The sequence below is a fragment of the Patiria miniata genome, unplaced genomic scaffold (genome assembly GCF_015706575.1).
Source record: "Patiria miniata isolate m_02_andy unplaced genomic scaffold, ASM1570657v1 HiC_scaffold_3, whole genome shotgun sequence".
Lineage (NCBI taxonomy): Eukaryota > Metazoa > Echinodermata > Asteroidea > Valvatida > Asterinidae > Patiria > Patiria miniata.
Window position 1 is genome coordinate 36710700 of NW_024037069.1, and position 120391 is coordinate 36831090.

At 40.2% G+C, this 120391-nt stretch overlaps 11 protein-coding genes across 17 annotated transcripts in view; 5 read left to right on the forward strand and 6 right to left on the reverse strand.

The window, feature by feature from the left end:
- The window catches only part of LOC119738000 (transmembrane protein 220-like), a 5743-nt gene extending 2535 nt beyond the window's left edge, over positions 1-3208 (forward strand). For both annotated transcript variants that reach the window (XM_038212701.1, XM_038212700.1), the window contains exons 4-7: positions 1-50; positions 500-635; positions 1084-1152; positions 3052-3208. The exon at positions 1-50 is cut by the window's left edge and continues 11 nt beyond it. In XM_038212701.1, coding sequence (XP_038068629.1) covers positions 1-50; positions 500-635; positions 1084-1152; positions 3052-3175 — 379 coding nt within the window. In that variant the 3' untranslated portion in view covers positions 3176-3208. The remainder of the gene's footprint in view (positions 51-499; positions 636-1083; positions 1153-3051) is intronic.
- Positions 3209-6463: 3255 nt separating this feature from the next.
- LOC119737695 (probable E3 ubiquitin-protein ligase MGRN1) lies at positions 6464-20170 on the reverse strand. Its single transcript, XM_038212236.1, has 14 exons — positions 19942-20170; positions 18767-18885; positions 17562-17659; positions 16625-16744; positions 15627-15744; positions 14912-15142; positions 13680-13797; positions 12962-13009; positions 12501-12583; positions 11821-11911; positions 11632-11695; positions 10411-10591; positions 9754-10033; positions 6464-9289 (listed from the first exon to the last, which is right to left on the reverse strand). The coding sequence occupies exons 1-14, from the start codon at positions 20027-20029 to the stop codon at positions 9036-9038; spliced, it is 1893 nt and encodes a 630-aa protein (XP_038068164.1). The 5' UTR covers positions 20030-20170; the 3' UTR covers positions 6464-9035.
- A 3339-nt stretch (positions 20171-23509) lies between these two features.
- On the forward strand, positions 23510-28893 carry LOC119737258 (UBA-like domain-containing protein 1). The gene is made up of 3 exons (XM_038211456.1): positions 23510-23724; positions 23929-24006; positions 24219-28893. Exons 1-3 carry the CDS (start codon positions 23596-23598, stop codon positions 24420-24422), a joined length of 411 nt encoding a protein of 136 aa, XP_038067384.1. The 5' UTR covers positions 23510-23595; the 3' UTR covers positions 24423-28893.
- A 6151-nt stretch (positions 28894-35044) lies between these two features.
- LOC119737516 (polymerase delta-interacting protein 3-like) lies at positions 35045-49192 on the reverse strand. Of its 3 annotated transcripts, none has more exons than XM_038211938.1 (8): positions 49054-49192; positions 44779-45202; positions 43615-43803; positions 42649-42810; positions 40665-40724; positions 40181-40309; positions 39044-39273; positions 35045-38013 (listed from the first exon to the last, which is right to left on the reverse strand). In XM_038211938.1, exons 1-8 carry the CDS (start codon positions 49119-49121, stop codon positions 37827-37829), a joined length of 1449 nt encoding a protein of 482 aa, XP_038067866.1. In that variant the 5' UTR covers positions 49122-49192; the 3' UTR covers positions 35045-37826. The 3 variants fall into 3 exon arrangements, with proteins under 3 accessions (XP_038067866.1, XP_038067864.1, XP_038067867.1); XM_038211936.1 differs by having other exon boundaries at positions 43615-43806; positions 49054-49189; XM_038211939.1 differs by lacking the exon at positions 40665-40724 and having other exon boundaries at positions 43615-43806; positions 49054-49179.
- Positions 49193-50639: 1447 nt separating this feature from the next.
- LOC119738573 (histone H3.3A) lies at positions 50640-52307 on the reverse strand. The gene has a single exon (XM_038213479.1). The coding sequence runs from the start codon at positions 52253-52255 to the stop codon at positions 51845-51847; it is 411 nt and encodes a 136-aa protein (XP_038069407.1). The 5' UTR covers positions 52256-52307; the 3' UTR covers positions 50640-51844.
- Positions 52308-54834: 2527 nt separating this feature from the next.
- Positions 54835-59952, reverse strand: LOC119737101. Its single transcript, XM_038211195.1, has 4 exons — positions 59651-59952; positions 58120-58305; positions 56807-57037; positions 54835-55648 (listed from the first exon to the last, which is right to left on the reverse strand). Exons 1-4 carry the CDS (start codon positions 59763-59765, stop codon positions 55623-55625), a joined length of 558 nt encoding a protein of 185 aa, XP_038067123.1. The 5' UTR covers positions 59766-59952; the 3' UTR covers positions 54835-55622.
- A 7404-nt stretch (positions 59953-67356) lies between these two features.
- On the forward strand, positions 67357-71725 carry LOC119736784 (low affinity immunoglobulin epsilon Fc receptor-like). The gene is made up of 4 exons (XM_038210794.1): positions 67357-67426; positions 69256-69573; positions 69976-70233; positions 71275-71725. The coding sequence occupies exons 1-4, from the start codon at positions 67357-67359 to the stop codon at positions 71574-71576; spliced, it is 948 nt and encodes a 315-aa protein (XP_038066722.1). The 3' UTR covers positions 71577-71725.
- A 5079-nt stretch (positions 71726-76804) lies between these two features.
- Positions 76805-82968, forward strand: LOC119738114. Its single transcript, XM_038212854.1, has 4 exons — positions 76805-76982; positions 78184-78516; positions 79095-79355; positions 80645-82968. Exons 1-4 carry the CDS (start codon positions 76913-76915, stop codon positions 80932-80934), a joined length of 954 nt encoding a protein of 317 aa, XP_038068782.1. The 5' UTR covers positions 76805-76912; the 3' UTR covers positions 80935-82968.
- A 3286-nt stretch (positions 82969-86254) lies between these two features.
- On the reverse strand, positions 86255-91962 carry LOC119738821. Of its 2 annotated transcripts, none has more exons than XM_038213787.1 (4): positions 91855-91962; positions 89386-89460; positions 87800-87866; positions 86255-86617 (listed from the first exon to the last, which is right to left on the reverse strand). In XM_038213787.1, exons 1-4 carry the CDS (start codon positions 91875-91877, stop codon positions 86270-86272), a joined length of 513 nt encoding a protein of 170 aa, XP_038069715.1. In that variant the 5' UTR covers positions 91878-91962; the 3' UTR covers positions 86255-86269. The 2 variants fall into 2 exon arrangements, with proteins under 2 accessions (XP_038069715.1, XP_038069716.1); XM_038213788.1 differs by having other exon boundaries at positions 89386-89457; positions 91855-91948.
- A 1608-nt stretch (positions 91963-93570) lies between these two features.
- On the forward strand, positions 93571-110311 carry LOC119737428 (cyclin-F-like). The gene is made up of 16 exons (XM_038211780.1): positions 93571-93725; positions 94993-95122; positions 96014-96120; positions 96499-96566; positions 97160-97353; positions 98208-98261; positions 98814-98936; positions 100378-100452; positions 101266-101417; positions 101625-101789; positions 103011-103134; positions 103723-103903; positions 105204-105291; positions 105668-105922; positions 106918-107111; positions 107908-110311. Exons 2-16 carry the CDS (start codon positions 95018-95020, stop codon positions 108438-108440), a joined length of 2418 nt encoding a protein of 805 aa, XP_038067708.1. The 5' UTR covers positions 93571-93725; positions 94993-95017; the 3' UTR covers positions 108441-110311.
- Positions 110312-113886: 3575 nt separating this feature from the next.
- On the reverse strand, positions 113887-118927 carry LOC119738238. Of its 3 annotated transcripts, none has more exons than XM_038213029.1 (4): positions 118865-118925; positions 116049-116119; positions 115297-115517; positions 113887-114615 (listed from the first exon to the last, which is right to left on the reverse strand). In XM_038213029.1, exons 2-4 carry the CDS (start codon positions 116066-116068, stop codon positions 114332-114334), a joined length of 525 nt encoding a protein of 174 aa, XP_038068957.1. In that variant the 5' UTR covers positions 116069-116119; positions 118865-118925; the 3' UTR covers positions 113887-114331. The 3 variants fall into 3 exon arrangements, with proteins under 3 accessions (XP_038068957.1, XP_038068958.1, XP_038068959.1); XM_038213030.1 differs by lacking the exon at positions 118865-118925 and adding an exon at positions 117967-118129; XM_038213031.1 differs by lacking the exon at positions 116049-116119 and having other exon boundaries at positions 118865-118927.
- Positions 118928-120391: the final 1464 nt, after the last annotated feature.

Sequence of the window (120391 nt, forward strand, 5' to 3'; positions counted from 1 at the left end):
AATTCCCTGTCTACTTTGCTGTTCCATCGTCTGGTCCCGCGATTCCATAGGTAAGATTTCCCTAACGTCTATATTTTCATCTGATTTGCGTTACTGCATCTTTGCAGCAATTTGAAGGGGTTTACTTCATTGATATCCAAAAGTTATGTTTAGTTTAGATGCTAACTTTGCACATTCATGAATTGTATTCATCAAAAATCTGTTTCCATATTCTTGGATGGATTGTGTGTTTTACTATTTGGAATATACATCAGCTGTCTTTTAGTGTCTGGCAACACCTTGACATAAGCTTTCAGAAAGCAATTTTACTATAAAAAATATTGACTTTTTCCACCTAAGTATATCATAGCATTTCCACCACCGAATATTCCAATCGAAAACTCAATATTTAGAAATTCAATAATCGATTGAATATTTGAGTATTTGAGTATTCGACACAGCCCTAGAAGAAGATCACTTTCATTGATTTAATGGTTATTCGTTTGTGTTCTGAACTCAGACCACAAGTACTGGCGAGTCACTGCGGCCATACACATGTGTTTCGCCGTCTTCGGAATTGTCCTGCTCACGTTCCAGGTGGGGCAAGTGCACAGGAAGGAAGGGCTCTTCAACCCACTCAGTCTGGAGGAAGGAAGGTCAGTTAATTGTGACAAGATTCTAAAACGTGAGACCTCCTGTTAAAATGAGACAGAACTGGGCACGGGCCGTAGTAGAGAAAAATGCAAAAAACTGAATGGGGCGATTTAATGTGTTAACTTCCGGTTCCATTTGTGCTATGCTACACCCGTGTGAAGTACGCATGGTTGAATTGAGGTGACGTCACACTAACGAACCGGATAGGCTTTTTTGTCACTTTTGACACGTCGATAAAAGCAAATTTTAAACAGCCATAACTTGAAGAAATGTCCAATTGAAGTACAACAAACAGTATTGTAAGGAGAATTTTATACTTTTTCCTAAAACCTTCACGCCGACATCTGCCCAGTTCTGTCTCATTTTGCCAGAACGCCTCACAAATACGCAAAACTCTAAATCCCTTGTTTAAATTAATGAATTCATATCAGTGGTCATATTTCATTTCAGAGAGCTGTTTGGTCTTCTCATCGCATTGGGATGGACTCTAATGTGCTGGTTCAGTGGCCACATAATGACGTAAGATTTCACTGTACTTTTTAACCTCCTTGTGTTGACTGGGAAAGAATTTGGCAGGGTTGTTGGCAGGGATGTCGAGTCAATCACAAGTCCCTGCAAGTCTATCACAAGGCCTCCAGTCCCAATAAGCCTCTGTACTAATGACGTCACACTTTGTTTACATGTGCACTTTCCTAGGGAGCCAGTGGGGGCCCACGGTCCACTGAGCACCATAGGAAAGCACACACGTAAACAAAGTGTGGCGTCATTAGTACAGAGGCTTATTCAACTCACAAGCTATTGAAATGAGCTTTGACAATTCCTTTGTTATTGTTCATCTTTTGTTTCTTGTGACTGGACTTGTGATGGACTTGACTACATCGGCACAATTGCAGAATACCCCGCCACTCGATCTATGCACCTCGTAGCCGGCTATGGAGTCACGGTTGATTGCCCTCAATAAACCTTCTCAGTGCAACCTGTACGTACTAGGCCTACACATGTCATGCTCCACTGCACGTCCCACTCCGTATCCGCATAGCCGGCAACAGGGTAGTTGGTTTGGACTTAGAATTTTTTCAGCAACTCCCATTCCTTTTGTGTTGCTTCGTTCTGAAGCATATCAAGGGGACTCTCACTCTGTAGCCACGTAGCCGGCAACAAGATAGTTGGTTTGGACTAAGAATTTTTTCAGCAACCCCCATTTCTTTTGTGTTGCTTCGTTCTCAAATAATGGACCCCCACTCAGTATCCGTGTAGCTGGCAATAGACTTGAATTGTTTCTTTTCCAGTGATTCCAACTGCGTAGCCAGAGATTTTAGGGATGTATTTCCGAGTGGCTGGGTATTCTGCAATTACTCCACCACATCCCTTGTTGTGGATGGAGTGTGATAAGTCTTATGTTTATGTGTCTTTATATCGTCTGCATGAAATCTTTGTGTTTGTTCAGTGTCAGCCTGAAATCTTTTTTACTCTTGAGTTCTAGACCTCAAGACCCCCCCCCCCCCCCCGATTTGTTTTTTTCTTGAAGATTCAAATGTCAATATATTTTATATTGCTGTATTTAGATTTGGTCTCAACATAATTATGGTGATCATGTTGATTCATGTAGATGTGCTTGTCTTATAACCATTCTATTTTGCAGTTTTTATGAAATTCTTTTTTTTTTAAGTTTAATTCCCTCATAAGGCGAAGTAAAAAAAAAACAAGTTTCTCGTCCCCGCCCGCTTCCTTTTTGGAGACCGCCTGGATTTTTTTTATTATTTGTTATTTTTGAAAAATGTAGTAGAAAAACACAGAAAAAGTCTACAAATTCATCGGAAATTAAATACCAATACCAATACAACTCTAAATGACACTGTAAATATGTTCAGTTCTCTTGTCCAACTTGTCTTTCATCTTTAAAAGTGTCTTTGAACAGTGGAACACCAACGGTTGCAGGAAATTTTGAAAAGGCGGTCATCTTGAAAAAAATATAAAATAAAAAATAAAAAGCCCCGCTTCCTCCCTTTTTTCAAAAACCCGGACGAGAAACTATTTATTTTTTTTACTCGGCCTAATAGCTTTTTCATTGATGCGCTGTACATTTGAATGGACCATTTTTTTTGAACACATGTTTACATGAAGAATTTCAGTTTAAAACAATTGTTTTTTTTTTTTGGAAAGCCTGTAATTGATTTAATGCAAATTCAATAATTAATCTTTTCAAGGTGGCCGGGGGAGGGGGGGGGGGACATTTAAAGAACCCATGTGGGTGAAAATCTTGACTGTTTCCATATCCATTGCACAAGATTTGTAAAACTGCTTGTTACTCAAACCCATCTCTGGCAACTTCCAACTAATTTTTCTTGGTTCGGTCAGATGTTAAGTTTAAGTCTCAGTGATGAAACTAATCAAATCCTCCTCTGTTCCTAATCACAGGACTTGTTCGACAGGGAAGCTGACCCTATTGACTGGGATAGTGGTGCTACTAGGAATGATGCCGCTGGCTCTGTGGGGAACGTGTTACCAAGCAGACTTCGAACACTGCAACGATATGCTATGAAAAAATAATATCTAGAGGTTGGATCCGGAGAGTTGAACACAACACATTCCAGACTGGCGTTACAGAGTTATGCCGCACTAGATTTTTTTTCTAGAATGAGTAAAGTTTTCCAAAGATGAGACTTAAGTTTGACTGTGAAAGAATTAGGAGCTTGTGCAAGTGAAAGATTGACTGTAATGAAGGTTCAAAATGATTCGAGAGTTCAGTGAAAAGGAAATTAGATCATAAACTTTTCCTGTTTGAGACCAAAGTTCATATGGGTTAGTAGTGTCGTTTTGCTTCCTCCATGGGTTGAGTTGAGTTCAACATGACTGTGTAATGCCAGTGTAAGAATAAGCCTGTTATTTAAGGGTTAGGCCAAAAAAAAATAATATTCGGTCTCTGGTCAGACCAAAGTTCCGGAATTGATGCAGGGACGCGGGTTTTTTTTTTTTTTTTTTTTTTTTGGCTTTTTGTTTTTTTCTTCAAGCTTGGATTGTACAGACAAGGTGGGGTACTATTGCTATTTGGTGTCCTCATGTACATTGGTGTCCTCCATAATTTGCGTTGGTGCTCTCGATCATTTGCCTTGGGTGTAATTTCCCATTCCTTGGTGCTCTTTGGTAAAAAAAAAAAATTAGGTGGAGGTGCAGCAATAGAGGGCGCTGTTGGAGCTACCGCGGATCATTTTGGGGGAAAAAAAGATTGACGCGCATGATTAAAATCGACGCGCGCGCTGACCAGAGACCGACGTATTATTTTTTTTGGCCTCCGTAGTATCAATGTGAGCAGATGTCAAGTTCAGCATAAGGTTGATTCCGTCCAACAGAATCGGCAAAGTACTTAGAATTGTATTCACACAGAAATGTAAGATCAGAAATTAAATTTTTGGTGTGTAGATTCCATTGAGTATCATTTCTGTATATTTGGCTTAAACAGATTAAATTCTTAAATTGTGAAGTACTTATCCATTGATTTGCGTGTCACCATGTTTAATAGTGATGTCTGCAAATATTATGTAAACTTTAACCACATACGTGTGAATTAATTTTTTTTATATACTTTTTATTTTTTATATTTTTGTGTAACGTGTATATTTAGCAATTTTTTTTTCTCTTGAACCTGTCGACAAAATATTTGCTAAATTGTAAGCTTATTGAAAATGCAATATATAAATCCATAATTTTATTGTGACTTCCACTGAATTGCAAATCATTATTTTGTGGATAATTTACTTAAATTATGATATTGTGGCGTTATTATTATTATTATTAAATTTATATTTTGTGGATTATTTACTTAAAATATATTGTGGCGTTACAGTGACGTGGTGTCAACTAAACTTGGATTAATAAAAATGTTTTGTTGAAAGTATCTTACCATTTGTTTCAAATTGCTGTTGCAAGATGCAAACTTTGAACAGTAAGTTTAATGACAACAATTTACAATTCAACAGAAAATAAAGAAGGTTTTATCAAATGAATCTTCTGCTGATATTCTGCTTGTCAGCTTCATAAAAACAATTTGGAATGTGTTTAAAGAATACAGTGAACTAATATACCTTGCCATTTTAAAAATTGATTTTACGAGGAAATACTAATAAAGAAAAGAGACAAAATGTTGCTGTATGCTTTCAATTTTTCAGCGTTACATGTTTAATAATTTCCTGGATAAATATACAAATCTGTTCTATTTCCATGAAAACTTCTTAAATATTCCGCGTTTCAAATGAGCATTTACTACATGTGGAAGAACACAGTGTAATGAATTAACGCAAAAAACAATTAAGCATTGATTTAGAAAAGCCTCTAATCAGTTGTTCCATGTTGATAAACATAAGCATACTTTTCCGCATGATTAACGTTTTCACAAAATCCAAACAATTTAACTGACAATCAGAAATAGACAAACTAAGATTCTCATTAAAGCCGCTTTTCATCGAGTGCATTTCAGTCCATTTGTGACGTTTGCGTAGCTAGATAACCGACACAATATTTGGAACAGAGCATGTGCTTTTGAAAAGAGCTATTTTTACGTACATATATAATTTATCAGACATATAAATTAACCAATATTTTTTCCATACACTTTGCATGCCTACATCAACATTATTGTACATTGTTTTTAAATTTTTAAATCACATATTTACAAACATCTGTTTCTACAGATCTTAATACACATTACAAATTTGTCCGACTCTGACGTGTACTTGGGGGAATAAAAACAATATTTTTGATGACGGCAATGAAAACTAAGCCTTTAAAAATAAAAACATTCACAGTTACATTTGCAAATAGGTTAGTCTATCATTTATACAAAATTGATACTTCTGAGAAATCAAAATATATGTACAATGAATAACACTCTTCTATTTAGGCCAGTCCTTACTTTCATGCGAGTGCAAATACAAGGCATATTCGATGTCTTGAACCATAACTTTTTGGAGAAACATTTAGCAAGTACCCGCCTATATTGCATTTGCATTCACATCAAGTAAGATCAAGCCTTTTATTCATTTAAAAAAAATGTTCGAATAAAAATCCTTCAAATTTGTTTGAGCTAACAGTTTAAGTGGAAATTCTTAAAGGGGTGTTAACCCATTCCAAATATACGTACTGCTTTACTTAAGTGATATTTACCAGCAATGTAATTAACGCAAGTACACGTACCTTTAAATCTGCAATGTTTTGGTTTTTTTGGACAAAGAAGGAAAACCTTACAAGCAGCCACTTTCATGTTGTAGCATAACAGCAGAGAAGTTGTGATAACTGAGAGCAAAAAATGATGAAAACCTTAACCAAATCCATGGGCGTCACGAGGGGGGGGGGGGGGCAAGGGGGGGGCACTCCCCCCCCCCCCCCCCCCCCCCCCCCCCCCCCCCCCCCCCCCCCCCCCCGCCCTGGAAAAGCAAAACAAAAAACCAAAAAAAAGGAAGAAAAAGAACAAAGAAAAAAAAGAGGCGCGAAGACAAAGTGGTGTAAGTTTAATGAGTTGGGGGGGGGGGCAAAATGTCCCTGCCCCCCTCTAAAACTGATAAATCGAGAATGTGTTGAGAAATACAAGCATTTTTTGCCAAAAAAAAATTTTTCCCCCCTCTGGAAAAAATCCTGGCGACGCCCATGACCAAATCCATCAAAATCTTTTCCCCCATTTTAGGGATTTTGGTAGGCAAGCCGTGAGTACCAAGTCCATCCAAATCCACCTATAGTAGTGGTGGTCTTGTGGTGGGTTTCAGCAGGTGTGGTCCTGAAGCATTATGTGAAGCAGGGCCAGTGATGGATTTTGGCGGACTTGGTCCAGTACTTAGTAAAAGACACTAGGGAGTTTAGAAGAAATTCAGAAATGTAGGTGATTTCCATCAATCAGTCAACTGACAGATTTTTGGAATAAAGAGTTACAATGACAAAATTGTGTTTTGTGATCACAAAGTTGTGCATGGTTTTGCACAGTTTTCTCAAAAGGGTAGCATCCATTTAGCTGAAACTTTAAGGCTTTGAACATTCTTCTTTGGATTTTGAGTAGTGGTGTTATTGGAAATAAACAATATTCGCAAACGGCAAAAGATCCGTAATTCCTTGTAAGTCGTAAACATGGAAATACTTGCATGCACATGGACATTTGTATTGTTGCTTTCTTTTTAAAAACAAATTCTGCCTACAAAGTGAACGTGCTCTGAGAGTGCTTATGAAAGAAATAGAAAATTGTGTGCATAATAGCAACAAGATGAATTTGGACACAAACCTGTATCTCCGTGTATTGCCGATTTGTTGGATATTTCGTCGTTTTATCCCCATTTTATCCACTTTTTAAGTGACCAAAACACGGCATGCAATGTGAGTAATGTCTTATACACATTTAACATGAGATTAATATCAATTTGTAAGCAAAATAATATATTATTTAGCTTCAAAACAGCAATATAGTTTATAGCTTCTAGCAAGCCAAGAAAAGCCATGTCCATGTGTTGCTGAGTTAATTGTCCATGCGTGAAGAACATTAATGTTAATATTAAATCTAAACTTACAGGGAGTTGCACATGCTAAACGCAAACACTAAAGAACATAAAACTCATTTTCCTACCAAAAGATTTGTTGTGACGTTTCATGAGGTTCGGCTTATTTTTTAAAATTTGCTTCCAATATAAGGTCTGCGCTGAGCCAGGATATGCATTTACTTGAATTATGAATTTGAAACTCTTTTTTTAGAAGATTAAATAATTTGGATAACGTTAGGCTGAAAATCCCTGAGTCCTTCATTCGTTAAGTATAGTGCACACTGCGTGATGTGTAAAAATCAGTTGTTTGCCATCAAGTATTCAAAGATATACAGTCGAGTCTCGTTATAACAAACTCGTTCGGACCTAGCCAAATTGTTTGTTATATCAGACAGTTGTATTAAGAGGAACATCAGTCCCATTCATTGTGCACATAAATGCACAGTCGGGACCAAGGCTTTATGTTTGTTATAACCAGAATTTTGTACTACCGAGAGTCGACTGTACATACACATGGATTTTCAGAGTACGCATCATGGTAAACAACTAATTCACAACTGGTAAACACACAATGCAATATGCACATCGAAAATGGACAAATACATTTTCGGCCCACATTTAAATACTTTAAAGTCTTCAATAACAGTTTCCACTCTATATTATGGCTGTTCCATAGAAACATATTTGTATATTTCAAATTCTACCACACTCTATGAGATATCATGCAATAAAAAAAAAACAGGAATGTTTGATCGTCCGCAATAATGTTCAGCAATTTAAGACCATCCTTTAGAACCAAAAGACGATATTTTTCAAATTAGGTGGTTCCCCATAATAATTGAAAAATTGAGCCTACTGATCGCTATATACTGACTGGACAGCGTGCAGAGAACCACAGAACGAAGTCATTTGAAGCAGTATTGGGGAGACGCGTCGGTGTTCTATAAAGGACAACTTGCCATCTTAGATCTGTTCTCAACTTGTCCTTTTTAGAACATCATAATGTGCGTACGCGAGCAAAATGCATGTCAACTCTTGATTCAGCGCGCGCTGGAGAAGGGGAACCCAGAGAAAAACCCTCATGGCACAAGAGAGAATCCACTAACAACTCTACTCACATATGACCCAAGCCGGGAATCGAACCCAAGCCACAGCTGTAGCTCTCCTTGCAACGCCGGTACCTCTTCTTGTTTGTGCTAACCAAAACCTTAGTGTTTCCGGCCACCTTCTGACCTTTTCCGGAAACTTTCGGAGCCATCTTGGAGAATTTGGAACGTATGGGATCGTGCAATCGAATACTCAGTAAGACATGTTCTGATCTTAGTAAATTTCTGTGCTACGCAGCTCTGTAGCCTTAAACCAGATTACAGTATGCTGATTTTGGGATAATATCACTTTGTAGTGCAAGCCCATGGTAATTCATCCACAAGTCAAATCACAAGTCAAACAAGAATACATTTGCCACTGTTCTTTGAACAGCTCGTGACTTGACTTGAGACCAGGATGAACTTGACTTTAACTATTGTTCTATTTTTGCTGTGTTCTAATAATAGCATGGTAGTCTTCGTCCAGGACTGGACTTGTTCCTCTAAATGCGGCAGGCACCTGAAAAGTGTAGTTAAGCTGCTGCGGCGGTACAGGGGCACTATCAACATGATGAATCAAGGCTAGTCTTGGGAACTTTGGCACTGTGACCCACGATATTCTGAGCATACCTCAACAACATTTCTTGGGTCAGGGTGCCTACGTTCCCAAGGCTGCATTCAATTCATGTTGTTGATAGCCCCCTCTGCCAGCACTACAGCTTGACCTTGCTTGGAAGATCGGGGCCGGTTGCATTTAGTGGAACAAAACCAGTCCTGGAGCAAGATTGATGAGTCGGGCGCCTTAAACCATCTGCTCATGTGTCTCTTCGAGCTGTATGTTGCTGGGCGTCGACAGCAGCTGGCGCGTGCTCCCCGTGCTGCTGTAACTGGCCTGGCTGTCCCGGTTCCCCAACTCGTTGGGGTTGCTCTGCGGAGTACCGGGCAACTCCAGATCCATGGTGTAGCTGAGGGACGCACTGTTGTGCGACAGCTCGGCCATTTGGGGCTCTTCGGTTTCGTCGTACATGACGCCCATGGCTGGATTGCTCTCTGGATCTGAGGGTGCAACAATATGCAAATCCAGTTTTGTCATGAAGTCATGTAATCGTTTAAAGCAAAAATATCAACTGACTTATTTTAACGGAATGAAATATGTACTTTATTTGCACTAATCTCTGTGGAATGGACAAGTGTTCAGTAGGCAGCATTATTTGGTATTTTCGTTGAACTGTGTCTGAAAAATCTCCCATTTAAACTTCTCAGTGTTTTTAGTACCTTCTCATAACCGAGGGGAGGGGGCAGCATTATTTGGTATTTTCGTTGAACTGTGTCTTAAAAATCTCCCATTTAAACTGCTCAGTGTTTTAGTACCTTCTCATAACCGAGGGCGGGGGGCAAATGCCTCAGTAAGTGTTCATCTGAATAGCTTGTAAGTTGACTAAGGAACATCAAACTTGCGAGGGACTTGTGAGGACACTGGTTGGAAACAGCAAAACAGACTCAAAATGAGAAGTACTCACCGTCAATGGCCGTCTCCTGCAAACCATGAACCACCAGCCTGTCCACAGTCTTCGTATCCACAGACTTCTGACTTCCTTCCCTGGACCGGTTGGACTTGAGGGAGCCCTTACCGGCCGACTGTGGCCGCGAGTCAGCGCTCATCAGGGACCCTTCCAGGGCAACGCTCTGCGGGGAGGCCGTGCTGCGGCCAGACTTGCTGTCTGCCGAAGCTGAGCTGGGTGGAGTCTCTCTGAGGGCTAGGGGTGGCATAGCTGGCTTATTGTCATCTTGGAACAGCTCCTGCCAATCGAAGATGAACGTCGTTAAAGATCCTGCTCGGACTGTTTGTCAGGCTCTCATGCAAATGCGTTTGTGTACTTTTACTTTTCCGGTTTCCCTACCTACCCTATTCTGACAGCCCCTACCCTAATCTTTTTATGGCAAAAATGAGTAAAAAAAACACCCAAAACCATCAATTTGTACCTTTTACCCTTGATTACACGCCGATGCCTCCAAAACAATCGTACACAAAAAAATTTTGGCCTAGGAACAAAATTTCCTACCTACCTACCTGTAATCGGAAGCAGAACTATTTTTTTTTTGCCTTACTACTCGCTGACTATCTAGGATTAAAGGACTATCACATATTCAAACTCTTGATTCATAAAATTCCTCACCACCACATCGCCCGATGTTACCACGGCCTGCGCCTTAGCTGCCTTCTTGGATTCCGGCAGGGAACGGACGCTGCCGTTGGCCATGGCGCTTTTCTTAGTCTCATTCTCCTCGCGGAAGCCAGTGGTCTGCTCCTCGCTGGTGCGGCTACGCAGAGAAGCAGCAGAACTAGATCTTGCCTTCCTGTAAAAGGACGAGGAACAAATGCCAAGTCATCTCCTCTGCAGAGTTTTCACACCTGTAGGTTTTTGTATTACTTACGTGAGCCCAGCGGATGGGACACACTGTGCGTACTGGTTGGCACATGTTGAGTATGACTAACCCACGACTCATTTTATTTCTGAATGTGCAAACAGCAATAGCGTCTTCGCGTGAGATGTCATGGGCCGTTGGCGATGGGTTGGAATGTCTCTCCCAGTGGTCTCCTCCAACTCTCCCTTTCTTACCATTGAGGGGGTACTTGTGCACAGAGCCCATTTGGGAGGCTCAGGCATCTTCTATGAGGGCTGGCTTCAACTCAGACTGTCCGCAGAATCTGCTGAATCTACTGATGCAATATGTTTCCTTAGTTAACTAACACTGAGCCTGTGAGCTTGTCAAGGCAATTTGTATTCTTGGTTCTTGGTTGGTTCTTCTCCTAAATACTCCGCGTGGGAGTTTATACAAACCCCTTCTCTAGCGATAAGTGTTTACTGGGTTCTTTTACATGCATTTATGCAACACACGGGACCTACGGCTTAACGTCCCATCCGAAGGACGAAGCAATAATGGTTAAGTGCCTTGCTTAAGAGCACAAGTGTCCGCCGGCGGGTTCAAACCCACGTCACTGTTGCCTCTGAAACACCAGAACATGAGTCCGGTGCTCTTAACCGCTAGGTATTGACAAGAGGACTTTAAGCTTACATCACCGCATCTGCTGGGTCAGCCAAGTCAACAGATCGAATAGACCTACTCAAGCGGACAGTGTGTTGATCTTGAATTGGCTGTTGTGCACGGCCTATTGTTTTACAAATTACGCGCCAGTGCACACCCCGAATTATTGAAACATATGAAGTTTCGGCAAGAAATATCATACAAATACTGTTGAAATGACTCTTGTGAATCAGTATTTGTGGCGTTTGGCTGTATATCAGAAATTGGCTGAAAAATGTTGCCTTTTGCGAAAATCGAAATTTTCAGCAAGAACAATCCCGGCGCAAAGTGGTTAATAAAGGTAAACTGACCTTCGACCTCTCCTGCTTCTGCCTTCACTGGAAGCAGAGCCAAGCAGCCTCTCTCCTGCACCACCTGAACAAAATGAACACAGAATAAACTTCATATTTCTGCAATGAACTGGACCAAATGGTTTTTACTGCATTGACTATACTGCGAGTTTAAATTACTTTAATGAAAAAATTGACAAAACCGCTTACCATCTGCACTAGCTCTGGTTGGACTTGGACCATTGAGGGCCTCACCTAGTGGAACAGCTTCATAGCCACTAGGAACATTCTCTTGGTTTGCCTACAAATAGAACAAAATAATCATCATAATATTATTGTTTATTTAAAATAAAAATAAAAACAAATAAACAGAGCACAAGAAAAGATTGCATAAGTTGCTTGCAGGAAACATCTCACAATTTACTATTTCTAGACAACATGTCAGTTTTTGTCTGTTTTCTGCAGCAAAATAAAAATAAGATGAAAATATTTGTATTCTCCCAGGATGGGATGCCAGTCCATTGCAGGTTGCTCCCCAACTAACAGACCTTTATCATGCTGCCACCATTTCAGTCATGTTCCCTGTATTCAATAACAGTACTGAACGATAATGTTTTTTGTGTAAAAAGGAACCAGACTATTTTTCCTTTCAGTCTCGCTTTGGTTGCATAGATTTGAATGGGAAAAATCTCTATTAAGAGGCAAGTGAAGGTGAAGTGGCTTGCCCAAGGACACAACATGTGGCCAGCAGCAGGATTCGAACCCCTGACCCTCTGATCAGGAGTCAGAAACCATAACTGGTGGACCATACACCCAAAGCTGGAAGATTAACAATTTGGAAAACCACATTAAATTTGTTGGAGACAACAGATAGCATATGTGTTACTCACTTGATGTTCTTCGTCGTCGTTTGGCGTTGGCACTGTGGTTCCAATCTTCCTCAGGGCTCTTATCTGAAGAAGAGCTCGGAACGCTGGAAAAGAGGGGGGGGGGGGGAAATCCATTTAAATAATTAACATATGCTATTTCAAACCACCTAATAGCAACAAATGATTGATTATCTTTGCCTGGCAGAAATGTTAAGTTTTATAACACCTCATCCACAGATTCTGTGTCTTAATTGGCCGAGAGCGAGTCACATGGTACTTTCCATTTTTGCTATCTTTCAGTACACGGCCAAAAGTACTCTACCCATAGCAACCGTAGTACTATACCCTTAGCAACCAACGTACTATACGCACTGTGTGCAAAATGCATAGCTGTCAGGCAGCACCTAATATACAGAACTGTTCAAACATTAAGAGGATTCTGTGGCCGCCATACTTGTTAATAAACTTTCTTATTGACTTACGTGCACGGCAAATGGGACAGCAACTTGCTTGGTACCGCAGGGAGTCAGCTACAATAAAAAGACAAACAGCGTTGAAGTTATGCAAACTTTCCAACTTTGAAACCAAGAAACATGATGTCGAAGGTTTATTAAATTGCCCAACTCTCCCTTTGCCACCATTGAGGGGGTACATTTGCACGGAGTCTATACCCCTCACAGTAATGAGTATTCATATATTCTACACGTATCAAAGGTCTTGGCTGACAAAGTGTGGAATATTAAGTTGTGATGGGGCAGTTCTACGGCATGGTATCGGACGTGTATATGTACGTTTTGGACAATTCAACAGTATGCATAATACAGGTATAATCATAAAGTGGATTTCAATTCTGGAAAAACATACCAGTTTAAGTCACTACAATGATTTAAACAAGAAATTCATCCAACTTTCTTGCTGTAGTAGATATCGGCTCAAAACAACATTGCGTCATACGTACTGAGACAAATAGATTTTTTTGTGCACTCATTTTTTTTCAGTTAAAAGTATTATCTGAACTGTTGAAATAAACTACATTGTATATATCAATAAAATACAGATAATAAGCTTCAATAGGATATTCATGTGTCATTTGTGGCATTTGGATTTTTGGAAGTTTTAACACTCAGGTGTATAAATCCATGGAATTGCCCAAAGATAATGCAATAAATTAAATAATTTTGCTGGGTTTTGCGGACTCACCACACGTGCTACAGAGGCAGAGATGTCTGCAGGGCAGAATGAGCGTGTCTCTAGCATCAGACATACAGATGACGCAATCAGATCCGATATCATCCGCAAACTCATCCTCTTCAACCGTCTGAAAAGATCAAGACAAATTCAATCTCACAATTACCCCTCAGTGCTAGCAGACTTTCCTAGCCTTCCACCACCGTGACCCAGATGGAATTTCCAGTCCCCACCTGACTGCGTCTGTTTCCCTGAAATGTCATGCACTTCAGGGTTTTCCATCCACTTCTAAATCTAAAACTGCTCACAACTGACGTGAACTTCTACACATTTGACAGCACTGCTAAGCACACAATTTTCTGCTAACAGATCCTCCGTCTATTTCATGGAGACCATAAGCAGTAAGCACACAAAAGGCACGCTTACCTCACAGGAAGTAGTTGCTTAAATAAGTGATGTAACAATAGAAATCTCCATGCGCGCGGAACTGTTAGCACAATCCATGCCATGAAATAGTGCTTAAGGTTAGCACAAATTTCTGCTACAGATAGCACAACTTTTCTGCTTACCGTTAAGCAGCACTTCGAAATTGGGTCCCGCTGCAAAGCCAATAACGGTGATGTGGCCCAACCATTGATCTTTATTAAATTACTAGTGATGCCTGCTGGGCACATCCATGTTTGTACACAAATCTATGGGAAAACTCGACATTCTGTGGCTTTTGTACAGCTGTTTGCATCTGCGTTTGTATTCTACACAGGTGCGTTATCAAGGCGGATACACCCAAAAACGAAACACACACTCAGTAAATGAGTGTTTCATTTTGCTCTGAGCAAACAACACAAACGCGTGCGCGTATCTGCTGCAGATGATTTTTGCCATGATGTTTTTAACCGTCATGACAGGCTTAAGTTGTTTGTGTATGTTGTACTTGCGCATTGCATTTAGAGTACACTTTCCAAATTCACTCCACCTAATTTCATTATTTTCTACAAACACACACGTGAATTCAAAATGTCTGTGCGAAGGACAGCTTCAAAGTATCTCTGCGCGTAGGAATGAGGAGCTAGTGCTATAGTAATTAAATATAGCTACATGGCCTGTCCCACATTGCACATTTTGAGTTCTATTCTCTAGTGCCTTGTCTGAGAAAAATTTACCCCAAATTCCACAGTGAGTGGAATTCTGGCAAGTTCTTTGCATCCCTGGTCATGAAAAGATGTCACTTTAATAGATCAACTCACCTTGCCCGACTCGCCCGAGTTCTTGTTCTCAATGCCAAAGATCTCCTGCAGCATGTAATAGACCCCGTCCACCATCTGCTTCTGCTTGAGTGTTTTGATCACGTACGTGGATTCCATGGTCTGTTCTAGGGTCGCAAAGAGGGCGTGGCTGTGTCCCGCATGCTCCTCCCCTTCCTCGACTATGCCCTGGATCACGATGGGGATGACGTCCTTGCCTGGAATGTAAGTGAACTGGGGGGGGGGGGGGGGCAGGGGAGAGGGGAAGCATTGTTACAAAAACAGTTTAATTTCACTTACGTTGTCCCTGACCAACCTTCTGGTTAGTCTTCGTTCAAGACTTGATTTGGATTTTATGCCCTCAATGCAGTTGGACCCTGACTAGCGTAGTAAAGCCACTGCTGTAGTAGAGGTAGCTATCAACAAAATGAATCTAAACCAGTTTGGGAACTTTGGCAGTGCTACCCATGAAATTACAGGTGAAGAACTACGTATCAAAAAACCATGTCCTAGTTTTGATCCTAAATAACTCTGTTGTTTACAAATGGAATTTAACCAAATTTCAGAGGTGCAATTATGACATGCTGAACGGGAACAGGTTTGATGAAAATACAAAAAAGGCCTGTTTTTACATTCAAATTAAATGTTCCATACATTTACATACAGGGGTGTTTAGGAAAAGTAAGCACTACTGTTGCTACCAGTTTTTTTTAGTTACCTCATCTTCTTCAAATATGGAGGGGTCAAAGGTGAAGGCCGGCTGATAGAAGGTCTGGCTGGAGCCGCGTTCATAGTGAAAGGTTTCTGATCTCAGAGTTGGATCTCTGGCTGTGTATCTGAAAATTCGAGATAGAAAAAATTGGAACTTAACTTTATGAATTTTCTTAAGAACACATTTTGTGCAACTTTCTACCACTCCTCTTAAATGTATGAAAACTATTTGACATCCCTTTTTGGTTAATTTAAATGAAAAGTGCACTTCTTCAATCTAATGAAATTTTCAATGCTTTTCCGCTTTTCCGGACAACTGAGGGCACTGTTGCTGTGATGTCATTCCAGGAACCCAAAATTTGATCATTGAAAATGTTTGTGAGAAAGGGTCGCTCATTGGCTTACTGCCATGTACTGGCACAACAACAAAACACTAAACAAAGACAATTAATGGCAGCAAAATCTCAAAAATTCGATCAACTTTTTGTGCTGAAATAGCTGTAATAATATGGCTTCTGCTCGGAATGACATCACAATTTTTCTCATGAATATGGAAATTTGCCTTAGCATAAAATCTTAAAGGAACCAAAACGCCCTTTAAAATGGCACAACAATTGAAAATAGCTGTGGGCTCTGATAATCCGGCTTATAGATGTTGGTATTTTGCAGTCTCAAATATTGTCCATATTTGTATGATTGAATATTTTTTGTTCTACTTGGAAAATGTAGTTTTATTAATGAATCCTGAAAAAAATTCTCAAAATAAATTTAAGTTTCATCAACTTCTTGTGTTTTTGGTCACTAAATTCTGTACAAAATGCAAGCTTGCTTGGGTTGGACTTGAACCCACAACCTCCTGGTTACCAGTGCAGATTCCTTACCAAATTGACCAGCTTACCACGGTGGGCTAGCTGGTTTGAAACTGATATGGCTCCGAGTACCGAAATCCACACATTTATATGAGGCAAAACCAGTGCATTGAAGTTATTTGTTGTTGCTACTTACATGGCATGGCCTGTTTGTATCTCTTCACGGGCAAAGAAGTGAATCGTAAAGGCAGTGCGTGCCTCGGTATCAAAGGTGAACTCGATGGAATAATGACCATCTTCAGTCTCCTCTCCTTCCCTGTTGGAAAACACAAGACTGACTTAAAGGGGCTGCCAACTGTCTTTAAATCGGCAGACTTTAAAGTTTACACAGAAATACAGACATCAATACAACGATTTTTGTACATGGACTAGTACACGCAGTCCTGTTTTACTATACTCCCGAGGACAATGCTTTGTGTTTCCCTTTGTCCCTGTAATATAACACTCTCCCATAAGCAAATAACCGTACAATAGAGGATCGTTTCAAACAAAAGACTCAACTCCTGAGGACTGAAAGGATCTGTTGTTCTCCCTTTGTGTCAGTCCTCGGGGGTTACATCAGAGTTACATCAAAGTATTTTTAAGTCTCGAGACTCAATTATTTATTACGGCTGTCCACTTTTGAATAATTTAGTATTTCATTACTCAAAACTGTGTTTGACCGAATTTGGAAATTCGAAATTGCTAGCTGCAACTGCGTGCTGGGCCAGTCAAAAGTTGCAAGCAGAGCGCGCCAGAGCGGCAATCGATATGGAGTGTTTTGCAGCATTTTATTTCTGTCAAGGGCTTTAACCTGCTAAAAGGATCAAAAGAATGAACCGCTGTCGACAAAAAAAGTTACTGTCGAGTGTCGACAACAAAAAGTGGCACCTGACAATAAAATGTCGCAACTTTATGAAAAAGTCACATCAAAATCATGTGTGCATGTGCGTTATTGTTTTGTTTCGAATATTCAAGCACAAAAAGCTATTGGAATATTTGGCTGAATATTTGAATATTTTGTATAGTCGGGACAGCCCTATTTTTCAATTTAAATGCACGATATTCCAAGATTTGTATTCAACTGGTCTCACCTGACAGCTTTGATCAGCTTGAGGGAATCCTTCCTGATGTTGACTAGACTCTTCAGGGTTTTGGTCGGCTCGCTGGGCTGAAGGTGTGGGTACGGGAACTGGTAAAGAATTTTAAAGAAAATTAAAGTAGATTAATGGTGATAAAAATGTTAAGGGGTTCTGTAGGGCCTTAAAATCAAAAATATACAGAATCCATTTTGTAGATTTTGCTATCTCAAGTCAAACAAAGGTCTCTAAAAACAAACGGACAATTGCCACCAACTGGGACAGGAAACAGTCAAACAGTTTTAATACATGTCTCTACATGTAACGTGATCAAGTTGTTTTTTGTTTGTTCTAGAGGTCACGTGATGGCCACCTGTGTTTGTGAATGGTCGCGTCTGAATCACCTAACTACAGCTAGAAATAACACACAGGTCTATGGGAAGTGGCTGCGGCTGCTTCCAATTAATTCGGAAGCAACCCTTTCGTTCCAACATGGCGGCAGACAAGTAGCCGCCTTATAAAGTAATTTTGTTACGTTTTTGCTGTGATTTTGGCAATTTATGTGAGCTGGGTGTATGTGAAACATCGGTGAACATGTTATTTTGATTTATTGTCGTTTGGGTGCTAGTACGACCAGCCAAAGACAAAATTCGAAAAATGGAGTTCTTGCGTCCCAGTGGTTAGACCTAGTGATTTCAAGCAAATTTCATGCAAGCTGAAACTTCAAAGTACTGGTTGAAAATGACATATTAAGGTTGACATAAATCAGATAAAACATCTTCAAGGAAGGTCAAAATCTAGATTGATGCCATGTCTGTCATCTCGTGTTTGGTTTAACTTATGTTTAACCTTGACTCCTTAGGTATTTTTGCTAGGATTCAGCCTCAATCCTGCGAAATCCTCCATTATTTCTTGAATGTGGTTCTTGGAGGGGTGACTACTGCCTCAATTCTGCAAAATCCTCCGGCAATCACTGTCAAGTTGAGGCAGAGTCAGTGACATCCTGGAGCAGTGCGCAGGATTTCAAGTATAATCTAAGCCCAAATGTATGCACGGCTAAGCATAAACACCACCAGATCTGGCCCAAGACCTTGACAGTGCCACAGTGCATAATCAACCACACATTTTTTGCCATATGGCCCCAAATCCTGCAAAATCCTGCATTTTGCAAAGAGGATTTTGGAGGATTTGGGAAGGTTAGGGTTAATGATAATATTTACCGGGGCAGGTCTTGAACTGAGGTAATTCAGATCAGAGTTTTCCCCAAACAGATACGCCTCAGGTTGTGGGGTGTCAAACCGCTGTCCGCCCATACTGAAGTAACTGCCAAAGTAGCAGCCTGGCAAAAGAAAATAGTAAAGTGTATTTTGAAACATCTCAAATATAACCATGAAAATCAAGGTTAAAGAAGAAACAGAATTCAGAACTCCATTTCCTACTTCATCATGTTCATAAGATATATAATTAGCCCAAATGTCCTCTAACATGTCTAAGTGTCCCCAAATCAACTAGGCCTATGCAACAGTCAAGTCAAAATATTTAAAATAAAGTGATTTTTTTTAATGTTAATAAGTGCTTATCACAGTATCAACAACTTAAAATAAGAAAAAATGAGGCGCATATTGTTACCAAGGCCAGGGAAATAAAAACAAGTAATGCATCAAAGGCCAAAAAAAAAATAGTTCTGCTTCCGGTTTCCCTACCTACCCTATTCTGACAGCCCCTACCCTAATTGTTTTATTGGAGAAATGAGAAAATAACACCCAAAACCATCAATTTTTACCTTTTACCCTTGACTACACGTAGAAGCCTCCATATGATCGTACACAAAAAAATATTTGCAAAAAAAAAATTCCCTACCTACCTAGGGCCTACCCTATTTTCAAATGCCCATGTAATCGGAAGCAGAACTTCTTCTTTTTTGGCCCTAAACAAAATGAAATACTAACTGGAAATTAGTTAAGATGGCACTTTTTTTGGCCAAATTTATGTTGAAAAACATCAACCATGACATGTCATTGACATTGTTAATATGTTATGCCATTGACTATTGTCAACAAACCGAAAACAAACCACCAAATCATTATCAAGCCATGTTCACAACAAAGTACAATACAAACACGACAAAAAAATGTAGGGCCTATTCCCTTACCCTGACCAAGGAATTAATAAATACAATACATTATCATTATCATAGTTTCATTTAATGTTAAGTGAGTTGTTTTGGAAAAACTTAGTAACTCGCATTCGCAACAAATTTCTAAAGCCAGGGGCAGGACACTGACTGGTCATGCTGGTCCCCGCGGTTTCCGCGTTCTGGCCCGTACCACCCCGTACCAATCCCATGTCATCTTCAATCTTGTGAAGGCAGAAAATGTTCGGACTTCGATCGTACCTGTTTTGGGCGGATATCTGTACGCGGCAGATGCACTAATGTCGAGTTCCTGGACATTAGATCGCTGCATACTCGTCAGCCCTCCCATTTTCACGTTATTGGGTCGTCACTTATTGCTTAAAGAAGAAGAAATCGTCGTTTACTTTAAGTCCGCAGTCCAGTTTCCGTGATTCACGGCATCTGACGACAGAATAACAAAATGGCGTTTCCCATAATCCTCGCTATAACTAGCTTTCATGAAACAGTCGTCGCGCATATGCATCGTCATCGAAATGGCAAAAAGTGACATCATCATTCTTTTCTGGCGAGAGGGCGCAATTTAGGTCCACCATAACCGAACTTTTTCTTGCGGACACCATTAAACAAACTACCATAGACCTCAGTGATCATAACGCCCACTTCCAAACATTATGAAAAATACTCAAAACTCGCGATCGCCAAGGTGTTTGAGACACAATCATATTAAAGCTTATTTCATCAATTTTCCATTTGTTTTCATTTTTTGGGAGAGTTTGCCGATGACTTTTGGGAGAAATGTCATCCAAAGATATTCACCAATGAAGCTTGAAGCCCATTGCAATTTTGAAAAAGGACGTCTACGTTCCATTGGAAAACTAGAGCAATTTTGGGAGCTCATTTCATCAAAATTTCAAGAAATACGAGCAGTCCTCTTCAAAGCTTCACTTTTTTTTTTTACAAACTTTACAAAATGCTCCAATACCGGAGATTTGAGGGCATGCAAATCACCCTTATAATATTGGGTGTTTGTTTTGTCATGGGTTATTATTCACGTTCATTCTAAAGTTCAATTGGAAGTATCCCCGCCGTACCAAAAAAAAGGACAAAGTTTCAGGACAGCAAGCAAATAATTATTCAATGTTACTTTGCTTGAAATTAGTTCAATCCTCTTCCGGTCAAGTGTCCATCATTAATTCATCGCTCCAGAACTTGATATGACGTGAATATAAAAGGAAACTGTGTCAGAGATTAACAAATAAAACTACTAAAATGGTGAAATTAATTGTATTCCTAATATAAAACCTCAAAAGCCAGAGAGAAATAAAAGAATGGATAATAATATTGCTTCATAAAAAAAATGTGATAACAGTTTAAGAAGCAGTTTTTCTAGTTTTTCCTATTGATTTAAATAGCATGAACACTGAACAAATATTTTATCTAGTCTTTGTGAGTCTGGTTCCCGGACAAAATGATTCTGACTATTTCTGACGAATCTTATGTCAAGTAGCCGCCACGGCTAAACAAATATTTTTTTTTAATTTTTTTTTATGATGTCCGGCCTATCCGGTTTGGTTTAATCATTAAGAGCCTATAATGTTCCGATCACATTTTTTTTAAATGCTTCATTATCTTACAGTTTGATATTTATGTCAAAAAACATTGACTGACATTTAGCTGGAATCTCCAAAGTTAGGGACCCAAATCAGGCAATGCCGAACTTGGGACGAATTGAGTTTTGGGAAAACAGGTTAGTCTGAGTATCACGGAGCCAAGTTCGCCAGGGCCAGGGTCTATTACATAGACTAGGTATAAACCATCGTTAGATTCAAAATAGTACCATAATATGACGCAGCAAAGCTCGCCCCTCATACGATCCGAGTGCATACTTGATGAGGCACAATTATTAAGTCGTCCTTGAATATCAAATATATATATATATATATATATATATATGCAATAAATTCAGAATATTCTCTTTCTGAACAGACTGTTTCGTACCATAAGGCACTCATCAGCAGAATGACGAAAAATAGAATACAAGTAGCATCTTACCTTATTTCGAATCAAGCGCGCGCACGCGTTACGCGCGTTACGTCATTGAAGTTAGTACGCGTTTACGTCACTGAAGTAAGAACACATCTGTCTCGATGCCTGCACTTGGAGACGATTTCGCTTCTCTTATTCAGTGTACCTAGATCTGGCCTACATATGATTATGTACTTCTCTGCTATACATAAATTGCATCTCTTGTTTACGTTAGAGTATGAAATCAAATGGGACATAGTTCTGAAAGCACTGCCATACTCTAACGTAAACAAGAGATGCAATTTATGTATAGCAGAGAAGTACATAATCATATGTAGGCCAGATCTAGGTACACTGAATAAGAGAAGCGAAATCGTCTCCAAGTGCAGGCATCGAGACAGATGTGTTCTTACTTCAGTGACGTAAACGCGTACTAACTTCAATGACGTAACGCGCGTAACGCGTGCGCGCGCTTGATTCGAAATAAGGTAAGATGCTACTTGTATTCTATTTTTCGTCATTCTGCTGATGAGTGCCTTATGGTACGAAACAGTCTGTTCAGAAAGAGAATATTCTGAATTTATTGCATGTTTATAGCTCTACAGAGATGTATCGAGCACTGTGAATTGTGATAGAAGACGATTTCATTGGATATATATATATATATATATATATGAACTCATTTTTGTTTTAATATACTAATTTTTATATTAATATACAAAAATTATGCCCAGAAATACCCGGGGCGCTTTCCGAGAGTGTCGACGCAATGCATTCGGTAAATTTCGGATATTCTCTGAAACGGGCAGGATCCTGCCCGGTTTTTTTTTTTTTTTTTTTGGCCACTTCTATTACCGCTGCGGCTACCTGACGTAAGATTCGTCAGAAATAGTCAAAATCTTTTAATCTGGGAACCTTTGTCTGCCGGGTGTGCTAGCTAAAGTCTCAATTTGTGAATTTAGCACCACAAGTATTTAAGTCCTACAGCACCAAAAACTCAGAGCCAAATTGAAGTCTGACCAAATATTCAAACGACATATGCAGGTAAAGGAAACATAATGGGAAAAGATATATAGCTGATGGTCATTAACAGGAAAACAATAAAACCTGTAAATAAATTGCTGATACATTTATTATGGAAATAATTTATGAATTTGTATTTATTTATTTGTAATGTATCGCAAAATTAATAAGAATTATGAAACCAGTGCCAATTTTGATGCGTTTCAACTATTGTTTTGTTTTAAGAAATTAAAAACTCCCAAACCCTTCCCCCGAACTTTGGCCTAAATACTTACATACACAACAATGCACCATCAAAATGCATCTTGTTTACACTTTTTGAGGAATGCCCGATCTATGTTTTGGCAACATGCCCATTTTTTATGCAAAACAGCGCCTGGCGACCTTGCCAAAGATCTTGTTTACAAACGCCAGCCTGACTGCTTTATCTAAAAGTTATGTTACTGTTACTTGTACAAATTATTTTTTATTTCATGATTTCTGAAAGTTGTGTACAGCTTTGACACCATAAATGGACCTGGTACAACTATTTCAGTATAAATTTATTCAAATCAGATACATTTCAATTCAGATGCTATTTTTAGAAATACAAATGCAATTAAATAACCGAATTGGAAGTGTAACATTACTTTATTAGTGGTGGCCCTTTCCCAAACAAAAACCATAACAAAACAGGATCCAATCAATAAACAGGACCTCCCCTCAAAAACATGGGGCGATCCACGTCATCCTGATTGACTGACCAATCAGCGATCGGTATTCCACTCCCGGCTCTCTGACGTCATGTGTCAATAAACCGCGCAGTCGTCGTTGGCCTGGTTGGCGAGTGTTTCGGGCTTGTTGTCGTTCCTCTAGTCGACCGAATAAATGCTCGAAAATCTCTCCAAAATGGACGCTCTGAAGGAACAAGTGATGATAAACCAGTTCGTACTGGCGGCCGGGTGTGCAGCGGACACTGCCAAGCACTTACTTCAAACGGCACACTGGCAATTCGAGGTACAATTACCGTCTCCATAATGGCGACGGAAATTTTCTTTTTCGCAATACCTGTGTTTATGTTGTGTCTTGCATCGTGCATGCGTGCAGTGCGCGGGGTCATGTTGTGTACATTGGGTGTTGTGTTATCAACCATTTAAATCTCTTAACCATGTTAACACGGCCATTCATTGAGTTTTCTTTTCCCGTTCTTTTCCCCCTCAGACGGCATTAAGTATTTTCTTCCAAGAAGCACCGATACCAAACGGCCATCCACACTGCTACAGACAAGGTGGACATTCGGTAAGAGAAATCTATCGCAATTTTTTTCCTCTATTTTCCATTCACGTTCCGCCTGTTTACCGGTGCGTGGATTTACAATAAAATGACTCATGTATATGCATGAAGTTATCAAAGGCATCAGACTGTGCTGTGGAAACCGCTCGGAGGATTTCTAAGAAGTCGTCGAGTTGCATTATTATGCTAATGATTGTTTTTAATTCTCTCCTTTAAAGGTGCACGCACCGGCCAACACGCCAGCAACTCCTCCCAATTTCCCGGATTTAATGATGGACCTTTCGAAATTGGGCACAACGGACAAATATCACGCCGGTTCCCCAACATGTATGACGTCTGCGCCGGCCCCCATGCAGCCAATAACACAGTACGGACACGGTAACAACAACCAGAAACAAATGGAGGTGGAACCGCAGAGGTGAGACTGGCCCAAAACCGGACGGATTTGGGGGGTTGGGGAAATCTGGCAGTGGAAACAACACGGATCATCACTTGTGGATGGAATGTTATCACCGGACAAAGATGATCGTGGAAGACAAGGAAAAGATATCTTTCAAATGGAACTTGAATATTTGGAAACGTGCAGCTGCAGTTGTGTGCGGGTGGAGTAGGCCTAGTACCATCGGATTATGAACTTGGAAAAATAAAGCGTTGACAGACAGCAACACTTTAGAGCAGAGGGGTGCCTAATGGATCTGCGATGTGGAAATGATTTTCTCTATTTTTTTTGTTTTTTCCCCTTTTTTTTAATGTTCAGTTCTTGTAAACACCCTGAAAGTTTTATAATTGTTCTGACGACTTTTGGGGGGAAGAATGTAGTACTTCAATGTCACTTGGATGTTGCGTGTTTACAAAGTATGTTTTGAGCAATGACAACTTTTAAAGCGTTTTCAACCAAAATGTAATAACATTTGGTCTATCCCAATTTTTAGGGTGTCGCACGACATCAACTGAATGTTACAAAGGTATTTTATTGGTACAAAAGTGGCATCTGGATACTTCATTCTCTCCTTTTTCCTCTTGTGTTAGAACATGTGTTTAATAGCTCCATGGTAGGAATCACCTGGACACGTTATTTATACAGTTGTAACACTAACCATGTCTTGCAGTCAGTGCAGCGCTGCCATTTTTTTTGGAGAAAATATTTGGTAGTTTTTTTGGTCTAACTTATTGCACAAAATGTACATGTAAGATTGAAAGTTTGAAACCAGTGAGAAATGGTCAAATTTGTATAATCGTTCCTTATTAAGCTTAATTATGTTGAACAATTTTTGTATCAATTTTTGTTAACATTTTGTATGTGTACAATTTTGTGTGTTTTAATGGTATAAATATACTAAAAAGCAGAAACAACAAAAATGTTATTTTCCCAGCAAAATTAGTGGAGTGCTAAAATTTTGATCCGGACTGGTTAAAAAGTTTGCCGCATTTAAATGCGGAATGTTTGTTCATTACTTACAAAGACTTTAGAAAGCTACCAAAATATGCAAACATAAATTTACCCAAAAATCATTTTATAAAGTCCCAGCATTTCAAATATTAGTACAGTACTCATGTGAAAGTGGACAATGCTGTCCCTTGAAACTTGTATTGAATTGGAAAAAAAAACAGGAGCGCCAGGTTGTTTTTGATGGAGCCGACTGCCGATTCACTTAAGATGCACAGAAGTAATTGAATGGTTCATGGCTATGTGACTCGCGATACAATATTTTAGGAAGAGTCACAAGACCCTAATGTACAGTACACAGTTTCAAATGGATTCTTACAACATCAACTGAATGTGCAAGGCTATGGGGTACTGCAAACGCACTTTCACACCCATGAATTTCACTGGCATTTGTACTGAAACACTTCTTATCAACTTCTGAAACCTCAAAAAATCTACTTCTTATTGTGCATTCAGTTTATGTAAATGGCACCCGCTTTCTTGGAGTGATACATACTTGATTCTCAGGGTTGTACATGTATTTTTGTGCACCAAGAAAACCTCGCTCAAACTGAATGCCCCTTTAACTGGAGGAGTGACCTTTAATCATCACCGCATGTTGTTCATGACTAATTCTCATGGTTTTTAAATGTGGCACTGAGCAATACCACAAGAACGGACATTTAATTTCCAGTGTACATGTATGTGTAGGCAAACTGTATTGAAACCTTTGTTATAACATGACATGAAGATACATTTAAAGCCTGAGATGACATTAAGTTTGTGCAGTGCATGCAGTTGAAGTAGAATGATTTTCTTTTCATTCAGACCACTGGCATTTATTCCCCTTTATTCTATACAAATTTGTGGCTAGCAGTACAGCTGCGCAGGCTTATACAAGGTACAAGTGCACTACCTTTTCAGGTCAGGCACGGAGTACAGCACATGACCTTTAGCATGTTATTGTAAGCTTAATACTTGTCCCATTGTGAAGCAAGCATACGATTGACAACTGTCTGGTTCTCGGCTTAACCATAGAGGAAAAATAATTTTCTTTGAATGCTTGAATTCTTAACGAAATGATGTGCTCACATAACTCAATGCACATTAGTCTAATATTAGACACTTCAGTTTTCTTTTTCTTACAAAATCTTGCAATCACTGTTTGTTTGTAACGAAAAACGGTCCACTTTCCTGAGTTCATATTGTCAGTTTAATCTGGTACATGCGTTTGATAGTGTTGCCTGAATGAAGAGACAGTAACATCAACTAACCTTAATCGAATGATCAAGTGGTAATTGTGTTTAGTCTACAGACTGGGCAAAATTAAGTTAGAAAAAAAATTGCTAGCATTATGCCTAAAAATAATTTCTTAATGTGGAGGAATAAACTTGTATTTTTTACCAAAACATATAAAGGGTGATATTAAAGGGACACATTTGTTTACATTTTTTCCTTTAAAAAGTACAGTTGTACGAGTAAAACGATGAGTAATATTAACATGTTTTGTATGATTTTGTAATAAATGTGACGGCCCTTTTGTTCCATGTATACACTAGTGTAAGGTCCCCCCAAATTAATTAAATGCCTTTGAACAAATCTAAAACTGTATTTTGTAAATGTGATGTTATTTTGTATAGGTTTTGTTTTACCATAATTTTTTTTTGTACGAAATTTAATTGCTGCAAGATGCTGCAACTCTACGCACATTCTGGATATTATTTTCTTTTTCCCCCAAAACTAATATTTCTCCAGACATTGGATTTAGGAAAATTAATAAGAACCAGTGGAACTAGGAATCACGTAGTTGTATAGCAGTAGTATTACTTTGTGCAATTTAGCAAGTGTGTGTGTATTTTCCTTTGATCGTTTTTGAGGTTGGTTCACCACTCCTTTCTTCGGAGAAAAAAAAGTTAAGCTTATTGACTTTAATTCTTTCTTTAAATCTGCAGGCAAATTTAGATTTAATATTCCATGAGTCTTATGGGTTATCCTAGAATACTCTATCTTGTGGCTAAATCATCTTTTAACATGAATATGTTTGTGTGGGAGTTTTATTATGTTTTGTACTCGGCAACTTTGATTAATTTGCAGGAATGATGCTGAAGTACGACTGTGCTTTGTTCTAGTTCAGTGTTACCTGAACAATATTAACAGTAGCGTGGATAAATAAATGAAGAACGCGTAAATGGTACTTTTTGGAATTGAGAATTTGTCCCAAAAAAATGTGTTGCATGTGATAATAAACACTAAAATGTCTATTTTCCCCTTACCCTGAGGTAGCTAAATTGAAGTTTGAAATTCAGTGCCTACTCAAATACTATTGTATTTAACTCACGGTATCTCTCACTCAAATTGAATACAGTGGATGTACAATACATGATCGTTCATTATAGCATGGAGTGCCCCTATCTTGGTCGTAATATTTTGTTAGTTTGACCTTGGTAGTATTTTACTGCTATCAGGTTTGTTACATAACAAGCAGTTACGCAAACTGGCCCATGATAGCGAAGCATAAGGATTAACAACTCTCCTACTGGAGGTGGAAAATGTAATTTCATGAAAAATATGTCAGTAGTAATATTGTTTGTATAATATTACAAGATTAATTTTAGTCTAACACGAGCTACCTCCGCTGCCGCATATAATCATTGGTTATTTTAATTGTTGATCAATTGTGTAAATACAAAGGGCTCAATAATTATTGTAATACATGTAAAAAAAAAAACACATTCATAAATAATGTCAAGGTATAGGTGGATTTTCCATATTTGTTATGAAGGGAATTCACTTGTCATATTTGAGATCGGTGACAGTTTTGTTAAATATTGTGGTTATTTTCGTTCAACTGTTATGAAATGCTAAACGGGCAGTACACGTGACTATGCACACCTTTGCTTGTGAATGTGTTGCCCTGCACCCGTACGACTCGTGCTTTGTGTCTTAAAAGTTACGTTTGCGCGTTGGTTGGAGATGAAATTGAGATTATGCTCGTATAGGCTTGCTCTATAGGTAGCTACTTTGGAGACGAGCTTCACTAATGTGTTTTCCATAAATGGATCTTTGCTTGTTTTGAAAATTCTTTAAAGGTTCATTCAAAATCCATTTACTTTAGAGAGTACCAAAATAATATCTGCATATTGACCTACGTTTGAGTGAGGAAAATGATTTTGTTTTCTGCGAAATGTTTTCACTGTAAAACAGCACACAATCAAGCAATGTGCTGCGAACCTACGTGGGTAAATAAACATAGCACGTCACTGGCATGCATAGTTGTGCGACGTCGCTAAGTTAATGCTCTTTAATAATTTTAGAATTATGAACTTCCATTATATTAAAGCCGTGTAAATGTTTCAAGCTTTAAATGTATACTATACTGTGACTTTTCTCTTGTGTAAAGGTACAGTAGGTTTATATATTAGTTGTATATGTACATATAATAATAAAACTGAGGATTAAATAACAAACTTTTGTGAACAGTTGGGTTATCAGTTTTTCTGTTGTGTGCCAAAGTTCAAATGATTAGCTTATTTCAACTGCGGATAGAACAATGGTTCATTATGCGAACTCGGCAGGCATTGAACTCGAAGTTGCATTTTCAAAATATAGTTCACCTCGGTGGAATTTGCGAAGCGATGTCTAAAATATCAAAGTTGACAATGCGTGCAGAACGAAGTGTGCAGACCCATTGAGAGCAGTATTGTAGTCGAGTACACATTTTCATGAGTACGGGTACATGTACTTTGTTATGAGTACGAGTATGAGTACGACTACATGGCATTTTTCCCCATGAGTACGAGTACCAAAATGTACGCGAGTACAACTTTTTACAAGTAGGAGCAAATTTCAATGTGTTAAATGTTTTGTGCTAAAATGCAGAAGCCTCCCGGACAGTACAAAACTGGTTCTTTTCCTGCAAGTAGCTATAAAAGAAAATTGTAATTCTTGCGGGAGAACAGAAGAGTACGAGTACGACTTAGTATAGGATATTTTTTTACGAGTACGATCGAGTACGAGAGTACGAGTACTTCGTACAACTCTGAATTGGGGACAGAGAAGTTCGGCAAATCACTTCTTCACTGCACTTTTATGCGCTATCAGACCGTCTACATGATATAGATTTTTCTCGTCCGTGGAATTTTTTTTGCAACTTCCTTCTTGACCAGGAAATCGTGTAAAGTGCAGACTATTTGTTTTCATACGTCAATATACATGTACATGTACCCAGGGAATTACGCGCAAAATAGATTTATGGTGTGAGAATATACATGTACATGTATTATTTTTGGCACCGGTGTCATTCAAAATTATGTCCGGAATCCGGAAAGGGCAATGCCGTTTGGTGCAGTCGTTTACAAAAATGAACCATTCTATTCCTTCCTACATGCTCTTACTAGCAGATATCCGGTAATACCGGTTTTGTAAACTTTGCCCCCATTCACGTTTAGTGTTCAACGGGAAGTGGAAAAACCTTGAGCACAGGCCAGTATCAAGTGTCGAATTCCTTACAATTCTTTTTGTCAGTCAGTACTAGAGATTTTTTTTATCTACTGACAAAAAGATCAAATCTTTGAATTCTAAAAATATCTAAGTTCAATCCGAGGCAAAGCCGGAAGTCAGAAGATCTGTAAATGGAACCATATACCGAAAATGTTTAAATACCTCTAAAGATTGTTTGGGATCGGACCCTATACTACTAACTTTTGTATGTACTCAGTTTTTGACATTTTGTGCAACCATTGAAAGGTAAATGAATATTTTTTGTAATCTATTCATAGTTTACTATCATAGCCAGATTAAATGATTGGTCGACTGGGGAAATATTCTAAGTTTCGACGACCTCAACTTGAAAACAATGAAATTACTCATATCATTGCGCAATCCCCTACAGTGTAACCGCAAGGAATTTCCAGGAAATGATTGCTCGCGTTCGCGTGTTAGTTTGGTATGACCCGTCTGCTCCATAACCCTGTGTGCGCGACGCATAAACACGTACACATGCAGTTAACATCAGATGACTATTGCACTCCGGGGGAATTTCACGTTAAAGGGGCTATGCTACAAAACAAAACAAAAATAGCATCCGACTAAAACAAAAAAAGGAAGGCTAAGCTGTTTCCTAATTAATATGTAAAATCCATCATTCTGTTTACTTTGATAAAATTTGGCTTATTCCCCCAATCAAAATAAAAATAGAGTGAAGAACATAAGTAAAGAGCATAAACATATAATTTCTAAAGCTCTTTTTTCTTTCTTATATCAAAAATCAGTAATTTCTGTTGAAAATAAATGAGTAGTTTTCATGATTATTGCTGGAGAGACGACACTGTTATTATGGTTTTGACTTTTGAATAGATTGTTGCACGCTATGGAAGCAATGATCAGAACATCCCTTTAACAAAAATTACCATTTTGTGGACCTAGGGGAACCCACCGTGCGGTAGCGTGATAGAGAGTCATCGCTACTCCCGGTTTAAGTTTAGGTAGTTTTGAGGAAATTACTTAATGCAAATCGGCGTCGGAGGTGATCCATAGATGAGGTGTTATTCCTCACTGCCTTGCAATACGGACAACGCATTAATTTGTCTGTGTAACCACAAAACCACCCAGTACCTAACCCCAAAATGGAATGTCCCAGACGATGTACACAAACACGCACGCACCATGACTGTTTACCCCCGGCCGCGCGCTGTCGAGCTAACTTCGTGTACTAAATGTTTTGCGGTGACCATGGCTCGACAACCACCTTTAAAGGTGATATACATGTACAACTTTTGCAAACGTAAGAAATATCTAAATACTTATTATGTAATACCTTACTAAGTGAATAACAGTCTCAAGCATCCTGTGAAATAATAGCACCTGCTGTGCTGTCATTTTCAAGAATAGTGAAGTTGTCGTATCAATTTATTTCCAATGATGGTCGGCCGACCATCGTTGGAAAGACTGTCTTTTTCAAATACTGCCCCGAATTTACCAAATTTAGTTAATCCACCTTTTGTTTGCAAATCGGTTACACATTCGTGAACGGGTGCTAGTCTGGTTCCCTGACCTGACATTTTCCTGAAGACTATAGATTGCTCCGTTTCGTCTGAGATAGGGTCAGGGAACCAGACTACAAGAATATATCTTTTCTTGGTTTTTCCAGCATGTATGAACACAAAACTTTAAACAGGTCAGTGTTACAATATTTGCTATAAAATACTAACCCCCAAATCCATCCATTTCTGAAAATTATAGCCAAAAAAAATGTTGTAAATGCCTTTAAAGGGAATATACAACATTTGCAAACATCGAAAAATAAAACTACCAAGTTTTTACGAAATACCTTACTAGGATGTTGGTAAATGACAGTCTCAAGCATCTTGTAAAATTATGGCACCTGGTGTGAAGTCATTTTCAAGAAAATGGTATTTTTGTATACATTTCCAACGGTGGTCGGCCGACCAGCGTTGGAGAAACCTAACTATTTTTCAACTACTGCTCCAAATTAACCATTTTTTCAGTCCAAATTTTGTTTGCTATTGGTTACATGTTTCATGAACGGGTGCAGGCCAGCTAGACTGTTTCTCGTGCCTTACAATTTTCCATCATCTATAAATTGATCCATTTTATCTTTTGTGGAGTCAGGGAACCAGACCACTTAAACATTTTTGTTTTTCTTGGTTTTTCCAACCCTTTCGAACACAAAACTTCAAAAATGTCAGTGTAACAATATTTGATCTATATCTACTAACCCCTCAAATAGTTCATTTCTGAAAATTACATCAAAAACCAATGATGTACATTCCCTTTAACCTAGGTTTGGATGCTGAATTTGCTGTGTAGTCACGCGATGCCGATGAATGTTCAGCAAACCGTTCTATCTCTTGAAACATGGTCGGTTATTAAATTTACTGGCATTTATTGTAGAATATAGGAAATAAATGAGCTAGGAAGGGTGACTGCCCTAGCTGTGCGACAATCGGCATGTGTATGACGTCACATGTGACATGGTACCAGCACTTCCTCCATGGTACCATGGAGCTGTGTTCCTAGCTCCATGATGGTACCGAGCATAGAACCAGGAAACCGTTACATGTACAATGTACATGTAAATACATATGTTCCCAGCTGCAGCAAACCTGCGAGACGCTTAAAGAAATTGCATGGAAGTAATTATACACACACAAAATATATTGTGATTTGGTTACCCAACGACAAACTATATAATGCATATTTTCAAAACAAGAACGACGAGTATTCTTGAAGCAAATTTCGACCCTACTTCATGACAGAATGGATATTTTCAGTATTTTTTTTTATGATGAAAACGATTTCTAATTCTATCATATTTTTTAATGAAGTTATCAGCAAGTTTGTAAGGTGAATCGTTTATTCCAAACCACCCTGGCTTAATAAACAGTACATGTACTGTGGTACATCCATATAGGCGAATTGACTACAATGTTATAACTTAAAAGCAGTTCCGTGTCATGCTCGATGCTCTTTAAAAAGAGTTATAAATAAACATTGGCGCAAAGCCAGACTGGCCTGTACCATTTTGACCGCAGGTGAGTTAAACACCAAAAGAGGTGTGGCTTCATCAGTAAATATGCCTTATTATTTCAAATTCAAGAGATGGTGCTGCTACTGGTATAAAAACAACAGTTCCCGGTGATCGTAAAATCTTTTAAGTTTATGAGGCGGATGAAATGGCGGGATTTTATGGAAATCGTTCGTCCTTGAGTTCTCCGGAAACCTTTTGATAGGATAATGTTAAGTTCACGATTGTATAAACACCGCCATGCGTATACACAACCACACGGGGCCAAAGGAGGAAATGCTCATTTGCACACAATGCATTCAACTCTGGCGAACCGGACACGATACGCAGACCTTGTCAAACAAAACCATGTCAAATAATGACGGCAAAACGGATGTGGTATGATAATAATTGTAAAAAAATTGTAAATGCAGGAATGAAAAGACATATTTCCTCATCTGCTCTGTAAACGTTCCACACGAACTCACACAATAATGGGATCCAGCGAATTCCGTTTCAACAAAAGGAAGAAAATTCGAGGGATTTTCCTTCTTTGAATTGAAGTTAATTCTTTCTTTTACTGCGTGCGTGCCAAAACGACCAGTTGGCAACATTCCAAGTGAACGCAACTTCAACTCTCGCAGTTGGCGAACCTCCAAATTCTATTTTGGCAGGCCTGCAGACATTTAGGATTACTGGGGGAAAAATCATAAAAATAATGTGGCGCTCAGACGGTTCTATGCACAGTTTGAACGGGGATGCAGGCCTGTCTAAAAGGGACTCATAGAGGAATAAGAACGTTCTTATTGCTCCATGAGAAAACACAGCTCACAGAATCTGACGAAATAAAAAAAATCGAGTTCTTAGGCCAAAAAAAAAAAAGTCTCCGGTTTCTGGTATGCGCGCGTCGCCGTAGCCATGCGCATCGGCAACATGAAAAAGGTTTTTTTTTCAATAAAAGATGATGTCTAAAAACCGCCAAACTCACTGGTTTGACTGGAATCCTGCTGCTGCACAATTTTAACGTGTTTTTAGATGGGGTTATGATCGAGAATAAGCTTTATGTGGCCTCTCTGGACTCCCATATATTTGCACTAAGTTTAGTCGGGCACCATTTGCAGTCATCAGCCGACATTTGAAGCCAAAAAAAAGGTAAAAAAAAAAAAGCCGCGTCGCCGCACCACTTTTTGGGCAAGCTCCATACCAGAAACCGGAGACTTTTTTTTTTGGCCTTATCGCCAAGCGAAAATATTCTACGGTTTTTCGTTAAAGGGAATGTACATCATTGGCTTTTGCTGTAATATTCAGAAATGAACTATTTGAGGGGTTAGTATAATAGATCAAATATTGTTACACTGACATTTTTGAAGTTTTGTGTTCGAAAAGGTTGGAAAAACCAAGAAAAACAAAAATGTTCAGGTAGTCTGGTTCCCTGACTCCACAAAAGGTAAAATGGATCAATTTATAGATGATGGAATATTGTAAGGCAAGGGAACCAGTCTAGCTGGCCTGCACCCGTTCATGAACATGTAACTAATAGCAAACAAAATTTGGACTGAAAAAATGGTAAATTTGGAGCAGTAGTTGAAAAATAGTTAGGTTTTTCCAACGCTGGTCGGCCGACCATGCATCGTTGGAAATGCATACAAAAATACCATTTTCTTGAAAATGACTTCACACCAGGTGCCATAATTTTACAAGATGCTTGAGACTGTCATTTACCAACATCCTAGTAAGGTATTTCGTAAAAACTTGGTAGTTTTATTTTTCGATGTTTGCAAATGTTGTATATTCCCTTTAAACCTTATTTGGATGTTTACGGCCATTTACTGAATTTGAAAAAGACGCAATTAATTGAGTAGACATGAACGGGAAATTAAATATCTCAAAGAACAACAAACGGAAATAGTTTCGTACATTAGGCCTTTTAGGGGCTTACGACAGACCCCAGCACACCTATTAAAACAAAAATGTACATATCGCTTCTCTAGTTTGTTCTGTTTTAGCCTTTCTGTCTCTTTTTGACCCAAAACATCTGAAAACCTTTATCGACAAAGTGAGAAACAGTTCTACAAAAAATCAATGACCTCAACTAAAATTAAAATTCACATTTTTTTAATGGGGATTTGGACTTATTTGTTGAGTTATTGTAAATGAGTAAATTTATTAAGGTGTAATTTTACAACATAGTTAGAATAGCGGTAACAAGAACAATATTACATGTATGTCTAAAATGTCATACCCACGAACCATCCTACATGCAGAAAGTTTTATGCTAAAAAGAGCAAATTAAAATATAGTGGGTTTGAAATTCTATTAGGAAATCACTCTAATTGTGAGTTTACATGTGACGACATATCTCTTCCAAGACATTTTCATTATTTGGCCAAGTAAAATAATAAAATAGTTCCTCGTCCAGGCTCTTTGAAAAAAGTGAAGGAGGCGGGGACTTTTTTTTAATTTTTCCCAAGATGACGGATATTTCCAAGATTTTCTCGACTCTTTTTGCGATACAAAATTGTGTCCAAAGAAGCAGCAACCCTTCCTATATAGCTACAATTTTTTTGGAAACAAATAAAAAAAGACAATATCTTATTGACAATATTTTTGCAAAATGTATTGCAAATGTACGAAGTCAATTTTAAAATGAGGTGGGCAGGAAATAGGAAGCGGACAGGAACGAGAAACCAGTTTATTTTTTTTACTAGGCCATATTATTATTGGCTCTTGAAGGAGTATTTCCCAGATTGTTTAGCAGCATATGTATAGCAAACGCTTGAAAGAACTTAGCTTTCCATTTTAGGTAATTATCACTAAAGAGACTGAGTGATGTTTTCGTTTTCATCAGAAATAAATGGCCAAAGTTTGTTGTAAAACTAGATTGCAACACTTTAAAACCACCCAGTACTGCACGTTCTGCTTGGAACTGACACATTTTGTGAATGAATATTACTATTTTTTATTTCTAATGCTTTGTATTTCTTTTGTACAAAAGGGGGGGGGGTTGAACCTGGACACCATCTGATGTTTGAGGGCGCTTTCAAAGTGGACGTTTTGGACACTATTTAACAATAGGTGGCACTATTTGTTGCTTCATATTTGTTGACGGACACACCATTTTGCCAACAAAAAGGAATAACGGGCGTGTCACACCCCATCCCCACCCCCACACACACACCCATGCATGAGAAGGGTAGTCTGAAGGACATGATAATAGATGGTTCAGAGTAAGCAACAATCTTCATTTAAATGTGCACAAACCTATACCATCTTCACAGTGGATTGCACCAACGTGTGGGTCATGGCTGCACATGTGTCCTTCAATCTCCCACACTATTTCACCATTGAGGGGGTACTTCCCCACAACATCCATACTTCCCTCAGGAATTCATCTAAAATCTAAAACTATACTACAAGTTCAAGTTGAACAATCAGTTACTACAACATCTACGTGTGTGCTTAGGGAATTGATATCTATACATGTACATCCAGTATGCCTCTTACTGTTTTCTAAAGTACGTGAAACACTACCAAAAGATGTCAGCAAAGTATTAACATTGATACAGAGAGAGAAAAAATTCAAGATAATGATACAAAAATATTTACATATGTACACACACAATATTAGTGTGCTCTGTTCCCCACAAGTACATGTACTTAACACTAACTTCCTAGGAAGGGAAACATATGACACATTCATTTTTTTAGAGGGTTTTGTTGGATTGAGGATGGAACAGTGAGTCACAAACTATTTCACAAGCTTGTATATTTGATGCCCTTGGAAAATTAAAAATGCAAAGAATGTTCCAATGGTTTCCTACAATTTGGTGGATATTGTAGGATTCAGGACGGTTCTGGGCATAAGATATGGGTTCTGAAGATATGTAGGACCAATTGATGTTTGTGATTTTTTTTGGTTTTGTTTTTTAAAGCAACACAATTGCTCAAAATGTTAAGTAAGGTGGGAAAACAACTAACCTGGCTAACTCAGATGATACTGTACATTTTGATAAACTGTATGCACAATTTTTTGGGTCTCGTAAAGTTCTCTTGCTAAAAAAAAACACATCGGGAAGGCCTGACTGAAGAGAGCACCCTATTTTGAAACCAACTGTGACGTTCGTTTTCTTCCAAGTGATTCCAATTCAGGTGGAATAATTTCACAGGGTATTTGATACCAGTCCTATCTTCACTTAAGCAAGGTTTCTCTCATAAATTGATCGATAAAATCGGTAGTTTCCTTGGTAATGGCTTTGATAAAAAATATGGCTAGTTGTCAGAGTACATTATGCAGCATTGATATATTATTAACTCAACAAGAAAAATTACGTGACACACGAACAGAAATTCAAGCAATGATTTTTTGGGACGTCATTCAACATTTTTAGCATTTGAATGCACTGCTCATTGTAGAAATTATGAACATACACCTGTTTACATGCCTACAATCTAACGATTCATTAAGCCCCGCCCACAACACACGTGCCTCTCCAATGCCACACTGCATATTCCAGCTGGCACATCACATGCACCAATCCATTAAGCCCCGCCCACAACACACATGCCTCTCCAATGCCACACTGCATATTCCAGCTGGCACATCACACGCACCAATCCATTAAGCCCCGCCCACAACACACATGCCTCTCCAATGCCACACTGCATATTCCAGCTGGCACATCACACGCACCAATCCATTAAGCCCCGCCCACAACACACATGCCTCTCTAAGGCCACACTGCATATTCCAGCTGGCACATCACACGCACATCGGATGTTTGTGAATGCATGTCGGACACAAATCACAGCTTTGATTGATAAAAATACCATGGGTTAGGGCTTAATGAATCGGTCTTCTGTCCTCAGGCTTCTCCTCTAGATCTTAACAGTAAACACCACCGGCCTAGATGATGCTGTCGTCGAAGCTCCGGTCTTGAACAGAGCTTTGTGGACGGTTGCAGCTTCGACGGAATCGTTGCTACTTGGTGCCATCGCATCTGATCGCATGCCAACGGTTGAGAGAGAGAAATCGGTCATCCCTGAGGCACCTGCGCCTATCAATCTGTGGAAGGTAAAAAGTAGTTGATACTTTAAAGTACACGGGAACATTGTTTTAAAAAGTTATCCAAAAACAGACCTACGAATGTCACAAGAAAAACTTTCTACCAGACTAAGACACCATGTAAAGAAATTCCACCTGATATAGTGGAATTACTTGTGAAAAACGTGTGTGTTGGTAAGGAATTCCAGTTACGAGACCCCCAAAAATGTGAGGATGTTTCCTCTGTTTTCTAAAAAGTGGGATTTGAACCTGCGACCTTCAGATAGCTGTACAGGCGTTCTGTCAAACTCAGCTATCCAGCCCTGTGTTGGCAGTTTTCCCAATCTATGTTCAAGGATGCTTGTCAGAAGATGATATACCTTTATATGCCATGAAGCCAGGGATCAGGAAAAGCACGAAGCTAGAAACATTAACTTGCTAATGTAATCAGAGGTCACAAGTTCAAACTCCGCTCCAGTCAATTTCTTTGTTCAACTCTGAAGATAAATATTTGGTGAAGTCTTAACATTTTGTAGTATGTGCACAAAGTACCCCCTCAACGGCAAGACAGGGAGAGTTGGGGGAGACCACTGGGGGATACATTCGAATGCATTACTGACATCTGACGCTCACACGAAGGCGCTATCCGCTCCGTTCACAAGTACCCCCTCACCGACAAAGGGAGCACAGTTGGGGGTGACCGACCAACGCCATCTTGCCTGACTGCAATTTTGCTGCGCCGCGCGGCCGTACCACTGCGTCTACATAGTACAAATCCCCTGGTGTACGTGCGTCACACACAAGGAACGGTGCGTGTCAACCAGCTAAATGTCCCGCCCATGGGACGTCGTTGTTAGGTAAAAGGGCGCCTTCTTTCGTTAGCGCACGGAGCTCATATATGGTTTTAGTTTATGCCCACTCAGAAAAAAATTAGTTGTGCATACTTCCCGCTATATGCATCCGAACCAATACGCGCACGCAGTACTATCAAAAGTGCTAAAAAAGCACCCCCTCTGTTTGCGGACGGAGCCCATTGAGTCTCAGTACTCACTTGAATCTCTCATTCATGGACATCTTTCCCGACGCGGGGACGTGAATACCGGTAGCCTCTGGCACGGTGCTGGTGTCCAGCTTGCACTGCATCGGGAGTCCGTCCAACTCCCGGTTGTGGTATCTGGCTATTGCCTCCAAGGCATGCTCCCGTTTGATGTACACCACCTCCGCCAGGCCGGAGCGTACCAAGCGCGCCTTCTTCAATGCTCCCACGTCGCCATACAACTCCTAAAACAGACATTTCATACACAGAATAAGAGCATGAAAATTAAGGAAAGGACTTATGTCAGCAGTTGAAAATTTGGTATCCAAATCTGCCTTGAAGTAAAAAATGGACTCTGTGTACAAGTACCCCCTCAATGGTTGAAAGGGGAGAGTTGGGGAGGCCACTGCGAGGGACATTCGAACGCATTGCTGGCAACACCTGACACTCACATGAAGACGCCATGTGCACATTCAGAATATAATCAGTGGAGCGTACTTCGCGCCACGCATGCGCGAACCAATACGCGCACCCGGTGTGTCCCTTGCACTGTGGCTCCCTAAAGAGGACACATAGCGCCCTCTTGAGTTTATGCATGGCATCCTTAGGGAGTCCAAGTTTCTGAAATATTCTGTGTTTACTTTCAGTTGACTAACGATATATGGTGTCTGAAACAGCTCACGGGGTGTTGAACATCAACAGATGCTCGGACAGCTCTCCCACTTTTATAAAGTGAGGACAAATTAACAGATTAAAAAGCCGTAGAAACTTGTGACTGCAGAGCAAACTGTTTCTCTCGCTGAAAAAAAGTTTGCATTTTATAAATGTTCATTCCTGATTTGAACCCTTCAACTTTGCACTAATTGTGACAATTCATTAGAGGTGTAGTCAAGTTGACCACAAGTCTGAGACAATCAGAAAGTCAATTCCCAAGTCAGGTCCCAAGTGACAGAAGATGAACAATTACAAAGCACTACCTTTGTTACAGTCATTTGAATAGATTCTTAAGACTTGTAATTATCTTGTGATTGACTAGTGAATTCACCACATCCATGTTACCGAGACACACAACTGTAAATGGACTGTAATTTCAGTCAACGTAATGAAATTTAATCTAACTTTTGGTGAGAATGAACCCATTACAACACTCACCTTAATATCTGCCTCGGAGACGCTTGAATGGAGGTTACTGACGATGAGTCTGGTACCCTGTGTCGAGGCAGCAACTGACAATGGCGGCTGAGCGGCTACCCGCTGTAATGCACTTTTCTGCTGTGCGTTCTGTAAAAAAAAAATCCCAAATCAGTCAAACAATGGAAGAAAAACAATGTATAGATGCAAATTTAAGGTTAATTACAAGATGCAATTCAAGGAAAGCAATGTGTGTTTTTCAACCTCTGATAACACACATACAACATGAACAAACAGCAAAACAAGATAATCTAATTCTGCACAGGTTGATGCAGTTGGTGTTCCACTTTTCAACAACACTTTATAAATAAAGTATACTGGACATTGTTCAAATTTTAGTAAAACATGTCTTATTCTAAGAAGTCATTTAAAAACAGACCAACAGACAAATTACACAAGGTCTTACATAAGACTAATGTTAAATGGAACAAACAGAAACATTTACCCCTAGTTGGAAGGGGCTGCCCAGATCTCGAGCAGAGAACCCAACGGCATGCATACCATCCTTTAAGGAATGGAAACAAATTGAAGGAAACTCAGGAAAACATAAAAACTGAGGAATTGACAAACATAAATCATCCACACACAAGCAACTATGAAATCGGCCACAAATGATAACACGGAACATTTAAGCCCGGCGCACACCTTTTTCGACTTTATCGGTTCACCGGATCACCTCATCTCTGCTACGGTTATTTCACCATTGCAGTTGGACACATCAGTCACATGATGACCAGTCACATGATCACAATCATGTGACTTCCTTTGTGAATCTGATTGGTTGACATAAATATTGCGTCCGGTGAAATCGGATCAGGTGAAATTGGATGCAAAAAATCCAACATGTTTGATTTCAACCGGTTGCCTGGTATACCGTCAGATCGGTTGGAATTTTCAGAGCACACCTCTATAGTCTGCACGATGGCCCGATGATACGGTGAACAGGTACAATCGGAAAGGTGTGCCCTAAGCTTTATTTGGCACTGAGAGCCTGAAACCAAACATTCATGAATTAAAGCTGTAGTCTATCATTTGCAGCCATCCGAAAAGTAACTGGCGTAATTATTGTTGAAAAACAAACTTGGTTGATAGTAACGGAACTAAACTCCCTGTGAAATTATTCTTTCTGGGAAGCTGTCACTTTGAAGTAATCAACGAAAGAAGGCATTTCCAACGGTGTGTCTTAAGACGCACCGTAGGAACATTTAAATTAGTAGTTCGTTTTGTTATTCGGCAAAGCGCGCGCAAACATTGGCACGACGCACACGCAGGCGCGGTTGCTATGATTCGTCGGAACAGTGCGCGACGTCGCGTATAGCTGCAATTCAAAACAACTCAAAACATGATTCCAGTAACTTTTGATTTGAAATTGAGATCCTAGAATGCTGTTTTTCTCGGAATATACAGCTGAAGCTTAGCTGAAACTTCATCAGGTTAGTTGCTCAGTATCCTTCATTAGATTTTGAACACTATTGTTGCTTCAAACGAACAAAATGCACAAATTACAAATGATGGACTGTAGCTTTAATCCAAACATAACCTGTCTGCTACCAGAATTTGAGTCAATGTTAGATACAGAATTTCTAATCTTCATTGCGTCTCCAATGACATGTAATGAACTGATCCACTAAATTCCAGCCCAAGATGTTTCGACCAATCACAGCTGTGATTAATGTCCGACAGGTGCGCACAACAGCCAACCATTCTTGCACGTGCGTATGATATGTGTGTCACTGTTGTTGCCCATAGGCGAGCGCAGTTGGCGGGAATTAATGACCGACCCATTTCCTACACATTTTTAAACATGTAGACATTTTCCCGATTCTCACACAAATCCCTGACAGCACAGGAAACAATGTCATGTTGTACTTGCATAATCCAAGAATATCAAACCCATGTAAAGTAATAGTAAAAATCCTCCTGATCTTATAGACCACTCCGGGCACGCTATCACTTCAATGGCGAAAGCATTGTGCTAGCTATTGTTCAGATAATCTGTCAAGGGGCAGTTGCTTTGTACAATAGCACTCACAATGGTTTCTCTCCATTGGAGGCCTCATGAGTGTACAGTGATCACAGGTTAGGGTTAAAACACATCAAATTTAACAGGAAAAGGAATCAGCGTTTCAGTAAAATAAATATAGAAAAAAACACTACTACTTTGCCTGCAGTTGGTATGACCATTTGTGACTCCATGGTCTCAATATTTTTGGATTCAGTTTGACACAGTGGTTATATTCTTGCCTTCCACCTCTGTGAGCAAGGTTCGAATCCCACCCAAGCCGACATGTGGATTGAGTTTTGAGTCGCTACCTGATTCCCTAGATATTTCAACTAACAATTTCTTCATCACCACAGCTTTATATTCAGGCTTGTAGGCTTACAATAACCTACGGCATGATTATGAATCACAACAACATGAATATTACCTGGATGGTCGTTTTAATGTTAGTCTGTGGCGGTGGCGGTGCCTGCGCTGCGATCTTCTTGAATTTGGCCGAGACAGGCTGAAAGATGAGATCCTCCTCTAGGCTGTTGTCAACCACCGGCACGGAACGTTGAAGCTGTAATGTCTCTTGTCGGGCCTGTCTCTACGGCAATACAAAATTGAATACATCCGACATACTGAATGAAGGAATTTGATTATGATAGATTATTTTGTGAGCGTATTTTTTTTTTCAAATTAAATCCTCTGAAATTTACAGACAGCTTATAGAGCATGTAAGTCTCACCAGTCAATGTTTTATGAAAACGTATTGGTAGCAAACACCGACTGGTCTAGTCACAGATCCTGTTATCTAATTTACCCAATTATTATCTACATGACTGGTTGAACGGCAGTTGAAGTCAACATTTTCTCATAATTGTCATCAATTTGTAAAATGTTCAATATGTTGTAAACTGAATGCTTTCTTTTCTTTCAAAGTACCCATTTATTGCCCTTGATTGGATGGGCCCAGTCAGGACACAAACTAAATGCAAACAATAGGATGTTTAATACACACGTTGTAGATCCTAAACAGTGAAACATCAGCTATACCAAACATCATCTGTTCAAAGTCATCTTTCAGTAACTACCAGGGCGTGCAGGGTGAAGTTCTGAAGGGCGCTATTTATTGAAAAGTGAGTACCGGAGCATTGGCAGCTTAAAATCGCTATACTGAACAAACGCTATTACGTACAATTTCTGTGGATACCGCCATGTTTGTTATAGTGGCGTTCCACTGTACATGGCGCCTGGATATGCTGTACACTTATAAAATCTTGCAGGGGTTTTCTTAGGTCAACTTGCATGCTTTATTTCTTTGTTCAACACGTTAAGCTTTTTCTTAAACTTTGAACTCTGGAATAGCTTGAGGTCAGGTCACAGGTCAGGTCGGAGGTCAGAGCATTACCTTTTGTGCAGACTTGTTTACAGTTGTGACCTGCAATCCCTCCGCCCCCACCGACACCCTGACGTTATTAGCTCCGCCCTTCCCCTTTGGGGTCCTGGTCGGTGTGTTACTGATTGTGAACTGCGTCGGCCCCGTCATCTGGCGTTGCTTTGTTGCTGATGGGTTGTTGATTGTTATTTCATTCAGTTTCTTCTGGGGAATAAAAGAAAAAGATTTGGCAGTTGGAAAAAGGAGGTTTGAGGTTTCTCTATAATTCCCTCACCATTTTGCCATGAGACCTACACACCTCTTGCGCCTGAGTGGTGATGTCCCAAAGGTACACGCTTGACGCTATTTAGCAACAGTTTTGACCCACATTTTACAGACCGTAATGCACCTACTGAAACAACATATAAACAGTTTGACACACCCAATAAACTGTTTGACACACCAAATCGTGTGTTGATGCTCCCCCTGTGCCATAGCCATAAAGGACATGACGCACCCTTGACGCACCATTCTTCACAATTGACAGGAGCATTAACCCTAACCCTGCCAGACACAACACAGTGCATCAGGTGTACAAGTCTGTGGGATCTTGCTGCACTGAGCCATCAACACCGGTGCTTGAACAGCCAATTCTGAAATAATGAGAGCTAGTCCCATTGAACGATGCCACAGTTGTATCCTGCTGCAGTTGGTGACCGCAGACTCTGAGGGCAGATTGGCATTGAGATGTTTGACCTGATGGATCTTGCTCCACTGAGCAGGCTTGTCATTTTGACAAGTGTTGCACGCTGCTGTATTTAGCAGGGTTTCGAACCAACATACCTTAGTGGGTTAGGCTAAAGTTGCGTTCCCCGCCCGTGCTACTTTCGAGTGTCATTCCAATAAATGGATTGCTTTTCTAATTCCCGCCAACAATCAGTATCGATAATGTACAGACTGGGAGCCAGTCTGTTTGCAAAGCGGATCTCTTTGTGCCCCAAACAAAAACCTTCTTTTTTTCAAAGGGTTACAAAAGTCCAAATACGGAAAGGTAGTTTTTTGGTTGGAATAAGCATACCAGTTTCAAATTCATTGATTGAATTTGCCTGAAGAGTATGGGGAATTCACGCAATTTTAAGACAAGATTGTAATCAATGGCTTAATGTTCATACAGAGAAGAACATGCAATTGCCATACCTTCCCAAGATTCCGTAATTGTGATCCAGGCACTACACCCTGCATCATGGGTCCATCACCCCCTGATAACTGCTGCTGTTGCTGCTGCTGCTGCTGCTGCTGCTGCTGCTGCTGGCCTTTTTGCCGTCTGGCGTTTAGTTTCACCCGGACATCCACAAGCTTCGCCTTCTTGTTCAGTTTCTCCCGGGCGTCGGTCTGTCGCGCCTTGAAGATCAGTTTTTCGCGGGCGTCGGGGACCGTCACGGCGATGGCCTGATTGGGCCGGAATGCATTCTGTCTCATCAGTGATTGGATGACCTGTGACCTGTTGGGCATGGCTACTTGGAAGTTCCCGCCCCCGGTCTTTTGGACGCGACCGCCGCCTCTCCCCCTCCCAGACTGAACGACATTGCCACCTCTGCCTCCACGAAATGCTCCTCGACCACTGAACATAAGCAAAGAAAGCAAATGGTAATTTACGTCACAATATGGTTTTAGACAACAATTGGATTTATTTGCAGTGATTCTTGATGGAGAATTTAAATCCTTTCTGCACGCATATATATCCTTTCTGCACACATATCCTTTCTGCACACATATCCTTTCTGCACACTTTTCCTTTTTTCTGCATGCATACAAAATAAGGCTGTCCATTTGCCTACACAAGTGACACAATAACGCACTCATAAGCGGGCAGCTGATATACGACAAAGATTTATATGGATATATAGTTTAGACTGCGTTTACAGTATGGGGGGGGGAGGTATAAAAAAACTGGAGCCCCTATCCACATTGACAGTACAATGCAACCAAACACCTCAATGACTTCACCCCTTACCAACGTTCAATCCCAATCAATTACATCACACCAAAATTGCCGGCGATGTTGAAAGACAGCCGGAATGTTATGGAAATAGGGCAGGGTTATGAATTAAGGGGGAAATTACAAGGTAAAATGATGAACAGAATGAAATTGGTGACAAAACACAACGCAAAAATGAAGTTCCCATATTTTAAAGAGATATGGATCAGCAAAGGCTGCTTTTTGAGAGATTGTTGTGTTTGAGAGATTGTTGTGTGAGAAAGTGGAATTCTAAATGTAATTTGTCTTTCAACACAGGAATTAAGAATCCCATAGCATATATAGGAAACCCAAAAAGTTCTAGCACTAGTGCCAGAACTATTGAGTAGAAAGGACACGGGTGCCTTTTAAGTTCTAGTTCTAGTAAAAGTAACCATCACAGACCTTCGACTTTGTATTTAATCGACCATGCATGGACACGGACTCAGAATTTTTTTGGTGCAGTTGTTGATTTTGTTAATCAGTCTTTTAAGTCTCAAGTTTAGAATTTGAAAAGACACGAAAGAGGCAGTAGGTCTATAAGCACTTTTACATAAAGAAGGGGAAAATTACAGGTATTGCCGTCATGGCATAAGACTGAAAAAGACGGGGCATACTATGATAACTGCAGAATAACCCGCAACTCCACTTTCCATGCATAGCAGGCTACGCAGTCACGGTTGAATGCTCTCAGTCAAACATCTTCTTTGCAGGCTCCCACTTCGGGGCATTTCTTCGGGGCATTTCTTCGACATCTCTCGTTCACTTTACACAAGGACCACGATTTCCACTTTCACAAGGATACTTTTTTAGAAGGGAAAATGAGAAGCAGCCTCCCCCCCCCCCTCCCTCCACACACACCAAAAATACCGCCCTGTACATGTATGCCCCAGCCACATCCAACCTCCCAATCCATAGCACCTAGTAGGGAAAAAATGATGCAACCTGATGCCACTTCATATATCATCTCAATGAAGGTCAGTCACTGCAAAACTGATGATAAGACATGAATCTGGTACTGAGAAACATTTCCAATATTGTCAGGAAATAATTTTCTTGACTCTCCAAAGACTTTGCACACAACCGCTGAAGTGGCATCAGGTTGCAACATTTTTCCCCTCGTAGCACCAACAGGAAACTGGATTTGGACTTGAATTTTTTCGACTTTCCCCATTCACTTTACACGGTCACGGATAAAGACGGACATGACAGAGACCACCATTTGCACCTTCACGAGCATATTTTTTAGAAGTGAAGGGACGATAAATTTCTTACAAATTCCCAACCCCATAAAAAATAGTGCCCTCTAACTTTCTTCATCTCACGATCACTTACATTGCCTGGTAAGTATGTCCGGCCCACGGCACAGGCACTGCCAAAATAATCGACAGCGCCTAACGTATTTTAAACAATGTTAAAGGTCGTTTTCGACTGCATAGCCGTTGCGTAAAGAACGTTGCAACATGATGCCACTTTTTTCTTCATATGGGCTCCGTGCACACTGCACAAGTCGGTCCTGCTAAAATGCATCAACAAGCGTCAACAAACGTCAACAAACGTCAACGGTCGTCAACAAGCATCAACAAATTTTGTATAAGTTTTGGAACATCAAAAGAGGTTTTTTATGGTAGAAATAGTGACAAAGGACACATTCAGCATATAAAATAAAGTTAAAATTATTTAAACACTTTTTTTTACGCGAAATGTACGAGTTTGTCGAGTTTGGGGTGGCTGCCATTTTATTTACGTGAAGCTAGCCGTACTACGCATGCGTGAAGTGTACAGAGCCATACTATGCATGCGCAACGTGCACAGCGCCATCCAAACAAGATGGCGGCCAACACTAATCGACAAGCTCGTACATTTCGCGTTCAAAAAAACAAGTCTTTAAATAATTTTAACTTTATTTTATATGCTGAATGTGTCCTTTGTCACTATTTCTACCATAGAAACGTCTTTTGACGTTCCAAAACTTATACAAAATTTGTTGATGCTTGTTGACGACCGCTGACGCTTGTTGACGCTTGTTGACGCATTTTAATAGGACCCGCACAAGTACCCTTCAATGGGGGTCAGACAAGTCGACCGTTGAGACAACTCGACTCGGGACAAGTCGACCGTTGAAACAACTCGACCGTATGTGCGATAAATGGAAAGACAAGTCGACCGTTGAGACAAGTCGACTCGCATGTTTGTGAGCCTAGTTTGGGGATAGGGATTTTGACGGCGGCTGATCGCCGTTTGGTTGCATATAACAGAGCCGATATAGTGCAGTTTTTGCCGGGCCTGTGCGCGCATCCCGGTCAACCGGCCGTACCGTGCACGGTGGCATCGTTTTTGCCGGGCATGTGCGCCCACTTATCCCATCCCCGGTCGGTCAACGTGGCCGTAACGTGCACGGTGACATCGTTTGTGCCGGGCCTGTGCTGTGCGCCCACTTGCCGCGCCGGTCGACGTGCCCGCGTGCCGGGCCGGGCCCGATCCTCGCGGGCGGGGCGCGCTGGCCCGACGCGACGGCCACCGGATCTGTGAATCGAGTGTGCCTGCGCCGCGCCCGGTCCTGCCACAGATTTATGCAACTTTTTCTGCTACACGTGTATACATTTCCATTAAGTCGAGCTGTCTCAACGGTCGAGTTGTCCAGAGCCGAGGTGTCTCAACGGTCGACTTGTCTCAACAGTCGAGTTGTCTCAACGGTCGACTTGTCTGACATTCCCTTCAATGACAATGGCCGGAAAAGGAGAGTTTGGGGAGACCTTGACTGGTTCCCGATCAATCCACTGCGTATTATGTATGATCAAAAGTTACTGGGAGCGAGGATTAGTCTGTGAGACCTTCGCAAGTTAAATTTGAACATATTAGCGCACTGACGACGTCTGACGCTCACGCGCGAAGATGCAACGGCTTAGCTTTGTGCACATTCAGGATAAATAAGTCGTGCGTACTTCGTGCGCGAACCAGTCCAGAACGCACATGCGGTGTCCTGTCCAAGGGGCTCTCAAAAAGGAAAAAACACGCCTTCTTTTGTTGGCACTCAGAGCCCATATCATCTCAGTAAAGGTCAGTCATTGCAAAAGTGTTGAAAAGAAATTAGGCCTATAACTTTCTTTTGGCAATTTGGACTGCGGCTGAGAAACATTTCCAATTTTGTTAGGAAATACTTGGCGTCTGGATACTTCATTCTTTCCGCAGTTGCCTCCAACTACCAAGAGGGTAACTTTCGAGTTGAGGCGTATTCTGCAATTACGCCTACTCCATAATCAAAATCACCAACTTTTTCGAAAAAACAAAATCTGGCATGGCCGGCCGGGCATAGCGCAACTGGTAAAGGGCCTATCACTTGGCCTACCTCATCTGTGCATATTTTTCACACTTAACTATCACAAGAATCGAGGGCACATTTAATGAACACATAGAATGACAGTGTATTATTCTAGTATTAGGCAAATTTTTACCGTCCACGGCCTCTTGAGCCACCTATCTTTCGCTCTTGAATAATTTCATCCAGCGACTTGTCCGCCATGTTACTGTAGTGTTAGGTTTTATTGCACACGTACACACACATCGAACGAGTAGTTCGTGTACGAGCGCGTGGGTACGGTATAGTACGGGCAGGCGCCCCCATGTGGTTCGATTAGTGTGTAGTCGTTGTGCAGTCGTACCGTTGGTTGTTCTGCACAGCAGTAAGATTTTAATAAATTTAATAGATTTTTAATAAATTTTAATTCATTCTGCTCTTTATTTCTACAAAATTGAAAGAAACCAAAAAAAAAACATAAAAAAGTAATGCCTAGAAATAAAGCACACATCATTATCCCCTGCCTTTTCGTTAAAATATTCCATCGACCATCTCAACTTCCCGAGGATTGAGAACATGTTACAAAGTTCCAAAACGCGATAAATCCATTTGAAAAGTGAAGAAATTTGCACGGTTAACTTTAAAGAATACAAATATTATAAGACAGAACTGTTTCTTAACTTCATTTTCGCTTTATTATATCCTCGATCCGACTAACTCTGCGTAGATAATTAGGCTTTGCAACGCGCGCGCGTTGTGAGTGCCTTACTAGAAATAGGATCGCGTACCTTTAATGATAAAACAGCTGTCGAATTTAACTTTGGGAAACTATAGGAGAGAGCTGGATTCTAAAAGTTAACAAAATGGCGTTTAAAAAATGGCGTTTATTGCGTTTTAGGTATAAACTATGATATTTTTTTCAACTTTATATCTGTGACATAACCTTTTATGGTTGCGTTTATATTGTGGCATGCATATCAATTTTTTGCACTCAAATCGACTGCCCGTACACTGAGGAGGGGGGGGGGTTCGAATGACTGCCCTAATCTCGCCCCCTCCCCCTTTTCGTCAACGATGAACTCAACTTTTTAACTTGTTTGGTTCAAGCCATGATGATGTTCACAACCGAGTCTCGCATAAGAACGATACATTACATGTTGTAATTGTAAACGTAGGGGTGAAATCATGACAGTTCATTTTGAGGGTTCTCACCCCCCCCCCCCCCCCCCCCACCTCATAGCTCAATTTAGGGATATTATAAATAGAGGCCGCTTCATTTCCCCAAATCTCCGGGGGAAACGGACACGAAGGCGTGACCGCATGCAGCCTACTCGCGGGGCACGCACACGTGCGTGATAGGTTCTTTATGTCTATGGTGATAGCGGGCGACTTCGATAGCGCCCTCTTGCGACATCGATGGTGCATCGGTGCGCTTACAAAAAAAAAGAAATACAGCACAAAATGTCTCGAATCAAGACTATCATGATACGATATACAGTATTAATGAATTGAATGGAAAAAAAATAATAATTTTTTCAAGGTTCAAGGTTCAAGGTTCATTTATTTTCCACAGTATCAAATCAATAAATAAATGAAATATAAAATGAAATAATTACATAACAGAAAAGAATTACAAATAATACAACAATAGTGATATTTTAGGGACACTGCAGAGGGACCCATTGAGAAGCAGAGCTTTTAAGCATGGGCCCCAGACAGGCATGTTCATTGAGCTGAGCCCAATCCAAGAGAAGGGAATTAACTTACAATGAACACTTTTGAATGGTCAGTCACACGAGGCTCAATGAGCATGCTGTATTTAAAGTAATTACATGTACGTAGAAAAGCAACATACCTAAACACAATACACATTGAGACGTAAACATCGGACAAACAAACAATACAGATCATTTAAACTAGTCAGGTCAGCAAAGAGCAATACAATCATGGATATTCTACAATCTACATGTAACTACATTTACATATTATATCTACTGGCATGAATTAATGATAAGTTTGAATTAAGTTTGATTTAAATAGTCGTTTAAAAGTGGAGAGATTGGTAGAAGCTTGTAGTTGTTTAGAGAACGAATGTTCTTGTCTCTCCAACCAAATTCGTAATGTTGATATTCATGCAGTTGAAGGATTGTACAAATAAAGACTCCAAGAATGGAGTCATTAACAGCACTGTGAATCCTATCAATGTATTTGTTTAGCACTGCAGAAAATTCAGTATAACCATGGAGGAATTCCATGGTATAACTGGTGATTGGCAGTGGTCATTCTACAAAAATGGAAAAGCCTTGGAGCCATGCATGCCCCAATATAGCACAGGTCAGCTTTTGGATGAGAATGTCACCCAAAAGTTACTGGCATGCCATTCATCTAAATTCATGCCATTCATCCAAAATAGCGTCTTCTGGAATTCAGATAAGAAACGCTTTATGAAAGGGCAACCGGCTGTAACAAAGACTACGAATACCATTGAGGTCATTTTATTGATTGAAGGTCAATTTATGCAGTGCATGCATTGAATGCCTGCCTGCGTATAATGCAACGCGGGAACGCAACCTGCAGTTAATTGCGCTTGCATGCATAACCCACGATAGCTCTATGGCATGGCACAATAATGGCTGCCGCTATGCACTGTCACACTGTGTACCACACTGTCACCATAGCGTTTGTTAGACGCAAGTGCCTCATGTATTTTCCCATTGCTAGTATTAAAAAAACCCATCGATTTCATCATTGAAAGTGTACCTATATTTATATCAAATACACAAGGGAAACCTGTAATGTATAGGGCTAAGTGCAAGTGTAAAAAGACCTTTTCAAGAAAATTTGGTCGCCTTTATTGTGAAAAATCAGACACGAATTCCAATCTCTTTTTTGAAAATGTGGTGGCTCTGAAAAGAGCCGGGTTGTTTTTTGAAGGTTGTTAAAGACTTCTAAGCTCTCTCGCCACGGATGCGACGGGCTAGCTGGATGTCCTTGGGCATGATGGTGACCCTCTTGGCGTGGATGGCGCACAAGTTGGTGTCCTCGAAGAGGCCGACGAGGTAGGCTTCGCTCGCCTCCTGCAAGGCGCCGATTGCCGCGCTCTGGAAGCGCAGCTCGGTCTTGAAGTCCTGGGCGATCTCACGGACCAGACGCTGGAAGGGCAGCTTGCGGATCAGCAGCTCGGTGCTCTTCTGGTAGCGACGGATCTCACGAAGAGCCACGGTACCGGGCCTGTAACGATGAGGCTTCTTGACTCCGCCGGTGGATGGGGCGCTCTTGCGGGCAGCCTTGGTGGCCAGCTGCTTACGGGGAGCCTTTCCTCCGGTAGATTTGCGGGCAGTTTGCTTGGTACGAGCCATATTTTCTGTCAGTACTTCTCAAATGAAATAACGATGGCGAATGAAATCGATGACGAAATGTGCATGCAATTAACGACGGCGTCGCTTAGTAGAGTTGTCGGTTACCCGCTGTATGCACAATACTTTCACATGGAAAAGCCGCTTGCAAGGGTACCAGTGATTCATTATGCCCTGCGCGTCATCTCTTTGTCTGATTGCTGGACGCTGATTCGCTGGCAGGTCTGAAGCGCACGCTGCTATTGGTCAGCCTCGTAATAGCCAACCGTTGCTGATTGGTTAAATAAATAATTGCCAGGTGGCGCGTAATGAAGGACGATTAAAGATGCGTGAACGGTTTGAATACATTCTGGCGCTGAGTTCTGAAAAAAATAGTTTTATTTTGCTACGGTTACTTCTCGGATTCTATTGATTTTGGATTCCTAAATTTGATCTGGAAACGGTCAACACGGGGGGGGGGGGGAGAAAAAGAGGCGCGAAGTGATATTGCTGTTAATTTAATGGGTTGGGGCGGGGGGGGGGGGGCAAATGTCCCTGCCCACCCTCGAAAAATGATAAATCGAGAATATGCTGGAACAGTACAGGGATTTCGGGGGGATGTGCTTTGCCCCCCTCTAAAAACAAGTCCTGGCGACGCCCATGATTATAGATGCTTTATTGTAAAATAAACAACGCGTGCAAACAAGACTATTTATCGGCAAACAAGACTATTTATCAATCTGTGTTGATATTTTCATCAAGCTCCATTCCTTGTCAAGTTTAAAAATCCCAGTGGCGACCGCCGCTGGTACGGTTCTCTTAAAGCCAAGTACATGTAAAAGAAAATAGTTTCTCTACCCCGCCGGCTTCCTTTTTCCCCGCCCTAATCTGTTTTGTTTTTTTAAATCATACATTTGCAATATATTTTGTGGTTTTATTTGTTTCCAGTAAAAAAAATAGCCATGCATTCGAGTTAAAAATCTGGTGGAAAGGGTGACGCTCCTTTGGACACAAAAGTATCAGCAAAAGAGTTGAGAAAATGGAAGATTTATCCGCCACTGGGAAAAAAGTCGACCATCTTGGAAAAAAAGCCGCTTTCCTTTTTTTCAAAAGCCCTGACGAGAAAATATTTTATTTTACTCGGCTTAAACTATCGTTTTTAAATGAAAAGAAAAATTACACTCTGACAGCGCTATTCGACAAATTCGATATTGACCTATGAAATTAAAAAAAATGTTTTTCCGTACAGGAAAAGTAAAAAAAGAAAGTCCCCGGATTCGAAAAAAAATATGTTTAAAAATATGTGGCTCATTCTATTTCATAAAAATAACATAGGGATAAAGTATATATTATTGACTATAGTAACTGTGAACATTTCACGTAATTTGCATACTCTAATCCCAAGTTACGTCTGTTTTAATACAAATTTAAGATCACAAAATCGAGCTATCCACCACTGATCATTTAACGTCCTACGAATTGATGACTACATGTATATATCCACGTTTTCCCACCTCCATGAATGAACAAAAATCTTGCAAAGGAAAACAGACAAAAATCGCCATCAATAGTTCGTGGAAAAAAGTTGACTTGATCCTCATATTCAAAACGCTATTTACAAAAAAAAATTGTAAACATATTTTTGTCAGTAAGATTTGAGGCTTTGCATGGTGGACACACTAAATAATGTTTGCGGAAACACCATGTGTGAATAATTTCTCATCTAAGAGAATGGTTCTGAAAAGAACCAGAGGTATAAACTCGACGTTCCGGTCAGTATGCTCTGACCGTCTTCAGGAGAGTGCCTAAACTCTAAGAAAGTAAACAGCAAAAGCGAAATTGGTGAAGTGTGAAGTTGCATCCTGTGTGGATGCCAAGTAGGAACCCAGAGCAGGCTTGGTGAACCCAATGAAGTGGAACAGTAGGGTTGCAGTCTCAGTAAAAAGGAAGGACCTATAGGCCTAGGGTACAGGAGACCCATCAGTCTAAGGTATAGCTGAGGACCTAGGGTATAGGAGACCCATCAGTACAGTCTGGAGTAGTGGGGGCCAGATGTCGTTGAGGTGAAACCCGATTATTTATATATTTTTGTCAGTCTTGACTCAACCGATTAAAATCTCTTTTTTTAATTGTATGCTGTGTAATCTGTTTTTCTCACTGAAATCAGTAGCCTCCAATGACATTTCATGAACAGCTATAGGTTATTTTAGTAAAACATGCATAACCTCTGATAGATCGATTTCAATAATTCTTATTTTTCAGATGAGTTGAATAACATGCTCTTATAAGACAACTATAATTGCTTTCAAGGGCGGATCCGGGGGGCCAAAGGGGGCCATACCCGCCCCCCCCCCTTTTTTTTTTTTGTTAATTGCGTCGCAAAAAAGGCAGGCAATGAGTACACCACCATCTTTTCCTCAAAAAATATTGGTTAAAGTGGTCAGAAATTTCCTCAGATCGCACCACAGAGCATCTATCTAGAATCCAAAAATTTTCGGGGCCCTTAAGCTGGCCACGAACCCCATGCCGTAATTTGTTTTGACCCACTTTTTGGGGCCAGAATTTGTTTCCCCCCCCCCTAAAATTTTGTTCTGGATCCGCCCTTGATTGTTTTCTAAGACCAAAACCATTAAATCCGGGTCGCTTTCTTTTTGACACACCCTGTACTGCATATTCGAAATTAGTAAATAAATTATTCCATAACTAAACGTTTGGCCGATATGAGTTGATTTCTCATTGTAAAGTTGATAAGTTTTGTGTTGCTAGTGTTGCGGAGTGAAACTCGAAACAGCACGGGCATCTCAAAACTCGACAATAGCAAACTGTTCATTAGAAATGTTAAAATTATGAAATTATCTCCATGTTACAGAAGTGAATAGTCTCATGTCTTTTTTTTAGACTTACATCGAAATTGTCTATTGAATTAAGTAGTCAAGTTATTGAAAAGAAAATGACTATATTAATTACCGGTATAATAGGTGCAATTAAGATTACATTTATCCCAAGAACACGACTTGGACTCATTTTTTTTTAATTATAGGAGAAAAGCTTTTCTTTGCAATTCTCGAAATGACTTAATAAGAATACACATCCTCGCTAGCCACGGTATATTCCTACTCTTTTACGTCGTGATAACCAGTAAATAATTATGTGGACTCTGTTTGCCAGGGTAACATCTTGCGACGCACGAAAGTAAGATTACTGTGGCCGGCAAGGATGATGAATACAATTCTCATTATGATTGTTTCAACATCACTTCGCTATAGAATTTAACCATGATTTACACTGGGAGAATTTCCCACAGTTTTGAATGGTGATCCCAACCAGTTGTCGACAATATCTTACACTCAGATCTCTTCTTGATCTGGCTGATCGGAGCTTGGAAAAGATGTTAGATTGGCTCTTGAGTGACATCATCTACAAACAAAGCAATCATTAAAACAACTGTTTCAATTTCATTTAATTATTTTTCTTCCGAGATAATTTTCTACAATGGCAAGTTTTTCGCTTTAGAGAGTTTGTCGCTTTAATTATTTTTCTTCCGAGATAATTTTCTACAATGGCAAGTTTTTCGCTAAATAGAGACCACAGTGTAGTGCTAAGCCAAAACTATGTAAAGTACTATAACATGTACATTTACATAATGAGTTATATCACGTTTTGTATGGTGGGCTATCGGTAACTTGATGGTGTAGTAAATTTTAAAAAGTCTGCAGACGAGATACACGGGCTATATTGTCCCCATATAGGCCTATGGCACCAAAAGTCTTCTCAACTTAATTTTCCAGTATTGCTCTGTGGTTGAGAACGATACCCGCGGATAAAAATTCCAAACAATGGCCTTGATGCATCCAATTATTGTCTTCGAAAAGCAGTTCTGCAGGACTTTACAAAATTGGTCGTCAGATTTAGATCCAGAAAAGGATATTTAATGAATGTAAATAAATAATACCACGATCAGTGTGTGACCCATGACCCTTGTCCTCATGGATATAAGCCAATTGGCATGTTGTAAGGGAGAGAGGGCGCTGTAGCAATACCGCCGATCCCTGGAGTAATATTATATACATGTTGCTCTAAATGCAAACAGTTTTTTATATAAAAAAAAAAATTGTTTTTTTTCCACTTCTTTAGTTTTTAAAGTGAAATAAAAGTGACAAAGTGTTTCAATAAACGCAATATCTTTTCCGTTTCAGAGTGCCGCAAAGCAGCGCCCTCGTTTGTTACGAGGAGGTTATGGGTTCATGTTGTTTGCTTTTGTGAACAGGATAACTCAAAAAGTTGTGGGCAGATTTTCATGAAATTTTGTCTAGTGGTGGTAGTTGGTACAAGTACGATGGCTCTTACTTCCAAAGACTGAGAGTTCATTCTATCCGAGCATCCGAGTGACAAGTCATTTACACTGACTGAAACTAAAGGAACCAGTCGTTTTAGAGTGATATTCACTCAATAAAAAAAGAATGTTTACTCGAGTTTCCAATTCTTTTTCAGAGTATTTTAATCTAAAATTAGAGTGGTTTTAACTCTTAATCGTCCCGCCTATAGTTCCACTCTTTGGGATTTAGAGAGATATACCTGCAGTCATCCCGCCACATCCCAGCCAGCTGCTAATCTCCTCCTGATCCTCGCTCACCAGGACAGAATCCATGAACTGCACCGCGAAGGGTTTGGCCACCGGCCGGGCGTTCAGGCCTCCCATCCGCACCTCGGTGCAGGCACACGGGTCCGGCTGGGGCACGAACCAGCGGTGACGCGGCTGGTCGTCGGAGTCGGGGTCTGGCTCTCCCAGAACATAACACACCTTGGCTATGTTGGATATTAAAAACAAGCAAAAAAAGAAGAAGAAAAGTTATATTTTGCTTTCAGGGTTTAAAGTTGTCATCCAAGAGTGGTTCGAAGGGGGTTGGTTGGGGTGGCTAACCACGCCCCCCCCCCTTCCGGCAGATCAATCAGGGATATAGTCGAGTCCATCACAAGTCCCTGCAAGTCCATCACAAGTCCTCCAGTCCCAATTCAACTCACAAGCTATTCAAATGAGCTTTGACAAAGGCATTCCTTTGTTATTTTTCATGCACTGTTACGAAAGTAACCTAGAGGGCGTTCTTTGTTATTTTAATTCAGTAACAATGAATTCACAAAATGATTACTCACGCCTATCCACGCAATACAAAACCATTGCCCTCTAAACCCCGCCTTAAAACGCAAAATATAATACTGATATTCAAACCCACACTATAAAGCTCTATGGCTAGACCCGACTCGGGCTTAGTCTTAATTCAGCTCCAGCGTGAAACAAGCGCAACATACAAAGTATTTTCACGAATAGTGGCCTCTGTTTATGCTTAAAAACTTCTCTCTTTTTTCAAGGACATCATATCTTTGAAATCTCGTTGGGAAAAAAAATCTTAAATAAAAAAAACTAACGGGGAAATAAGAAGTAATTTTCCAATTCGAGATCAAATTATTATTTTTTTTATGAGGGGGGAGGGTGCCACACACACACACACACACCGACTTGTTTCACATACCTAGTGTGGACTTTCCTTTCTTTTCGTGTAGTTAAGGAACACCAGTGGAAAAACTCATTTTTCTCAAACTGTGAAAACTCTTACAAACCAATTTTTTTTCAATGATTCCCTTTAGTGTTTCTCTTCATTCTGCTACAGATAAACCTAACCCAAAAATGCCTCTAAACCTGTTTTCCAGAAATGGGGAAACACTGTGTGGACGTGGGCAAGTCCACACTTCGTCGCTGCTACCTACATTATGTGGACGTCTTTTGTTCGGAAGTCCACACTGCGTATGTAAGACAAGTTCACAAAAGCACAAGCATACTTTTATCGGCTACCGTTTGTCCGTTTACCTTTTAATTGAGGATTTGGACTCACCAGAGTTTTCAACAGGCGCCGGGGTCGCTGTTGTGGCCTGAAGGGCTCGTTCGCACATCACCTGCCCATCGCGAGTGCTCTTGCACAGTGCCTTGGTGACGGTATATTGGTCTGTTGGACCTTCCATAAACAGGCAATAACTGACTTGTAGAGAATTGGAGTCATCGAACACAGCCTGAGGCCAATCTGATTGTTCGAAACGAAAGGAAAAAAGGAGGAAAGACCGAATTATGATATTGCAGCGACGAAGCTGTTGGGGAGGGGAGGGGGTTGTTTCACCTCAAAAATGAAACAAAGTAAAGACAAAGATATGAAAGGAAACCGTCCATAGAAGCTTTAGTCAATTACATTGTGTGTTTATATAAGTAAATTTAATTAACAGTAGCATTGTTGTGGCCAGAAAACATTGACCCTTTTTTTTAATTCATAGTTCAGTTACTCCGAACAGGGATTAATTTCCGTAGAAAAAAAAATTGGTACACGGCATTGTTGAACTTGAACTAAGTTGCTCTTCCCTTGCTGTTGTCGATGTTCATCCCGACTTTTTTAAGCAATACGAAAGTCAAATCGAACGTCGCCATCCACCCGTGTTTCTGTTATGGAATAAATATTTTTCCAAAATTTGCTCTAGAGGCGCTAAAGCAGCCCACTTTTTTCTGAGAGTGCACATGCTCGATATAAAGAATAAAAGAATTTTTATTTCGTTTGACTAAGACACAAACAGTGGAAAGCCTTCAGGACAAAAATGACATTATTTTGTTGAAGAGCAAAAGTATAAATGTGTATGTTTTATATTATCGAAAAACACAACTGTTTTGCAATTTGGGGCTTCTGCAATCCTCTGGGGAAAAAAGGTTTTCATTTTGCATTTTGCGCCTGCAATACACAAATGAACAAGCCTTGCGAGTGAGGCCGCAAATAATTCTTTTTTTTTCTTAAAGTAATCGTTTAAAACTAAACGTGTGTATAGGAGCGCTAAAAGTGGACATCCGCATTTTCCCATTTCTGCTTTTGGAATTTTAGGTTTATAGAAATAGCAACCCTCAATTGGAATATAGAAATAGCAACCCTTAAAAAAACCTAAATTTTCTGCTAGCAGAAATTTGGATTTTACTTTGACGAATAGGCCTATCTCGGCACCTCAAAAGTGGACAACTAAAAATCTCAAATTCTTCTCCCTATTTCTGCTTGCAGAGATTTACATTTTAGAAGTCACAACACCCATTTCTCAAAATGTCAATTTTCTGATGGCGGAAATTTGGATTTTACTTTGACGACTTTTCTTGACGCCCCAATTACAGTGCATGGACAACTAAAAATCCGTAAATTCTGTTACTAAATATTCGGGTTGAACATTGTAGAAACCAAAATCACTTTTTTTTATGATGTCTCATTTTCAAACGGTGAACAATATATATATTGCTATATGAGAAATAGCATAAAGAGAGCAAATCTTTTTTTAAGGGAGAACTCGAAAATAGTGCAGTGAGTACATCTTTAAACAAAGGGGTAGAAGAATGAATGTACTTACCCCAGAACCCGGAGAAATTACCGGGCCTATTGTAGAAAACACTGTCGTCTGCGGGGCACTGGTAGCGTGTCTCGGCGCCAAGCAGCGACGCACAGCCGAGCCAGGTACCGGCCATCAGCCCGACCGACTGGGCCAGGGCGACCAGATTGTTGTACTCTTCCCCGGTGTTCACAACCACAAGGTCCCCGCCGAACGCCAGGCACTTTTGTCTCGCCGCCTGCCAAGACAGCTCCGTACCATTGGCCGAATTTACGTTGTAACAGCGTTCCTTGAGCAGAGCCCAGTTGTCTGGGCATTCCTCTGTGGGTGGGTTGTATACACAAAGTGGCGTAATATGGGGAGGGGGTGCATTGGGGGGATCAGATTAGGTACCCCTCTCCCCGGGTCCAGAAAATGAGGCCCTTACAACCACACCTATAAAGGGACAGATCCCATGGTGGAGGCTGAGATGCCTACCTAGCCCCCCCCCCCCCCCGGTCAAGGTGAATAATTTCATTAATTGAAAATCCAAAAGTTCCCTGAATAACACCATCCCTCAGGATTGCAAATGTTTGGCTCATTTCCTCAGGCCTTTCATCTTGTTATGTGTTGACTGCAACACGTACCTCACACCGCCTCCCCCCTCCCTCCCCTCCCCACCTTGTGAATTGGTTGTGGTTTTTTTTTTTTTTTATTATTTCTTCATCCCAGCCATCGTTTGGGAAATCCTGCAACGTTTTGAGGAGAAACATTGGGCGACTAGTGCTCCATTGGCTCGATTTTTGAGAACCAAAATATCATACCCAGACATTTATTCCCGCGATAATTACATGAAAAACGCATTTTTTGCAAAGTGTACTTGTGTGAACGTTTACATTATACTTGTGAAAGACCTTTTCTAACTGTAATCATTTCGTTACAACCGCATGTTTTCAGAGGCAATTTGGTGCATTCCTGACGAAAGTGTCCCGTTAAAGCGCACTACCGTTATTTCGTTTTACCGTTTTGCATTTCCTCAAAATAAAAACAGTAAACAAACCATTGACCGTTTTGTCGTTTTACAGTTTTGTAAAACGGTCAAACGGTATTAAGATAAATACGGTTTCTCTGTTTTATAAGTTTGATAAAATTCATTACAGCATAACGATCAATGATTTTTGTTTTACAGTTTTACACAAATAACTTTGAAAAACAGCAAAACAGTCAGTATTGAATACAGACTGTTTTTTTTATTTCAGTGTCACGGTGAGTAGTCCGTGGTGCATTTTGTGGTGCTGGGCAAGGGGGATGGAGGGGGACCATGCTTTACATGAAAAAGTGTTACCTCGGCATAATGCGTGATGTGATTCCTGGCGTGACCCTGACCCCCTTCTCACGCGATTCAGTTGGTGGGGCTTAAGAGTTGCAAGAAAAAATGGCGCTGGAAAACTTCAAGGGAGGACATTACTTTTTACAATGGATACAGGATGGTAATACGTTTGAAGAAGTTGCAGATATTTGAAGGAAATTGGGGTTCGGCGCGGCTCTCCAATAGCCACATCGAAAACTATGTCGTGAGAGGGTAATTTGGGTCCCAGGCAATGACTCGATCCCATGAGGACACATTAACATTCCTAGGTGCATTGCTTAATTGCCGAACCTAAATAAAAAAATGGTCGACAGGACTATTGACCGTTTTTCATTGTCATGTTCTTGTAAAACAACACTCTGAAATGAAGCAACTAACCGTTTATCGCTTTCAACAATCAAGAAAAACAACAAAAAGGTCATTGTTTTTGTGACCTAATACCGTTTGACCGTTTTACAAAACTGTAAAACGAAAAAACGGTCAACGGTGCGTTTACTGTTTTTGTTTTTGAGGAAATCCAAAACGGTAAAACGAAATAACGGTATGTCCCGGGATTCAATCCCTTGGAGCGCTTAGTAATTTGAAAATGGCGCGTTAATTCGTTCATTGCAAAATATTGGAAAATAGTCTTTTACGCGTTACAACACAGATAAAATAAGGTTTTAATATAACGAAGAACAATTATATCTTTTCCACATTCTAAATAATGTACAGAAAATTGGGTGCTGAGAGTAGTTTTCAAAGTAATAATTTTCAAGAAACCGTTTTGGGGATTAATATTTTTCAAGAGAATATTTGTTTTTCCATTGTCTGAAAAATGTATTTAACTTTTTTTTTGGGGGGGGGAATCAAATTATGTTGAAGAGAAGCACTTTTACAAATTTATGAAGGTTGTGTTTTCGAAAATGATGAAGACCTTCGCACTAAACTTCTTTAACTCAAGGTCACATTATTTCTTTAAATAAAACGATAAAAAATTTATTAAATGAAAAAAAAGTTGATAGAAACAATTATTTTTGTTTATTATGTAGGCCTACTTTTTCGAAAATCTTCGGGAAAACTGTAAACATTCTCTTTTTTTTTTTTATTGTGGTCGCGAATTATTTTATTTTGTTAGGAACTAGCGTTAATTGAACTTACCCCCTGTGGGCGTGGCCTGTCCCTGCCCCTTTACGATGTGAGCACACAAGAGCCACGATAAAACGCAAGCACACTTCCACATGACTGCGAACTCCTGATAAAAAAAATACCTTTATGTTAACATTGTTAAAGTCTTGACAATGAGAGTAATCACAATGCCACGAGTCCAAGTCACCGATTTGTAGGGTTTTACGGGATAATAAAGATAATGCAAAAACTGCAGTGTTAAATTTACACCATTGGTATCTATATAGGACCAATTGGTGTTAAATTTTACTGATGTTGTCCTATATAGATACCGAATGGTGTTAAATTAACACCACAGTTTTTGCAGTTATGGGGCTGTCCCAAATATACCGAATATGCGATCATCAACCGAATAATTCGAATAGCTTTTGGCTGGTTTGAATAGGCCCTACACGCACGACTGTCATGTTATTTTTAATCGTAAAGATGCTGCGTTTTCTTGTCAGATGCCACTGTTTTTTGTCGTTGGTGGTTCGTTGTTCCCATCCTTTTAGCAGGTTAAAGCTCGGACTCCGTGTAAAATACTTAGTGAAAAGCACTCCGGCCGCACTCAAATTTTTTAACCGGTGCGATTTGCGCGCAACTTTTTTACCGGCACGGCACGCAGTTGCAGTTGCCGTGTGTAAAACTTGATCAGAGAGTTTCGAATAATCAACTATTCGGTGAAACCCAGTTCCGAATAATCGAATACTAAATTTTTCGAAAATGGACAGCCCTGGTTTGGTGTATCGATCGGCACTTCCCGAGATACCCGATAACGTATATTTTATATCCAAAGTGTGGACCAAAGAAATCGATTATCAGTCTAGTTGGTTTTTCCGACGCTCCACTTCCTCGTCGATCAACACTGAAATACCCAATAATTATATGCACAGGTTTAGCGAGTAATAAACGAGAAGGGAGTTTAGATAGTTTGTCAAAAGTTTGTTTTATTTTAAAGGAAAAAAGTACTTTATTCCGATTTATGACGTCCGATCTGCATCCCTCCAAAAAAAAAAAGAATTTCATTTTGCGCACAAAAAAAATGAACCCGCGCGCCCTGCGAGAGCTAGATTATTGTCTGGCAGCCACTAACTCGATTTTTGTGAAGAAATGTTAACATTCAGTGAATTTTTTCCTTGGATGTCACAAGTCTCATTCAAAAGTGAATAACTTGAATACTTCTATAGGAAAATAGAAATTGAGAAAAAAAAACATACATTGTATATTTTCGAGGTAAAAATCGCAAGTAACACGGGGAACGCATCTTTAAACTTAATTGTGCAGGTGCATATAACAGAATTTAACTGGTTTTCATTGGATTAACAAGGAAGCTTTTTTTTTTCATTTCAATGAGAAATCCTAAAGAAAATAATCATTTTGTGAAAAACTTACAACTTACCAATTTGCAGCGGGATTTAGCGGGATGAATTGTGTTGAGTCTGGTCAAAATGTCAGTAGAGTATCAATTGATCGGCACCTTACACACGCCGTTTGGAGCGCCTGTAAGTATGGACCATCTGCGGCCTCGCTCGGCTGGAACTGGGGTCTTTTTCTGTGTGTTGTCAATTTCAAGAAGCTTGAGTACAACAAAAACATCATTATGGTTTTAAGTAGCCCTTGATGTCGATAATAGTCTTGAGTACTTGCAGCTCCGACTCGTTATTTACGTTGAATTGCAGACAACATTATACCAACGACGTATGTAACGACCCTCACAAAGGCCATGTAGACTCAAAAGGGAAAAGAAGTTGAGAAATAATTCATGAACAAATTTGTATTTTTGTGGACTTTTAAAAAACCCAAAGTAACCCAAGTATTGTGGTAAATAACAGGCGACACGCGCCCCATTCATGGGCGGATGTAGCTTTCAGGAAACGGGGAGGGGGTTATGAAGGGGTGAGTGAAGGTATGCCCCCTTTCCCCCCCCCCCCCCCCCATGGGCGTCACGAGGGGGGCAAGCCCCCCCCCCCCCCCCCCCCCCGGAAAGGCAAAAAAGTATAGGAAAAGGAAAAAGAGGTGTGAAGTCATATTTCCTATTAATTTAATACACATTTGGGCATCTGCATGGGTGTCAATGGGGGTGGGGTGGGAAAATGTCCCCCACCCACCCTCGAAAAAATGATAAATTGAGAATATGCTAGAGAAGCAAAAAGATGTTTTGGAAAAAAATGTGCTCCCCCCCCCCACAAACAAATCCTAGCGACGCCCATGCCCCCCCCCCCCGCAAACATTTTGGAATACGATGTTTTCTCCTGCATTCTTAGGCAATTTGAGAATAAATTAGGATCTTTTAGTATTCAATTTATTATTTTGGCCAGATCTGCCATATCTGTTATTCCTTTGAATGCAAAATGTGTACTTGATCGAGGCGTCATTTTCAAGAAGTGTTTTATTGGGATAACATGTAGTTCTAATTTTTAAAAAAAATGCTGTGTTTGAGTCTCTAGTGGGGGGGGCGTTCCCAGCGTCACCTCCCCTCGTTATGCTAATAGTTAATATATTGTACATTGTTAAGTCACTCTTTTGCTTTCTTGTGGTGATGAAAGTCATTGTCACGTGACACGCAATTGTAAGTGTCACGTGGTTTTGTATGCATGCTGCATGAATTTCGCCGACCTCGCGAGATCTTGTAGTCATGTTTTTCTAAACTTTTCCCGAAAAAATAAATGTATAAGGCAATTCAGAAATAAATTAAAATATTTGTCTTTTTTGCTTAATATCCTCCCTTAAAATTCCGCTATTTTGGGGGAAAGGCTTAAAAGTTGACGGGATCCATTATCGATTATTTAAGAGACAAAATGGCTTCTGGAAATGACTTTTTTTTGTCATGAATATTTCATAAATCGAATTAAGGTAAGATTCTGTTGGCGTGCTTCTTGGCGCCAACCTCAATTTGACAGACATGAATGCATGAACCATTAGGTAAAGTGCACTGCACAGGAAATCAGCAAGTGGTATTGGCCTCTTCTATAGCAGTATGCGTATTTTACGATATGAATTATTCATATTACGTCATATGGAGTTTAAGCGTTTAGACTTCATACAAGGCTGACTTTGTCACGGTTCATTACGTTTGAAATGGAAGCTATATCGGAGGGGATGGATGAATACATTTGTAGCATAGACTAAAGAATTTTCCCAGGGGGAGGTTGAATTACAAGAATGTTTGCAAGGACATGTGATGATGAATTTTGGAAAACAGCAAGACTAGAATTAAAGAAGTTTTAATTTTAAAATTTCAGACTCAGAAAAGTCCAAGATCCTTACCTTTTTGTTCATTGTTTCCTTAGCTTTCTTTTTGTTTTAATTGGATGTACACGATACTGCATCTACATGCCATTCACTAAGGCCAAAAAAAAAGGCTCCGGTTTCTGGTATGCGCGCGCGTCGCCGTAGCCATGCGCGTCGGCAAAATGAAAAAGGTTTTTTTTCAATGAAAGATGACGTCTCAAAACCGCCAAACTCACTGGTTTGACTGGAATCCTGCTGCTGCGCAATTTTAACGTGTTTTTAGATTGGGTTATGGTCGAGAATAAGCTTTATGTGGCCTCTCTGGACTCCCATATATTTGCACTAAGTTTAGTCAGGCACCATTTGCAGTCATCAGCCGACATTTGAAGCAAAAAAATCAGGTAAAAAAAAAAAAAAGCCGCGTCGCCGCACCACTTTTTGACAAGCTCCATACCAGAAACCGGAGACTTTTTTGGGGGGCCTAAAAAGAGCATGGCTGAATTCTTGTTGGTTTTCTTTCTTTCCTTCTTTCTTTCTTTCTTTTTCCATGCATGGGAAAATTCATAGAATATAATTTTAGTATTCTAGTTCATTCAATGACGAAAAAAAAGATATTAGTTGAAATTAAAGGGAATATACAACATTTGCAAACATCGAAAAATATAACTACCCAGTTTTTACGAAATACCTTACTAGGATGTTAGTAAATGACAGTGTAAAGCATCCTGTAAAATTATGGCACCTGGTGTGAAGTCATTTTCAAGAAAAGTGGTATTTTTGTATACATTTCCAACGGTGGTCGGCCGACCACTGTTGGAAAAACCTAACTATTTTTTAACTACTGCGCCAAATTTACCATTTTTTCAGACAAAATTTTGTTTGCTATTGGTTACATGTTCATGAACGGGTGCAGGCCAACTAGATTGGTTCCCTCACCTTACAATTTTCCGGCATCTATAAATTGATACATTTCATCTTTAGTGGAGTCAGGGAACCAGACTACTTGAACATTTTTGTTTTTCTTGATTTTTCCAGCACTTTCGAACACAAAACTACAAACATGTCAGTGTAACAATATTTGATCTATTATACTAACCCCTCAAATAATTCATTTCTGAAAATTACAGCAAAACCCAATGATGTACATTCCCTTTAACAAATAACGGTTAAAAAGAAAATTGTAAATCACAAAAAAGACTTAATTTTGATGCCTTTCTTTATATTTTGAAAACATAAATCCCACAAAATGCTCACAATGAAAGACAAATTTGTGCATGTGATAAAGCATAAATGTCTGGGAGAAAACAAGACGATACACATGAATATGTTTGAATGCGATTTTCTTTTATACACATTTGAGAATTTAAATTTGCATGGAATCGAAACCCCATATTATTAAGGACATATTTTTCTTTTTTTAAATTCCTCTACACAAGATAGCGCTTGGACCCCTGGTTTTGATGGTATTTTGCAATTCCTGAAGACAGACTTCTGTGAATCGGAAGTAATAGGAAAGACTGTTTGTTTGTTCCCTGGTTGCCGTGGTGATACTTTGTCTTGTATGACAAGTCCTTGGCACCGTATTGTGTCAAATTGGGAGTTAATTCAAACTGCGACAAATGGACTAATTGCCTGCTCAAGACAGCAACACAAACGTGTGCCTTCAATATAGGTTGTTTCATCGAGGTCACTTTGATTTTCGTTGTACCAAACAACACCGTGATACGTTTTCAAACCAGCGCGTACCAGAGTGGAGTTTTTGTAGGGGGAGGGTGGCTCGAAATCGATCGTTTTTGTCCCTTATTGCTTTGTAGCCACGTCTCCATGACAATTCTATTGTTTTAAATGTGGCAGTGTTTTGGGCGTGTAACTGCAGTGATTGCATCTGGTTGTCAACCGAGCGCAATACATGGGCCTATTTTCGTGCTTATTTCTGCTTGCATAACGCCTCTTGCTCCCGTCGTTGCAAGGTGTGCAGTTTTGAACTCTCCCGTCAGTCATGGTAATCCTGGGGTTGTGCGGATTTCTTGTGGCTGTCAAGCTCATTGCAACTTTGGTATCTGCAGCTAGTAAGTTTATAACAGTTTTTCTTTTCTGTATTTCCTGTAAACCGTTTGTGATTTAAAAAGTCAAATATCGAACACAGAAACATTGCTTGGAGATCACCTTTTGATTTCGTCTTGTTCCATCGTTATTTTGGTCGACTCAGAGTATGAAATCTGAATACATGAAGTTGGATATTAGAATTTAAAGGCATATAAATCATGATCATTTGTATTTATCCGAAAACTAACCTACCAAATTATTATCAAAAAGCTTACATGGAATAAAGATCGCCCTGATACTAAACACTCCGTGAAATCAGGGGCGGATCTAGCTTTCAGGAACGCATGGAGTGAAGGCGAGCTCCTGCTTAGGGGGTCCGGGGGCATGCTGCCTCCTCCTTTCTATTTGAAAATAAATTTAGGAACTTTGAGTCAAATGTTTTTAGCCACATTTTAATAATATCATAACAACATTTCAGCGGCTAAGGCCAAAAAAAAAAAGTCTCCGGTTTCTGGTATGGAGCTTGTCCAAAAAGTGGTGCGGCGACGCGGTTTTTTTTTTTTTTACCTGACTTTTTTGCTTCAAATGTCGGCTGATGACTGCAAATGGTGCCCGACTAAACTTAGTGAAAATATATGGGAGTCCAGAGAGGCCAAATAAAGCTTATTCTCGATCATAACCCCATCTAAAAACACGTTAAAATTGTGCAGCAGCAGGATTCCAGTCAAACCAGTGAGTTTGGCGGTTTTGAGACATCATCTTTCATTGAAAAAAAAACTTTTTCATTTTGCCGACGCGCATGGCTACGGCGACGCGCGCGCATACCAGAAACCGGAGACTTTTGTTTTGGCCTAAACGGGGGATTGCACAGCCCCTAAAGATTCGCTGTCCGGCTTTCTGTCATTTAAGACTGAAATTTTAAAAAAATGTAGATGTGATTTCCAACGATCAGCCAAGTCACTGATTTTTGGAATAAAGTGTCATATTGAAGAATGACGAAATTGTTTTTTTTTATCAAAAACATTGGTTTGTTTTCTCGGAACGTATATAACATCCACTGAGCTGAAACTTCAACAGTTGAGGTTTTTGAACATTCTTCTTTTGATTTTCAGTGGTGTAAATATTGGAAACGAACAAAATACATGGAAAGCAAATGATTCTATATACCTTTTTTGCATGGGCGTCGCGGGGGGGGGGGCAAGGGACCCCCCGGAAAAGCCATCAAAAAAAGAGAGAAAAAAAGAAAAACGAAAAGAAAAATAGGCGCGAAGTCATAGTGGTGTAAATTTAATGGGTGGGGGGCAAAATGTCCCTGTCCCCCTCTAAAACTGATAAATCGAGAATATGTTGAGATATACAGGAATTTTTGGGGAAAAATAATATGTTTGCCCCCCTCTAGGAAAAATCCTGGCGACGCCCGTGCTTTCAAGGTTAGTATACAACGGCATTCGTACGTATTCATTTCTGAGTCAATATTGGTGGGTTTTACCTGTAAAATAAGTTACATCCCCGATGCGCATACGCCTGCACTTCCGTGCTGCTAGGTGTGTTGGGCGTCGCAGTTCCGTTTCAATCGAAACACTCGATTCTTTTCCTAAGTGCTTGTTGCGTTCAAGTACTTCAGTAGTCGAATATGGCTTGGTAATTTCGAGTCCGTAAAAAAATGGATAGTCCGATTCAAGAATAATAACCCTGTTTTTAAGACAGAGTTGGCCTAATTTGAATTTGGCGAATAAAAGCAGTGCGAGTACTGAAAAAAATGATTTCCGGTCTGAGTATCAAATACAAGTAAACGAACTATAAAATAAATCGAATATTGCCTAATGATGGCGTTTCCCCTACTTTGCCTTAGATGACGAGTGCCCAGAGAATTGGAAAAACTATGGTGATCGTTGCTACGTATCCAGCGTGAATATTATGCAAGCTGGCCATGGCACGAACCAGGGCGTGGTCGGCTTGACCTGGGAAAAAGCGGGTCAAGCTTGTCAGGGAGTCCAAGCTAGTCTCCTGATTCTGAACAGCCGTGAGGAGTGGCAAAGCATCAGCGATTACATGGGGGAATACTCGTATTCCTGGCTGGGTTGTCAATCGACGGCTGGAGAGGAGTTTGCTTGCGGCAACGAGGCGTTTTACTCCCTCAAAATTATAGGGCACTACACCGGTTTTTGGTGTAAGTAGCACATCTGTTTAAACTGCACATATTACTTTCACTTCTTATGGATATTTGTTTTAATTATCTATGACAGCTTATCAGATTATATAGTTTACCCATTGCTTTTGGTCGAGAGCCATTATTGGCGGCCAGCGCCTATCACACTACATGTATTATCCCTTATTCATAGTCTAAGCTCAATAAGTCAAACCACGGAGCTATCCTTTTTATAGCTCCATGCTCAAACCAATCAAACCAAGCCACTGCCTTCAGCAGTATAACAATGATATACAACCCTGCTTAACTCAAAACTCTGCTTAAGTTAAATGTTGAACATGTTTGACTCATCAAGAGTTCACTGTAAAATCAATAACAATACGCATATCTTTTGTTTCCTTCGTTCATTCCCGCATTATTTAGTGTGGGAAGTTGCACCAGGACCACGCACATCCACTCAGACCGAGACATGCGTGCGTTTGGACAAGTTGAAATCTGGCACCGAGGCATGGATGGTCGAAAGTGACTGCACAACGGTCAGCGCTTACATATGCGAGCGCCCTCTTGAGGCGATTGAGGTGCAGCCGGGAGCTCAGACTCCTCCTGTGCCGGGTCGGCCTACCGCAGGACCTGCTGCTTCTCTCACGGAATCTGGGCAAGAAATACCGACGCCACAGCAGGGTAAGTGATGATGCGTGATGAGTGATGGCTGTGGTAATGGACTTCGTACGTGCGTAACTACGCCCTCCGCGGTGAAATAGAAACTAATCGCTGTTATTGGGTGCGGGTGCGTTCGTTTAGCTCACCCGGGTCGACACGGGTAAAGGCAGACGGGTCAGCCGGGCTAATCGAACGCTCAACCGCGGGCCATCATGATCCTCACGTGACGCCCTTAGCCGAGGCCGTAGCCACTGACAAAACGCCCGTTTTTCGGATTGGGGCTTAGTTTGAGAGTTACTGCTTTTTAGTCAATTGCAAAAGTCAAAAAATTTGGGCTGAAATTATAGCCTCAAAAGTCGCAATGAACTCAATAAAGTCAACTTTTAAGTCCACTTGATATTTCCGCTGTCCGGCCGCCATATTGTGCGTTTCTGGGGATGAACAACGCATGCGTGACGTATTTCCATCAGTGTCTCTGCTCCACGAGCAGGGTCTATGGTGGCTGACTCGGGTGAGCCCCGCGAATGACGTCAGAGCTAATCGAACGGCACGGGGCTGACCCGTGTCAACCCGGGTGAGCTAAACGAACGCACCCACCGCCCAACCTCGTCTCCAGGGTGTCGAGCAGTACGCGCCCACCACTACCTGTTCTCTCACCCTGGTATTGGATCATTTGCATGTGCAAGATTTTTGAACACGTTTGCAAATGAGGAATAGTCTGGTGCCTGCGAGCTGCATGTGCGTTACATTCGCGTTTGTTTTTGTATGCAGTGTCTGGGGTAAAAACAGAGTCAATTCGTCGCTTCGCGAGCATGGCGTGAGTTACGAACAATGACAAACTGACGGTGACGATGGCAATAAATATGACAATGACAAGGATAATCTGGTTGACGCTTACGATGACGATCATGACATCATCTGAATGGACATAAACAATTTCTTATCCACAATTAATGACGATCACAACCTAAAAGACACAAATTTCGGGTCGTGGTTTAAACTATATTAAATCCACCATTCTCTCTCTTTTCCCCCTCCCATTTCCCCTCTTTCTTTCCGAAGATGTCGTGGTCTGTCCCATTATACAAGAGCCGATCAATGGATTCGCCCGTCCGTTCGAGTACGAGTGGTTGATACCAAGGCGATACCCGTGCGCGTGCACCAAACTACGCATCGGTGGAGTCAACGTTCACCGCGCAGCCAGACCGTACCGCGCCGCGCGCGTACCGACGCTCGTTCAAGGTGAAAACGCCGAAGAGATTCGTGATGCATTGGGGTGTGTCGATGTCGTCAAGCCAGTAAAGGTTTCCGACATCTCCACTGAAAATCCTGGAAATTTTCAGATGCCTCCTGGTGGCAAGTAAAACGTCACAAGCTAGCGCACCTACGGAGTACTGGAGGTGCCATCCAAGATCCTGAGAAAATTTATCACAGTCAACATCCTGAGTTATCTCGTCAACATCCTAAGTTATCTCGTCATCTCGTGATATTTTTGTCAGGATCTCAACATGTTGGATGGTACGGAAGACGGATAGTGCCGGATAGAATATATTTTTTGGTGCGTGTGAAAATATTTTTTTTGTACAGCGGCCGCCACTTATTATGTGGCGGCCGCCAGATAATAAGTGGCGGCCGCCACATAAAAAGTGTGAAAATATTTTTTTGCACAGCGGCCGCCACTTATTATGACGACTTATGTGGCGGCCGCCACTTATTATCTGGCGGCCGCCACATAAAAAAAGTGTGAATATATATATATTTTTGTACAGCGGCCGCCACTTATTATGACGACTTATGTGGCGGCGGCCACTTATTATCTGGCGGCCGTCACATAATAAGTGGCGGCCGCTGTACAAAAAAATATTTTCACACGCACCAAAAAAATATATTCACACTCATTGAGTGGCACTATCCGTCTTCCGTAGGATGGCACCTCCAGAGCTCCGTAAGCGTGCAGAAAGAAAGAAAAAATCGTAGAGCTGCTGGATCAACGCAGATGGTGCTGGGAATGATAATATTAAGCAGCGGGCTATCTGTGTGACACTGACGACGTCAATTTCACACCATATCAGCATGATGACGGTTGCGAAGGCTTTGCATCGTGGGTTGCTATGATAAGTAAAGTTATTCCAATTTAGTGTACGTACATGGACGTACATTGGAAAAAAACATCGCGGACGGGTCGAGGACGGGGCACACACGGATAATGGTCTGGGATCCAAGGCTGGAGCCATATTTTTTTTATTTCCCGCGTCCTTTTAGCCACGTTTCAATAAAACATTTTGGTCGTGACAATCATATCACGTTACGAACACATTCTCGTAAAAGTGGGTCCGATACTTCTGTCTTAACTTATTCTTTATGATGAGGCTTGCGGTTTTTGCCGAAGTCAATTGAGCAAGATATCCTGTCTTATACGGTTTGTGCACAAACCCCCGGCGCTATAGGTACGGCGATGTGCCAATAATGGCATAGAGCAAGAGTAATGGCCAAGCCTGCGTGCAGCCAAATTTACTAATAGCATCCCTACATTTTCTCGGGCAAATAGGACCCATTTTTCAACCTTAATTTTATCAAGTCTGCCCCCAGATGGAAGCCCAAAACTAGGGAGTTGATCCTCGGCAATATTTTGCACAATTCCACCGTTTCAAAAACCAGACGGTCTTTTTTTCCCAAAAAAATTCATTGCGCCCGCTGTTGGTCTAATTGCGCCATTCGGATATATCGTCTATCTAGCCCCGCCCCTTCCCCCACCACACCGACAATATTGTTTAAAAAAAGTGCTCGTTTATTAAGAAACTCATGAAGTGTAACATCCAAACTGATTGGATATTTCCAAAGTGTCTTTCCCATTTGGAAAAGTTATTTTTGAAAGCCCACGCAAGCGAGATGACCACCGTCAGCACTGTGAGACAGGCCGGAGGCTTTAGGGAGAGTGACATAAATGGGATGGGAACGAGGGAACTACCTCCCCCTCCCAAGCCTGTGTTTCCGTGTCCCCCCCCCCCTCCCCCACCCAACACCCCACCCCAACCTTTTTTTTTAAACTATGGCCGACTAACGCAGTCTCCGAGTACACCCCCCCCCCCCCCCTCAAAATTGGTCCTTGACGAAGTGACACATATTATAATAATGCAACATTATTCATGTTCATTTAATTATAAGTGTTATACCCAATTTTTCTACGATATCTGCGTTTCCGATTAGTCTGGTTAACCGTTGCACTTGTGCACATTAAAACGGCTATAGCTCCCTTCACTAAATAAAATCGGTACAATATTATTTCTCAACATTTAATCTTACGAGTGTTATTTGCGAAATCGCTAAAGAACTCAAAACTTGAGAGTCTAGTTCCGCAAACAAGGTCAACATCTAGCTACAATCTGAGGAACTCAACAAAATTAACTGAACTCAAGTGTAATACCTCCAGATTTAAAAAACTCCTGTGCCACATCTGATCAATCTTTTGAACACAACTCAATAGATATCTACTTATTTTGACTATGAAAGTTTTGCGGCACTGCAAAGCAATGAAATTCATTGTACTAAATTGTTTAGTCCTACTCTTTCAGAATTTTAAGATTTTTGTGTAATCTTTTGATATCTCTTTTTACAAACACCCCTTTTTTAATTGAACGTATAACTACATATTTTCACAATTGTATTGTTGGCTCGCTCTTCTTATTTTTTTGTGTCTAACGCTGTGTGTTAATTTTTGGTCGTTTTATATTAAGTCTTAATTTCTACTTTTTATGTAAATTGAACAAATGTATTGTTTTCCCTAATAAAGCCTTTGCCTGCGATGGAAAATGTTTTTAATAAACCATGAATAATAATAATACTAATAATAACTTCACGTGAACATTAGCTGTAGGCCTGTGTATAATGTTATGTGATTCCATTGGCCTACAATTTTCAGGAAGTTGAAAATTAACATAGACAGACCGCAAAGGTCAAGCACTTAATGTACATCAAGAGGAATTTGGGATCTGAAGAAGGGTCCGTAAATGAAGAAAAAATTAGGAACAATGGCAAGGGGAGAGAAAGAATAAGCCTTTTCGGAGTTCCAACTGCGCGCATTCGTAACCTGTGAAAACGCACATTATTTGTCTCAAATGCCCTTTGACAGTACCCACAATGCACAAACAGCCTTTTTGTAAAGTCAGTGGCGCGATGTTGTCAAAGGCCATTTGAGACAACAATGCGCGTTGTCACAGGTTATGAATGCGCAGTTGGAACTCCGAAAAGGCTTATTCTGGACATTTTCTCATTGTCATTTTTTTTTCTTGAACAAAGAAATTGACTGGAGCAGGATTTGAACCCACGACCTCCGGATTGCCGTCCTGGTGCTTTACCAACTGAGCTATCCAGCCATGTCTTTGTTCAAGACATTGACAGAAAAATGTTTCGTGGGAATAATATGTACCCATGGGAAGTACTTCTAGCATAATGTACAGAGTATCTTTTGCTTTCAACTTCTTAGACGTTAATGGTTACTAAAATGTATGTTTGGTTTAAACAATGCATGCCCAACCCAATTTATTGATTATAAAGTAAATATTTCATAGAATATCAATATAGAATAGTAAAATTTTCAAATTGTGCAGTTGCTTGACAATTTTCTGAACAGTTTCGGTAACAAGAGAGAGTTTGCACACGAGTAAATCAAACATTTTGTGAAAGAAGAAATTAGCACGATAATTACGTAACCATGTTATACTGAATATGAATTATTGATGAATAAATGTTTGTTTTTGCTTAAGATGTAACCAAACAATCTGTGTCTGTATCATAATCTTGGCTGATTTTCATATTGCGGCTAGGCCAAGCGGAAAAATATCTCATGATTAAAAAGACCGAAAGCCAGTTATGAATCCTGAGGGCGACATGGTAGTAAATCAGTGGTGCATCCAGTGGAGGCGGGGGAGGGGGGGGGGGGCAACTTGCTCCCCCAGCGACATTTTGTTTCTTAAGACAGCTTTAAGATCTCTTTAATATAGATGGTTTCATCCAAGGCCCTAACTCTCCCTTTCACGACATTGAGGAGGCCCTTGTGCACGGAGCCAATATCACCTTCTATACTATAAGCAAAATCTCTGAAAAGATTCTGCAATATTTAGACTGGGAAAGTCTTGCAGGAATACCTTTGAAGAGGTATTGAAGTTTTGAAGAGCGCCCCCTTCCGAATGGGGGCGCTCTCCAATACTGACTATTATTATGCATACTGCATGTTAGGCCAAAAAAAAAAAAAGTCGGTCTCTGGTCAGACCGAAGTTCCGGAATTGATGCGGCGACGCGGTTTTTTTGGGGGGGGGGGTTGGCTTTTTTTTCAAGCTTGTATTGTACAGACAAGGTGGGTACTATTTTGTTTTTTGTGTCCTCATTATACATTGGTGTCCTCCATAATTTGCCTTGGTGCCCTTTATCATTTGCCTTGGTGCAATTTCCCCTTTCCTTGGTGCTCCTTGGTACAAAAATTTGAGGAGGCGCGGCAATAGAGGGCGCTGTTGTAGCTTCCGTGTTAATTTGGAGGAAAAAAAAGGTTGACGCGCATGATTAAAATCGACGCGCGCGCTGACCAGAGACCGAGTATTTTTTTCTTTTTTGGCCTTATACACCCATTTTCACGGCGCATTGTAATGGGTTATTTACACTGGGGTTTTGTTTGGGGGGGGGACCGCTGTCGGAACTCTGTAACCACTTATTACAATAATGTCTGAACAAACGAAAATGGAAAAAAAACAGCAGGAGGGGCAGAGTGCCCCCCCCCCCCCCCCCCCCCTGGATACGCCACTGGTGTTAGGTAATGCTGGTGATGGATCATGATAATAAATTGTTCCAAAAGATATTTTTTATCATAAAAAGATGTAACTTTGTAGTGTTTTCACAGACTTATGACACCATAAAATAAAAACCCACAAAGTGTTTACAATGAAAGAAAATGTATGCATGCGATGAAGCATGAATGGTTTGGAGAAAGCAATACGACGCAGATGAATATGTTTAAATGATATAGATTGCAAAATCTTTTATACAAATCTTACAATTTAAACTGGTATCGTCTCCGAATTCCCAATGTCATATGACAGATTGTTCTCTTTTTCGGTATATACCTCTACACAAGATAACACTTGGATCCCCGGTTTTGATGCTAATAACTTGCAATCGTGAAGAGAGACCTAGATACTTCCGTAAATCGGAAGTGATGGGGGAGACTGTTTGTTTGTACCTGGTTGCCACGGCAATACTCTGTCTTGTTTGGCAAGTCCTTGGCACTATAGCGTGCCCAAATTTGGAGTTAATTCAAACTGCAATAAATTGACTGATTGCCTGCTAAAGACAGCACTGAAAATGCGTGCCTTCAATACAGTAGGCTGTGTCATCGAGGCCACTTTGATTTTCGTTGTACAAAACAACACCGTGATACGTTTTCAAACCAGCGCGTGCCAGAGTGGAGTTTTTGTAGGGGGAGGGTGGCTCGAAATCGATCGTTTTTGTCCCTTATTGCTTTGTAGCCACGTCTCCATGACAATTCGATTGTTTTTAATGTGGCAGTGTTTTGGGCGTGTAACTGCAGTGATTGCATCTGGTTATCAACCGAGCGCAATACATGGGCCTATTTTCGTGCTTATTTCTTCTTGCATAACGCCTCTTGCTCCCGTCGTTGCAAGGTGTGCAGTTTTTAACTCTCCCGTCAGTCATGGGAATCCTGGGGTTGTGCGGATTTCTTGTGGCTGTCAAGCTCATTGCAACTTTGGTATCTGCAGCTAGTAAGTTAATAACAGTTTTTCTTTTCTGTATTTCCTGTAAACCGTTTCTGATTTAAAAAGTCAAATATCGAACACAGAAACATTGCTTGGAGATCACCTTTTGATTTCGTCTTGTCCCATCGTTATTTTTGTCGACTCAGAGTATGAAATCTGAATACATGAAGTTGGATTTTAGAATGTAATGACATATATAAAAATTTGCATTTATCCCAATAGTAACCTATCGAATTATTATCAAAAAGATTAATATGAAGATCGTACTAATACTAAACACTCTGGGCGAATCTAGCTTTCAGGAAACGCATGGAGACTAGGGGGTTGATATTTCAGTGAAGGTGTGCCCCTGTTATATTAGGGGGTCCGGGCACATACCCCTGCACATTTCTAAGGCAATTTGAAAATAAATTTAGGAACTTTGAGTCAAATTGTATTAATTTTGGTCCCATTTTACTAGTATCATAACAAAGCTTCAGCGGCTAATAAACGGGCGATTGCACACCCCTATCCGCTGTCCGGCTTTCTGTCATTAAGAAGACATTTTTAAAAATGTAGGTGAATGATTTCCAACGATCAGTCGATTAACTGACTTTTGGAATAAAAAGTTCTTTTGGTGAAATTGTGTTTCTTGATCAAAAAAGTTGGTCATTGTTTTCTCCAAAAGTATAATATCCACTGAGCTGAAACTTCAACCGGTTAGGTTTTGAACATTCTTCTTTGAAATTTCAGTGGTGTTATTGGAAACAACAAAAAGCAAATGATCTTATGTGTGCCTTTTAGATTACTTATAACTGCATTCATACAGTTGTATTCATTTCTGAGTCAAGATCGGTGGGTGTCACCTGTAAAATAAGCTACATCATCGACACGCGTACACTCGGTCACGCTAAGTGTGGTCCGTCGCAATTCTATTTCAATCGAAACACTCGATTCTTTTCCTGAGTGCTAGTCGAGTTCGAGTACTTCGGTACTCGAATAATGGCACGGTAATTTCGAGTCCGTATATAAAAAAAAAATTGAAAGTCCGATTCAAGTTAAGAATCATAACTGTGTTTTTAAGACCGAGACGGTATAACTTGAATTTCGAATAAAGTGCGAGTACCGACAGTAGTCTGGGTATCGCATACAAGTAATCGAACATTAAGTAACCGAGTATTGCCGAAATGATTATTTTTCCCACTCTGTCTTCTTGGCCTTTCCTCAGATGATGCGTGCCCAGAGAATTGGCAAAAGTTTGCTGATCGTTGCTATATATCCAACGAGATTATGTATGACTATGATTATCTGCATATGATCTATCCCCCTGGCACGAACCATGTCGGCTTGGCCTGGGAAGAAGCGAGCCAAGCTTGTCAGGGAGCCCAAGCTAGTCTCCTGATTCTGAACAGCCGTGAGGAGTGGCTGAACATCAGCGATTACATGGGGGAATACTCGTATTCCTGGCTGGGTTGTCAATCGACGGCTGGAGAGGAGTTTGTTTGCGGCAACGAGACGTTTTACTCCCTCAAAATTAGAGGGCACTACACCGGCTTTTGGTGTAAGTAGTACATCTGTTCAAAAATGAGCATACTTTTATTTTCACGTTTCATAGATATTTGTTTTAATTATCTATGACATCGATTATCTATTCGATTATCTATAACCAAGCTTATATAACAGTACAGTTTACCCATTCCTGATGGTCGAAAACCATTACAGCGCCTATTAAAGGTTTTGAACCACACATGATATAACTTACTGCTATATCACACTAGGCCTACATGTACATGTATTATCCCTTATTCAAAGTCTGCTTTTTACAGTAAAATCTCGATAAGTCAAACTCTGATGACTCAAACCAATCAAAGCCATTGCCTTCAGCAGTGTAATAATGATAAACAACCCTGCTTAACTCAAAACTTTGCTTAAGTCAAATGTTGAACCTGTTCCCTTGAGGTTTGACGTAATAATAATCATAATAATAGTATTCATAAAGCGCAAATTTTATGTAACATAATTATATTCAAATGCGCTGTACAACAATTAAACAATAAACTGACTTATCAAGATTTCACTGCAAAAGCAATAACTATACGCATGTATTTTGTTTCCTTCGTTCATTTCCACAATATTCAGCGTGGGAAGTTGAACCAGGACCACCCACATCTACTCAGACCGAGACATGCGTGCGCTTGGCCACGTCGAAATATGGCAGCGAGGCACAGATGGTCGAAAGTGACTGCACAACGGTCAGCGCTTACATATGCGAGCGCCCTCTTGAGGCGATTGATGTGCAGCCGGGAGCAGCACATACTTCACCACTGCTGGGTCGGCTTACCACAGAACCTGCTGCTTCTCTCACTGAATCCGGGCAAGAAATACCGACGCCCGAGCAGGGTAAGTGATAATGGACCCTGTATGCGTAACTACGCCCTTAGCGGTGGAAATTGACTGTTATCATACCGATCATCCTTAAAGGGAATGTACATCATTGGGTTTTGCTGTAATTTTCAGAAATGAATTATTTGAGGGGTTAGTATAATAGATCAAATATTGTTACACTGACATGTTTGTAGTTTTGTGTTCGAAAATGCTGGAAAAATCAAGAAAAACAAAAATGTTCAAGTAGTCTGGTTCCCTGACTCCACTAAAGATGAAATGTATCAATTTATAGATGCCGGAAAATTGTAAGGTGAGGGAACCAGTCTAGTTGGCCTGCACCCGTTCATGAACATGTAACCAATAGCAAACAAAATTTTGTCTGAAAAAATGGTAAATTTGGCGCAGTAGTTAAAAAATAGTTAGGTTTTTCCAACAGTGGTCGGCCGACCACCGTTGGAAATGTATACAAAAATACCACTTTTCTTGAAAATGACTTCACACCAGGTGCCATAATTTTACAGGATGCTTTACACTGTCATTTACTAACATCCTAGTAAGGTATTTCGTAAAAACTGGGTAGTTATATTTTTCGATGTTTGCAAATGTTGTATATTCCCTTCAAACAAGGCGCTGGAAGGGTTCATTTCTTCTGGATGCATGACGTAATTTCTTTGAGCCCTCCTAGATCCTAATTGGATAGAAGTTCTTTGAACGATAACACGGGTCAACCCTTCCGCCCGGCCTGTGCATGACATGTGCACAAAGAATTTACGTGTTTTGGTTGAGGCAGTAAGTTATCCACAATGTTTGCGTGCATGTGCTTCCTTGAGATTAGCCCTTCCCAGCGCCCTGTTTAGGGACTTTGGCGTAATTCCGGTCAAGGCCGTGACAATGACATCACTAATTAAGATGTCAATGACATCAACATTATGATGATGACAATGACATCTAAGATGACGATTCCGAAACCATCATCGTGTGGGGTTGGTGGACGATAACGGGGACGATATGACGGCGACGATATGATGGCGACCGCGGCGACAATTTGACGATGACAGTGAAAAACTGACGGTGACAATGGCAATAAATTATGACAATGACGGGGATAATCTGGTTGACACTTACGATGACGATAATGAAATCATGTGGATAGACAATAAGCGTGGAATTCTTGTCCATCACATCGACGATCACAAGCTAAAAGACACACAATTTTAGGGTCGTGGTGTATTTTATTTTTGTTTACTAATTGACCAATCTCTCTCTCTTTTCCTACCATTAATTCCCCCTTTTTCATTCTGAAGATGTCGTGGTCTGTCCTATTATACAAGAGCCGATCAATGGATTCGCCCGTCCGTACGAGTACGAGTGGTTGATACCAAGGCGAGACCCGTGCACGTGCACGAAACTACGCATCGGTGGAGTCAACGTTCACCGCGCAGCCAGACCGTACCGCGCCGCACGCGTACCGACGCTCGTTCAAGGTGAAAACGCCGAAGAGATTCGTGATGCATTGGGGTGTGTCGATGTCGTCGTCAAGCCCGAGCTAGTAATTGATCCATTGTACGACATATCTCCTGGCTCTGACAAGTAAATCGTGATCTCACAAGCTAGCGCACCTACGGAGCTCTGGGGTGCCATCCAAGATCCTAAGATAATTTATCACAGGATGACGACATCGTGAGTTATCTCGCCTCCCCGTGATTTTTTGTTATCAGGATCTCGGCATGTTGGACGGCACCTCCACAGCTCTGTGCTACGCAGATAATGGGAATGATAATACACGTATATTATTAAGCAGCGGGGCTATGTGTGTCACACTGATGACGTCAATAATTTCACACCCATGTGGACGAAATTTACCGAGACAAAATTTGTGATTTTTTTTTAAATAAATGAATGTTTTAATAACAAATACCAGTAATAGTCGGGGCAGTTATGTATATGTATGCAGGTTGATAGAAATGAACTTTTATTAAAGAAATGAATGGGGTATGACAAAACAAAGACGGGAAAAGATATTCACTTATCGGACCCCCCCAAAAAAATCATACAATAAAAGGCTATAAATTGGGGTATAAACTCCCTTTTGATGCTTTTGGGATATACCCCGTGCTATTTTGAGTTTCACCCCAAAATAGATTATTTTTTCATAAAATTACTATTCAGTTTCTAGTAATGATGTTATTCACTTTCGAATGAGACATCGACTGAAAAACAATCGGCACACGTTTAGTTCTTGAATTATTATTTTACAAATTCCGAAGTGCTTGCGTCCTCACAATAATTCCGCTCGCTCGATAAATATGCTGGTTCCCGCCCTACAATCAGTTTCAATAATGTACGTACGGGAACCAGTTCGTTAGTAAGGTGAATCAGAGGGTTGCAGACGCCCCGGCTCCCCCAAAAAGGGAGGCGAGTGTGGGTTGGAAGATATCACACAAATTGGCAATTTGCCAAGAGACAAGAAGCGAACGTGTTGTAGAGCACTGATTATGCAACTTTACGTAAGACACAAAAAACACACTTGCTATACACGCGTATCTTACCCCACCCAAGCCTCCCCCCCCCCCACCACCCTTCGGAAATATGGAGGACAGCAAGAGCATTGAACTATGGCCAACTAATGCAGTCTCCAAGAACACCCCCCCCCCTCAAAATTGGTCCCTAACGAAGTGGCACTCAAATTATATTTGTTGTAAATATTTATTATTCATCTTCATTTCATTATAAGTGTTTTACCTTTTTTCTTCTTCTACGGTATCTGCGTTTCCTTTTAGTTTGGTTGAACTTGTGCACACTCAAACGGCTTAATAGCTAGCACCCTTCACTAAATAAATTCGTTACAATTACTCAACCTTAGAAACTATGAGTGTTATTAAATAACTGAACATGAACATTTACTGTACAGTAGGCCTGTATTTTATAGTGTTTCCCATGGTTAACATTTTCAGGAAGTTGAAAATTAACATAGACAGACCGCAAGGGTCAAGTACATATAATAACACCAAGATGAACTTGGGATCTGAAGAAGGTCCGTAATAATGAAGACAAAGTGAGGAACAATGGAAAGGTGAGAGAAAGATTTCTGGCTAGTTTCTCATTGTCATCTCTTTTTTTTAAAAATTGAACACAGATATTGACCCGATCGGGTTTTGAACTGCGACCTGCAGATTGCTGTTCCCGTGCTCATACCAACTGAGCAATCCAGCTCCCCGATTTGCCAATGTCTTTGTTCAAAACGTTGACAAATAAAACAGTTTTGGGGGAAAAGTACCACGGAAAACACTTCTAGCAAATAAATATGTGTAATGGTTGCAAAATATATTCTTTTTAGTTAGTGGATAATACAAAACACAACTTTGTAATACAAAACACTTTCAAGAAAAAGTTGGTGATAACTTAGTATTTTTAGCTTTCAACTACTTATGATTATCTTAATAAATATTCAGGGAATAAATATGTGCTTGGGGAGTTTTAAACAAGTACGTTTGAAACCAGCTAGGGGCCTGGAGGCTGATAATGGCCGAAGCCGAACTTAAAGGTGGGGGCCGTTATCGGCAACCAGGCTCAAAGCCGCTTTCAAACGTACTTGTTTAAACCTCTCCAAGTACATATTTATTCCCATTCATAAATACCTTTCAGTCAAAAAGTCAAAACAAGTGAAACATTATAAAACTCCACAATTTTGTTCAACAATTTTACTTCATGTTTTGTGCAACACCCCTCTGGCTATGTGTGCCTCGCGCGAATAGTACACAAATCTCTTTATAATTATATGGATTGGCATGGGCGCTGCGAGTACTGCGCGATGTGGCGCAGAATGCAGCGGTGCCAGAAAAATGTGTTTCAAACCAGTCAGTGTTTTATCAACCGTTTAAAACCACCCACATGACGGGCTCTCCACCAATAGGAACGGTTAAACTGTCTTAGGTATTTATGAATAATAGGTAATAAATGGCTGTTAGTTTAAACAATGCATGCCTAACCTAATATATGGATTATAAAGTATATGTTTCATAGAATATCAATATAGAATAATACATTTCTCAAACTATAAAATAGAAGTATCAATAACCAATCAGCACAGTTACTGTAACAAGGAAGAGTTTACACCAAAAAAACTGACTGAAAAATAGTATTTTGTTAAGGAAGAAACTAATACTACAATTACCATGTTATTTTACGGAATATAAATTCTTGCTGAAAAAAAAAGGTTTGCTTTTGCTTAATATAACCAAATAATCTGTGTGTTGGCTGATTTTCATGTCGTTGCTAGGCACAGCAGACAACATACTAAACATATCATAGTTAAGAACAGAAAAGACAGAGAACCTGTTTTTAACCAAATTTTACTAAACGTAATGTTTTGGATTGTCCTTTTTCCTGGCAGTGCAACACAACATGTATCATTTTATTCTGCTCATATTCCATCCTCAACTTAGTAACTCTCTGAATAGATTACTGAATGTTTGGAGTCGGAAAGTCTGGCAGGAATACCTAATCAGCCTTTGAACCTTGACCTTTTACCTTTCGTTTGCCCAATCTGAACCAACCAGGGAAAATGTTGGTATGATACAAATATACATGTAGTTTGTACAGTTTAAAGTCAATAGTATTTTGAAGGAACATATACATGTACATGTTGGATCATTTGTATTTATCCTAAAAGTAACCTAAATGATTTTTTTATCCAGATTATTACTTGGATTAAAGAAATTATTCTGTCTGACTTGCTCTCACTTAGAAAATAGAAAATAAAAGTAGGTGATTTCCAATGATCAGCCATTGACTGATCCCTGAAAATAAAGAGTAATATTTTTTTTAATTGTTTCGTGATCAAAAGGTTGTGCAATGTTTTTCACTTTTTTCTCAAAAGTGTAATATCCACTGAGCTGAAACTTCAACAGGTTAGGTTAAGTATTAATGTATTACTGACTTACTATCCAGCACAGAAAATCTCTGGATCGGCAAGAACAGGCGCGGGCTAACACATTATCATCAGGTCTGAACTTTGTTATGGACATTGACACAGTTAATAACTTGTCCCTGCAAACCATTTTCCCCCCTCCCAAATGCCCAACAAATTCTTTGTATTAAATAGTTGCTTTGAATTTGCATGTGACTTACGTTCCGGATATTTAGTTGAGTCCTTTTCCGAGTCTGCCAAGTATACGGAAATATAAAATTGTAAAATCTACAAAAAGAGATATAATTGCCAAGTTTTTGGGGCTTTCGATTGTGGGAAGAAATTTGAGTTTTTGGACAAAGAGGCCTGCTGAAATTGTCTAAAATGTGCAAAAAGGACGCAGACTTTGACTAGGGTCTGACTGGCTAATGTTCGTTCTTTTTTTTTTTCATGCCCGTGTGAGCTTGGCTTTTAATTACTCGTATATCTACTCATATGAAGTACACAATGGACTCGGTTAAATGAGTCCTCCCTCAACGGTTACAACAGGAGAGTTGCGGGAGACCGCTGGGGGACAACGGTGGGGGAGACCTGCTTACAACCCTTGACGCTCAGGCAAAGATACTACTGATTTTTGCACATTTGAGCCGTGCGAAACTGAGCACAAAACACCCATGCACCAATACGCCCATGAACCAGTGCGCACAAATGGTGTTCGTTTCCCCTACTGGAGCTCTCAAAAATGGTCACCTACTGTTTGTTCACCTAGTCCATACAGCCTTGGTGCTAAGGCTTGATTTATGCGCCTATCAATTGTTCCCCCCCCCCCCCCCCGGCTCCCCCACCAAAGACGTGGGGATTGTCACTTTTGAAGCGAAAAAAATCCCCACCCCTCGGGCAAAATTTAAGTGACAATCCCCGACCATGCCCCGACATACTTACGTGGGGCGCACTAGTAAATGCATTTCCACGTAGTACGCCAATGGTAACAATATAATTTGAGTGAGCAAAATCCCCACCCTGGGGCATGAAAAACGTGACCAAATCCCGACATCGGACCTGGGGCTGCGCGGAGGGGGAGGGGTGGGGGAAACATTTCATAGGCGCATTAGGGCCGTCCTTTTTCAAATAATTTAGTATTCAATTATTTGAAACTGCGATGGACCAAAAACTCAAATACCCGAGACTCTCTGATCAAGGTTGACACGCACCGGCCGCATCTGCGTGGTGTGCTGGTCAAAGGTTGCAGGCAAAGCACGCCGGTTAAAATGTGTGTGAGGAGAGCGATATTATGGGCTGCTGGATTGTTTGGCAGCATTTAACAACTGTCAAGGGTTTGAACATGCTAAAAGGATAGGAACAATGAACTGCTGTCGACCAAAAAAGTTACTGCATCTAACAATAAAGCAACTGAAAAAAAGTGCCAAAACAGTACGGTTAACATAACCTAAGGCCAAAAAAAAAAAATTCGGTCTCTGGTCAGACCAAAGTTCCGGAATTGATGCGGCCAAGCTTGGATTGTACAGACAAGGTAGGTACTATTTTGCTTTTTTGGTGTCCTCATGTACATTGGTGTCCTCCATAATTTGCCTTGGTGCTTTCGATCATTTGCCTTGGTGCAATTTCCCATTCCTTGGTGCTCTTTGGTAAAAAAAATTGAGGAGGTGCGGAAATAGAGGGCGCTGTTGGAGCTACCGTGGAACATTTTGGGGGGAAAAAAGATTGACGCGCATGATTAAAATCGACGCGCGCGCTGACCAGAGACCGACTTATTTTTTTTTTGGCATAACAGTCATGTGTCGTACATTTTTTTTTCCGTTCGAAATATTTAAATCGACAAAAAGCTATTTGAATATTCGGTCGATGATGGAATATTCAAATAATAGGTGACTGATTCCTTCTGCACAACCTCATATTTTAGTATCTTTGGGAACCCGGGAAAGGGCTCAAGCACAGCATTGTTTATTTTACTTTAAAAATAACTATTGCATCTGGAAGTCTGACGTGTGGTTAGTCCAATTTATTCTCCGAACGTACCATTGAGCCTTGATAATCTTGAAAAATGAGCCTCTCGTAAAACCCTGTTAATGTCTCTGTAGACGGAATCGTCGCTTGCCGGCATTTGATTGCTACATGACGGTGCCTCGGTACGGTCCCCGGACATCAGGTGGAGATTACTGAGCGCCGCACATGTGGAGGAGTCTAGGTACGTGACGTCCTTGCCGCTGTTGGGATTGTTTGGTGGCACTTGGCTATGGCTGTTCATGTGTTGGTGTAAGATGGAGGGGGCTGGCTGCTGTGAGGTAAGATGGTGTGGCTGTGGATGTGGCTGTGCTGGGGCTGGCTGGCCATTGTAACAAGCACCATTCTATTAAAATCAAGCAATTACAAACAGTAATGAAATTTACCGATCAAAATAGGCATTAACTACAAATGCACATTTTGGCTAATTTGGGGGTTTTAAAGCTACAGTCCATCATTTGCAACTATCCAAAAAGTAACTGATGAAATTATTGTTGAAAAGCATACTCTGTTTAAAGATAGTAATGGGACTATACTCCCTGTAAAATTATTCGTTCTGGCAAGCTGTCATTTTGAAGAAAGCAATGAAAGAAGGCCATTTCCAACAATGCGTCTAAAGATGCATCGTTGGAAATTTCCATTAGTAGTTTGTTTTTAATTCGGTGAAGCGCGCGCAAGCGTTGACACGACGCACACGTGCGCACGCGGTTGCTATAATTTCGTCGGTTCAGTGCGTGACATCACAATCGGCTGAATGAGAACGCTGAATTCGGGTGCAATTCAAAACATGATTCGGCAACTTTTGATTTGAAATCGAGATCCTAGCATATTGTGTTTCTCGGAATATACAGCATTCACTGAGCTAAGGATTCGTCAGGTTAGTTTTTAAGCACCCTTCTTAAGATTATGAGCACTTTTGTTGCTTCAAACGAACATAACGCACAAATTACAAATGATGGACTGTACCTTTAAGAAAGAACGATTTGAGAGGAGTTTAGTTTTACAAATAAGACTGTAGAATATATGCTGGATGCGGCTGCTTTAGTTGCTGGTCCCAGAGAGCTAGCTTTATGTCCTCTTTTCCCATATCTCAACGACCGACTGACTCAAAGACTCACCCATGGACAGTGAAGTTGGCATGAGCAAAGTAAAAGATAAACGATTATCAAATGTGGAAAAAGAAATCTGAAATGCAGTCACTGTTTCCACTAGCCTGTGGGCGATGGGGGAGCATGGCCAAGTAATTAGGGTTCCTGACTCATGATTAGAGGGTCTGGGGTTCGAGTTCAGCTGCTGGCCACATGTCGTGTCCTTGGGCAAGCCACTTCACCCCCATTTGCCTCTTTCCACCCAGGAGTATTTTCATTTATAAGTACCAGCATTAGCTTGGGAATAACCTGCGATAGACTAGTATCCCATCCAGGATAAATATAGTCGCAGTTATTTCGTACCAAGAAAAACAGAGATAAACGCCGGCCTGATGGGCCATATTATTGGCTTGTGACAGACTTCACTACTTTTTACTAACCTGTAGGAATCCACTGGAGCCATCAGCCTCCTCTATACCATTTAAATGACCATTCACCTGGAGGGAACTGTCCGAACCAACACATAAAAAGGACACCATTATTTGTAACATTTGCTTCAGGTGAAACAAGGATAATTCATGTGTAGATGGCAAGCGGCCATCTTAAATGTGCAATTTTCAATGGCCTATATCTAAATAACTACAGGGCTGATTTGGTTCAAATTTTGTGTGTACACATTGTCACAAGTCAGACTGATATTTTACGCCAAGTGCGTGTTCATTTAGTATTTCCAACTGCATGTTGATGACTTTGCCCCAATTACCTTTGCCCCAAGTTCATTTTATGCAAATCGAGGTGTGGTCTTCTTTTGTTATGCCTGTGTGTAGTATGGGCAAGGGAATTTCTAAGGTGGTAATCTGCTTTTCAATACTGGTTCACTGGAGTATTCACATACTTTGATGCTGTGGATTTTTTAGGGGCAGTGTTTTAGGGAGAAGCGTTTAGGCTGGAGGTGTGGTAGCATGTACAGAGCGATAGCTCCATAGATATAGCCACATAGTGCTAAATCTTATTTTGGATTTCGAGAATCTTGTTTCTGGCGATAGTTGCTATCGGGATGTAATATAGATGAAAATTGAGGTAGAGTCATGATGACATCATCATATGATTTTATATGGATTTTTGACATTTTTAAGCTTATTACTTCCATCAAGGAGGTTATGTTTTTCATCGGATTTTGTTGGTTGGTTGGTTGGTTGGCTTTTAGGGGTGGTCCTTGGTACAAGGACAAATTGATTAGATTTTGGAAGTGATCCGGTGCAGCATGAATTTAGGTTTTATGAAATACGGACTCATTGGTGGTATTGCTCATGCTCATGTATAGATAATTAGGAGAGGGACCGGTCACGTGCGAGGGTTTAACCAATAAAAGGGTAAAAGAGTCCAATGTTTTTACGAGTCCGATTTTCATATGACAGCGGATCTGGGTCAGGATCCAGGATTTTTTTAAAGGATCTTCACCATTAATGCGATTATTTGAAACTGCGATTATTTGAAACTTCGTTTGGACGTACTGACAATATGGCGGGGAATTGTTAAGCCTTGGCGGAGGTGCAAACTCCGGCGAGCGCGAAGCGCGAAGCCATTACGGCGTGGGGTGTTGTGGGGCCCGCTTAAGGGCCCCGAAACATTTTGGATTCTAGATGCTCTGTGGTGCAATCTGAGGCGATTACTGGGCACTTTCCTCTGAAATTTTTGAGCAGAATATGTTTTAATTTTAAGAAGAATTTTCCTTCATTTGTTAAAATGTACTCTTGTTCTTATAAAGTTTCTGCTGTACTCAAACCATGCATTTTCATTAAACAAGAATAATACATAAGCAATTTTTGAAACAACTGTTGTTTCAAAAATTGTACAGTCATGTATAGACCAATCTGGGCTGGCCCTGACTTCTATCACAAAGGCCCCCTTCAATGGCGAAAGCATTGTGCTAGCTATTGTCCAGATAATCCGTCATGGGGCAGTTGCTTTGCACAATAGCATGCACAATGGTTTCTCCATTGATGGGGGCCTCATAAATACAAACCTGTTGAGGTTGAAATCAGTTCTCTTCGGTGACGGCAAGAGATCGGAATCCTCCAGCTCCCGATTTCTCTTCCTGCTAGATATAAATAAATTTCCAGAATTACAAATATCGCTAACATGGCCATATTGGTTGTGACCCCTGGCACGTACTATATAGGCCATCAGGTTTTACTTCAAGAATGGTTTCGGTCTAAAAAATATAAGACTCTCTATACTTTGTATCTAAAGTCCATCCACAACGTACAGGTTTTAAGCACACTGGGACCTTGAGTGCAGAAAACATGCAAAATAACATCAGGCCAGCTTTACTCGCTCTCTAGCCGACAAAATGTTCATGAGGCAAAGACAAGGTCTTCAGTATTTCGAAAGCCAAGTTTGAGGTGTCAATTTTTATACCTTTCTTCAACATTTTGCACCTGAGAGTGAAGCCAAGTTTTTTTCTCTTGCCACAGAGATTTTTTTTTAAATTTAGAATGTGTTGTGTGAAAACTTACGCACGCGCATGCAAGCTCCGGCCCCCATAGCAACTGCATTGCATATGCGCGTAAGTACAACTACAACAAGTCTTCACACGAGAAGTTCATACTGAGGATGTTTACGATGAAAGCATGGATCTGCGATTTATTTTCGGTAAACACGTCACCCACGGACGTATTTACTTTTTCTAAACCAAGCATCTTTGTAATTCTGGACGCAAGGAATATGTAAACGAAATTCCAGCTTCCTCCGTCAGGTACAAATATGAACATTTTAAATTTTTTTTAGCTATGGCAGCAGAAGTTCATACCCTGGACGTCAGTCGTATAATGCAATGCAATGGGGACGTCGTCCAACCTAGGATAGCATGGCTAGTGCCAGACTGGGACCGTGAGTGCATAAAAACGTGCAAAATTACTACTGACGTTTTTTTACTCACCATTCAGCTAATTAATGCCCACACAACACATACATCAAAATGCTTAAGTTGCAAGCATGTCACCTGCAAAATTTGAGACCTTAAATCCAATTTTAAGGCAAGTTTTTGACAGTTCAAAAACCATCCACGTCATTCTCCATGCTTTAGAAATGGTGGTGTGATTCCCAAGGTATTCTGGGTAGGTGCAGGAAGAGCCTTGCAGCTTACTTGTTTTTTAATCGATGGCCAAATGAACATAGCGCCCTCTGTTAAAAAATGAAACATTCTGCATTCACTCAGATCAACAAGAGGGCGCTGTTTATCTACACGATGAAAATGTTTTAGCTGAGGAGTCTTTTGCACAATGCATTGCAGTACACATCAACGTGATGTTTCGCATTTGGATTTCGATAACTCCCTGCAAAATTAGAATTAAACGCTGAATTTTTGGTGATGCAATGCTCACAACAGCAACTTTGCAGGGCAGAAGTTTCGGGGATTATTGAAGAAACTGTAGTGAGTAAGAAGCTTGCACATTTGATTCACACTGGTTTTATTATGCAGCACAAACTTTTGCACGATATGGATACCTTAAGTTTTGGGACTCTCATACACAGTGTTGAGAGTCCCAAATTTTCGGACTAGGCTAGTGCCTAGTGCCAGTCTATTTTCTTGTCTTGCATGTTTTCACTTAAGTTTTGAGACTCTCAATCTCGTTTTCGGATTAGAGTTTGAATCCCGCTCCAGACAAGTTATCATCATGATCATTGCTCAGTACAGATTTCATGCATTTCAAAATTCGAATTCATAAGCAAATATAGGCACAATTGCAGAATACCCCGCCACTCGATCTATCTACCTCGTAGCTGGCTACAAGGTCACGGTTGGTTGACCTCAATAAACATTCTCAGCGCTACTTGTATGTACTATGCGTCATGCTCCATTGCACTCCCACTTCGTAACCGCGTAGCCGCCAACAGGGTAGTTGGTTTGGACTTAGAATTTTTTCAGCAACTCCCATTCCTTTTGTGTTGCTTCGTTCTCAAGCATATTCAAGGGGACTCCCACTCCGTATCCCCGTAGCCGCCAACAGGGTGGTTGGTTTGGACTTTTCCAAAAATTTCAGCAACTCTCATTCCTTTTGTGTTGCTTCGTTCTCAAATAATGGACCCCCACTCAGTATCCGCGTAGCTGGCATGGTCATGGACTTGAATTGTTTCTTTTCCAGTGATTCCAACCTCGTAGCCAGAGAATTTAGGGGTGTATTTCCGAGTGGCGGGGTATTCTGCAATTACTCCAAAATATATTGTAGGAAACTATACCTACAAAATCTCAACTTCATAAGTTACCCATTCCACCCCCCCCCCCAACTTTCCCTGCCCCTCCCCTTCCGCACCACTCGATTGTGTTATTTAATTAAGCCAGCCCGACCGTCTATTCACCATGTTCACCAGTTCATGAGGAATACCTGGTGCAAATGCAATAATACTTGACTGAAGGTTACTTCACAACTTAAATTAACTCTTATGTGTACCAATTCCGAAAAATATGGAGAAATCCTTGAGAAATTATTACCTTGATGATACTGTTTGTGTCATTTTTGCTCGCTCATCAGCTGCTGGTCATCGGCTTTAGCGCCCTCATCGGCACCACGAAGTGAAGTTTGTTTTGCAGACCATTTTTGAAAGATCGGCTTTTATCCAGCTATGGCGTCTACTTAATCGTCATAAACTTTTCATTAATTTTCAAGTCATATCAAACGACTACAAATGTTAATATTTAGCAGTGAAGGAATCCACATTGATCTAGAAGCCGCTGAAACAGGTATCCTATCGGTAAACTGCAGTCTCAAGTCCAAGCTGAAACGAAGCCGACGTTTAAAAATGTAAAAAAAATCAGTATAATCAACAGAGGGCGCAAATTTCTGCAGGGTGCATACATTCACATACTGAAAGTTCTGCACTCCAGTGTATGAAAATTCCCATAATCCCCATTCTTCAAAATTCTTTTTAAAATACTCAAAACTCTCGCAGGTGTTCAGGCTGCACAGAAAAATGATGATCAACATGTCATCTTCCATTTTCTTTTCAAGTTTTGGTGGTTTGACAATTGACTTTTCGAGAAATTCTCACCCAAAGAAGACCACCCCCAGGTAGCTAAAACGATTGATGTTTCCCAAATTAGAAATAGTCATTTTGAAAAAGGATGATCAACATGTCATCTTTCATTTTCTTTTCAATTTCTGGTGATTTGACCATTGACTTTTCGAGAAATTTCCACAACATGGCTATTGCCATGTTGTGGCGGGATCGGTTTTTTTTTTCAAGATGGCTATACTTTTTCCGCTTTGGAAATTGAAAAATAGGGGTCGTCTTAATTTCTTGAAAAGTCAATGTTCAACCCAGCTGCAGCTGCGAGAGTTCTGAGTATTTTTAAAGAATTTTGAAGTGTAGGCGTTTAGCACTGGTATCTATTGGAATTTTAATAAAGGGGTGCACTGTCCCCGCAAGGTCCTATTCAACTGATTCGAAATGGCTATTTAATAGCTGGAAGAATTTTAATTAATGCATCTGGTAAAGAAAATGAGCCATATTTAAGTCATTCATTGGTGTTTTTATTAATACGGGGTCGATCATACCGGCTTACAAGTCAATAAGCGAGGTATAGGCGCACTACCTTGCTTTCTATGACCAGCAGGCTGTTCCAAGCCGTGAATATTATTCAAAAAGCATTAGTAAGATGATATACGGACCATGTTGGTCTTCGTCTGCCGCCCAAAATAAAATCAAAGTTCAAAGTAAAATTGAACAATGTGATCGGTGGTACTTTACACAATGCGTGTAGGCAGGAAGAAAAGGGTATGGCACATATTCATGTGGCGATTTTTCCAAGAAAACTTTAAAGTACCAGTAAACAAATGATATATGCTTCAGGTGCCGAAAGATAAATGCTTAATTCTGATGAATACTTTCTAAAGTCAATTATTTACCGAGATGAGGAAAATGCCGGCCGAAAAAAGCCAGACAGTTTGAAAAACAGTGGATGATGATCTGCTGACAACGACTTAATTAATTCCGTAAACTGAACATTACATAGATAATATGGGTAGGGATATGGGGACGCATGTCCTGATTTCAAAAGATATTTCTATTCCGCGTGCATGCTTATTACGCTTTGTGCAACTTCGCAAAAGATGCTAGTTTTGCCACAATGGACCAATCAGCGCCCGAATCGAGAAACGGAAATGCACGCTGCCACACTATAGAGGGCGCTTCAACGGTCACTCAAAAATCAGCTGGCGTGCATGCGAACGCGAACACCAAAGAGGGGGACTCGAGGGGGGTAGGCCTAGTCAGAGTTTTCATCATTTTTTCAACATTTGTAGATTAAGTATTTAGTTTGTTTTCACTGTGTATATGTTGTTAGAGTTCTACATGTTATAAAAGGTGAGTAGAAGTTATGTCTTTCCTGAAAACTGTTAGTTTTGGGTGTTTGAAATCGGACGCTGCTGCAACGGTCATCGACCGCGTTTCTCAACGGTCAGTCTGCGGTCACGACCACCCAACATGCCCAATGCGTTTACACGCACGGCACACTGCTGCCATCTTTTTATTGCATAACAATACATACAGATATTGCACAAAATTCCTCCTTAACTTTGGCCCCAAAACGACGAGTTTTTTTTATTTATCATCTCCTTTGCCTTCACGCTGTACAGTCATGATAGTTTTGTTAAGTTATGTTTTTTAAAGTTAACTTTGAGGGGGGGGGGGTGTTGCGGGGGCTAGGGGGGGGGGGGGGGCAGGGGGGGATGGCAGAGATCCATTGACAATTTTTATAAATGAAATTTGGAATGCTACTTAGGCTTACACTTATGAATTTGTGAAATTCTGTTAAATGCTATATTTTTAACATGAATAATATTTTGCAATATAGGCCTAGTCTTAAATCATGTAAATAGACGTAAGTACTCTTAATTTATATTTTATGTATTTTATATTTCTGTGGGGAGTCAGGTCTCTAGACTAGTGTTATGTTACTTTTGACTCCCCTATACCCAGTTGGGCAGTGTGACTTTTTTATGGCATGAATAATATAATAATAATATTGGCAGTGACTATTGTTACGGCAGCCGTAATGCAATTTTCAGCTGCTATCATAACAGTATTGCAAAAGAAACGTTGCGAATAGTATATCAACCTTCTGGTTCCCTGACCTAAATACATTGCATTACGGCTGCTGTAACGATAGCCACTACGATTCATATTACACGCTTCCTTCTCCATCAGTGATTGAACTATTTCCTTTTACAGGGTCAATGGAAAACAAAAAATTTCCCAACCGTGAACAAAACTTACGAAGGGCTCATGAAACAAAAAGATGAGCCGATTTCACAATGAATTACCGGCCCTACAAACTACGGTGGTCCTCAGAAGACCCCCAGGGGTAACAAAGGAGCATCTCCTGTTCATGCAAAAAGTCCATGCAATACAAGTTACATTTCCTTTGCTCCAAATTGATGTATTTTTTGAGACATGTCAGAATGTAATGGCTGTTTCCAGGATGGCAAAGTTCAAGCAAGTATCACACACACCAAAAAAAAAATTTCCTGATGAAAAACCCACCTTGTGAGTTGTCACATCACATTTTTCATTCGTAGGTCTGCTATAGAAAACAAAGGTGGATTCTAGCCTGATTTGTTTTTCTCAACAGAAAATTCAAAGCTGCCAAGACCAAGATGTATAGATTGAGATCCCACTACAATCTCTGTTGCCTGCCCCATGAGGTCCTGGTCCAACTCTTCAAATTTCTGCCTCTCAGAGACTTAATCAAGACCAGACAGGTATGCAAATTTGTTGTGGTATGTTTGCAGAGATTTTTAACTTCGACTCATGTTTGTAAACAGAGGACAATTTGATCGCAATGTGCATTCTTGCATTACAACAAAATGCATCTTGCGAATTCAGGGATTGAAGCAAACTTAAGATGTTCAAAAGTTGACGAGTCCCTTCAGAATATTAGGGCCCGTCGTAATTCATATCCGGACAAATTGCAAGTAGAATCATCCACTTTGTCCGGAAGAAGCTCTGCATTTGTCCCGGACGTGGTCCGAAAAAAATTTCATTAGCAAGTGCTTGACTCATCAATACTGATAACTTCATTGCGGAAAGATTGCGGGGAAGTTGTTCTGAATCCTGCAAATTTTTACCTGATACAGTGTCAGGAACATGTCCGGAACTCGTTCCATATGAATTGCGACGGGCCCTAAGTGCATGTTCAAACATGATGCAATGAACAACAACAAAATGTTGTGTTATTATTGCACAGTTGCTACTTAGCAACTTTTGCTTACAGACTGAGCATTTCTGAGGGTCTCCCATGCATGTTGGTTATGAGGTTGTAACTGTCTTTCTTTTTGTTCCTATTAATTATGTGATTGATATATATTTTTTCTGGAAAAAATGTTGCAACCTGACGCTACTTTTTTTTCTTCATGTATCATCTCAATGAACGTCAGTCATTGCAAAAATGCTGATAAGACATGAACCTGGGACTGAGGAGTATTTCCAATTTTGTGAGGAAATACTTGGAAACTTTTCTTGACTCTCCACAGACTTTGTACACAACCGCTGAAGTGGCGTCAGGTTGCAACAATTTTTTTCTATTTTGCGTGCGGCCTTGAACTACCTTCCAGCATTGTACTCACTTTTCATGCTTGCATGTTTCTTTGCAGGTTTGCTCCAAGTTTAAATGGCTAATCGACAGCACACCCCACTTGTGGACGACAGCAACTCTCGTTGATGAGTGGCCTAATAATGTCAATTTCAAACACTTTGAAAGGTAACAATTCTTCCTCTAGTTGAAATCGTTTCCAAAGCCATCGTGACTTTAGGTTTATTTCACCAAATAAACACACTACACTCTTGTTACGCACATTTGGTAATTCTGATTGAACAACATTTAAGCGTTTGTACAAATCCGCTACAAGCCGGCTCTGTATTTTCCAGTTCAATGTGTGTAGATGGGCCATTCTTTGGTCACTGTGTGACAAACAATTGGGCTCGTCTGATTTTTGAAGCTTTACACTTGTTAACTACATCTGACACTACTTTCACTGATTCATTACATATGTAGCACTGAGGGTTTCATTTTTTATGTTTTTATAAAACATTGATTTTTTTTCAAAGATTCAAGTTTGATTATGCTTGTACTCTGCAGGGCAGCTGAGCTGAACAATGTGGAGGCGTTGATCAAGTTAGGCATAGCTTGCCTCTACAATGAAGGATGTAAGTTTTTATTAAATTATTTCAACAAAACACATTGTAATTTTTTCTTGCATGCTGTAAAAGTATGCCACCCAGGGGTGTAAAATCCGAGGTTGCTCAAAAAAGAACACGGATTCAGTAATGCAGGCCATTTAGAAAAATCAGTGGTATTTATTTAGTCTGTGCTACTGGCCAAAGTGAAACAAAGCTTAAAGCAATATGGCCATGAAGTTTAATTTTAGTGTGGGATTTGATAAAAAAAAAAATTACAAAGTAACAGCCTACCCAATGCATTTGTCCAAGCCAGTTGTTTGGATTCAGAGTTATTACTGATGCCGTGTAAGCAAGAGATAAATGACCAAATCCGTAAAAAATCTAGAAATATGAAAATGAATAAGACTGCTGCAAACTGCTTTCTGACTGGATCGACCGGAAATAGACAAATCTACAAAATTAAGGCGGTCTGACGTTCCAATCTTAAGATCTTCTTCCAAGGCAACATGATAGAGGTACAAAAAAAAAACATGTAGGGGACGCGTAACTCCTTGGAACTCAGTTGGCTTCTTAATCAGTCCAATATTAAAGGTTTTTCTTTTCTTTTCTTTTTTCTCCAGATCCGGGATCGTTTGATAACGACACCAATGCCAAAGGTCAACACGCTGCTGAGTTTCTCTGCCGAGCAGAGAGGCTGCTCAAAGGCAGGGATCTGTTCCTATGGGCTCTCATACGACCCCCCTGGAGCAAGAACGGCGCCTGCTGCAAGGCTTCTGTCTTCACACTGTTAAAGGAAATGGCAATCAACTCTCAGGTACCTAAGCACCGTCGATATATAGATATTACTTGATTATTTAATATTATTTTGATATCGATATCGCCGATAGCAATTTTCAATATTGAGGAATGATATTGAAAACATCGAAAATGCTTCAGATTATTGTCAAAATAAATCTCCCTTTGTGCTTTCAATTTATGTTTAACATTTGCTGTATAATGAAATGAAATTCAGCAGCAACTTGTGTTTGTGACTCAAAATAAAAATATCACAACATACCAAGCGGCGTCGCTTTGTGCTCTGCGTTTGCTAGAAGTCATGGTCTTCCCCAGTGTAAAACCTCAAAAGCAACCACCCGTTCTGGATAAACTCTCGGTGCTGAGGTTTGTTTTAAAAAGTTTGAGCAATATGCTCTAGAGAAACTGTGGATGGCTCAGCACAGCTTTCTCATCAGAGAATTTGGAAACTTCTTAAAATAACGCTTGTTTCAGACCGGCGTCCAGACTCCAGAGTCATTACAATTCAAACTAATTTGAAAATTTAAGTTGAGTGCATGACAAAGTTCGGCTTCTGAAAGAGCAGCAACTACATTGATGACTGTTGCTTTATTCAAAACGACTCCAGAGTCAAATCAACGGAAAAAGTAATACAGAAAGTTTGCCTGTCTGAAACCAAATGTGTTCTTACAGTCGGCGTGACTCAAAAACGCCAATCTGAAACGGATTCTAGAAGCAGAAGACAGTGTTTACCGGCTGAAGGCAGATTTTTCAGTTTCAAGATCTCCATTCCGATGTTCAAAGAGTGCACTGGAATAATGAAAATCTTTGAGAAAAACTTTTATTTATGACAAGGGAAAAAACTGATTTACTCTTTTCCTGTTTCCGTTGTAGGAATGTGACAAAACAGTTCTATACTGCATCGCAAGAATCAACATTATACTGCAGGTAAGAATTGTAATTAACTTCTTTATCAAAAGTTTAGCCCCTTTTAATTAAGATTTTAGCAGTTTGACACATATCCCTTGTTTAAGGTATGTAAAGGGGGGGGGAATCTGTTTTTTCTTTGGAAATCACCTACATTTCTCGATTTCTTCTAAAATTATGAAAATGACATCAAGCCAGACAGAATAATTTAGTACCAGTACGGTCTTTAACCCTAACTCCCTACTGTCTTTTACTAAGTACTCGGCCAAATCCTCCAAAATCCATCAATCACACTGCTTCCAATGCATGCTTTGCTTTAGGCCTCCAGGCCCAAGTCCATCATACTCCATCAATATTTAGTCAAACCAGGCCTACAGGACCAAGTCCCCCAAAATCCACCAAAATTGGGGGATGGATTTTGATGGAGCTGGGAGGTTAGGGTTACTTCAAGTAAGCTTTATGATAATGATTCGCTAGGTCACCCCTGGGATAAATGCAAATGATCCTATATGCCTTTATTTTGGCATAGTTTTTTTACCAACCTGAATTTTAATATCCTCATCTTTTCCTCAGGAGGAAGATCCTGATGATAATGGGATGGCAAGGGACACACACATGTGGCTGTCCAGAGCTGCGGCTGCCGGCTCACACAAAGCCACGCTACAACTCTGGCAATTCAACGAGAAAGACTGTCTGGTAAGGTTTTCACAAGTTAAAGGCAAAGTTTTTCTTTCGCCGAACAAATTTTGAATTTTTCCATGTTTGGTTTTAGCAAAAGAAAGTACTTCATTCCAATTTTGGGCGTCTGCAATTCTCCAAGCTTTCATTTTGTGCACAAATAAACTGCCATGCAAGAGCCGAATTATTGTTTGGCAGCCAATAATTTGAATTTTGTGACGGAAATAATTCAATCACTAAATGTCCGTTGATTTTTTGCTTGTTTTCTCATTGAAAATAAAAAGGAGTAAGTTGTAAATTATTTTTTAAAAAAATAGCAATTGTAAAAAAAAGAAGAATATTTTTCAGGGTGACAGTCGACAAAGCACAGGGAGTGCAACTTTAAGAAGCCAAGGCAAGGGGTTTGAATATTAAGAACAAACATAACATATTTGGAGACTGATTGAACCAAAGTCGACGCAGAAGACAAAAGAAGAGAAAGAAGAAACTAAGAGTAGAGTAGAAACATTTATTTCAATGTTGCCATTTCTACACAATAAAATGTTACAATGCCGTGTAAACATATTATGCAGAGCAAAATGCAATTAATATGTAATTGTGTATAATAATGTACATGGATCAATACTAAAAGAAATTTATGACAACATTTAGGTATAAGGTGAAGCGTCACGCTTTTGTACCCTAACCTATCGACAGACGAGTGGACATGACCAAGAAAAACAGAGACAGTGAGAAAGGACAAAATGGACAACAGTGAGACACACAAAGACACAATCTAGAAAAACACAAACTGGTATGAGTCTACAAAGCACAGGGAGTGCAACTTTAAGAAGCCAAGGCAAAACAGCAGGCCTCTTAACTTTTACAAACCATTGAATCAAATGTGCATGCACACTGCTGGATGGACCTGAAAATAAAGCAATCATATAAGTTAATCCTAACCCTGCCAGACGCAACACAGTGCATCAGGTGGAAAAGTCTGGTGCACTCTGATGCATTCAGCTATCAACACCAGTGCATAAATAGGCCAGTTCTGAAACAATGAGAGTTAATTCCCATTGCACAATGCCCCAGTTGTATCCTGCTGCATTCAGTGACCACAGACTCTGAGGCAGTTTGGCCTTGAGACTTCTTGCCTGATGGATCTTGCTAAGTGTTAGGTGTTGCTGGTTTGGAAGGGTTTCTAGCCAAAATACCCTGGGCGGGTTAGGCTTAAAGGGCCTGATGGTTCAATTCTGGAAGGACCTTGCTGAAAAGCAAAAGTAATGCCTATGAGAAAGATCCTGCTGGGATCAAAACAACAGGCTGTCTTAACTTTTACAAACCATTGAATAAAAAAAAATCCACAAAAGCAAAAGAAAATTATGATCTTCTCTTGTTAAAAGACGAGGTTAAAATTGATAAGGTGTTGTCACTTGTCAGTGTCAATAAAAGTTTTCTTTCTTTTCAACATCGACAGGATGCTGCCTCCAAACTGGACAGAATAAGACAACTCAGGGAAATTGTAGCGTCGCAACCATCCAAAGTGGCTAAGGTAACCAAACCTTGATTTCCCCACCTTCAGAATTGAAAACACAAGATTGCCGTAAAATTAATTGTTATTTCACATCTCTTATTACACCCATGCTAGACTCAAACTGTCCAAAATAGTGCAGTGTGGGTCTTTGTCTTCTCATCTATGGCTTTATTTGAGAAAATGTTTGCTTGTTTTCCTCTATCTTAATTGATCGTCCATCTTAATTAGTCTTCAGACTGGTGCTTCAAAGTCACGCCGAAGCTAAGATTTGAATTTAGCATATGAAAAGTTTGACGTTGGAAACAATTACATGAGCAACTTTTTTAAACTAACAGGAGCGACTATGTTGCAAGATAACATTTTGCAGTTAACTCCCTCTCTGGCTGGCAAATTCAACAAAGCTGACACAGCAGTCAAAATCAATCAAGTGACTGTTGTGTGCTCCCTGCTTACATTAAGCAGGATTGACTGGCTGTGATTGTTTAATAAAGAAACTTGATACAGCTATACTTTGGCTCTAGAAGATTGATAAGCCAGCCGTGCCTACCAGTTATCTACTTTTGTCTGTTGATGGAATTTGACTAGTCGCAGTGCCTGTAGAAATTTGATCTGACTGATGGTGACTAGTTTGTGGATAAAGGCATGGCACGGGAAATGGAATGAATTTCTGACTGTCTGTGACTGATCAAACAAAAGGAATGTTAATTATTGGAAAATTTACTTGGCCCGTTTGAAACCAAATTCAATTTGGGTTGACTAGAGTTCCTTCTACTTTTTTATTTGGCACGACTCTGGAAACTAGTTTGAATTTGGTGTGATCTCTTCCCTCAGATGGAACTATTCAACGCTTACGCCAAGGGTCATTTTGGCGGTCTACCTGAGTCCCAAGCAGCTGAAGCCACCCGCCAATACATCCAGGAATCAGGCCCAGGAAACTCAGAGAATCTCTTCAATGTGCAGTCAACGCTCAACAATGCAATGAGGTCGGTATCACTTCTTAAAGGATGGTTGCGTGAACGTTTATATCCTACTTCTAAATGCTCTTTCTAATTAACATTGTTTTGTTTAAAATGCATTTTGTAGCACAATTGGGCGCATTCCAGGATGCAGTGTCCCTTTAAGGAGTCAGGAGACTTAATCTCCCTCTGTGTAATCTCAAGTTTGTAATCCGATAATCTTGTCCTCTGCAGATATATCTTAGTGGATTGGTTGGTGGAGGTAGCTGGCATGAAGGGCTACTCATCTCACACTCTGCACATGGTCGTGAGTTGCATTGATCGATACCTCATGCATCAACCAGTCACTAGGGGGAATCTACAACTGGTGGGCATCACAGCGATGGTCATCTGCTCAAGGTACGTAGAGACTAAGTACTCCTGCTTGGTGAGGCCAAAAGAAATTGTGCTTTTATGGTATTAAACCCAACCTACCTGGATTTTATGAGGCCCAGTTTTTAACCTCGAACTTTCTATTGCCATATTTTTGGTATTTAATTCATTAAAAAAATTAAAATAAAGTATGTTTTCAAAATTAAAAAAAATCTTCCCTGAGAGTTTTTTGTGTGCTTTTTCGTTAATTAAGCAATTAACAGGTTAATTAAACAGAATACATGTAATGTTAAGATACCTAAAATAAACACAGGAAGGATAAAAGACTGTCAAAAATATAAAAGTTACAAAAAAACTGTGAACACACACACACAGTTTATTGGTTTGACAGAGAGAAAGGGCAAAACAGACTCTTGTTTCCCTGAGAAGTACGGCCTTGTAATGCTGGGCATTTCCGAATAATTCAATATTCGATTATTGGAACTTGGATCTGATAGAATGTTCGTATATTCAAACATTGCCATTGAGGGAAAAGAATTATGAATATCATGTATGTATCTTTACATATTCAAGGTGGCTGACTGGCTAATATTTAACAAATTTTTAAGATGCAAATTATTGGTAATATTCCTCGCTGAAGCTCTCAAACTCATATCTGGTAATGTGGCTGTCCACAAAAATGTGACATTTGACAAAAATACGTATATGAATAAAATTACATCACGGACATTTTCATCATCTTGGAAAACAGCTTACATTATCTGAAAAATGTTCTATATGGTAAAATTTTGACATCCGGTGGTTGATCGAATATTTAGATACTTGGTATGTTCGGCACAGCATTATGGTATTCTTTACGTAAAATTGGTTTCCTAATAATATCATCTTTGGGGACAAAGCGCACAAGCTGTAATTCTGCTGGCCCATGAAATATACGAAACTGCAAGCACAATCCATGGAAGTATTGGAAAGAAATATGAAAATATTCCATGGAAGGTTAGTGCAGGCAATGCCAGGCATGCAGCTTTTCCTCGGATCAGCTGATTTCCTCTTTTTCGACCTCCCATGTGTGTCATTGAAAATAGAAAACCACTGTACAAAAAGATTTGAATTTCCTCTCTTTTTTGGGGTGACTTTTCAGTTGCATGCCTGTTAGTGAGGATTCCTAGCTAACAGTAAGTAGAGACACGAAGTCAGACCAAGCTTTCCACTAAAATCAAGTTGATCACACCATTTTGTTTTGCTTAGGCTACTGGAGCCAGACATCATCACCATCCGGGAGGCTGCGTGGCTTACAGACGGCACCTACAGATATGAGAAGGTGGTCCGAATGATGGGAGATATCCTAGGTACCCTGCGTGGAAAGATAGACGTGAGTGAAATTCATTCCCTTCTAGGCTTGTGCAGTATTGGATATTGAGAATTCAGGATTACCACCGCAAAAAATATCACGGCAATCGGTATTCTACGGTACTTCTCTGGGTAGACTATTGTAATAAAAACATTGTGTTAGAGAAACTGCTTGTAAGCACAGTTTTCATCATATCAAAATACCGTGACCACATATTTAAACAATTGGCCATATACATTGCACATAGCGGTGTAGATCTTGCCAAGTTGCTTTGTTGCCAGTTTTTGAAAGGGTGTTGCCCACATCATGCCACATTTAAGAGGAAAAATTGCGGTATTGAAATTCCACACCAAGGTCATCATTATTTTGGTATTCTGACGGCATCATTCAGTATTGTACAGTATAAACAATTTGTTACTAAACGGCATATTTGAAATAATTATAGTCCTAGCCTATTCCCCTCATCCCAGGGCTAGAAATGTTTAATAGGCTGCTGGAGCGAGCCAGTGACTTCAGTGCTGGTCCGGCCATTTCCTTTGAGAAATGGCAATCCCATAAAATTCTTACCTCATTCATTGATTGACGATTGATTTATTTGTCGACAAAAAGGTTTCATCAGTGTGGGAGTACCTAATCCTGTACTGTCAGCTAGCCGGCGCTGACCGTCGCTTGAAGTATCTTGCCCTGTACATCAGTGAGCTGACGCTACTCCATATTGAGTTTGGTCGTTACTCATTGGCCCTCCTAGCAGCTTCGGTCTTCTACCTAGCCAGAATCATCGATGTGTGTGGTAAGTTGTTTGTGCAAAAGCGATCGCACCTCTGCACCCAAAATACCATCGCACTGTCATCTAACTTGACTGAGTCACTGAGTATCCCTTAACTCTTTTGCTATGGAATTTAATTTACCTTTTTTGTCCCAACTGGACGTAATTAATCGCTAGAATTCCGCCGAGCGTCGATGTGGGCGCCGCCCTCTTTAAATGTATCTCCGTAAACAAACTGCCCACAATAACGTGCAGCGCACCCCGGCCAGACGGAGAGCCGCTTGCAGCGGCTCAAACTAGGGTCAGAGGTTACACGATATAAATTATGTAGATAAGGCCCACGTCATGGGGATACCCTGTTTATTCACAGCGACGTCACCGAGCCGCTGCCTGCAGCTTGCCGTACGACATGTACAATTTTTGTGTGCCGCTGTCAGCGGCTCGCCGTAGCGAAAGAGTTAAACTACCTTTAGCTAAATACAGGGTGTCTTAAAAAAAAAACGAACCCTCAAAGTGCCTCTATTTCACAGCTTTTAAAAAAATACATCGCAAAATATCTATACGATCTTAAAGATATAGTCCATCATTTGTAATTTGTGCATTTTGTTCGTTTGAAGCAACAAAAGTGTTCAAAATCTAATGAAGGATACTGAACAACTAACCTGATGAAGTTTCAGCTCAGCTTCAGCTGTATATTCCGAGAAAAACAGCATTCTAGGATCTCAATTTCAAATCAAAAGTTGCTGAATCATGTTTTGAATTGTTTTGAATTGCAGCTATACGCGATGTCGCGCACTGATCCGACGAATTATAGCAACCGCTATAAAAAAAAAAGTTGTGCGGTCGTGCCTGTGCGTCGTGCCAATGCTTGCGCGTGCAGCGCCGAATAACAAAACGAACTACTAATTTAAATTTTCCTACTGTGCGTCTTAAGACGCACCGTTGGAAAGGCCTTCTTTCGTTGATTACTTCAAAATGACAGCTTGCCAGAAAGATTAATTTCCCAGGTTACTTACGCCAGTTACTTTTTCGGATGGCTGCAAATGATGGACTATAGCTTTAAAGTGTATAGTCCATTAGCTTTTCAACAATGAAAAAGTCTTTACAATCAGGTAAAATATTTATTGAGTTATGGCCAATTCAATCCAGTTACGAGGCTTCATAAAATAATTGTGCATACTTTTTTCGCTGTTTTGTCAAAATGTATAGTATCCACTGAGCTGAAACTTCAACAAGTTGTTATGCATTCTTAAGATTTTGAGAAATTTGTTGCTTCAAGTGATTTTGTCAACCTTACTGTTTTTTTTTACTCTGTTGTATTCAGATTGCACCTGGCCTTCCAAGCTAGTGGCTTTCACAGGTTTCCAGCAAGGAGACCTTGTATCATGTACACTCCACCTTCACAAAAAATGGTACGAATTAAGTATTTTTGTAAACAGTAGTGTTGTTGCAGGTGTACCTGTGAGGATAATGATGCCACAGTAGAGCCCTCCCATTGTTTGATCAGTCACAGACAGTCGAAAATTTCTTCCACTTCCCCTGCCATGCATTTGTATACAGACTAGTAAAACAGTCGGATCACATTCCTGTAAACACTGTGACCAGTCAAATTCCATCAACAGACAAAAGAGGTGACTGGTAGTTACAGCTGGCATATCAATCACCTCCAGTCAAAGCATGGCTATATCAAATAAACAAGTTCTTAACTGTTAAAAACAGTCACTTGATTGATTTTTGAGGGAGGGTGGAACCAGTTTCTGGTGGTAATTTTTGCATGAACTTGTTCAGTTTTTCAGAGGAGCCACTGTTGGACCACCGCAACATCAAGCTGTCCGCAGTGAAGCAGCGCTACGAGGAAGAGGAATTCCAAGAGGTCAGCAAGATCCCAGTGTTGGACTACGCCACGTTGCGCGCTCATCTCTACGTCAAGGAAGACGACCTGATCGTCGAGGATAAGATCCTGTCCTTGCCCGGTACCCCGACTCCCTGTGGTAGAATGGAGCCCTTCCTCATGTCGCCGTCCCGGACCTCCAGGCCAAACAGGTGAGAGGTCATAAGAGGTCACCACTTGGGTAGCAAGTCCTTGCAAGTCGATCACGAGCCATCACAAGTCAAACACGGTTCATCACAACTTAATCGCAAGTCCTTAAAAGTCATCACATGTCCATCACAAGTGACAAGCTAGTCATATGTGACCAACTCCACAAAAAAAGGGTATTAAGTCGCGCTGTGCATTATCGTGTAATGGCCCGCTCAACGTTGAGAGTGTGAAAATTGCGTCAAAGTGTGAATTAATTTTTTGTTACGTATGACATCTTTAATACCTAAAGTTTCAGGGTTCATTCACAGAAAGGTTGATTTCGATATATAAAGTGGGGGGAAAAACCGACAATTTTGAGTGCATCGAGCCCAGATCTACAACAGAGCCAGCTATTTGAAAGCCTGTTTTCTGAGTTGTGTAATTCGAACTCCAAGGAAGTAATTAAAATATGCAAATACGTCATATCTCCCGAACAGGAGGGGCTATAGAGCTCTATTAGATACCAAAATGAAAGCTTACGACATGGGCTTTCCAATCATGTATATTACTCAATTTCACTTCTTTTTTTGGCAACATATTATCCTTCTTTTGGAGCAGGTCACATATGAACTTTGACAAAGACATTCCTTTGCCTTCATCCTCAGTTACTTGGGTCCTGACTTGCAGTATTGAAGTATGATTGACTGTAACTAGAACCATTCCTGTTTCTCACACCAGATTGGTTTTATCACTACTGCTTATAGAGTTTGACATTTCATTTATAAATTGAATTCTTATTTCAATAAATTACATTGGTCTATTTTGTCATGTTCATGTAATTGACATTCTGGTTTGGTTAGAATTTCTGTTCACTTAAAAATGCTTTTGTTGACCCAAGGAAGTTTGGAGTCAACATGTGAAACAATGTGTTTAAAAGAAACTCATAGGCTGCAGAAATCTCATTTGCGGATTTTAAATTTAGCACAAATATTTAAGACAATTTCCCTAATTTGTCCAGGCATCAGGAAGAGCCCAAACAAGACAGGGAGGACCTTGTTACCACGCCAACGGGCGAGCTATCCACCAATGCCCTCGAAAGAAGCTTCCAAGACGCCAGGAACGAGAGCATGATATCCTTGGAATCGGGCTATGACGCCGACATGGAAAGTGATGCGGAGGGAGAAATGTTAACCGACAATGCTAATGATAAAGGTAGGCACTTGATTTTATCCTACACCAGTCCTTAGTGTGACAAGTTTGTCACAAGGCTGTGCGAGTACCCGACTGTTAAATTTCAGGAACCGGTTCCAGAGTATGGGATCAGGTACCCGTAACCAACTTCACAAATTACTTTAATAGTAACTACTCAGACAATGAAAAAGAAAGGTTTTGAATGTCGTTTGTGGGGGATTTTAAAAATGAAAACCAGGCTACATAGGACAACAGAACACATTTCATGCTTATGACGCTCACAAAAGTTGCAGTGTACACTGTTAAGTTAAAGCTCACTGTACAGGTTTGTATCTTGCTGTATTGACGCACCGATGTGGTAGTATTATTGTGCGAACCTTTATGAACAATCTGAACAGCAACTTCCAAGATTTGAATTTTGAGTTTGGGTTTCTTTAACGGATATCCAGGTACTCATGGTTTTTTATTTCACTTGGGTACTCGGTTCCCATGCTACCTGTAAACGAACGCCCCTAAACCAACTTTTTTGAAAACTGTTTTTTGTCGTGACAGATCCAATACGAATTCTTAAATTAAAGCTGTGTTTGAAACAATGTTTTCAGAGCTACAGCTACGTAATTGTCAGCTTGTTGTGAGGGGCAGAGACCAAGAAAATGTCTCTGGACAAGAGATTCATATGCGGTCTTAAAGTGAAATATACAAAGAAAAGGTCCTCAGTGTCAAACAATATTCCCTGTTCATGGTAGGTCTTGTTTTGAACTACACATGCAAAGAACTCCCTGTTCACTTGAGGATTTTTTGCCTCATATTTCTTCAGGCTTTGTATGGCCCGTCTGTACTTCTGATGTAGCTACCTCACCTAAGGACCTGCCCGCCTCAACATCCACCGCTGGAGAATCTTCCCATCAAGCATTCCAGGAATCTCAGGCCGAACCCACCGTATGCACCAGCGCTACAACCAGTGCAATACCCATCGCCGAAGCAATGCACCGTAACCAGGAACGCACAACCACTGAACCTGAGGCCGACGCCAAAATATCGTGTGCTGCTGGTAAGTCAACCGCCACTCCCCTGCCAACATTTGCCACCAGAGATCAGCAGAGCCTCAACGGCCCCGTCGTGTACAGTGACCCCAGCACCTCAAGGGACAAAGTCCCCCAACCTCAGAGGCCCTATGTAGGCCAGACTTTCAATTTCGACTCCAACGGCAAGCTGAGATTGGGCTCACCCCGGCGACCGCTCAAGCGACTAGAGAACAGCCGGTGCCGGAGGAAATCCAGAAAACAGTACAGTGACAGGAGGAATGGGAGTCGAACAAATGAAGCTGAGAATGCGCAGCTGCAGACCTAGGCGTGACAATATAATACAAGTTTCTACTCAGGAGTTGGACATATTTTAACCAATGAGCGCGCTGTTACAACGTCTTTCGAAGTACAAACTTGAATCGCAGGTTATCGACGTAAGTCGACATATCGCTATAATTAAACAAAGTACAGTTTTCACAGACTTTAAGTTTACGATTAACCCTAACCCCTTGGGTGTTTCGACTAGGAACCCTGCTGAACGCAGCAACATGCATCACTTGAGTGAATGACAAGCCTGCTCAGTGGAGCAAGACCATCGGGTCAAACATCTCAAGGCTAAACTGCCTGAGAGTCTGTGGTCTCCAACTGCAGCAGGATACAACTGTGGCATCGTTCAATGGAAAGAGCTCTCATTGTTTCAGAATCTTCCGTTTTATGCACTGGTGTTGATGGCTCAGTGCAGCAAGGTCCCAGGTTAACTTGTGCATCTGATGCACTGTATTGCACTTGGCAGGGTTACGGTTAAAGAAAAGTTTATTCAATTTACAATGTATATGATGTTATTCTGTATGTACGTTAGCCCCCCCCCCCTTGCTTCAAAATGTGGCCTTTTTCTTTTCATGGAGCAGTTTGTGTTTACAAAACTGTCACTATGATGGTCAAATTCATGTCACTGACTAAACAGATATCTGTATAAGATTTGATACAGTACTCTCAGCAGTTTTAAAATCTGAATGTCAGTTGAGATGAACTGTGCATGTATTCAGCAATTTCAGATAGAATGAAAGCCGTGTTTTAGTTTCAATTTAAAGGGCTCACTCAATGACAGCCATCTCTGTAGGAGAACTGCAACTACGTATTTTACGCAATCAAGCACGCATTGCGCAGTGTTGAAAATGTTCCAAACACTCGCGCTTGTTGCGCAAAATGTGTTTGAAATATGATGCAGCAGATGCAGGTTATGCAAGTTGACGCTCAAAACGCCGATGCACGTGGATGGTCTGTAGGAAATGACGTCATTTTGAACGAGACCTATTTGGTGCATTATCAAGAAACATTAGAATAGTATGATGATTTTTTTTAACAAGCTGATAGTGCTTGTTCAGTCTCTTGACTTAATACATGAATTCAAATTAAGTGTCAGTCAGAAGTTGCTGAGATTGATTGAGCAATAAGCCTCTGTACTGATGACTTCTTTTAGACCAAGTACGGGTTCCTGCACAAATAAATATCTATTCTGAAATCCTGTTCTTTTTGCAATTTGTGCTTGACGTGTACCTGCGCAGAATTTGAGGCTGGTTCAAGCAATTATTGAAATGTAATGACATCATTATTGGTTGTTGTCTTCAAACAAATGTGTTATATTGATATATCCAATGCTTCACCTAGCCTCACGATAAATCATTTTTGATCCTTTTTAATCTAAATGGTCAGAAAATGTTCGAAACATGATGAAGTAAAAGTGTGCATTCCAAGATTCCACTTGGACATATTCTCAAGAAAGTTACTATGCAAACAATGAAATTTATGTACAACTAGTCTTTTTTTTCCTTCTTATTTTTAGCTTTTAGTTTTGTACTGATAAAGAAATACATACTTTGTTTAATAAAAAAGGGCAAGTAAACAAGAAACAGTACTTTCTGTTGAAGTCTTTCAAATCTGCCAACCCTAGAGGTCAATTTGAAAAAGGTGGTTTATTTTTTTGTATTGCAATACCTTTTACTGGCAAAGTGATGACTATAATGCAGTTTTGCAAATAACAAGTCCACACATATGAATTTACCAAAAACAATTTTTTTGGAGTAAATTACATTTCATACTATTCCTAGCTTAAATGTAGAATTTGTTAGACATTATAGATTTTTTTCCCCTTTTCTTTTCAATTTTTACTTTTCTTTGATTTTTTTTTTGTTACAACAGAAAGTTGCCCATGAGAAAATACATGTACATGTAACATGTGTACACAAAACAAACTTTGCTGTTTTGTTGTTTTATTAATTGAGGAATGAGTTGGATATGTCTGCTTGTTGTGACTGCAAAAAGGACTTACATGTACTTTATTTCAAAGCGTGAGATTTGTTGGACAAAACCTTTACACCCTGAAATATGAAAATATTGTCAAAAATAGAAATTTTCCCCTAGGAGGTTTAAGTTTTGGAGATGGACTTTCCTTGGAAAAACTACGCCCATCTGAAGTTGTTGTCAGGTAAAAATAGAGAAATTGTTTTATAAATGATATGAGTTACTGAAATTGTTACACCTTTACATCATCAAAAAAAATCACCACGATGATCTGGAGCTTTGACAGAAAATTTTAATCAGTACAACTGCAAGGTTAAAAAAAAAACCTACTTGCTATTGTATTATTACGGCAGCCGTAACGCAATATCAATGGCTATAGTTACGGTGTTGCCAAAACCCATTGCAAATTTCAACTGCAATTCCATCCAGAACATTTTTGGTAGCTCAATTGGCTCAATGTTGGACTACCATGCCGAAGGTACAGGATTGGAATCTAGGATTTTAGAGATTTGTTTTAGGTTTTCTTAGCCTTTATGTTTTAAATCGAATCCTTTTTTTTTTATTGAAGTATCATCCTTTTTTCTTTTTTTTTAATAAACTGCCGATTTTATAGAGGATCTTTTTTTAAGGGAAATAAAAGTCTGAGAACCATAAAAGGTTTCCAGACCAAAAGATCTCGACATCGTAAATGTTAGGTAGGTCAGGCAGCCAGGCGGTCGACTGCTATAACTCTAGCCACGGTGTTAAAAAAAAAGATGGCAACGTCACAGTAAGGAATAAACAACACGCCAGACACCTAATGACTTACAAATGGACTTTGTTGTTTATTTTCAGTCTCACATATTTAGAGTGCCAACATTAAAGTGCACTTCAAAAGTCTAAGCAAAACAAAGTTATCTTGCAAGAATTCAATGCACAAAAAACTGTAACAGATAACACAGCACACTATAAAATTATGCCTTCATGCAACAGACAATACAACACACAATAATAGGATTTTGGTTTGAAACCAAACACATAAATTCATGTACATTGTATGTACTGAACTACATGTAATTATGAATAAAGTAGGCATAAGCACCATTTAGCTAATGTGGGGATCAGCCATTCATGTTGGCAAAGCAAGGGTTGAACGTCTGATATATAAGCACGTAATATAAATGCAACCCCGCAAATCGGAGTGGTCTTTAGAGGCTCTGACCAGTGTGGCCACTGCTTGAAACAATTTTCAAGATCTTGAAAAAATTGAGACCCAACTTGAAAACTTGAAAAAAAAAAAATGAAAAAGCAAGAAATCTTGAACATTTTCAACTAAAAGTACAAAACCATATGTTTTGTAGAAACTTTGACAACTTTTTCCACTGAACACCCGAGCTTTTTAGCGACTTTTATTTTTACTTTGTAATTCTTTTAGCATTGGCGCGCTATACATGTACTTACGGTCAGACCCTGCAGTACAAAAACATGTATGTAGGCAGAGAGGGCATTGTGACCGTTTTAGCCGATTTTCGGCTAACTTTGACAGAATTTTTGTTAAAAAAAGAGTTTGACAGAAAATTTGACAGAATGGATTTTTTTGGCAGATTTCTGGCAGGATTCTGCAAAAATAGTATTTTGACAGAAAATTAACAGCAAATTTGAAAACAAATGGCACATTTGTTGAAAAGAGCTTCAATCCTTTCAAAAAAACCTTTGCATAATGGGACAGGTTGGCTGGTGTAGTAATTTTCATAGGCTTGAAAAATCTTGAAAAATTTTAGATGGGGATCTTGAAAAAAAAAAAAAAAAGAGTGGCCACACTGGCTCTGACATATGCTCATGCTGTTGATTGGTCAATTTGGATGCCATGTTTTTATAATGCAACAACAGATTTCGGAAGACCGAAGGCGCCCGCTGAATGGTCAGAAACTCAAGGTCAAGACGCAGTCTTGTTTTGCATAATTAATCGCTGAATCTGCTGGCATATCATAGACCCTTGCTGTGCAAGGGATATTCCATAGACTACCATTAAGCAACATCTCTCTATCAACAAAACATTACATCATTAAATTTGTAACAATTTTATTAGTACATGTAATACTATTTCAAAACATAAAGTATTAGTAAATGCAAACATCAAAAAAATTAGGGGAAAGCCAAGATTTATAACAATTTTACTGCATTGGGATAGGCCGACTCCAGAATTTTGATGATTCTTTCTTATCAATTATGCAACTGAAGCATTTATGTGCCCTAGAAATCCAAAACGGCAATTTCCTTTTCCGTATCCAGTCAGTGCGACAGATCATTCACAAATGCACCTGTGACGTAACAAAAACCCAGACTTTACACAGTGTATTTCAGTTATGTAATGACGTAAGTGTGACAAAATCAGCTGATCTGAGGAAACATTGCATGTCTGACTATTTAGTGTAATCTTAGTAATCAGTACTGTCGGTATCAGCCGCAGTACAGTTCGTCCAACCTCGTCCCCAGTGCTTACTTTATTTCCAACCGCGTTTCCAATAGTAAACCCTGGATAGGAAACTTTCTTCCTGTATCCTGATTGGATACCGCAATTGGCTAGTAATGGATTTTTATCGTGTACTTGGTGCTATTATTCACAACGTGCAGTACGTGTTTTTGCGATCATTCGTCCACGCCTTCTCGAAATTACTAATTTCCTTTCCAATTTGTTGATATTAATATGAAATATGATACTGCATGTTGTCTCAATAAGATCGTAACAGTTTGATTTCAAAAATCGTGTTTTCGTAACTCACGCCGTGCTCGCGCTGCTACGAATTGACTGTGTTTTTACCCCAGACACCACATACAAAAACAAACGCTAATGTGTAACGCATATCCAGGCACCAGACTCTTCCTCATTTGCATACGTGTGCAAAAATCTTGCATATGCAAATGATCCAATACCAGGGTGAGAGAGCAGGTAGTGGTGGGCGCGTACTGCTCGACACCCTGGGGACGAGGTTGGTGTCCCTCGGACTGTTGTTGAAATAATTACAAAACCATGAAGTCATTGTTGACAATGTTTGATAGTACAGATACCTCTTATCCTTGGCCTAAACCCGTGTGGGTTTCATTTCACTTCCGTCACGCCGCACTGCACGATTGTCAATTGATCACAACACCACTTTTGGACACTGTGACCAAGTTCATTGCCTTAACCCTAACCCACCTCACTCCTCCAAAATCCTCCTGGCGGTTTTGGAGGATTCTAGAGGATTGAGGATGAATGGTGATTGAATCAAATGAGGATTCTGGAGGATTGAGGATGAATGGTGATTGAAGCACAAGAGGATTTTGGAGGATTGAGGATGAATGCATTTTGAGGCAGGACTGTCTGATGATTTTGAAGGATTTGGCGTTGGGTTATCCTTCATTTAAACACGAGTGCAAAATTTTGGGATGAGGAGGATTTTGGAGGATTGAGGATGAATGCATTTTGAGGCAGGACTGTCTGACAATTTTGAAAAATTTAGGCGGAGTTGCAAAATTTTGGAGGATTTTGGAGGATTGAGGATGGTTGTAAGCAACAAGGGCCTAGGGGGTTAGGGTCACTTTAGTGCTGTGTTATGTTAGATGGGTTTACTCCACGGATAAGGAGCATCTGCACAATCAAAACAATTTCCAATTGACGTCATGGTTTTGTCGTTGTTTTAAAAATAGTCAGACAAACACATTTGTGGGGACATACTCTATTATGACACAAATTTAACAAAAGGCAAAGGGTGAGGATTTCATTTCAAATTACAGCGAAAGTAGTATCGAGGACAAGACAGGGATAATGACCAGAAGCAGAAAGACGATATTATCAAAATTACAAGTCAAGGACATGGATGCCGCAAAAGATGGGTATTCATCGTTGGTTTTGAGGAGGGTTACTTGCCCCGGATTTCTAGGGGACCACTTATCCTAGTCGGTCTCCACTTTCCTCGCGTTGCTAGTGAAGTCCAGGATGTCGTCCGTCTCAAACTGCCCCTTCTCCTTAGGAGTGCCAGGGCTGTTCATGACGTTAGCGGATCCTTTGCACATGCCCAGGCGTTCCGCCATCTTGGCGCGGAGGGGGGCGGTGATGCGCCAAGTGAAGCGGCCGGCGATCAGACCGGTCAGGATAGACACACCGACGACGACTGTGGCAATCATGCTGCCGAAGAGGGCAAAAAGTAGAAGCCCACCACCCATCAGTATGGCAGTGCCTGCAGGATGGGAAGGGGGAAAGATTGGCACAAACAAAACTTAACAAATTAATTCTGGGCTAGACAGCATATTCACCCACATGAGTTCCGGTTACTACATGTACTTAAAACCTCGTTAATACCATGATGTTAACAGCTCGTATCAACGAGTTGCAAAAGTTGTGCACATTTTAACAAAGCTTAAATGTGCCCTCAAGAGGCTACTCAAAAACCAAATAATATTTCAACGTACAAATGTATCACCAAATGAAGGAAGCAAAAAAATGAAACTTGTGTTCAGTTTCATGAGAGAAACAACATCAGCTGCTGTGTGCTGTGTTCTATTTCATGGAGACCGTAAGCATAAGCACAACAAAAGGCACGCTTACTTCAGAAGAAAAATTTGCTTAACTTAGTGACGTAACAATAGAAACCTCCATGCACACGTGATCGTTAGCACACACACGCCGTGAAATAGTGCTTAAGGTTAGCAAATTGTTCTGCTATGCTAAACACAACTTTTCTGCTAACTGTTAAGCAGCGCCGTGAAATTGGGCCCTGTCCTTGCATGCATAAGCTGAGGGCAGTGTGCAATAGCCAATACCCAAGCAAGTTTTGAAGCATCCAAGTAATCAGGTAATGGTGGAAAGCTACCCAAGGACTTGTTATCATCAAAATTTGGCAACTCTGCTCAGGCTATACCTTCAACGACAAGCAAAGCGACGACCCCAATAATAAGCATGGCAACCACAAAAGACACAAAGGCCACAGCCGGAAGGAAGCTTGTTGCCACGGCGACACCAATCAGGGTAGCAGCGACTGGTCGCTCCTTGGCAAAGTTGACGGCCATCGCAAGGCGTTCCTTCACCATAAGGCCATCGATGATGGTCTGAAACCAGGAACGCATGTTCTCCATTTTGTCACTGTAGAGAAAATTACCAGTAAAAACACTTATATGTATCATTAAAAATGAATCAAGTGAAATCTGTGTGGCAACCAGTGGTGTAAATCTGCGTTGGCAAGTGGTGGGGGGGGGGGGGGGGGGGGGGGCTGGAGACCACAAGACAATGGGGGGTGCTGTTTCTGAAACAAATGAAGGGCAAAAACCTAATATTGAGAGATAAATGTACCTCTGATGCAAACTGACGCGCTTGAACATAAAGACCGGGTATTCGAACTTAATGTGCTGTTCACTATCCATATTTCAGTGCTATTTAATACAAAAGGCTATGGGAAAGTTAGTAAATAATCTTAAAATCAGAATTTTGGGTTTCTCAACACAAAAATGGGGGGGGGGGCTGATCCAATGGATTTGGGAAAAAAAGTGAAATTTAAAAACATTGATAATTTTAAACAACCCGTACAAAAATTAAACAAAATTTCAAAAATTATGTATCCTGTCACATTGTTCAAATGCTCTTAAGGAAAAAAATAACGAAGACAGGCGTACGTACGTCATAATCACTGCAGCCATTTTTGTGGAATTTTTTTCACAGCAACAAAAAGTCTGACACAGCAACAAAACCTGTGATGAAGACAGAAAATGAGCAATGAAAGATGGCTCTGGTCAAAGGGGTCGTGGATGAGGATGGAGTGTTCCTTGCTCTTTGGACAGAGAAAGACTTCGTCTCTTAAATAGGTGGAGGCGGGCTGACTTCGTCCAATGAAATTTAAAACATGTATTCCTTTGCACACCAGATTTCATGGGTTGCTATGTGTTACCACTCAGCACTCTTTTTTCTGTGACTTTGCTGATCAAACATACATTCACACAATACTCGAAGTGCTCCTAGAAAAAAATATCCATGTTTGTTACAGTCAAACGTCCTTGTTTAAAAACAGTCTTATTCAACGTGGTGCAAATTACTGGAACAGTCTTAGTGAGTCTATGAAAAACTCACCATCACAGGCTGTATTTGTCAAAAAACTAGGAAAACACCTTCTTGAAGCATATTTCTAAATGTAATGTGTAAATTATCTCGTATTGTTATGTCTTAGTACCTGCATGCACACTCATTGGCTGTTGTAGTCCTTTGTCCTGTCTGTCCCATTGTCTGGGTAGCATAAAATGGTACGACAGTAGAGCGCGTAATGAATATGCATGACTATGACGTCACTAGAAGCTCATGAGTAATATATCACGCACGGTACTGATAGATATGCATGCACACTGTATGCACACTCTACTGTCGCGCCGCCACCTTCTAGTGTCGCCCCACTTACCGATGATCATCAAGTGGGGCGACACGAGAGGGTGGTGGCGCGACAGTAGAAAGAGGACTTGTTAAATGTGATGATCATCGGTAAGTGGGACGACACTAGAGGGTGGTGGCGCGACAGTAGAAAGAGGACTTGTTAAATGTGATATCATCGGTAAGTGGGACGACACTAGAGGGTGGTGGCGCGACAGTCGAAAGAGGACTTGTTAAATGTGATATCATCGGTAAGTGGGACGACACTAGAGGGTGGTGGCGCGACAGTCGAAAGAGGACTTGTTAAATGTGATATCATCGGTAAGTGGGATGAAGCACATACAGTGTGCATCTACATGTATATCTATCAGTACCGTGCGTGATATATTACTCATGAGCTTCTAGTGACGTCATAGTCATGCATATTCATTACGCGCTCTACTGTCGTACCATTTTATGCTACCCATTGTCTGTTCCTAGGTTAGGGTACAAAAGCATTTTTGCTTCACCAAAACCTAAATGTTGTTCTTTGTGTAATAATTTGACATTAAACTTAACCTGTAATATTGTATTTCAAATTATTGTATTTAACACTGTACATTCAAGGACAGCAATGAATAACGAAGTGGCTATCGTTACGGCAGCCGTTGTTTAGCGCCCTCTACGATACTTTTTTGATACGCACGCAGGTATATAATTATTTGTTTCCCCACGTTTTAGCGAGCAGTGCGATAGCTCAGTCGATAGGGTAGGATTTTGCACCGCGAGGTTGCGGGTTCACATCTCAGTTTAGCACTCTAATTTTTTTCCTTTTCTAACCTGAGGCTTTGGAAGATTTTTTTTAAAAGGGAAATAAAGTCCGAATTTCATAATGTTCAAATTCACTTTTTTCCTAGTAATTTTATATTTTCTTCTCATGTTTTTATAAAAGTTGCAGTACTCTGTAACGATAGAAAATGGGAAATGCATTACGGCTGCCGTAACGATAGCCACTGCGATGAAATAAATGTACTACTACTACTACTACTACTAGTACTACTAGTACTAATACCACTAGTACTACTAGTAGTACTAGTACTAGTAGTACTGATCACATGATTTGCGTCATCATTGGAAAAGCCTTTCGAAAATATTTACTTTTCTAATTTCACACACGCCTCCAGCGCCTATAGCTACTCACGATAAACTGGATTAACTTCGAGGCGAGATGCTAGACATCTTCTTAATTTTGTAAATACGAATGTCTGTTTTTTTTTTAGCAAGATGTATCACAAATCCGGCAGAAATTAAAACCAGCACAGCAGATGCAGACGGGACGTACGTGGGGAATCCCGCACATGTATTGCACGTACGTTTTAAAAAAGAGCGCCACCATCGGGTAACTTATCGACTTTCTATAACCGTTTCCAAAAGCTAGGTTTCGTTTGTAGCTCCGGCTTGCTTCATAAGTGTTTTTTTATATTTTTTATTTGGATTAATCCTTGAACTGGCGCCGGAGTTTTTTCTCAGGTCGCGTAAACTTTTCTGTTTACATTTACGAGCATTTTGTTGGGTATGGCTAGAAAGAGCATGATTATCTCTCAAAACTGACCTAAATGCAAGTGTCATGGGGATAAAGGTTAGGAAATATGGAGCCGAAAATTCTCACCGCTTGAGATCGTTTTTCAAGATGGCGACGGGCAACATCGGCGGCGAATTGTTACGCTCTGGAATTTCGCCGTATTCGTCGCTATATTTCACGTATAGCATGGATATTGAAAATTCCATCTTTCTTTTCTTCAATTTCAAATATTAATTTATTTATGAAATTGAGTTTAGGAATTAAGAGTCTGAAATCCGGCGCGGAATATGATCGCCGTTCTGGCGTGATCCCTACCTCGCCTTCTAGATGGTTCTATCGAGTATCGATCACTCGCTAGAATCCAAATCAAACTTCGATTTCATTTCGTTTAATTTAAGGATTCTAATGCAAAGACTTAATTAAACAACACGGCATGATTATGGAACCACACTGAGTAAATTCTTAAATCTTAATCAAATGAAATAACTGGAGGCGTCGAAGTCTTCTTTGCACTTACCAACAACCATGCCTTCCCACTTCTTTGTCGGTGTCCTTCTGGTACTGTCTGCTATGAGGTCATGCAGTTTTCTGAAAATCAATTCCCTTCCCAGCAGGATTCCTTCAAGTGAGATGCACTGCATTGTGTCGTAAGTTCTCTCAAGGCTTTTTGTGTTGCGTGTAGACTGACATGAGACCAACGCATGTTTGAACACTTAATACGTACAATGAAGCCCATTTTAACAAAGACATGTTTGCAACAATTACCTTAAGCCTACAGCTCCTTGGGTAGATGATCTCAACAATGAATAACCGGACAGCCTCAATAAAGTTACCAGGTCAAAACAGTTTGTTGGCAAGGCTTCTAATTTTTGTGGACTAAAACGTCCAATTTACATAGAGTAACACATGCCATGGTCAAGACTGATTTTGGTGACTTTTGTAATATCACTTTTCTTGCGACTTTTACTAAACTTTTTTTTCGCCATGCACGGTTAAGGCTATATATACAATCATGTACTTATACTATGTGAAGAAACTATTGAAATAAGTTAACTAATTAGGTGAAAATAGCTGTCAAAAGTGAATTTCCTTTACTAGTTCTGGGAGAGAATATTCAACCGACGGCGAGATTACCTACACAAGCTTTACAGTAATTATTATGATGATCCCAATTGGTCCGTGATCTGTTATTATCGATCCTTTATCATGCAAACCTGTTTTTTATAACAGCAAACAAACAATAATTGTTGTCCCATGCATTTTAACTGGACTAGTGGTATGAGCATTATTAAATCTTTCATTCATTCATTCATTCATTCATTCATTCATTCTTTCATTCTTTCATTCATTCATTCTTTCATTCATTCTTTATTGTTTTTACCACATTTCACTGTGATCACATTACTCACAAGGCATAGATATATATTCATATAATATTAAGGAATTAATACTGGTTTTACAAATATGTATACACTTTGAGCGCATTATTTTTAAATTAGAGATGATGGAAGGGGCCCCCAAAAAGCGGAGCTGGTTGAGATGGAATCCCTGTTAACATAATTCAATACATACATTTAATGAAAAAAAACTGAAGAAAACAATTGAAAACAATTGGAAACAATTATACAAGTTATTTTTCACTAATAAATGTTATGTTAAAAGTGCATTATCGCATATTTTCTTTTTTCGCAGTAAGGCTTATCACCTCGCCATGAATAATCACTTCAGGTTAAAAGATGATAATACTTTTTACCTTCCTTTACTTCACGTTCTTTCTTCTCAACTTGCAATACATAATATGTATTACATCATCTTGACCTCCCCTTAATTTACCAAGGTTGAAAATCGTTTCACCACATGAAGACCCAGGTAAATATTCTTCCCTGTGTATATGTGGGACGCCGTGGTCCAATGGTTACGGTGTTCGACTCGTGTGCCGTGGTACACGGGTTCAAATCCTGACCGTGGGAACATGGTGCTTGTGCTCTTGAGCAAGGCACTTAGCCATTATTGCTTCGTCCTTCGGATGGGACGTAAAGCCGCA

What these genes read in the sequence shown, in the direction of transcription:
- LOC119737695 (XM_038212236.1), bottom strand. Translation starts at nt 20,029, where the DNA reads ATGGGAGGGCTGACGAGTATGCAGCGATCTAATGTCCAGGAACTCGAC. An exon ending in TCAGTTCAAGACCTGCCCCG is followed by an intron (nt 17,660 to 18,766) that starts GTAAATATTATC and finishes ATTCTTTACCAG; the next exon opens with TTCCCGTACCCACACCTTCA. An exon ending in AGAAGCAGGAGAGGTCGAAG is followed by an intron (nt 10,592 to 11,631) that starts GTCAGTTTACCT and finishes GTCCTTTTACAG; the next exon opens with GAAGGCAAGATCTAGTTCTG.
- LOC119737258 (XM_038211456.1), top strand. Translation starts at nt 23,596, where the DNA reads ATGCTCGAAAATCTCTCCAAAATGGACGCTCTGAAGGAACAAGTGATG. An exon ending in CGGCACACTGGCAATTCGAG is followed by an intron (nt 23,725 to 23,928) that starts GTACAATTACCG and finishes TTTCCCCCTCAG; the next exon opens with ACGGCATTAAGTATTTTCTT. An exon ending in ACAGACAAGGTGGACATTCG is followed by an intron (nt 24,007 to 24,218) that starts GTAAGAGAAATC and finishes TCTCCTTTAAAG; the next exon opens with GTGCACGCACCGGCCAACAC.
- LOC119737516 (XM_038211936.1), bottom strand. Translation starts at nt 49,121, where the DNA reads ATGGCGGACAAGTCGCTGGATGAAATTATTCAAGAGCGAAAGATAGGT. An exon ending in GCAGCCCCTTCCAACTAGGG is followed by an intron (nt 40,310 to 40,664) that starts GTAAATGTTTCT and finishes TTTTTTTTACAG; the next exon opens with AACGCACAGCAGAAAAGTGC. An exon ending in TCCATGAATGAGAGATTCAA is followed by an intron (nt 38,014 to 39,043) that starts GTGAGTACTGAG and finishes TACCTTCCACAG; the next exon opens with ATTGATAGGCGCAGGTGCCT.
- LOC119738573 (XM_038213479.1), bottom strand. Translation starts at nt 52,255, where the DNA reads ATGGCTCGTACCAAGCAAACTGCCCGCAAATCTACCGGAGGAAAGGCT.
- LOC119737101 (XM_038211195.1), bottom strand. Translation starts at nt 59,765, where the DNA reads ATGGCCGGTACCTGGCTCGGCTGTGCGTCGCTGCTTGGCGCCGAGACA. An exon ending in TAATTTCTCCGGGTTCTGGG is followed by an intron (nt 58,306 to 59,650) that starts GTAAGTACATTC and finishes TCGAACAATCAG; the next exon opens with ATTGGCCTCAGGCTGTGTTC. An exon ending in ATGTGGCGGGATGACTGCAG is followed by an intron (nt 55,649 to 56,806) that starts GTATATCTCTCT and finishes CTTTGTTTGTAG; the next exon opens with ATGATGTCACTCAAGAGCCA.
- LOC119736784 (XM_038210794.1), top strand. Translation starts at nt 67,357, where the DNA reads ATGGTAATCCTGGGGTTGTGCGGATTTCTTGTGGCTGTCAAGCTCATT. An exon ending in AACTTTGGTATCTGCAGCTA is followed by an intron (nt 67,427 to 69,255) that starts GTAAGTTTATAA and finishes ACTTTGCCTTAG; the next exon opens with ATGACGAGTGCCCAGAGAAT. An exon ending in GCACTACACCGGTTTTTGGT is followed by an intron (nt 69,574 to 69,975) that starts GTAAGTAGCACA and finishes CGCATTATTTAG; the next exon opens with TGTGGGAAGTTGCACCAGGA.
- LOC119738114 (XM_038212854.1), top strand. Translation starts at nt 76,913, where the DNA reads ATGGGAATCCTGGGGTTGTGCGGATTTCTTGTGGCTGTCAAGCTCATT. An exon ending in GCACTACACCGGCTTTTGGT is followed by an intron (nt 78,517 to 79,094) that starts GTAAGTAGTACA and finishes CACAATATTCAG; the next exon opens with CGTGGGAAGTTGAACCAGGA. An exon ending in AATACCGACGCCCGAGCAGG is followed by an intron (nt 79,356 to 80,644) that starts GTAAGTGATAAT and finishes TTCATTCTGAAG; the next exon opens with ATGTCGTGGTCTGTCCTATT.
- LOC119738821 (XM_038213787.1), bottom strand. Translation starts at nt 91,877, where the DNA reads ATGACACAAACAGTATCATCAAG. An exon ending in ACTGATTTCAACCTCAACAG is followed by an intron (nt 87,867 to 89,385) that starts GTTTGTATTTAT and finishes TGGTTCGGACAG; the next exon opens with TTCCCTCCAGGTGAATGGTC. An exon ending in GCTCCAGTGGATTCCTACAG is followed by an intron (nt 86,618 to 87,799) that starts GTTAGTAAAAAG and finishes TGATTTTAATAG; the next exon opens with AATGGTGCTTGTTACAATGG.
- LOC119737428 (XM_038211780.1), top strand. Translation starts at nt 95,018, where the DNA reads ATGTATAGATTGAGATCCCACTACAATCTCTGTTGCCTGCCCCATGAG. An exon ending in ACGCTCAACAATGCAATGAG is followed by an intron (nt 101,418 to 101,624) that starts GTCGGTATCACT and finishes TGTCCTCTGCAG; the next exon opens with ATATATCTTAGTGGATTGGT. An exon ending in CGGACCTCCAGGCCAAACAG is followed by an intron (nt 105,923 to 106,917) that starts GTGAGAGGTCAT and finishes TAATTTGTCCAG; the next exon opens with GCATCAGGAAGAGCCCAAAC.
- LOC119738238 (XM_038213029.1), bottom strand. Translation starts at nt 116,068, where the DNA reads ATGGCTGCAGTGATTATGAC. An exon ending in ATGGCTGCAGTGATTATGAC is followed by an intron (nt 115,518 to 116,048) that starts GTACGTACGCCT and finishes TTTTCTCTACAG; the next exon opens with TGACAAAATGGAGAACATGC. An exon ending in CGCTTTGCTTGTCGTTGAAG is followed by an intron (nt 114,616 to 115,296) that starts GTATAGCCTGAG and finishes CCCATCCTGCAG; the next exon opens with GCACTGCCATACTGATGGGT.